Source organism: Pimephales promelas, chromosome 22 (genome assembly GCF_988280905.1).
Source record: "Pimephales promelas chromosome 22, fPimPro1.hap1.1, whole genome shotgun sequence".
Lineage (NCBI taxonomy): Eukaryota > Metazoa > Chordata > Actinopteri > Cypriniformes > Leuciscidae > Pimephales > Pimephales promelas.
Window position 1 is genome coordinate 17,480,763 of NC_142790.1, and position 142,019 is coordinate 17,622,781.

The 142,019-nt window shown below is 37.5% G+C and overlaps 12 protein-coding genes and 1 non-coding gene across 31 annotated transcripts in view; 5 read left to right on the forward strand and 8 right to left on the reverse strand.

Annotated features, from left to right (window-relative positions):
- The first annotated feature begins 366 nt into the window (after positions 1-366).
- cct5 (chaperonin containing TCP1, subunit 5 (epsilon)) lies at positions 367-6,154 on the forward strand. The gene is made up of 11 exons (XM_039666775.2): positions 367-595; positions 1,090-1,150; positions 1,232-1,396; positions 2,691-2,889; positions 2,991-3,183; positions 3,265-3,414; positions 3,824-3,943; positions 4,830-5,015; positions 5,130-5,267; positions 5,347-5,527; positions 5,881-6,154. Exons 1-11 carry the CDS (start codon positions 491-493, stop codon positions 6,006-6,008), a joined length of 1,626 nt encoding a protein of 541 aa, XP_039522709.2. The 5' UTR covers positions 367-490; the 3' UTR covers positions 6,009-6,154.
- On the reverse strand, positions 5,803-9,223 carry cmbl (carboxymethylenebutenolidase homolog (Pseudomonas)). Its single transcript, XM_039666778.2, has 6 exons — positions 9,117-9,223; positions 7,984-8,195; positions 7,799-7,906; positions 7,566-7,708; positions 7,367-7,458; positions 5,803-6,497 (listed from the first exon to the last, which is right to left on the reverse strand). The coding sequence occupies exons 2-6, from the start codon at positions 8,193-8,195 to the stop codon at positions 6,318-6,320; spliced, it is 735 nt and encodes a 244-aa protein (XP_039522712.2). The 5' UTR covers positions 9,117-9,223; the 3' UTR covers positions 5,803-6,317.
- Positions 9,224-11,941: 2,718 nt separating this feature from the next.
- Positions 11,942-12,015, reverse strand: trnat-agu (transfer RNA threonine (anticodon AGU)). Its single transcript has one exon. It is a non-coding gene; the product is annotated as a tRNA-Thr (tRNA).
- A 1,241-nt stretch (positions 12,016-13,256) lies between these two features.
- Positions 13,257-23,365, reverse strand: klhl15 (kelch-like family member 15). 4 transcript variants are annotated; one of them, XM_039666772.2, is made up of 6 exons: positions 23,127-23,365; positions 22,122-22,221; positions 20,626-20,707; positions 19,430-19,526; positions 17,655-18,366; positions 13,257-15,843 (listed from the first exon to the last, which is right to left on the reverse strand). In XM_039666772.2, the coding sequence occupies exons 4-6, from the start codon at positions 19,447-19,449 to the stop codon at positions 14,734-14,736; spliced, it is 1,842 nt and encodes a 613-aa protein (XP_039522706.1). In that variant the 5' UTR covers positions 19,450-19,526; positions 20,626-20,707; positions 22,122-22,221; positions 23,127-23,365; the 3' UTR covers positions 13,257-14,733. The 4 variants fall into 4 exon arrangements, with proteins under 4 accessions (XP_039522706.1, XP_039522705.1, XP_039522707.1 ...); XM_039666771.2 differs by lacking the exon at positions 22,122-22,221; XM_039666773.2 differs by lacking the exon at positions 19,430-19,526 and having other exon boundaries at positions 23,127-23,364.
- Positions 23,366-23,421: 56 nt separating this feature from the next.
- Positions 23,422-33,456, forward strand: eif2s3 (eukaryotic translation initiation factor 2 subunit gamma). Its single transcript, XM_039666776.2, has 13 exons — positions 23,422-23,547; positions 24,489-24,557; positions 25,375-25,438; positions 25,902-26,029; positions 26,305-26,426; positions 28,622-28,716; positions 28,819-28,977; positions 29,554-29,688; positions 29,779-29,873; positions 30,743-30,887; positions 31,639-31,808; positions 32,870-33,042; positions 33,118-33,456. The coding sequence occupies exons 2-13, from the start codon at positions 24,489-24,491 to the stop codon at positions 33,179-33,181; spliced, it is 1,419 nt and encodes a 472-aa protein (XP_039522710.1). The 5' UTR covers positions 23,422-23,547; the 3' UTR covers positions 33,182-33,456.
- Positions 33,457-34,291: 835 nt separating this feature from the next.
- On the forward strand, positions 34,292-43,063 carry zfx (zinc finger protein X-linked). Of its 4 annotated transcripts, none has more exons than XM_039666767.2 (8): positions 34,292-34,732; positions 35,922-36,020; positions 36,105-36,422; positions 37,493-37,648; positions 37,724-37,861; positions 37,945-38,079; positions 39,315-39,473; positions 40,524-43,063. In XM_039666767.2, the coding sequence occupies exons 2-8, from the start codon at positions 35,954-35,956 to the stop codon at positions 41,756-41,758; spliced, it is 2,208 nt and encodes a 735-aa protein (XP_039522701.1). In that variant the 5' UTR covers positions 34,292-34,732; positions 35,922-35,953; the 3' UTR covers positions 41,759-43,063. The 4 variants fall into 4 exon arrangements, with proteins under 4 accessions (XP_039522701.1, XP_088981806.1, XP_039522702.1 ...); XM_089125680.1 differs by having other exon boundaries at positions 34,293-34,732; positions 36,108-36,422; XM_039666768.2 differs by having other exon boundaries at positions 34,294-34,732; positions 39,324-39,473.
- On the reverse strand, positions 42,841-44,261 carry LOC120475942 (lipocalin). Its single transcript, XM_039666781.2, has 6 exons — positions 44,162-44,261; positions 43,939-44,078; positions 43,765-43,844; positions 43,555-43,668; positions 43,360-43,461; positions 42,841-43,274 (listed from the first exon to the last, which is right to left on the reverse strand). The coding sequence occupies exons 1-6, from the start codon at positions 44,252-44,254 to the stop codon at positions 43,255-43,257; spliced, it is 549 nt and encodes a 182-aa protein (XP_039522715.1). The 5' UTR covers positions 44,255-44,261; the 3' UTR covers positions 42,841-43,254.
- Positions 44,262-45,348: 1,087 nt separating this feature from the next.
- Positions 45,349-49,049, reverse strand: c8g (complement C8 gamma chain). Its single transcript, XM_039666779.2, has 7 exons — positions 48,805-49,049; positions 48,435-48,571; positions 47,201-47,271; positions 46,615-46,722; positions 46,280-46,381; positions 46,173-46,202; positions 45,349-45,427 (listed from the first exon to the last, which is right to left on the reverse strand). Exons 1-7 carry the CDS (start codon positions 48,973-48,975, stop codon positions 45,417-45,419), a joined length of 630 nt encoding a protein of 209 aa, XP_039522713.2. The 5' UTR covers positions 48,976-49,049; the 3' UTR covers positions 45,349-45,416.
- Positions 49,050-49,573: 524 nt separating this feature from the next.
- msrb2 (methionine sulfoxide reductase B2) lies at positions 49,574-51,921 on the reverse strand. The gene is made up of 5 exons (XM_039666780.2): positions 51,575-51,921; positions 50,649-50,746; positions 50,454-50,530; positions 50,038-50,185; positions 49,574-49,900 (listed from the first exon to the last, which is right to left on the reverse strand). The coding sequence occupies exons 1-5, from the start codon at positions 51,699-51,701 to the stop codon at positions 49,796-49,798; spliced, it is 555 nt and encodes a 184-aa protein (XP_039522714.1). The 5' UTR covers positions 51,702-51,921; the 3' UTR covers positions 49,574-49,795.
- A 481-nt stretch (positions 51,922-52,402) lies between these two features.
- Positions 52,403-60,120, reverse strand: armc3 (armadillo repeat containing 3). Its single transcript, XM_039666782.2, has 18 exons — positions 60,051-60,120; positions 59,863-59,935; positions 59,661-59,778; positions 59,411-59,536; positions 59,264-59,332; positions 58,986-59,161; positions 58,543-58,737; positions 58,175-58,358; positions 57,415-57,567; positions 56,986-57,094; positions 56,660-56,909; positions 56,354-56,490; positions 55,523-55,691; positions 55,330-55,430; positions 54,572-54,670; positions 53,164-53,358; positions 52,926-53,088; positions 52,403-52,714 (listed from the first exon to the last, which is right to left on the reverse strand). Exons 2-18 carry the CDS (start codon positions 59,908-59,910, stop codon positions 52,514-52,516), a joined length of 2,493 nt encoding a protein of 830 aa, XP_039522716.2. The 5' UTR covers positions 59,911-59,935; positions 60,051-60,120; the 3' UTR covers positions 52,403-52,513.
- Positions 60,121-61,112: 992 nt separating this feature from the next.
- Positions 61,113-90,473, forward strand: pip4k2aa (phosphatidylinositol-5-phosphate 4-kinase, type II, alpha a). 2 transcript variants are annotated; one of them, XM_039666783.2, is made up of 10 exons: positions 61,113-62,004; positions 74,783-74,880; positions 77,640-77,736; positions 81,209-81,361; positions 81,495-81,641; positions 81,726-81,764; positions 85,942-86,055; positions 86,168-86,408; positions 86,793-86,896; positions 87,549-90,473. In XM_039666783.2, exons 1-10 carry the CDS (start codon positions 61,864-61,866, stop codon positions 87,627-87,629), a joined length of 1,215 nt encoding a protein of 404 aa, XP_039522717.1. In that variant the 5' UTR covers positions 61,113-61,863; the 3' UTR covers positions 87,630-90,473. The 2 variants fall into 2 exon arrangements, with proteins under 2 accessions (XP_039522717.1, XP_039522718.1); XM_039666784.2 differs by lacking the exon at positions 61,113-62,004 and adding an exon at positions 62,477-62,604.
- A 6,967-nt stretch (positions 90,474-97,440) lies between these two features.
- skida1 (SKI/DACH domain containing 1) lies at positions 97,441-102,764 on the reverse strand. The gene has a single exon (XM_039666786.2). It carries the CDS (start codon positions 102,179-102,181, stop codon positions 99,770-99,772), a length of 2,412 nt encoding a protein of 803 aa, XP_039522720.2. The 5' UTR covers positions 102,182-102,764; the 3' UTR covers positions 97,441-99,769.
- A 10,240-nt stretch (positions 102,765-113,004) lies between these two features.
- mllt10 (MLLT10 histone lysine methyltransferase DOT1L cofactor) overlaps positions 113,005-142,019 on the forward strand; it is a 59,462-nt gene continuing 30,447 nt past the window's right edge. For 4 of the 12 annotated variants that reach the window (XM_039666787.2, XM_039666788.2, XM_039666789.2 and 1 more), the window contains exons 1-10: positions 113,005-113,658; positions 115,523-115,602; positions 124,326-124,451; positions 125,029-125,083; positions 128,890-128,999; positions 130,043-130,146; positions 131,288-131,381; positions 136,204-136,293; positions 139,583-139,678; positions 139,786-140,095. In XM_039666787.2, the coding sequence (XP_039522721.2) occupies positions 113,496-113,658; positions 115,523-115,602; positions 124,326-124,451; positions 125,029-125,083; positions 128,890-128,999; positions 130,043-130,146; positions 131,288-131,381; positions 136,204-136,293; positions 139,583-139,678; positions 139,786-140,095 (1,228 nt within the window). In that variant the 5' untranslated portion in view covers positions 113,005-113,495. The remainder of the gene's footprint in view (positions 113,659-115,522; positions 115,603-124,325; positions 124,452-125,028; positions 125,084-128,889; positions 129,000-130,042; positions 130,147-131,287; positions 131,382-136,203; positions 136,294-139,582; positions 139,679-139,785; positions 140,096-142,019) is intronic. The other 8 variants (XM_039666794.2, XM_089125814.1, XM_039666795.2 and 5 more) reach the window with 7 other exon arrangements.

Sequence of the window (142,019 nt, forward strand, 5' to 3'; positions counted from 1 at the left end):
AAGTATGAACTGGTGGAGCAGGTAACCGGATACTGCGTTACTGTGGACTAGCACATGGCTTTGCAGAAAAACTATTTGTAAATAAAAGATATACTAGTCAATAATAAACATCAATGTGTCTAGTTAATCTGTATGGAATATAAATCTGTGGTTGAACTCTCGTTATTTGTCGGAGTTATCGCGATAGTAGGGTGAACCATTATTAAAATGCTTAAATTGTAAAATTTGGTAGATATGTTTCTTTCTTTTTCTTAAATAAATTATTTTCTTAAGTGTTTTCAATCATATAATTACTGACTCGATGACGCTTACAAAATTTACACAAAAAAAGCCGGTGATGCTATGACACTTGGTTTGGTCCGTCCCGCCCCAAGATTCTTCCAGAACTAGCCGGCAGATCAGCGCGTCGAGGTGCATGGCTAGAGGATAAAACTTCCTTATATAAAACCATTTTAAAAGGCTGTGCATTCCTCTAGGGTGGAGGTTAAAAATGTCCGCAATGGGGACCCTTGCGTTTGATGAATATGGAAGGCCTTTCCTCATCATAAAGGACCAGGACAAGAAATCTCGCTTGACTGGCCTGGAAGCCCTGAAGGTACAAAAGCTAACGGGCTAGCTGGCTCTTTGAGCTTTTTGACGGTTCATTTAATCATATCTATAATCCAGAAAACTACAAACTGTTTCATGTTGTAAAATTATTGTTTGCACTGTGCTTTTTGTAGTCTTACACGGAGAGAATTGTTTCCTTTTTGCGTATACTATGTTTAATGCGATCAATAATGTGCCTCATGTCTAGCAGCGGATGGTCCATGTGCTTCCTCTTAACTGCGTTGAGTCATGATGCGCAAACATGGAGACATTAATAAATATCGTTTTTAACCACGAGAAAGCTGCAATCGTCCCTGACTTTACTTTTATGCAAACTGCTTATTGTGCTTATTACTTTTTAAGAATCCTATCAAGATTATTGTTGTTAGTGACGCACCTTACTTACTGCCTGTCAGTAACGTTACAGTATGAGATCATGCAGGATCAGAATGAATCTGTAATGTGCATATATTTTATTCTAATATTATTCGTCCATTTCAGTCTCACATCATGGCAGCAAAAGCAGTTGCAGGCACCCTGAAAACATCACTGGGGCCAAATGGCAAGTCCTCGGTTTTGCATGTAAATTAGTCTTTGTCTCATTCCTTGCTGTTTGCTTAATGTGGATTAATAATGTTTACAGGGCTTGACAAAATGATGGTGGATCGGGATGGTGAGGTGACTGTGACAAATGATGGTGCAACGATTCTCAGCATGATGGATGTCGACCATCAGATTGCCAAGCTCATGGTTGAACTCTCCAAATCTCAAGATGATGAAATTGGAGATGGAACCACTGGTGTTGTTGGTGAGTTTGCATTTTTTTTTTTTTTAGACTAAACATAACCAGCTGAGCTGTCTGCACATGGGTTGCAGAATTTGGCTTTGTAATGCTTGTCATTGATCAAATCATTTTCACACATTTCCCACTGCATGTTTGTATATTACATATTTTAGTTTATTTAATAATGCATCAATGTACCATTAAATTGTACATTGAGGATCGAAAATTACATCAGTTCATCTAAAATGTCAAATGACAGAAATTGGCTCTGCTGCACACCCCTACTCTTTTCTTCCCTATTTGTGACGTATATCCGAGTGAAACGGCTTCTCGGGGAAAAAAAAAAAAACACGTTGGGTGGGATTTTGTCCATCAGGATTTAATTGGATGGTTGGGGTTTGCTATTCCAGTGAGGCCATATGAGTAAACGCATCAATAAAGAGAAGAGATGTCATTGCAAGAGCGAGGTACTTCTACCCATGTACTGATCCGATACCCTTTTCGCAAACAATAACTAGTTATGCACGCTAGCTTTGCTCAACACTGCAATTCTGAGTAACAAAAGACAGCCAACAAGCGATAAATATAACCGACAAAATTATCAAGTTTATTGTTCTGGATGACCAGCCGCAGTCAAAACTGAAAATGCCGTGTGTTTAATAAAATTGTTTCTGGACTTTAAGTTATAAAGAGTTTATTTTCATATATTATACATATATAATTTTTTAAGTTCCTTGATTTATTTGTTGCACTTTTTTATACAGTTGTATTGTAAATTTAAAATGCCTTTTTCAGTAGATGTGTGGCTGCATTTTAAGTTGTTTTTCTCTTAAGAAAAGTAAATAATATATTGCTGTGAAATGTATGGCAGATAAAACACTCATGCTCATGTTTAATTTAGGGATAAGTCTGAAGCACACCATAAAATAATTATATAAATTCATACAGTGCTAGGATGAATTGTATAGATACACACCTAGGTATCGGATCAGTTCTCGGTATCGGCTGATAGTCCAGTCCGGCTGATAGAGAAGGGAAAGAGGTATCGGAACATCTCTAGACAAAATGTTTCCATTTCAAATAAATGCTGTTCTTTGAAACTTTATATTCATCAAAGAAATCTTGAAAAAAAAATACATTTCTTTTTCCACAAAAATATTACTTGGTTTTCAGTTGAAAAGAAATGTTTCCTCTGCAGCAAATCAGCATATTAGAATGATCATGTGACACTGTCTTGGCTTCTGGAAGTGTAAGCTTTGCCATCACATAAATAAATAACAGAAAGTCCCACCGAACTAATGTGTGTTGGCCCCTGTAGTCTTGGCAGGAGCTCTTCTGGAACAGGCTGAGCAGCTGTTAGACAGAGGCATTCACCCCATCAGGATCGCCGATGGTTATGACCAGGCTGCAAAGATTGCCATTGAGGAGCTTGATAAAATTGGGGATAGTTTCCCAGTGGATCCCAACAACACAGAGCCTCTTATTCAGACAGCCATGACCACGCTAGGGTCCAAAGTGTGAGTGTGTCTGTTAGTAATTGTTTGAAATTAACAGTTTATTACTGAGATTATTTTAAGGGATTATCATCAATGTATTCACTTTTTTGGGGGGGTCGTAGGATCAACCGGTGCCACAGACAGATGGCAGAGATTGCCGTCAATGCCATCCTGACAGTTGCAGACATGGAGAGGAAGGATGTCGACTTTGAGCTCATCAAAGTGGAAGGAAAGGTCGGTGGTAAACTAGAGGACACTCAGCTCATCAAAGGTGTCATTGTGGATAAAGAGTTCAGTCACCCTCAGATGCCCAAGGTTTGTGTTCACTGTTAATAATCATTCCTGGTTGCATATGTATATCATCATTTAATAAATATATATTATATATTTCTCCAGGTACTGAAAGACACAAAAATCGCCATCCTCACCTGCCCGTTTGAGCCACCCAAGCCCAAAACCAAGCATAAGCTTGACGTGACCTCAGTGGAGGACTATAAAGCTCTGCAGAAGTATGAGAAGGAGAAGTTTGCAGAGATGATTCGACAGGTCTGTACATTGCTTGTTCTGTTTGTGTACTTAAGAGATTGTTTTAATTCAATATATTTGTTTTTAATATGAATATTTAATATTGTATATTATTTAATATACATTTATAATTTGAATTTCAGTGTATTTCTAAAGCTATAAAATTTAATTGCAGTTTTATTTTACATTGACAGATTAAAATGCCTTAAAGACATTTTATCAGTTTCTTTGTCTTAAGATTTTTTTGTTACATAACTGCAAACAATGGCAATGATGTTTTCTCAATCTGCATGACAGCCCTCGTTCAGTTCAGTTATTTAGAGCTGCAAATTGAATATTCTGGATGTATTGCATTTTGATGAGAAATGTATCACTGATCATACAATCGAATTGTTTTCTTTATCTCCCTCTTCCAACACGTCTTCTAAAGGTCAAGGAGACTGGGGCTAATCTTGCCATTTGCCAGTGGGGATTTGACGACGAGGCCAATCACTTACTCCTGCAGAACGAGCTTCCTGCCGTCCGCTGGGTCGGTGGACCTGAGATTGAGGTTTGTAAAAACTACATTGCAATACACTACTGTTTAAAAGTTTGGGGTCTGTAGGTTTTTACATTTAAAATACATTAAAAACTGTAATATTGTGAAATATAACAATGTAAAATAACACATTTAAAATGTGATTTATTCATGTGATGCAAAGCTGAATTTTCATCATCATTACTCCAGTCTTCAGTGTCGCATTATCCCTCAAATCATTCTAATATGCTGATTTGGTTCTGTGGTAACATTTCAAATCAATGGTAAAACAATTGTGCTACTTAAAGTCAGCATGAAATAAAAATTGACCCTATCTACTTTGTTAGCACATATTACTAGTCTTGTGGTAAATGATTCATGCAATCTGTGCAAGTTAATCCAAAAAAAAAAACAATGTGTCTTTAAAAGAATATGAAATTGTACTTCCCTTCTGGAATGGCTCTGATGAACCAGATCCATTGACAGTAAGCTGAATGGAACGCCTACTTTTTAAGATCCAATCAATTCCCAGCTAAAAAAGAGCCATGCCCTCTTTTCTCATTCAATATTCAATTTCACTCTGAAAATGTCACATTACTAAAGTAAAGTCGATCACAACTTCCTGTTCACAGGGACTTTTTTTGTAGACATTTGATTTCTTTTTATTCATTAAGTAAAGTTCAAAATAACATTTCTTTAAAACAAATCTTTTGTAACATTATAATGTATTTTAGAGTCACCTTTGTTAATTAAAGTACAGTATTAGGTATTTAAAATAAACCTTTCAAAGAAAAACTTCTAGACCCCAGACTTTTGAACGCTCTGGTATCTCACACTGTCTTCTGCTTTATCACTGATGGGTAACTAATGTCTGTTGAGAGTATGAACAAACTATGACACTTTCTACAAACATTTCCAGCTCATCGCCATTGCTACTGGAGGACGTATTGTACCCCGATTCAGCGAGCTGACCCCAGAGAAGTTGGGCGTTGCTGGGTTGGTGAAGGAAATTTGCTTTGGGACCACTAAAGACAAAATGCTGGTTATTGAGGAGTGCAAGAACTCCAGAGCAGTCACGATCTTCATCCGTGGAGGGAACAAAATGGTAAAGAGTTTTAAGTGCTTAATTGGGATTTTGCCCCCTCAAGATATTAAATTAGTTTTGGTATCATGGTTATAAATTTTCAATCTCCCTCGCCTATTCATCTGAATCATTTAGATTATCGAAGAGGCTAAGAGAGCTCTTCATGATGCTCTGTGCGTCATCCGCAACCTTGTAAAGGATAACCGCATCGTCTACGGTGGAGGTGCCTCAGAGATCGCCTGCGCTCTTGCGGTCAACCTGGCAGCTGATAAGGTATTTTTGCTGTCAGCTCTACTCTACATTCTGAGGTTTTTGTTAAGCATATTTCTAAAACGCTCTGCTTGGATTCCAGTGCCCCTCTCTGGAACAGTACGCTATGAGAGCGTTCGCTGACGCTCTTGAGGTCATCCCTATGGCACTCGCCGAGAACAGTGGATTGAACCCTATTCAGACGATGACAGAGGTCAGAGCTCGACAAGTCAAGGAAATCAACTCTGCGCTTGGAATTGATTGCCTACATTTATCAACAAATGGTATGAAGTTATTTAATGTATTTCTTAAATATAATTCTTTACAATACTCAACTGAATAGGCAAATATAGTGTAAAAGGCATTTAAAAATGATTTATGTAAGAGTTTGAATTTAAGTCATTATTTCAATACAGTAGAAATGGTAATATTGTGAAATAATAATATAATGTAAAACAGTTTCAAATGTAAATCATTCTAATATGCTGATCGAGGAACAGTTCTTATCAATATTGAAAACAGTTGTGCCACAGGATTCATTGATTAGAAAGTTCAAAAGAGCATTATGAATTATTTTTGTATTACATGTAATTGGTTCAGTCTTAAACTGATACAAATTTGACTTAAATCTTTACAGACATGAAGAAACAGCATGTAATCGAGACCCTCATTGGAAAGAAACAACAGATTTCTCTGGCCACTCAAGTAGTCAAGATGATTCTGAAGATAGATGATGTCAGGGGCCCCGGCGAGTCTGAAGACTGAGCGACGCGCTGCTGCTGTGCTGAACATGAACGGTCCAAGCACTTCTAAAAGAATGTGTCGAAGCTGTACTGTTATTTATCATTTGATGCAGTTCAATGTAGTACCGAAGTGATCATTAAACTTGTTTTCGGATTTGTTTATTGTCATTGACATTTCGATTTTTGAATCTTGAGTAGAAAAATAAGTGCCAAACTGCAAAAGCTTTCAAATAATTTCAAGTTAATGTTATCAGATTTACTGCTTTTTATCATTAGACTTTGTCATTTAGAAAATGTTTAACCTTCACCTGTTATTTTAACCTGTTGCAGTTTACAAGTACTTCTTCAACCAGTTGATCATATCTTTCCTGGCTTCCTCAATGTAGGGTTTATCATCTGGGTTAATGTCTTCTCTCTTGCGATGGACAAAGCCATGTGTCTGATTGGGGAAGATTTTCACTTGGAAGTCAGCGGTGCACTTTTCCTTCAGTCTTGTCTCTAGCGTGGTCACCTTGGTTGAAATTTAGAGAACAATAACATTATTAAATGATTGTTTGGCCGAAGTTTATGGCCCTGAAATAAGTTAATTTATTAATCCGGTGACTTAACACATTTACCCCCATTTATTGTTTCTCATTAAGAGATAAAATGCAAATAAATACATATTAGACTGACTACTCAAAGATAATATTAATCTGGCTCCTCCCCTTTTGGGCATCATTATATTTCATAATTTATGATCAAAACCTTATCTAATCTTGACAAAACACATATTGTCAGAAAGGTCTGAGTCTCAAGGTTCAGAATTGATATTTGGACAGAAATGTATTAATTTATTATGGCAGAATGTATAAAACTAAATTCAATGGAATGTATGGCACCTGGTGGCTATTTTTGGTACTACGCCTAAACAAAACTTTAATTTATGCGACATCAACTTCAAATTTGGAACATAACTTGGTTAGATTTATGGCTTTGATTTTATAGTAATTTTAGGGAAAAAAATATTTTGTAAAATATACATTTTATATAAAATAAAAAAATATAGTACAGTATACTTGATTTACTGAAAATTTAAACTTCCATAACTTTTTCATACTTTCATTTTCTGAAGTGTTTTCTTAGAACAAACAAGAACAAACTTTGGTATATATTCCAAATCATTCTTGAATTAAAACCATTTAAGTTTGAATAGTGTATTTTAACCCCCATTCTCAAAAGGGGGTGACAGCTAAGGGGTTAAAGAGAATTGGGATCAGATTATACTTAAATTGAAAAAATGCAGGATTCTTTTAAAAAATGTTACTGATTAAACTTTTGAATGCAGTTCAAGTCTTAAAAGAAATGTGGTCTTCATATCTTAAAATGACCTCAGCTTACCTGATCAAGAGGTATCACTGCATCATTTTCTGCAAATATGAAGAGGGTTGGACTCTTAAGGTCAAACCGGTCTTCCCGCTCTCTAACGATACCTGGGTTAAATAAATGTATACAGTTGCTAGAATTCCAGACAGCGTACAGTATTGATACAAACTTTCTCTATCCTTAACTGTTCATATAGATAAAACAAATACATTACCATAGACGGAGACGCCAGCTTTAATTTCTTGATACTGAAGAGCAATGTAATGTGTCGCAACACCACCCCAACAAAAACCCACAACACCTATTTGCTTTGCTCCACACTGCTCCTTCAGGTAACTCAATACAACATCCACTTCCCTGAAAAAAAACAAGACGATTGTTCAGTCTTTCCTTTGAAAGGATGACCAGGTGCATGAGATAAGTGCATTTAGTTAATTGAAATGTTACTTTTTGATGTCTGTAGGTTTTTTGTCCTCAAGCCACCGCTGAAATGTTGACCAGTCATGAGATGAGCTCCATGCTTCTTTTCCAACAAAGAAATCTGGACATATGGCTCTGCAAATGCAAAATAATCAGGTAAGAACCAGGATATCTGAACAATTTAAATAGTTATAACATGTTTAAACATTTACATGTATCCGTTGGCTGAGAGCATGTCAGCCATGTATCTGGTGTTTGGAAGCTGCCATCCATAAATATCTTGAATTACAATAACGGCCTTTTCTGATGCTTGAGGCTTAACCACATAAGCTTTAATGTGCTCGATTTGAACTTCCTCTCCAAGACCTCCATATTCAATCGTATCCCCAATATCACATGGGCAGGGCTTTGCTTCGTTTGCCATCTATTCATTAAAGAAAAGAAAGGGTGTGAACCTAGCCAATCCCAAATTTCCCAGCAATTTATTTATCAATCCCCTAAACAAACTGTTTGTGACAGTATGTGGGTTATTCTATTTCAAACAATAAAGTAATATTTTAAATCTAAAAGGCAACTGTAACTGAAAAAATAAATGATAAACACATATATTCACATATACCCCCCCCCCCCCCCCTTTCCTGCGGTCTATTAAGTTATAAACAGTTGTGCATTGTGTTTACTTCATGTGATCGTGATTTTTATGAGATGGAGCAATACGGGCTAGGCTACATAGATATTATCTATACCAAATATGGTAACTGCATTTGTATTAGGCTATTTCATGTGTATTTGCTTCCTTGTGTGCAACTTTGACAAAATATAACAATTTTTGGTTATAAAATAAAAATGTTCCGGTTCTCTGGTTGTCGCAAAAAAACTCTAGCTGCAACTAGTTTAGTTTTTGGTTCCAAAACCCCACAGGGAACATTTCCATAAACATTTCTAGCGTTATTAGGCCTGTTTGGTTCCCAAAAATGCCAAACGGGAAATATGCTTACGTTTGCTGTGTAAACAACACGAAATCAAAACAGTTTGCACTTTATTTTTCAGTCGACAACTCCGTGCAAAATAAATCGACACATCTTTTTAGACTCTTCGAAACAATTTGGCCACATATGTTACGTTATAGGTTAAAATAGTTTTGGAGCAACTGAAATGCGCCGCATTCTGTGATTGAACCACGTGATTACATTTCGTTAATCCAGTCAAAGTTTTCAAAGCAACATTGCACTAATGCTGATATCGACAACCATAGACATCATAGTCTCTATATGATATCTATGTCGACAACAACACAGGCCGCATTCAACATTGGTTTTTGCTTTACAATTTTAAATGCACTTACCGCACCGCTGAAGCGAGAAACTTCGATTGTATTTTACAGTTAGTAAAGGAAACGACAATGAAAGGTTAAAGATTCTTTATATCGATGAACAGACTGCAGAATTATTTAAGCAACGCCCACTATTTCATAGGCGCCTTTGTAGCTAACTTTGTTCATCATGAGTAAGCAACATTATGTCAGTTAAAAGTAAATGAAACGGTGTGCTGTGCTTCAAGTGTTATATTATATATATGTATTAGCCTAAGTACTATTGATTCGTGTACCGAGGACATCCATTAGAGTTCCGGATCATGTCTGTCCCCAGTAACGTTACCTCAAACAGAAAGCTTGATTATGATATTATATTATGAATGCTAGACATGAACAACAATGTATAAAGAAGAGCATGTAGGCTTGTTGTTTAATGCTGATTTATTAATTTTTTTGTTCTTATAACACGCAAAAAAATCCGAGCACAACTTTTTTTACAACAATACAATGTGAAAAACACTGCCATTGCGTAATATAATCTGCATTTTTACAGATCCATAAAATACAGTTTAGATGCAAAAGCCTTTAAGTGCCATCTGAAATATTCTTCTATTTTTTTATCAAGCTCATATAATTCAGTAATTTCAAAATGACAATAAAAATACCTATCAATTGTCATTTAAGTGAAATTACTGAATTTAAATGATAAAAAATATCATTCTAAAAGAATATTTCAGATGCCACTTGGAGGCTTGCATCTGAACTCTTCAAATATAAAAGTAAATAGGCCTACTTAAACTACATACTTTTTTTTTACCCGCACATTTCATCTACACTTTCTACTGTATGACTGGTGTATCATAATCTGAGTTGGAATTTATCCATCTAATAGGAAATTGCTGACTTACCATATAATAAAGTAGAACATTTGGAGCATCTAGCAATGTAAATAAATAAATAATTTGAAGTAAGATTTTTATTTTGACAGTTGCTATCCACCCTAGAGAGAGAGTCAAGTAATTACAGCTTTTTAAATCATTCCTCATTTTAGTTAATTGGGGTTAAACTTAGTTGAACCATTTCTGAAAGTTATGGAGAAATAAATATGCCCAGGTATTTAATGTCAACTCAAGAAAATAGTAAGTATGAGACCTGGGCTACTGCCAAAAGTATTGTTGACTTTTTTTTTTTTTTTTTTTTTCAATTTATAGTATAATTAGAAATCTGAGGAAATTATTATTGCTTGTATTTGATTGTGTGAAACGCCTTCTTAATTTACTTGAGGAGTGGCAGCCTTTGATGAATCCAGTTTGATCATCATGGATATAATTGTGGAAATTATTGTAACTGAGATGCAACAGCTTTAGAGGTCATTTTAATGTCTGTGTTTATTAAATAGGCATACTGTCCGATTGCTGGCAAACTTGGATCTTAATCCGGTCTTATTAAAGCAGTTTTAAAGTGAGGCAAGATCTTACCTTTGGCTTTTATTTCTGCCATTCTAAAAACGAAAGACCGTGTGGAGCCATAATATTCCAAAAATGTTTTATGAATTCTACGACAGGAAACCCATCTAATGCATTGCATAGTTCCGTTAAATGTGACTCTAAAGCCTGCTTGTTCTTTTGTTAAGCTTGGAAGATTTATTTGATCTAAAAATAACTGGATATCTGTTAAATTGGGTTATTTTTGAAGAATATAAATATAAATGATTGAAAAATCTGTTTTATTTCCTCTGATGACTGTGCATTTTTCCTAGTGGAATCAATCATAGCAGTTATAATTGATTTTTCCCTTTTGTGTTGAAGTTGATTTGCTTAAAATTAACCAGATTTGTTATAGCCTCTAAGCTGTTGCATCATGTAGAGCAAGTGTTGACTGCTTTTCTTGAGTTTTTCATTATCTCATTTCAATTGCCCCGTGGTACAACAAATTAATTTCTAAAGTTCAAATATTTGATGTTTTATCTCAGTTGCAAGCATTTGCCACCAGAGGGCGTACTGTAACCGTTTTTTTGGGAAGTTTACCATACACTCACCCTGCGTCCCAATTCGCATACTATCCGTCCTAAATAGTATTCGAAAATAGAATTAGTACGTCCCAAATCGTAGTATGTTGAATTGAGTGTTTCAAAGATACCCGGATGGTCTACTTTTTCCGGTCAGAATCCGAAGTGTAGATCGATGCACACTCTAACGGCTGATATTGCCCACAAACCATTGCGCGTTGGACGCGGATTCGGTTAGAACTACAAACACGAGTAAAAAGTGTTAAAAAAAACTACAGACACGTAGTCGAAACGGAGGACGCGCGAGTCCCCGCGGTTGTGTAGAGAGGTTTAGATAAACAGCTTTGAGCGATTAATTATCAGTATCTAACCTGACGAAAATGAATTTATTCAATGTTGTACACATTGCATTTGCAGCAGCATTGTGAACTTTTGTAAAGACACGTCGTTTAGCCATTACGTTTTAAATAACTTTATAATAATTATATTATGCTATTATATTTTAACAACGGTTTAATAATACCTCATTGAAGCTATTCATTTATTGATTAAATTATATTTTAAACAGTGGTTTAAGATTTTTATTAGTTACCATTGTTGCTGTTTTATGAATTGGTTTGTGTTTAATAATTGTTTGGCCCTTTGAATTTTGCAGACAAGCCAAAAAAAGGCCTGTGATAAATACATTATGTTAATGTTATGGAAGCAAGTGCCTAAACAGAAGTTAAAGTATCCTTAGAGATATTGAATAAAGTACTAATAAATAATAATCAATAATATTAGTGCAGTGTAATAGTCTAAAAGGCTTTAGGCTATATCCCTTACGTGTGAATGAAGTGCACGCAAAAGGCACCGCTGGGATTCGAACCCAGGATCTCCTGTTTACTAGACAGGCGCTTTAACCAACTAAGCCACGGCGCCACGTGCGCGCTGAGCACAAATTAGGCTTTTTTTTTTTTTTTGTGCTATTTTACTTTCGGCATTTATTCGAAATTCGGCGATCTATTTTGTGCAACATAGTTAATCACCAAATAACTCATATTTATCGTGTCTGTAATAGCCAAAAGACACGACACATAACTTATCTCATTGTGCAATGTCCTGATATAATTTAACCAACGCAAATTGTCAAATTAATTTAGAAACTGGAGTTAAAAAGCTTTCTTTTTATGGCTTTTACAGTTAAATTGTCCTGTAGCTCGGCCATTGTATTATAAAAAGGTGTTGAATGCATCATTGAAAAATAAAATTGAAATGTTTCAGATCAATTCATCAGATCAGTTTTTGTGATTTTAATGGGTTGTTTCACCCAAAAAAAAAAAAAAAAACCCACGAAATTTTAGGCTACATGTAGTCACAATTACAAGACATTACTCTAGATAGAGATAAAGTCACTTATTATATCGAATTGTGATCTTAAGTTTGAATTATGAGAAGTAATGTTGCAAGTACCCTTTTTTACTCTGAGGCAAAAAAAAAAATTGCAATGAAAAATAGCTCCCCCCAAAGAAACTCTTAAGGACAAAACACTATAATTTAGGGGGGGGGGGGGGGGGGGGGAGATGTCTTTCATTCTTCTGTCAAAATGAATATTCTGGATTTAAATTATTATAAGTATGAAGAATTGCTGTTTATTGTTGGGAAAAAAAGACTATTTAACATGCGGCTTTATTCTACAAACCAAAAGGCTTCTGTATTGATCCAATGCAGTCGCTGCAAAGAACTATGGACGATCCTAATTTATCTTTAAAGAGTAGGCCTACTTAAAAAGTACCAAGAGACATCTGGCCATGTGACCAAAAATGCCAAATGCATAAAGTTTCTTTTAACTATCCAAAGCGACTTTCATTGAATTGAGGGTATACATTTTATCAGTTCATGTATTCCATGGGAATTGCACCCATGACCGTGCCATTGCTTTTTGAGCTGTAGGAATGGCTTTTTCTCAATATAGCGCACAATTCTGTCAGACATGGCGACACACGAGCTGAAGAACAGGCTTAGGATTGCAGCACACACCCTGCTGATGGATCCTCTTACAGGGATAAACCCACAGGATAAGATCCTAATATCTAGAGAAGACAGCGTCTTAAACACAAGTTAAACTTAAACACATCAGCACAGCAGGTGATTGTATTCAATTAGAAAACCCCAGAGAGCTGAACAGTTTGAACATTTATTTCTGGAAATTAATTACAAAGTCTTCAAATACCAGTGAACCACCAGATTTTGGTAAACAAGTTAGCAATCTGATTATACTCCTCCAAGAACAAGATAGAGGGCTATGGATTATTATTATTATAGTGGAATAATTGTCTGTTATTCTACTGAAAAAAAATAACAAGACAAGGTTATAATCTACCGCTGTGTCTGATTATTACAGTTCGACCCTTACAGACCACAGATTGGCATCTATATGTACATGAAAATAGCATGAATTTTGGATGACAAATGTCACACAGCAGAGACAAAAGGTCAAAGTTAGTGTTTGAGGAAGTACAAACCAACCAGGGACTCGGAGGAAACACAGCATCATATGTAGGGTCTATAATAGTAAATGACATACTGCCAAACACTTTCAAGATCTGGCTTAAAGGGATAGTTCACCCCCCCAAAAAAGGTGTTCTGTCATGATTTACTCATATTTATGTCGTTCCAATTATTCCTTTTTTGCAGAACACAAAAGTTTATGTTTTTGACCATGCAGTGAAAACCAATGGAGTCCAAAAACATGTTTTGGGTCCCACTGAATTTCATAGCACAACTGATATTGACACCCAATGAATGCCTAAACTCGTAGAACTGCTATTAGTGTTTCTTTTGACATTAAACACAAGATGCATATGTGCTTTAGCCCTTTGCTGGTGAAACAAAATGTGACACACACACACACACACAGAAAGTAGTTCCTTACATTACATGAATTGGATCAAGGCAAGGCTTTGCCATTTTAATAAATAAGTAAAAAATAAGCATAAGCACAACTAATAAAGGTCGGAGAAGTACGCGTCCCCTAATCTCTGCTGTCCCCTTTTCTCCCTGTGCAGTCAGCAGTGGAGGACCGGTGTTATTGTAGAGCAGTAATATATGCCCTTATTCGAGTGCAATGCTTGTCAAGATTACAATCATTACAGTCATTATCGTCAAGATCCACTACAACATCACTAGTATCAGCACAAATGCATTCTTAGATAAGTAAATGTGATCGAAAAAAAAGGGGGACTGGGAAGTTCTTCATGAGTTCCTCTACTTCATTTAGTCTCCTTGCATTTTTCTAACCACTCCTAGATGTACCAGACTACTTGTTGTGGAATAAGCACACATAACACAAGACTTCCTGTGAACAGAATGAAGGGATAGAGAAGACAATGTGGTAAAACATGATGAGTAGTATGTGCTCTACAGGATGATTACAGTGCAATGAGTCAGACGGATGAGCGAAAAGGTCATCTGTATCCGATTTTTATGAGAACGCCAATGCTTAGAACAAATAACAAACCTTCCTTTCTACAATGAAAGCCTAAAAAAGATTTTTTTTTCTTCCTTAATAAGCACTGGCCTACAGTTTAAAAGCTTCAACAGTATTAGTATTACTTGTCACACCTGTAAACGTTTGTCTGCTAAACTGTCTAGAAAGACTCAGCTGCAGCGTCTCACGTGTTCTAGAACGTATTCTGGGAAGTGCAAACTACACACTTGCAGTCCATCCAGTTTGCAAGGCATCCTAGGATACTCGTCCTCTTTCCATTTGTTCTCCTCAGGGTCAAATGTGAGGATAGAGTCGCTGTAATGACCGTTGTAGCAAAGTCCCCCGAGCACCATGATCTGTTTGTCCAACACTGCCACTCCATGCCCACTGCGTCCTATAGGCATCGAAGCCAAAATAGTCCACTCGTCGGTGTCTGGGTCATAAACTTCCGTCGACGGGCAGCCCTGGGATTCGAAAGAGGCACGCAGTATCACACACACCCCGCCGAAGACGTACAGCTTCCCATTGTGGGAGATCATTTTATGGAAGCAACGAGCGTAGTTCATTTTTGACTTGTTCTCCCAGCAGTTGGTGAGGATCGGCGTGCGCCGCGTACGAAGATCGGACGTTCCTTCCCGTCCCGGGTCAAAGACGCACACTTGTTTTGAGGTGGAAGAGGAGGTGATGCCGCCAGTGATATACAGCTTCCCGTTGAGCACAGTGCCTTCGTGGCCGTACTTGTTTACAGGGTAAGGATCTACAAACTCCCACTTGTCCTCAACAATGTCATAACGCTCCGTGGAATAAAACGTCTCGTCGCGAGTGCGGCCTGCAACGGCATAAATATACTTCCCGATGACGCCGACGGCAAACTCTGACCTGGGAACGGACATGTCGGCCATGCGTAGCCAGGAGTTCTGTCTGGGATCATAGCGGTAGACCTTAGAAGAAGCGTGGAACTCTCCGTCCGGGCCTAACTCTTCACCGCCCAAAAGGAAGGCGAAGTTGTTGACGATGGCCAGGCAATCGGGGCGGAGCGGTACCTGGGGGCCTTCGAGTTCCCACCACACTTTGGGCCGGTGCAGGAGGAGGATCTTACTATTGACCATGCTGTGGCCGATCATTCCGCGGAATACAGCAGTCTGGGGTCTCACGGATCTGATGCGGTTGGACTTGGTTTCTGCCAGCGGTTGTTCGTTCACCTGATGGAAGTAGCTGAGCGCCTGGTCTACTTCTAGTCTCAGTTGGCGGGAATAACGGTAGAACTCTGATGTCTTCACCTATGCAAGGATGAAGAAAAAAAACACACCTGTCAATGACCGGAAACTTCCAACATACAAGTCATACGTACACTACCGGTTAGGCATGCACGATACATCGGCCACCATATCGGTACCGGTCGATATATGTTCGTTTTTAATGTTATGGTTACCAGCCCGATAAGAAAATTTGGCAGATATATTTAAGGGATAGTTCACTTTGAAATTAATTTTTGATACGTTTTAGCTTACCTCAAGGGCATCCAAGATGTTTCTGCAGTATTTTCAATTTTGACATTTTCCGGTCAAACCGGTGTTGTCTGTCAGTCATATAATGCAGGTGGAAGACGATTTCGATATATCTAAATATGCTTAGTGAAAGGTAAAACTTCCGAAATCTCAGTGTAAACAATGTGTGACATAGACGCGCGAGAGATCACTTCCGGCGTAACTTTGGAGATGGTTCAGTTGGACATCTGATTCAGATCAGTTCGACATGTCTGTTAACAAGAGGTAAAAACGATACAAATACTGTTTGTTTTCTCACACAAACCGCTCGTTTCGTGTCTTAGGCCATCAATGTGTACTTACATTTACGAGTCATTAACTAATGCTTAATTTTGACTTCTCTTTGCATGCTCTTTGACGTGGACCCCCATACCTACATTATATGACTGACAGACAACAGCGGTTTGACCGAAAAAAAGGTCAAAATTGAAAATACTGTGGAAACAAAGACACCTACATCTTGGATGCCCTTGAGGTAAGCTAAAATATATCAAAAATTTATTTCAAAGTGAACTATCCCTTTAAAGCAGATAAATAATACATTATATCCTTCAGCTGTGTACTGTTCACCATGATGGTTTTGAATTGCTTGAAATATGATTGGAATCACTTCAAAAAAGGAAAATACAGGAACAAGTGGAACATGTGCTGTCATAAAGGCTCAGCTGTCATATTAGTTACATAATTGGAACAAAATGAGATCATTATAATTATATAAAACTTTGGATGTAGATTTATCAGCCAATATATCTGTTATTGGCTTTCAAATATAAAAAACTATCAGTTATTGTTATAGGCCAATATTTTCCTTTCGGTTCATTCCTACTATCGTACAAAAGTTTGGGATTTTTAAAAATGTTTTTGAAAGCTAAAATTATGCAAAAAAAAAAAAAATACAATAAAAACATTAATATAAACTAAAATAATTTATTTCTTTTTGCATAGTTTTTAAAATTGAATAAATGTAATTTATTCCTGTGATGCAAAGCTGAATTTTCAGCATCATTACTCCAGTCTTCAATGTCACATGATCCTTCAGGAATCATTCTAATATGATGATTTGGGAGTTAAAAAAATATTTCTTATCCTTATTATGTTGTTCTGATTAAAATGTTTGTGAAAACCATAATACTTTTATTATTTTATTATATATATATATATATATATATATATATATAAACACATATATTGTACTGACCCCAAACATGTTTTTAATGCAACTTAATGCCAAAATGTGAAAATATAAATAAGTATTCTGTATAAGCATACTGTGCATTACAATTTCTTTATTAAAAACTTTTCTTTATTAAAAACAATTAAAAACTTTCATACATAATTGAACATAAAACAACAAATGATATCATAGAGAGGATCTTCATGTTTCTTAAAAAAAACTGCATAATTAATGACAAGTAAATTTAGGTTGTAATGTGGTCTCCAAAAACTTAATTATATTCATTAATTAGATTTTTAAATTATTTTTTTTCCGTTTTCTTACTTGTCACTGACCCCTAAACACATAATAAACAAGGAAGCACTGTTACCTTCTCAAAGATATTGGCAGGAGTCATGAGGCAAAAGCGCAGGTTCTGCACCACCGCATCCGTATGTCTCCATCGCCGCCGGTCATGTCTCAGCCAAGCCTGCACCGCCTCATACAGCTCAATTTCCGGAAATCGACTCAGCTGGTCACTATCCAGATAAGCCATCAACTTCTCCAAGCTCAAATAGGACAAAAAGTCCGGTCGCGCCATCAGAGGCACAAAGTTCTCCAGCAGAAACGCATCGAGCTGCTCCTGTACGCCTTCCACGCCCACGCTGAAGTCTTCCAGCAAGCGCATGACCTCAGCACAATTCTCTAAGCAGATCTTGGCCAGCAGGAAGGAGCAGCAGAACTCTACAGCCTCTGTGAGCTGCACGTACATGGCAGCCTGCAGGATCTCTTGCACCGTGATCATGCTTAACTCTAATGAACCATAATACATGAAGCGAAGGACGTGACCAAACCCGGCTGCCGTCAACCCCTTCATGTGAATCTTATCCTGGTCACGTTCCCGCATATCGGCCGTGAACATGACCCGGAAATAGTCGCTTTGCGTCGCTAACAGAGCCTTGTGCGCCTGGAAGTGATGCTCCTCGATGAGAAGAGTGACATCGAGCAGCAGCCGCTCCTCATACAAGGCCCTGAAGCCCGACGACACGCTACCATCATGCACTTGGGAAAGGTACACCTCCACATCCCCCGCCATTAGGCACCTGCAGAGACACAAACAAGATTATAAATGACACGTCAAGGCAAGTCGATATGTCCCAATTTAGCTGGTTATCTCTGCAAGGTTAGGAGAACCATAACTGTGATGAAGAGACCGACATTTACCATCTCTCCCAAGTATATATAGACATAAGTCTCATCTCAGAGTTCAATATCAATCAACCCAATGGTAAAGGCCTGTTAAAAGGATAGTTCACCCAAAATACATCTTCTGTTATCAATTACTGACCCCGTGGAACACAAAAGAAGATATTTTGTTGTTTTGGACCACATTTCTTTGCATAGACAAAAACAGGTTTGGAATGATTGCGTTTCGGGGTCAATAACATATAAAAATAAAAATAAATGAACACTTTTATTCAGCAAGCACACATTAAATTGATCAAAATTGACAGCAATGACATTTATAACATTGACAAAATATTTCTATTTCAAGTGAATTCTGTTCTTTTGTGCTTTTATCAAAGAATGCTGAAAAAAATGTTTCAGTTTCCACAAAAATATTAAGCAGCACAACTGTTTTTAACATTAATACTAATAAGAAATGTTCCTTGAGCACCAAACTAGCATAATCAAATGATTTCCTAAGGATCATGAGACACTGAAGACTAGAGTAATGATGCTGAAAACACATTTTTGTCATTACAGGAATATTTTTAAAAATACAATAACATAGAAATAAGTTTTTATAGTAATTTTAATCGAATTAATGCAAGTGATTTTCATTTTTAAAATCTTACCAACCCTAAACTTTTGAGCAGCTGCTTAATTCTTTGAGTGAACCATCCATTTAATACAAATCTTTAATTAAGAGCTTGTTGAACTAAACAGCACTTCAAGTTCTTCATAAGCCAAATCATCAGAAGTATTTGTAGTTTAGTGAATAATAGATGGTATAAAAACATGCCAGACTTTAATAAAGCCTCTGGAAGGACTTCAAGAACTTTCACACCTCAGCACTTCAGTTTCTGCTGCTGAAAGCCAAACTCTCTCAAAGCTCCCCCACACACTCCCCCTCTACTGCACACATACACACAGCACACTCACCTCTGATTGGCCACGGGCATGTCACAGGGGGGTGTCCGAGCCAATCAGAGGACAGTACCTCTGTGTCCGTAGGAAATTAAATTCTGATGATATTCACCTAAATGACAAACCGAACAAGCCCCAATCATTATAATTACGAGAAAATCGCCAACAGACTGAAATGCTAAAGATGCACCAACTGAATGTCCCACTGTGTGCAAACACAAATACTTGAGGCATAAATGGAGGTAGAAGATGACAATACTTTTGACAAAATATCCCTGCTTGCACATTGAAAATTGTGCCAAACAGAAGCCTCATATAGTTTAACCATCATTTGGAATATAAAAATTGAGGTGAGAAACATTTAAAGACACTGTATCCTTAAAGGAGTAGTTCACTTTTAAAAAAAAACTTTTGCTGATAATTTCCTCACCCCCATGTCTTTCTTTCCTCAGTCGAAAGAAATTAACGTTTTTGATGAAAACATTCCAGCATTTTTCTCCATATAATGCACTTCAGTGGGAACCAAACGGTTCAAGGTCCAAAAGACAGTTTCAGTGTAAACTGTTCAAAGGGCTTTAAACGATTCCAGACGATAAATAAGAGTCTTATCAAGCGAAACGATCGCTCATTTAAAAAAATATAATAAAGTTTGCATTTTATGAGCTCAAATGCTCGCCTTGCTCTGTTCTGTGCGACTCTGCTATTCGAACTCGTTCATCAAAATGAACGGATCTTTTCCCGAGTCAACTCGTTCATTTCGTTCGTTGAATGAACTAAATGACATGAAAAAAGATTTGTTCATCTTGATAAACGAGTTCGAACAGGATGATAGACGAGTCACGAACGCGCATCACAGAACAGCAAGGCGAGCATTTGAGCTTATAAAACTTAAACTTTGTCATTTATTTATTAAATGAGTGATCGTTTCGCTTGATAAGACCCTTATACATCGTCTGAAATCGTTTAAAGCCCTTTGAATCTGCACTGAAACTCTCATTTGGACCTTGAACCGTTTGGTTCCCACTGAAGTCCATTATATGGAGAAAAATCCTGGAATGTTTTCATCAAAAACTTTAATTTCTTTTCGACTGAAGAAAGAATGACATGGATATCTTGAATGACATGGGGTGAGTAAATTATCAGGTGGCTCCAAGGTTATCTCCAAGGTGGCTTGGAGAAAAGCAGAAGTTGATCATGTCTTTGTGACTCGCCTTTTAGAGGCCTCCTGGCCAACGGTCGGCTTCACAGCGATGAAGGGACGTTCACATTTCCTCTGCTTGTACTTGCCCTGCTCTAAAAAAGAGATAACATCCAGATTATGAATGAGTTTATATTTTTTCATTACTGTGTTATTTCCTATTAAAAAAAAGGGAAAGCTGCACTCCTTGATTGTGATTGGTTGAGCTGCGTTCGAAACCGATTTAAATTACTCTACAAACCGCATAATTACATGAGTATTACTCATCTATGGTATTACTGCGTCACTGCTTGGCAAGATGGCCGTTCCGCTTCTAAAGAACTACATTGCTTAATGGAAGAATAATATTTATAACAGCATTACATTTTTGTGTCTGTGCGTTTACTTTATGAAACATTGTTGGGTATGTAGAATAATCAATTAATAAAAGCAATAAGCCCTGTGAAGCTGTGATTTACAATGAACTTAGCTGTCTTAAATTCACTATGTGTAAACTATGACTTGACATGGCTTATTACTTTAATTTACATTGTTAATTAGTAATTATTCCCAAATGTTCATCAGACACTGAACAACATCTGATTATTATTTTCACGGTTGAGTAAGTGCCTATATGTAATGTGAGGGACTAAGCTACAGTTAGACGACAGTTTTACAAAAGAAAACTAATATCCTATTCAAAACAAACTGGCCACATTTGGCCACAAAATGTGGAATTTCCCAGAATTTGTAAAAATACTATTTTCAATTCACAACCGTTCAAAAATTTGAGTGAAATACGATTATTTTAATTATATTATTATAATATAAATTAACACTTTTACTCAGAAAGGACACAAAAAAGATCAAAATTGATAGTGAAGACATTTATAATGTGACAAAGTTATTTTAAAAAAAAGTTATTGTTATTTGAAATAAATAATTTCTGATCAAAGAATTGTGAAAAATATTGATCATTTTTTCCCAAAAATCAGTTATCAAAACTGATAATTAATCAGGGATGCACCAATAGGAATTATCTTTTTTTTTTTTTTTTACCAATATCGATACAGATATTTGTCACTTGCTCTGTTGTTTCAACATTTGTCATTCAAATAAATTAGTGTTTCGATCATGTCTTAAATCTGATTCCATTTAAAATTCAACAGACCAGCATAAAAACAACAGAACAAAGATGCATATGAATAAACTACTTTTCATTTAGGTCAAACAGTAGTTTACAGGTACAAAAATAAAGTGTAAAACAAATCAAATGTAAATAATAACTATAATAATAACTATAAATTAAACAAATTAATCCTTATTAAAATTAAAAAAAGGTATTTAGTCAAAAGTAGTGTTTTGTTGTTTGATTAATATTAAAACAGAGACAGTAGCGCAGCAGGAATATTAGGCTGCTGCTGTCACTTTAAGATCTGCACAGATTCAACTGATTATACTGGTACAAAAGCATTTTATTTCTCTACATTTATTTAAGACACAACTGACAATGGTTACAAGGATGCTCACTAAAATGGCCAAAGATGCAGCACTGGCCTGATCGGGACAGTGACAGTTTCGTCAAGCGTCGTTCACGTTGGCCCCGAACAGTCCTTATTGTTGAGCCCTGCTGTATTTTGTACAGATTTCATTTTGTTTTAGCAAGTATTTATTTGAAATGTTGTATTATGCAACAGACAGTATACAACTCAGTGCCTTCATGCAGTTAATTAACAAACTCTCAGTTTGTTACATCAGCCTTTTCCATGCTAAAGCCGACGGTTTCAGAACTGATTAAAAATCAGTCCGATAAATATAGACGCCCGATACATCAGTACATCTCCACAGATACTAATAAGAAATTTTACTTAAGCACCAAATCAGCATATTAGAATGATTTCTGAAGGATCATATGACACTGAAGACTGGAGTAATGATGCTGAAAATACAGCTGTCACCACAGGAATAAGGTGTTTTTACTGTCACTGTGGTAAACTTCTCAGTGTTTAGAGGACAATGTGTCCTAGTAAATAATGAATGTTTACAGTCACCTTATTTTAATAACAAATGAGCCTGTTTTAACAGTGTTCAACCTTACATTACACTCAACGTGGTTTTATATCCATTCAACTTCAATGAACTCGTGTTCAGATCCTCAGTAAACGAGAAAACACTAGGCTGATTCACAGAAAAGCATGTATTATTATTAATTCTGCATGGCATGTTTTGATTTCAGTTGTTAAAAATCTGAAAACGACTGGATAAAAACTTAATGATCTGTCTATCTAGGAAGCATTTATAGTCACTGAGTAGCTTTACATGCATATGATTCCCAAACATGCTGTCTATCTAGGGAGCTCACTGGGTCAATATCAGAGGCACAGTAATTACCGCTGCTGACACGACCCAGCGAATGTCAGCCCACGACATGTTAAACAATTCTGATGTTTTCGGCTACAGTAAGATAAAACGAGCAAGTTATAAAGCAGGACAACGTTGCGTGTATAAAATGAGACAATTCCAGCAGGGTTTTACCTCGGCGATGCGACTCCACGCAACCCCGCTTCGACCAGGGAGCCCGAGGTCCTTCGGACATGGAGTGCTGCTATTAGACAAAGACCAGAGAAATTAAATATGAAATCTCATTATCGACGGAAACATGGTGCCCATTGGCTTCTTTAGGTGACAATAAACCAGTGTTATTTGGACTGAATTGCTAAATGTTGTTTGTCTATAGCCTCCACTGCGTTCGTAGACGCCATATTATTGTCTGCACTGACGTCATTTCCCGATCATTTGTCGGTCGGACGGAAATATTGGAGTTTGTGTCAATATTTTCTGCCTACATGAACGAAATGTTTTAGTTCACCGTCACAGACATTACAATTGTTATGAGAACATAAATCATGACATAGCCTATATTATGATTGAAGTTCTACTTTCCTTATGAATTAAGGTAAGGAAGTTTAAGGTTTTAAATGATAGATAGATAGATAGATAGATAGATAGATAGATAGATAGATAGATAGATAGATAGATAGATAGATAGATAGATAGATAGATAGATAGATAGATAGATAGATAGATAGATAGATAGATAGATAGATGTGTTTGTGTTATTTTTGCATGTGTTTATAATTTGTCTTTGTATGACTGTGGGGCCAAACAATATGTCCGTTATATGTCATGCGTTATATGTTAAACAAAATTTAAATTTAAAATGTACAATTTGTCGTGTTTCATTACATTACCACAAATAAAACAATTGTCTGCTCCACTCATAAATAGAATATAATAATAAACTAACTAATCAAAAATTATATTATTTAAATAAAGGGTGAAGATGTCAATTTTCTTAGGCCGGACCATAACAGGTGTCCGGACATCACTTTTGGCCTCAACTATCGGTACCTGAGACAGCACTTGTCACTAGTTGTGACAGCGCTGTCAAAACTACAAAACGCGTGACGTCATAACCCGAAGACGGACCCAGGTTTCATTCCCATCAATCCAACGTGTGTTCAAGTTTTCTACATGTTAATTACAGAATAGATTAATTATATCGTTGAATATGTTGGTATTTTAAGTTTGTTTATGCTCATTATAATCTAGGATGCCATATTCGATCTGTCCTCTCCTTCATTGGATTTACTGGCCTTTTCTAGAAACTGATTGCATCATCCCATGCTTACAGGACGCTGTTCGATAGATGCGTTATAATTATTTAGCTTACTTTTTTGGTGTTCTGCCGTGTAATAGGGAAAAGTAGAACATTATCTATATGTATACATACAACACAACATAATAATTAGACAGTTTATAAATGAATGGCACACATGTATTTGTAAAAACGGTCAGGCGTTTGCTTGAACACACTTTCATTCCTTTTCTTTCAAGATGGCGGGCGACGAGTCTGGAACAACGTTGGGTCAGCCTCATCTTTCTAAACAAGACCTCAGTACACTAGTAAGTCTTCATATTTTGTTATATTTTGTAATATAATATGTTCAAGCTGTACTGGCGCCATCGCCAGTTCGAGTTAAGTGCTCTTGTGCTCTCTGATGAAGGCAGGCGTGCTTGTTCGCTGTGCCGGTGAAAACTCACCACATGATTCATTCGGGGATGGAGAAGGACCCCGTGTAGAAATTACGGATATACATATAAGTTACATATATACAAACGTCGAGAAACCACTGCCGGTTGTCATTACCCAAATGTCATTCTATTTAATATAGTTCCTGTCATGTTCTACTTTGGTCATGTGCTAATCTTACATACTTCTGAGCTGATTATTCACCGGTGTCTCATGTAATGTTCTCGACAGTACGTTAGATCTTCCCTGATGGCAAACTTTATTATCACGTATTCCTTGAAATTAACACAGTGATTATTTTTTTTATACTGTGACTTATTTTTTTAATTACTTGCAACATACAATAAAGCCCTAAAACAATTATTGCAAGCTACACTCTGAATCAAAAGCTAGCAATAGCAATTATTTGTTTCAATTTAAGCTTGCAACAGCAAATTGCAGCTTCTCTTGTTTAAGGGGAAAACTTTTTCTCTCTAAGAGAGGCTGTTACATGATTTGGAAAGGAAAAAAAGTCAAGTATATTAATTTTTGGTGGTTGTCACCCATGACTTGTTTGGATGCATTTGTCACTACTGATATTTATTATGTGTTTTTATTCATTTAATTTTTTCGAGTACAAGGTTACACCTAGATTGTCATATTTGTTTTGGCAATTTGTTTGATGATTAACAGATCTGTTTTGCTTTATAGGACGTGAGCAAACTGACGCCTCTGTCTCAAGAGATCATCAGCAGACAAGCCACAATAAACATAGGTGAGATTTCTATTATTCTAACTAACTATTTTCTCCATACAGTCACATTTGATCCAAAACAAGGTTTCAGAACAAAGTTAAAGTCACCATGAAATCAAAATGGACAGTTTATCAAATATTGTATTTATTATTTATTATAAATTATTTATCTGTGCAGCTTTTTAAAATTCATGTACTCTTTTAATCTTTAAATAAAATAACTTCTCCCTCTTGGATCGACATCTCTTCTCTGATGTGTTTACTGATGCGAGGGCAGAACATCCTGTCATTCACATGACATCACAGCAATAGCAAACCACAACAATCCCATCAATTCCCAATGGACAAAATAAAGTCCCACTCTACATATTTTCTTGTTCGAGAAGTTTTTTTCACTCGGAAATACAGTCACAATAGGGATGAAAAGATGATTGCAGCTTCTGTTTCATGCTGGCTTTATTTATACATATGTGTTTGTCTTTAGGAACTATTGGTCATGTAGCCCATGGAAAATCAACAGTGGTGAAAGCGATCTCTGGAGTTCACACTGTCAGATTCAAAAATGAGCTGGAGAGAAACATTACAATCAAGTTGGGTTATGCTAATGCAAAGGTAACAACATCGTTTGTTTTCAAATGTCTAATTATAGCAAGCTACACTCTGAGTCAAAAGCTAGAAATAGCAATTATTTGATTCAATTTAAGCTTGCAACAACAAATTACAGCTTACGTTTTTATGGGGGGGCAATTTTTCCCCTCCAAGCGAGGCTGTTACAAGTAATTTCTTATGAAGATATGTGAAGTATTTATTACTCAGAGTTTGATACTTTTTTTTGTCATATTTGTTAGCTTGAAGTTTACATCTTTTGCATTTAATCCCTTATCTAGGTGTATAAATTGGATGATCCAAGTTGTCCACGGCCAGAGTGTTACAGGTCATGTGGCAGCAGCACACCTGATGAGTTCCTCACAGACATTCCTGGCACCAAAGGCAACTTCAAATTAGTTCGGTATGTTTTCTAATAAAACAGTTTTTGCTGCCTAACATTTTTGTGAAAACAATGATACCAACATTTGTGGTAAGAATAAAAAAAGAGAGAAATAAATACTTTAATCAAGTATGAATGGGCTATATGCACGCATAAATTCCGCATTTGACGCAAGGATGCTCGTCCATTTCCGGTTGTGGAGATTAAAGCGGAGGAAAACCGAGGAAAACGGGATTATGGCAGAGTCTTCAAAATTTACTGTCCTCCAGTCTTTGAAATGAAACGTACATACATTTAGATGTAATTTTATATATAGTTATATTTATTTAATATAATTTTAAAAACAAGCATAAACACAACGTGGGGTGTCTGTTTTATCTGTTTTTGTGACTAACGTTTCTTTAGTATAACCATGGAGTATAAAATTCAATATAAATTCTCGGTATTGCATTGGACTCTACGATCGGCGGAAGTTATCGAGCATCCCTAATGCTTCACCGGAAATACCGCCGTGCATAGAGCCCATTCAATTGTCCAAAAGTGAGAGTGAAGACATGTATAATGATGCAAAATATTTCTATTTAACCAATGCTTTAATAAATTTAGTAAAACAATTATAATTAATGCAAATAAGTTCTGCTTATTGAGCATTCTACACTCACCTAAAGGATTATTAGGAACACCTGGTCAATTTCTCATGAATGTAATTATCTTATCAACCAATCACATGGCAGTTGCTTCAGTGCGTTTAGGGGTGTGGTCCTGGTCAAGACAATCTCCTGAACTCCAAACTGAATGTCAGAATCGGAAAAAAAGGTGATTTAAGCAGTTTTGAGCGTGGCATGGTTGTTGGTGCCAGACGGCCCGGTCTGAGTAATTCACAATCTGCTCAGTTACTGGGATTTTCACACACAACCATTTCTAGGGTTTACAAAGAATGGTGTGAAAAGGGAAAAAACATCCAGTATGTGGCAGTCCTGTTGGCAAAAATGTCTTGTTGATGCTTGAGGTCAGAGGAGAATGGGCCGACTGATTCAAGCTGATAAAAGAGCAACTTTGACTGAAATAACCACTCGTTACAACCGAGGTAGCGAAGCGTTTGTGAAGCCACAACACGCACAACCTTGAGGCGGATGGGCTACAACAGCAGAAGACTCCACTGGGTACCACTCATCTCCACTACAATTGGAAAAAGAGGCTACAATTTGCAAGAGCTCACCAAAATTGGACAGTTGAAAACTGGAAAAAGTTTCCTTGTCTGAGTCTCGATTTCTGTTTAGACGTTCAGATGGTAGAGTCAGAATTTGGGGTAAACAGAATAAGAACATGGATCCATTATGCCTTGTTACCACTGTGCAGGCTGGTGGTGATGGTGTAATGGTGTGAGGGATGTTTTCTTGGCACACTTTTGGCCTCTTAGTGCCAATTGGCATCGTTTAAATGCCACGGCCTACCTGAGCATTGTTTCTGACCATGTCCATCCCTTTATGGCCACCATGTACCCATCCTATGATGGCTACTTCCAGCAGGATAATGCACCATGTCACCAAGCTCGAATCATTTCAAATTGGTTTCTTGAACATGACAATGATTTCAAAAAATGTTACTAAATTGTACTAAAATGGCCCCCACAGTAACCAGATTTGGGATGTGGTGGAACGGGAGCTTCGTGTCCTAGATGTGCATCCCACAAATCTCCATCAACCGCAAGATGCTATCCTATCAATATGGGCCAACATTTCTAAAGAATGCTTTCAGCACCTTGTTGAATCAATGCCACGTAGAATTAAGGCAGTTCTGAAGGCGAAAGGGGGTCAAACACAGTGTTGGTATGGTGTTCCTAATAATCCTTTAGGTCATTATATTTAAATAATGCTGAAAAAAAGTATCTCCATTTCCACAAAAATATTAAACAGCACAACTGTTTTCAACATTGATGATAATGTTACTCAAGCACAATATCAGCACATTAGAAAAATTTCTGAATGATCATGTGACAATTTAGACTGAGTAATGATGATAAAAAAATTCAGCTTTGAAATCAGGGGAATAAGTTAGTATCTGATAAAATAATAAATGGTAATTTTTTTCAAATCTGCGAGTTCGGAGGGTTTCAAATGATTCCAAAAGGCAATGCATGTGTAGTGTTTTTTTTTTCTTTTTTTCCAACACTTCTGAATTCAGTCTTTATATTTAGTTTATATAATTCTTTTTAGACATGTCTCATTTGTGGATTGCCCGGGTCACGACATCTTGATGGCCACCATGTTAAACGGTGCCGCCGTAATGGATGCTGCTCTACTCTTAATTGGTGAGTATTTACCTCACACAACCTTTAGTGTTTTTTGTCTGGCAAGTAATGGCCAAATCCTTATGTTGTAAGAGTAGCTAAAGATCTTTTTTACTCTTTCAGCTGGCAATGAGTCATGCCCTCAGCCACAGACGTCAGAGCATTTGGCAGCCATTGAGATCATGAAGCTCAAGCACATACTCATTCTGCAGAATAAAATCGACTTGGTGAAAGAGAGTCAGGCCAAAGAGCAGTATGAACAGATCCTGGCTTTTGTGCAGGGTAAGTGTATTAGCTTGGTGTTCTTCTGAAATTTTCATAATTTGCTGGTAGCCAAACAGAAAACCATAAAAGTATCATTGGAGTTGAAACCAATTGAAACATGTAGAGTAAAACTGAAGAAATCGTTGTACATGTATACTACCATTGAAAAGTTTGGGGTAGGTACGTTTTTTCAAATGTGTTTGAAGTCTCTTATGCTCACATCGACTGCTTTTATTTAAAAAAAAAAAAATAAGTAAAACTGTAATATTGTGTAATATTACAATTTAAAATAACCGTTTATTTGTTTGAATATATAAAAAAATTAATTTATTCATGTGATGTCGAAGCTGAGTTTTCAGCATCATTTCTTCAGTGTCACATGATCCTTCAGAAATTATTTTAATATGCTGATTTGTTGCTGAAGAAACATTTGTTATTATTATCAATGTTGAAAACAGTTGCGCTGCTAAAAAGAAATATATGTGTATATATGTTCCTTCCTGAATAGCGTTGCTGTTGTTCATAGCTTATGTGTCCTCTGTATTGCGTTGTACAGACTGATGGGTAAACTTTCATTGATTTATTTTCTTACAGGAACGGTAGCCGAGGGAGCTCCAATCATCCCAATCTCAGCCCAGCTCAAGTACAACATTGAGGTTGTCTGCGAGTATATTGTAAATAAGATCCCCGTGCCTGTCCGTGACTTCATCTCTGAGCCTCGCCTTATTGGTAAGTGACTGTTTTAATTAGAAGGCTGCTAAAGAGGATTCCCTGTGTGCAATGTCATGTTTTAGATGAGTGATTGTGTTTTTCCCACAGTAATCAGGTCATTTGATGTCAATAAGCCTGGCTGTGAAGTAGATGATCTAAAAGGTGGTGTAGCTGGAGGAAGTATCCTCAAAGGAGTCCTGAAGGTAACTTTTGACCTGTTTGATCCAATTTAAGTAACACTATAGTGTGTCTCCTCTTCAAGGACTGCACCAGATTTGCCAGTTCTTGTCCTGAGATGTTACTACACTCTTCCACCAACACACTTGCAAGTGTTTGTGTGTCATTTCAATTCGTCCCTTTTCTTGAAAATGGTTTGAATATTGAAATGTGAGGTTTATCTTTTTATTAAAAAGAAAATGGGTTTTGTCCTCCTGTATTTGAACAGTAAAGTTGTTTTTTTAAGTGCCCCTATAATGCAATTCAAATATTACATTTCATGCAGTGTGAATGTAAAAGGTCTACAAAATTTTAAAAAGTGCATAGTGTACAACAAATAGGCCAGTGACGAGGAAGCCTCTGGAGCTGAAATTCGTAAGTAAGCGGTAGACCAATCACAATAGACTGGGCCATCTGACCAATCAGAGCAGAGTAGACTCGGTTTAGAGAGACTGAATCTTTGACTGAAACTGTTTTCAGACTCTTTGAGAAATGAGGTGATGTGCAATGTATATTATGAGGAGAAGATTAAAGTGTTTTTTTACATTGGATGTGTGTAAACCCATGGTAGAAGACCTCCAAAACAAAATTAATAACTTATAATATTGCATAATAGGAGCACTTTAAATCATGGCTTTACTACCATTTTATGGATTAGTGTGTTACCATAGACCTTTTCCTACCCCGCTTATACGGTATTTATTTTATTTGAGCATGTCTTAAATGTCTTTAAAACCTTTAAGATTTGATTGAAAAACCCTGCAGATAACTCTGGGAAGCTTTTTCATCGTCTCCTTGACTGCTGCTATTCCTGTTCGCCTTTTCATGCAGAGGAGTCTGTTTATTTTTGTTCAAGGTTGGACAGGAGATTGAGGTCAGACCAGGTATTGTTTCTAAGGACCATGAAGGGAAACTAATGTGCAAACCCATCTTTTCCAAAATTGTCTCACTATTCGCCGAACACAATGACCTCCAATATGCTGCTCCTGGTGGCCTTATTGGTATGCAAACTTCAACATTACTGAAATAATGTAATATTTGTTAATAGGCCTGTCGCGATAGTCGATAAATCATTTAATCGCACAATAAAAAAAATGAGCTCTATAATTTTTCCTGACGCGATAAGTTCCATTTGCCTGCTTGTTTGTTTTCCTCATCTCCCTCTCTACCTCTCTCTACCAAAGAGACTGGATGACAACTCTCGGTTCCTTAGTGTGAACTAATGCCTGAGCCCGAACTTGACTCGACGTGGCCCGACACTATTCTCGAGCCGGGCCCTTGAACTAGAGACAGAACAGAGTGCGGCGCGGCACTAGATTTGATGGCCGAGCGCGGGCACAGGGGGTGATGGACTCACTCTGTATGTGGGAGGATAAAACGATTCTCGTGACTCCCGGAAACTAGAAATAACTATGAATAAAACATTTAAACCTATAGATTTTTATTCATCTGTTGCAGTTTTTTAAGGAGTTTCACCGTACTCACTGTAAACAAGGTGCCAGACAGACACAACTAGACAACTCTAAAAATAAATAAACTGTTCGCACAGTTGAATCCTTTAAGCAAATTTAATAGCCAAGCTTTCGGTCACAAAACCATCCTCAGCATGACAGTATTATTGTTTATCGCAATTTCTTGGACAATCGTCCAGCAAAATTTGTTATCGTGACAGGCCTATTTGTTAATTGTTTGTTTCTTTTGTAGTACTAAATTAAATTATTTAATATTTGCTATGCACATTTTCTGTTGCAGGTGTTGGCACCAAGATCGACCCTACACTGTGCAGAGCGGATCGTATGGTGGGCCAGGTCCTCGGTGCTGTGGGGGCTCTTCCAGAGATATTCACAGAGCTTGAGATCTCCTACTTCCTTTTAAGAAGGCTTCTAGGTGTGCGCACTGAGGGTGACAAGAAAGCAGCCAAGGTAAAGCAAAATCTCCACTTACTGTTCCACAAGGTCCTGGATTTTAAATGAGACAAAATGTATGTGTTTTTTAAAGCAACAGAGCTGCATTTATTTGGTCAAACCTAGTAAAAACACATTGTCAAATATTATTAAAATTTAAAGTAACTTTTCAAAGTGAACAAACGAGTCTTATTCTTTAAGGATTAGTTCACCCAAAAATGTACACGTGTTCGTGTCGTTCCAAACTCGTGACTTTTGTTCATCTTCGAAACACAAAGATATTTTAAGGAAGTCTGAGAGAATTCTGTCCCTCCTTCGACAGCTACCACTCTGTTGCTTCAAGAAGTAAATAAAGAGATCATAAAACTAATCCATATGAATTGATGGGTTTAGTCTAAATTGAATTTAGGCTTCTTTTTTAATAACTTTATTTTTTTACAGTTGTCAGCACATTTGACAGTTTACATTGGAGGCAAATTTTTCTGACATTTATCTGCGAAAGACACTTGCATAATAAGAATTTAGGCTTTTCACATATAAACATTGATCAACATAAATAAACTCAAATCAAACCTTATAATGTGCAGAAACAAACCTCATTGGTTCTCGCTCGACAAGCGAACATGTTTGAGCCTTTGTTTACCACAACTGATGTGTGAGTTGATGAATGTTCGTATGTGAATAAAAGATTAAATTAAATCTTTTCATCAAATAAATCGCTCGTGTCTCTTCAGAAAAGTTGGACTTAATCACTCGATTCATATGGATTAGTTTTACGATCGCTTTATGAGCAAAGTGTAAATTTTGTAACTGTCTATGGAGGGAAAGAAAGCTCTCGGATTTCATCAAAAAGTTCTTCATTTGTGTTCTGAAGATGAACAAAAGACAGCATGAAGGTGAGTAATTAATAACAAAATTTTCATCAACTATCTTTTAAGAAAAAAACAATCTTAGTGACCCTAAACTTAAGAATGGTATGCAATATATATACATCACTTATTTCTTTTTTTTATAAACTTTCTGATTTTATTGCACCTGCTATTACAGTTTCTGATTTTTCTTATCGATTTGGCTCACAGGTTCAGAAGCTGTCAAAGAATGAGGTGCTGATGGTAAACATCGGCTCGCTGTCGACAGGAGGCCGTGTTAGTGCAGTGAAAGCAGATTTGGCCAAGATTGTGCTCACTAACCCTGTGTGCACAGAGGTGGGGGAGAAGATCGCCTTGAGTCGCAGAGTGGAGAAACATTGGCGGTGAGCAAAATTGAATTCAAGACCTGTTTTTTGAATCTTCAGTTTGAACAGTCATTGACTCCTCTCTTCCTCTAGTTTGATCGGATGGGGGCAGATCAGGAGAGGGGTAACTATCACACCCACGGTTGATGACGATTGAGGAGTGACCCATTCTGTCAATGGCTCGCACTGTCTTTCTGCCGGACATAATTATTAAACCATTTCACACACTCTTGTGCATAGGTCAGCGCAAAGTGAAGGCAAAGGCTCTTTTTGAGTGGATGCACTGGCCCTGTATTTTAAGATGTTCACCATCCTCAGTGGAAGGAGTGGTGTCATTTATATGAGAATTGCAATGAAAACATTATTCCTTGGCTTGACAAAGAAATTGTCAACATCTTTCAGTGATGACAAATAAAAACCTTTTGGATCGAACCATTTGTGTGCTCTATTTTCTGAAAATTGTACTTCATTTCAACCACAACAAGACTTTCCAATTAAAACCTAATTTCAAGAACAATATTTGCAAAGTTAAGATGTTATTTTTACAGCAAAGCTTGATAGAAAGCATAATCCTTTAAAAAACAGTTTTGGGGTAAACATGCAGGTTCTTAGTAGTGTACAAAGGCATTTGATAGTGTGCAGTGACATTATATTTAGGTCCTTTATTCAATTGAAATATGCTGAACAAATATTGCTTTATTAAAAGCATGATTAAAGTTATTTAGAATAATGTAATAAGAGCTTTTTGAATGAGCAGCAGTTTTGTCTTAACAGTGGAAGCTTTAAATTGGTGTATAAATAACCTCAGTACTGGTGTTAGGGGAAAACTAGAATGATCTGATCATCTCTAGCCAGCCACATAATTTAAATCTAATGAGTAATTTTAAAATATATATTTGAGGATGTTATAAGAATTGGAATGAAAATATTGTTATTTCTAGACTTTATTTTATGTATTTTTGAATATCATTATATATGTTTGCTTGGTTCTTGATCTGTAAATAGTCTTTATACAAGTACTTTGGCCTGTAACTAGCCTAATGTTAGAACAAATTTATTTGATGTTCTAGCGAGTTAGTTTCTTATACGAAAATAATAAAAACGTAAACAACCGGATCAATAGCCGTTCATACAGTAAACTGTTTGAATGTGCTACCCAGCTAATATTTCCTACCAAAACAGTTTGCGTAATAATAAGCCATAATGGTCATTTAAACCATTTTATAAGTATAAATCCATTACTGGCTAATCTCCCGAGCTCGCTCTTTCCGCATCATACGCATTTCACGCCGCCGCAAATGAAACCCCATCAAAATACTCATTCACAACCGACTTCCAAAGCGCTGAACAAAAACAAAATCATTCGTTTGAGTTTTAGTCAAAACCGCCCAGCTTTAAATTCGCTGAAGCACTGAAAAAATACAGCATATGGGCCTGCCAAAAGTGCCGGACTGCGGCCACTTGTCTGAGACTCCTTCCGCATTTTCCTGCGGCTCCGAGGCAGTGACGTGCGGCTCTGAAGGCGGCGTAAGCGCCGGAGGAGCTGGAGGCTGCAGCGCCGCGGAGCGCATCAGACTCGGCCCCTCCCCTCCGCGCTCTGCGGCGGCCCGCCCTGCTCACACAAGAGCCCCGTCTGCGTTCTGCCCGAGTCTGGGGGTGGGAGAAGGAAACCCATACGGCCTTGGAAACAAACAAACAAATATAACAGGTAGGCCGCCATGTTTCACATAATCTGAACGTTTAAACGTGTTAAATATGTAGCTAATGGGATATTTTGGAGTGAATTGTGTATTTATCTGTTTGAGAGATTAACGGCGTTGTAATGGCGCGTAGGCCTTTGTTAGCACCGAGCCGCGGCCTTCAGAGGCCTAAACTAGGCCGCGGAGACGACACTCTCAAGACCTGCAAGACTGATTCATAAGCAATTACACATTTATTTCATTTGCAGATTGATTATGCAAACTTTAATTGTGTTATAGATCATTTTGAGTGTCACTGTGCTGCCATTTAAGTATATATTTACAAGGTTTAATTAATTATTTTAATGTATTCAAAATGGCGTTGTCGCTAAGAAGGGGCGTGACAGATGGGTTCTATCAGTGGGCGGGGCTCTGTTCGCTCAAGGCTCCGCGAGGGAACGCCCCTTCTTACTGTCACATTGTAAACAGTACAGATGGGAATAGAAGGGTCAACACTAAAGTACAGGATCAGATTATTGGATTCATGGGAGCTTATTTGGCTTTTATTATTTACATGATGGCAAGATAAAGTCCAGTGATGGATTTTTTTTTTTTTTTTTTTTTTTTACAATTTTTATTTTGAATATGATTGTATTGACTTCCATCTTTAAAAATGTGTTTATTATTTTATGCAATGTATCAAGAAAGACATTATTTCATGTTATGGCATATAACTGATAAATGGCGGTTACTGAAATTCTCTAAAATTGTATCTGAATTAAAAATAAAACACTAATAGCAAAAATCTATTATTTTAAATTTATAATCCACAGTTTATTTCATTTTTGAGATATGTTAAATATTACATTTAACAGTGTTTTTACTAAATGATTTCCATTTTAAAAATTGTTCGCTATTTATTATTTTATGCAATATATCAAGACTATGGATCAAATGTATTGCATAACAGGAATGACGATAATTGCTTTAGTGATGGGAACTACACAAAAAATATCCATATTTGACCATTTTGGTTACTTTCTTTTGTGATGTTCTGGTTATCTTTGTGATGCAGGATATTATGTAATCCTATTGCAAGATAATTCTGACATAATATATAATTTAATGCTGATTTTATGCTGTGAAATTCAGAGTCTTATGTTATGTCTTGTTGAGTCTTGTTATGTTCTGATGGTTTTCTTTTGCGTTTCCCTTCAGGTCTTATATTATGCAGATAACCAGTGGAGACAATGGATGAAGATGTAACGGCTCTCTCTCTCCATTCCCATGAGCCCAAGATCATATTCCATGGGACAGGTAAATTATGATAAAGTCTCTCAGATTGTTGTTTCATGAGTATAAATATATTTATGTATGCACATACGTGTGTTTTTCTCCAAGAAGACGGTGAGGGAGAAGACGAGGTGGTGGTAGAACTGCAGGAGTCGGTTCTCGTGTCTGACGTGGAGGGTGAGAAGATAGCGGTGCACGGCCTCACACACGAGGAGCTGGTAATCCAGGAAGCCATCGAGGATGTGGTGGCAGAGTATGTGCCATGCTCGGATGAAGACGAAGAGCTGGGCACTATTGCAGTGGAGACCTGTGTGATGTCACCTGATGATGTGGCTCTGGAGGATGAAGGACTGCGGGTTGATGTGATGACTGACGCTCAGGTACAGGAGGATCCTGACACCTGTGGAGACTACCTCATGATCTCTTGTGAGTGGCTTCAGCCAGTGAGAATAGAACATTTCTTGAAAAGGATCTGAATATTAATGACTCATTGTTCAGAAAGGTGCTTTTGCTGGCAGTAAGCAGCCTACAGTTAGGGTTCAGTCATATTTACCATTGTTCTGCAAAATTTCAACGGAAATCCATAAGATTGGGAATTTTTTTTTTGCAATGGGTTCAAGATGATTATGTGAATTCTCCATATTGACCAACAGAAAGCTGCTTGGTTTGAAAGTGAAATCTATGTGAGTTGGGCTTCAAACATCGCTACACTGTTAATAGACAATGGATCTTTTTTGTTGAAATTTTGCTAATGTTACTGCACCTTTAGACTGTATGACGTGTTTCTTATTATTATTATTTAGGATGCAAAATATATTGGTACCAATACCAAATCAGTTATCGGCCATTATTTATTTTTAATTTATTTATTATTTTAAGTTATTGGTTGATATTGGATGTTTAATAGTTCATGGTTATTTGCTCCATTTGTACATTTAGATTACATTTGCCATCATCGATCACTCGCTTGGTTTAATCCTCAGTTGTAAGTCGCTTTGGATAAAAGCGTCTGCTAAATGACTAAATGTAACTGACTGAAGTTAATTTTTAAAAGTAATAATAATTTAATAAAACTGTTAAATTTAGTCTTTAGGAATGAATGTCCATTTTTCATACTGAATAATATAATATTGTGATGTCTAAATTTACGAGTTTCATTTAAAATCCGTTGATTTAAATAAAGTAGTATTGTTTTTTAATATAAATATTTAACAATTGTCATAATTAAAACATCATACTATACTTCATAACATGAAATAATTATCAGCATTGGTGCATATCTTATTATTATTAAAGTTAGTGATTTATTCAACACCAGTGTGTTTAATCGTACTGCTGTTGCTGGCTTTTAAAGCTTCCACTTAGTGTCAAACAAGTGGTAAACGAAACTCAAAGTTTATTGCTTTATTCTTTTCACCATTTGACAATACATGCAGGACGCAAGAAAATGCATGTTGCTTGTTTGTCACCATTTGCTTGTCTTGGGTTTATTTCAGTGGATGAGACTGGAAAGGTGGTTTCTGATGGGGATGCTAAAGTCACCATTGAGGGCACTTTAGAAGACGCAGAGGATGTGGACAAGGATGATGATGAGGGTCAAGAGGTCATCAAAGTGTACATTATCAAGGCTCACTCAGGAGAGGAGGACTTGGGTAAGTCAGTCTCCTGCATGTCATTATACTTCATTTCAAACATTTGGGGTTTACACATTTATGGATCATTTACAGGAGGCACCGTTGACATAGAAGACGCAGAGCTTGATGTAGATGAAACTGTGGAGCTGGTGGATCACTCTGGAATGCCTATCAGACAGAAGATGGTGTACATGTCAATGGATGAAGCCAATCAAAGCCAGGATGACATCAGTGAGTCCATTTACTGTCAGTTTGTTATTAAGGCATTTCCTCCAAGTGCCTCTGCTGATACTGTGTGTTCTTGATGTCTACAGATGTGGCTAAAATCACAGATGAGGTCTACATGGAAGTGGTGGTGGGTGGTGAGGACCCGGGAAATCCTCAGCGAACACTTGACAACGCATCACTCAGCAAAGACTTTATGCCCGTGGCCTGGGCAGCTGCTTACAGTAAGTCAAAAACATACACGTCTTATTCAAAAGTTGCATTATGCAGTGTTTTCCACAAACAAAATTCATGGCTATCAATTTTCTACATTAAAGGTGCTTTTAGCGATGTCACATGTTTTTTAGACCAAAACATTTTGTCACATACAGCAAACATCTCCTCACTATCTGCTAGCTGCCTGTCCCCTGAACACACTGTAAAAAAAGTGTTATAACTGACATTCTCAACTACTTTCTGTTACTTTCTCCCGCCCACAACTTTTATGTTTTGTCCCTCTACCACCCCCCCAAAAAAGACCTTTTCTCTATACCTCCAAATACTTTCAAGTTAGCCTACGTGTCGCCACCATACACATCAGCATAAATGCTCCTAAAATTAATTAAAAATTAATTAAAAAAAATAAATTTCTAAATTAATTGAGCATTAACACACAAACCACACTGTTATAAAAGCAAGCAGACTACTGAGTGTATGGTCTGGCATGACTGAAAGTGCACAAGTGCGCTCCCTTAATAATTCCTAAAAAGATTACATCAGTTCATCGCAATCTTATTATTATTTATCAATGAAGCTGAAAATAATATCCACACTTCCTTTGTTATAATTAGAGGATTTGCCAGCATACAGAATTCAGCACTGAGCGGTGAGGGGATTCTATCCCCTTTTCCACTGCATGGTACGGTACGGTACGGCTCGTTTTAAATGGTACCACCTCTGTTAAGGTTCCAAGCGTACCGTACCGATACTCAAATGTGACGTGAACACACTGCAGATCATTGATTGGTCAAAGTCAGACAGAATCATCACTACCAGCATCATTGTATTTGCGAGACATCAAACCTCCTAGATTTAAATAGCCAGTAACAGCCACCGCTGGAGCACCTGTTTTAAAACTACTTGGTTGAAGAAAAAAGAAAGAAAGAAAACTTCCAAAAAATAAATAGCTGAATCGTGGTCTGTGGATGAAGTGCAGACGTTCCTCTCGTTGGTTGCCGAGGGGTCAACGGTATAACGGTCAGACTATAATCCCACCCACTTTGAAGCGGTACTGCAGTGGAAAAGCATTTATGTCACCTAACCCAACTCATTTGTACATTTCCTAATAAGGAAATGGATATTATGCAGTACATTCATTTAATTTAACCAAGTTAAGCGATTAATCACAATTTAATAATTGAGCCCTTTATAATACATACATTTATCTTTAATCGATAGTACGAATGTGTTGGGGATATATGTGTGTCAGGTGGGGAGGAGAGTGAAAGCTGTGAGAACAGGAATGGAGCCGCCAGCGCTCTGCTGCACGTTGATGAGTCTGACGTGATCGAAAGACTCAGTCGTCAACGAAGCAAGAACAAGAGCAAAAGACGGTCAGAACTTCGTCACATTCAGACAGGTACATCTCTACTGCTTTTTTTTAAATATAATTTATTGAATTTAATTATATTATTTGATTCATTACAATTGTTAAGTACATTTCCTCTCAAAAGTTTGGGGACATTAAGATATTTTTTATGTTATTGAACGAAGTCTCACCATGGTGGAATTTATTGGATCGGTAAAGAGTACTATTGTGAAATATTATTCAAATTTAAAATAACTTTTTTCTAATTAAATATTTTTAAATATACCCTTTTTGTTCCATGTGATGCCAAAGAAGAATTTTCAGCATCATTACTCCAGTCTTCAGTGTCACATGATCCTTCAGAAATCAGTTTGTGTTTATAGAAAACATGATACAGTTTTTCAGAATTCTCTAGTTCATTTCTTTTAAAAAATTGGACTGACCCCAAACTTGTGCTCTTCCTCATAGATGTATATAATGAATATAAATTAAGTTTAGTTCAAAATATATATTATTAAATAACTTTTTTTTCAGCTAGATCACATTAAATTAACCAAAAATATATAGAGTGACAGTGACCGTAGAGATGAATAGACTAAAGTTACAGTAAATATGTTTATAAATGTTCCAAAGATTTCATTTCAAATAAATGCTCTTTTTATTTTTTAAATAAATGTTCTTCCTTACTTTCTATTCATCATAGAATCCGGATAAAGAATATGTCATGATTTTCATAGAAATATTAAGCAGCATGTTTTGAACACTGATTTGAAATATTTCTTCAGCAGCAAATCAGTATTTTAGAATGATTTCTGAAGGATCATGTGACATTGAAGACTAATGATGTAATGATGCTGGAAATTCAGTTTTGCCATCACAGGAATAAAATGAATGTGAAATTATATGAAAATATAAATCGGTTATTTAAAATAGTAATAATATTTCACAATATCTCTGTTTTTACTGAATTTTTATTCAAATAAGTGCAGCCTTGGTGAGTAAAGGAGACTTGTTTCAAACGCATTCAAAAATCTTAATAACCCCAAATTTTTGAACAGTAAAGAATATTATATTCATTTTGGTTTCCTTTCTCAACTTCAGCAATCATCATTGGACCTTATGGCCAGCCTCTTACAGTGTACCCTTGTATGCTGTGTGGGAAGAAGTTCAAGTCGCGTGGTTTCCTCAAGCGCCACGCCAAGAATCACCATCAGGATGTCGTAAACCGAAAGAAATACCAGTGTACGGACTGCGATTTCACCACTAACAAAAAAGCCAATCTCCACAACCACATGGAGATCCACACCCTCAGCAGTAAAGCCCCGTTTGAGTGTGAAGTGTGTGGGAAGGAGTTCCACCAGCAGGCGACGCTGTTCTCCCACCGTCTCCAGCACCACCACCGAGAATCCAAGCTTCAGATCTCACCACCCACCAACAAAATGCACATGTGCAAGTTCTGCGAATATGAGACGGCAGAACAAGGACTTCTCAACCGACACCTGCTCGCCGTCCACAGCAAGAATTTCCCTCATATTTGCGTAGAATGTGGGAAGGGCTTCCGGCATCCTTCGGAGCTGAAGAAACACATGAGGACCCACACCGGCGAGAAGCCCTACTCCTGTCTTTACTGCGACTACAAGTCGGCCGACTCGTCTAACTTAAAGACGCACGTGAAGACCAAGCACAGCAAGGAGATGCCCTACAAGTGTGACCGCTGTTTCCAGACGTTCGCCGAACCCGACGAGCTGTTACAGCACGGCCTGACGCACGAGGAAGCCAAAACGCACCATTGCACCCACTGTGACCATAAAAGCTCCAATTCCAGTGACCTGAAGCGCCACATCATTTCAGTTCACACCAAAGACTATCCACATAAATGCGAGGTCTGTGGAAAAGGCTTCCACCGGCCATCCGAGCTCAAGAAGCACTCGGCCGCCCATAAGGCCAAGAAGTTGCACCAGTGTAGGCACTGCAATTTCAAAATCGCAGATCCATTTGTTCTCAGCCGGCATATTTTGTCAGTGCACACCAAGGAGCAGCAGGCTTTTCCGGACAAAAAGAGTCTTAAGAAGACATTTGGACTCGGTCCTCATGGGGGTAAGAAAATTTTGGGCGGCACCGGTTTGTCCAAGGGCCATCGGGAGCGGCGGGTGTACCAGTGCCAGTATTGCGACTACAGCACGGGTGATGCGTCTGGCTTCAAAAGGCACGTGATCTCCATCCACACCAAAGACTATCCTCACCGCTGTGACTTCTGCTCGAAAGGCTTCCGCAGACCGTCGGAGAAGAATCAGCACATCATGCGGCATCATAAAGACCTAATGCCTACCATGTGACCTTGGCAACACCAATCAGAAAGCCATCAGGAAAAGGCCCGTTCTGATGTGGCGGTGGTCTTCGGGGCCAAAAGCTGACCGTTGGAAAGCCAGCTAGCGGCTATTTCAGCGAAATTCTAAATCCACCTACTAATGTGTCCGGTCACAAGCTACACTGCTGTAATGTTTCGAAGACGCATTACTCCAAAGTTTAATCAATCTTTGTCGAGAGTCTAAAACCGTTGTTCTGACCAGCTTTAGATTAAATGCAAAAATAGATTGAAACTTGCGTATTAAATCATCAAGGGTGAACGTTAAGTTTTATGTTGGTGCGTCTGGTTATAAATTTGAATTATGACTCCTGTATCGCATGTTACACGAACCATGTTTGAATAGCATTGATGATTGTGGCGTGTATATGCACATGCGTTTACAAATACGGAAGTGCTAATGCTTTATTGACTGGTTTCTTAGCTTCAGGTAAGCAGAACGTCTAATTAAAATGAATTGGAAATGCTCATCTTAAAAAAAAATAATAATTTGAGAGAAAAAAAGGCTGTTCAGCCCAGATAGGCTTTGGGGAAAAATCAACCTGATCCAAACCGAAATGCATAGTCAACGTTGGTGCGTTAATTTAAAATTCCAGCTGATATTGAATAAAGAAAATAACGGGAGGTTTTCTTGGTAATATTTACAAGAAAAATTATATTGACAATAGTTCTCCGTTTCAAAAAGAGATCTTGAGATTTGATCAGAGTGTGCAGTCATCAAATCAGGCCGAATGGCTGATAATCTAAATTTGTTTTAATTTAGACGCTAGTATGTTTGTGTATTTCTTGAATGTTGCCGTTTGGCTTCTGGTCTGTTTGTTGTAAAACTCACCCTCAAATTATAATTATTATTATTATTAAGATGTTTAGGATAAATTTTATTTTTTACACAGATACTGAAAATGTATAATTTGGAATAAAGAGATTCTTAAAGATGTTATGTTATGTGTATAAGAAATATTTGTAAATACAGAAGTAATAAACAGTATTTTGTGCCCAAAATGTTTATTTGTTTCTTTGTAAAATTGAGAATTTGAATGAATCACGCCAACATTTGTCATTTGTAAACCAATTTAATCCAACAGCAGTAAACAAACCACCCACAAATACAAAAAAAAATGAAAGCACTGTTCATAAAAAATGTGTGGCATTAGTGACAAGACCAACATCAAAAGCTTGCCATAACAGTAAAGAAACATGAGTTCCAACTGAAAAGTAAAATGCATCGTTTGGATAAGGTAATGCTTTGCCATTCTGTCTCCCTCCCTGCTTGAGATGTCCTTTGAAAAAGCTCTGGAGTTACAAAATTGATTTGTCCTCATGTGAGAACAACATAACTGTGTTTAAGGCACAAAGTGAAAAAGACCAAAACCCAGCAGACTAAGGCCAGCAAATTCAGATCTCTTTTCAGATGAAATGATCAGTCCAGCTGAAGTTGTCTTTGTCCTTATTTGATTTAAGAGACCCTCAGGCATCTGAGCACTCTCCTGTAAAAGCAGTAGACAGTCAAATATTAGTTCAATATATAATGTATGATGTATTATAACTGAAAGGGACTATAATTGACTGTACCGTTTTGTGGCAGTATGGCAATGTTTTCCTCAAGGATGCCGGTGTCCAAAGAAAACTGCCTGAATTTCTCCTTTAAGTCATCAGTAATTTCTGTGGTGCGACCTGTGATAGTAACACATTTAGAGTTCGTTCAGCAATTTGTGAAAAAAACAAAAAACATTTCATCTAATGATTGTGTAAAAAGCGAGCTCTTACTGTAAAGTTTGTTGAGAACCTCAGACACATCTCCCTTGGTCTTGATGGTGTGAACGAGCGCGTACTCGTCATATTTGGCGTCAACCACGCGCATGTCATTGTCATTTTGCCAACCTGATCAAATCGAACACATTTAGTCCAAAAGAACAAGTATAATGAGAAAAAAAAACAATCTGACCATTCGATGAAAGCAAAATCAGGAAGACTTACGCTGGCTGTGGAAAACAAAACGTCCTGGAGTCTCGGTTTTCTTGGCGAGGTGCGACATCCTCCAGCAGGAACCGTCACTCCTGAAAAAACAAATGAAGCAATTAGGCTACAGATATTCTTTTGTAATAATGAGAACATTATCAAAAAACTACAATAAAGATAACTTGAGCTTACTTCAGATTCGCGTAACTGAGGTCAAGGTCTCCATCCTCGGTAGCCACCAGCACGGCAGTTCCCATTTTCATGTCAGCCTTGTGACTGACAAACCATTTTGCATTTGTAGCAAAGCCGATGAGATACCATTTTCCACCCATCTGTAGAGAATACAGAGAGTTTAGTCCAACTTAACCTGAGAACTTCCTCAAATCGTATTAATAACTCAGAAGAGATAATTTACCTTCTCCAGGTCGAAGTCAGTCATGGGCATGACCTCAGCGGAGGCGAACACCGCACAGAGCAGAACGCACAGCATCTTCAATGCGACAGTCATGGCTGTAGAAGTGTATGGTTCTCTCTCTCAATGCAGTTCAGAGGGAAAAGTTGGGCTGTGAGGAGAACACGAATGGCAGCCCCTGTTTTATCCTCAGTGAGCCCCCCAAACCCTCCTTTCTCCAGTCCCTCCTCCAAAAGGAGGAATGATAATTACAGTCGTTACACAACGCGCAACATCCACGTGTGGATTTTTCCAGGTAGCCTATAGCCTAATGTGGGTTCGTGAACACTTTTAATACTTTTTGTCCCCCTCGGGCTGATGCCCCGATTAACCTTCAGCATGCATGCAAAAGATTTTTAATGTTTTTGTAAAAAGTCTCTGACATGCATGCTATCATGATCAAAAATGTTGAGACAATTTTTATTTTACAATAGTATTACAATTTTAAAAAGCCTGTTTTTAATATATAAAATGTAGCCTAATATATTCCTGCATTTAACAAATAACAAACGTTATTCAAGATTCAACCATTTTTCTTTATTAATCCGGTAATGTAATTAATTTAACTGCAATGACTTAAATATCCAACTTGATCGAACTTAAAAAGGCAGCAACCTGTTTTGAATGGTAGACTGGAAATTATGCCTGAATTAAGACTAAATAAAAGTGATTGTTAGAATGCAAAGCAAAATATCAAACATGCATTGTATCCAAGTCAGCATTTGCTCTTTGATTTTCATGTGTGTAAAGTATTATAGGGCAAGTCCTGCAGAAGCAACTCATTTGGGGTTTAAATGAATTTATTTCATTTCTTTTCCATAAGAAAATGATTTCCTCAGGATACTTTTTGGAATGTTGGATGTGCAACATGTTTACCCCTTGTGTTGTGTAACTCCGAAAAGTGTGGGCAGGCAGAGTCTTGTTTTGAGAGTTACATCACAAACCACACTGACAAAATTCCTTTGTCTTGTTTTATAAGAACGTTTTTGTTACATCAAGAAGGAAAATCACCACTTTCAATGCTTATAACCTAATATTATGGATTAGGGTGATGCACCTTGTTGGTCCTGCTTATTATAGTGATTAGCCTATGTTGAATGATATTGTTCATGTTGAAACTATAAAATATAATTTTTAAAACACACACAACCTGAAATTACATAACTTTATTGTTGTAATTTGCACAGTGCTCACAATCAACAATACTGGCCAGTCAGTCTTAGGTCATATCTGGTGGAGAAGAAATGATAGAGATTATAAACATTTATGCAGGGTTTTTTTTTTTTTTTTTTTTTTTAGTTACAAAACCGAATTGAGGTTATGCAAGTTTAGCAACACATGACTCTAAAACAGAAAACGTGATTTTAACAAGCAGGAGATTGGCTCTTTTTGTAGGATGTAATTTTCCCTTCAGCCAATCAGTAAATGTTGCCCGACTCCAAGCAACGCTCGACCCCCGCCAAATTATCACCCCCCCCTAGCATCTAGGTTTAGGATTAGTTGTGGGAAAGGAAGGGGGGTAGGATTAGGGGTGTGGTGTCTACTGACTTCAACGAGGGGGGTAAACATTTGGCAAGGGGTCGAAATTAGGCAGAACAATGGCACTGAGAAGTTAAGAAATCTGATTCAGTTAGCGAATCGATTCGTTTGAATCAGTTCGCAGAACTTTTCGCGCTGGCTTTTACGTGTTATTGTAGACGTAGCCTTATAGTGAAATAGTCAGTTAAATAGTGTATTACTCTGTATTCAAATACTTTGTATATTGTGTCAATGGTGTAAATGATTGTAGATTATTTAGCGAATCGATTGAATCATTAAAAAAAGAACCGTTACAAAATAACGTTTCGTTCGCGAATATGACATCAGAAAGCAGTTCTATTTATATTAGAATGTAACAAGGATATGCCAATCGTTCTGTAAATGTAGCCTACATAATGAATTGTCATTATTAAAAACAAACAAATTTAGATCTTACCCAGGACCTTCTCTGTGGACTCGCAGAACCCTAGAAAAGAGTCGAGTCAAAAAGATTGTGTGGTCATTACTATTTTATAACTTAGGCTATTTGTCCAATTGTCTCACCGTAGTCGGGATACTGGAAAATGACGTCCAGTCCCAAATGGAATGTCTTTGCACGATTCTCAAATTTATCCACGATATTATCAGGAACTTCGCTCGACCGTCCTTCACAAAAATAAAAAAATAAATAAACCAAAAACAATATTTTATTGAAACAATGCATTTTTTACACGATATAGCTAAGGCTACTCCACAATATGTTTTACAAATGACCATTTGTAATACACACGTGGGCTTTTTATAAGCTAGATAACCCTATGAAAATACTACAAACATATGTCATCATAACGATAAAGGATTGGGTGTAATAAGTTTAAAATAGACACTAGAACGCCTACCATAAAGTTTCATGGTAATTTTCTCTGCTCTCTTCAAAACCAACATAGCATATGAGCTGTAGTCCGTCTCAAGCACCATTATATCCAAATTCTCAGCAGGTCTTTTACCTGTATGAATAAGAAGATGATAAAATAATTTTGACAATTAACATTTGAATTACATATTATATAAAAAAAATTAAACCAAGTTTTTTACTGTTTAAATTATGAACACTGGATACTGTTTGAAAAGAAGACAGCAATTTGGACAGTATCGGAAGAAATGCTGGTAACACTTTTTGTTCCTGTCCTTGATATAGGCTATACAGTAATAAAAGCATAAACAAATGACACAAAATCCTAACCATAACCTCAATATCACTAACCAAAATGTTAATGAGTTAAACATAGGTCTACTTTCAAAAGACCTTTATTATATTATAAAGTATTAGCCTATACTTCAACATTGCTGATTGTCTGAGCTTTTTCCCAAACATGTCAGATGTAAACAGTCCATGTCAATGAAAATTTCACAACTAAGGAAAACCCATCAGTTAGTGGTATTATGACAGACTTTGAACTCTGGTTGTTGTTAGTGGAGTTCTACCTTTAAGAAAGAGCTGGCCTGGGGTCTTTGTTTTCATGTAGTCTTGCTTGATTTCCCAGCACTCAAAATTGCTAACAAAGGGGGGAAAGCACAATGGATGATGTATATTTATTATTACATATTTATTTATGTTTCTGTATTTTTAATTTGAATGATAGAATATTTTAGACATGTCTTAGCTTGGACACTAATTATTTTGAGAAAGCAAGTTGTCTCTTGACTATCCAACTGACAGTGCAAGGCTGCTGGTGCCGAGCTGCCTAGGACTATTCTCTGAGAAAACAAACGACATCTGGAAATTAACATTTGAACTCTCTCTTGCAAAATTAGAATCTTCATGCGAGGAGCAATCACACTCACACTCACGCCTGTTTGATCTGCATTTCTCTCTTCTTCCCTCTCTTTACAACATGCTGAGATCAACTGAAATCTCATCGCCTCAGAAGTAAACCAAAAGATAATAAAGGTTTCAGAAGTTTAGAGATAGCTGCTTACTGTGGAGGGTGTATCCTGCAGGGTCTCAATTTCTATCCTCAATTAGGTTTATAATTTACCTGACTAATAATAAATAATTATATCTGATTTTATTCTGATCATCTCTGGAATGGATTGTTGAATCCATGTTTTGTTTCCACAAATCTGCATTCAGGGTTAAATACAGATGGAGAATGGGGAACATTGATATTCTAGATTTCTGACTAACTGCTTATTAGGTTAGTTGCATTTACTAAACGGGACTAGACAAAATTTTACTATTGAAATAGCAAGGGCGACATTGCTTAATAGTAGCCATATTGTCTGATTATTGTTGTTATAAGTTGTTATAGGTCCATAGTTGACTTTAGGGGACTATACAGAACTATTTAAAGGGATAGTTCACCCAAAAAATCCATTTCTGTCATTAATTACTGTCATTGTCAACAACCTGTAAGTCCTTCGTTCATCTTCAAAACACAAATTCATAGGCCTATTTTTAATGAAATCTACCAAGGGTGAACTAACCCTTTAAATAATAGCAAGCATAGGCGGCTTATTAAACAGGTCTAGTCATAACTTCTGACTAGTGATTAGACTGGCGAGTTTGTGTTTGAGCTTGTGATAAAAAAAAAAAAAAATCTTGATCCTGTTAAGGCCATCTGAAAGTAATCATACTACATTATAAAGTGAACTAAGATCAGCTTGGAGTTCTTGAATTCAGTAAATTGCTCCCCCTTGTGACTTAAGGAGTACTTACAGTTTTCTCACAGTGCTGACAGACACCTTGGCACCAGTTATAGTCCAAGTGACAGTCGTGCTCTCCACTTTGAAACCGCTCTCCAGAAGATTCCTACACCGTGATGCTACACTAAGCAGGTACCACTTCCCACTCATCTAGAGAGATGGATTCTTTTTTCAATCTTATATATCAGATAGTGTATAGGCCTATATAATTCAGTAATAAACTGTGCATACTGCATTAATGAAGAAACATATCTGCAGTCTGTTGAAACAACACTGGGCAAGTTTAATGGCCTCAATGTGAATAATGTTCAAATGATGCTATCTTTTATTCAGATTGCCAAAACGAAATAACTTAAATGCTATGATAACATGTTGAAATATACCTGATCAATGTTGATGTTTTGACCTGGAGCTAGTCTTTCAATAGTTTTTTCTGCCTCGGTTTTCTTTTTCTCTGTTGATGGTGGTTTATAACGTGCTCTTCGTGCCTCGACAGGCTCCCAGAAGCCGAAACACACGAGCACAAAGAACAGATGGAGCCAGAAGCGAATCATGAAATCAGCTGTTTTTTATCTATTCTCCTTTAAAACCTTTTATAGGCTATATCCTCCTCTACAGCTCTATTAGAAGTTTGATAATAAGAGTCAGTCAACTGTCCAGTGTTGCCACACAACCGATTAGGATGATGACCCTCTCAGGTTTATCATTAACCACTCGACAAACTCACACAAATACACATATTGTCGATTTCTAACAATGTTCACTTAATACAACCAAACATGTAATTTACAAACTTTTTGTCATAAAGAATGAAAAAAATTGCTGCCTTAAGTAATCAACTTGAAACTGACTTATAAAGTTAGATGATTCTTGTATAACTTTGTTTTGATGAGTTAAAACAATGTAAAAACACACGTAGTGCTGCAACGCATTCTCACCCCAAGGCGTCACCTTTGACCATGCTTCAATATTTGACGTTTTATTGATGATTTTTTTTTTTTTTTTTTTTTTACAGTGCATTCTGAAAAGGAAAGTTACATCCATGGAACCTTTGGAACACTTATTTGTAACAGTAAGCATGTGCATTTTCAGATTTTAATACCGGCAGATATCAAAATGCAACATTACAGTGGACAGGAAAATAATGACACCTTTTTTGAGGTGAGAGATATAGGATGTTTAATCAACCACTTTTTCTCTTACACACAACCTTCAAGCTTCTTTCTTTTTCTTTTTTTTTCAAAATAAACATTGTAAACTGTAACTTATATCATACTACAATGAAGATGTGTTACTCAAATGCTAGGCTATTTGTTTTCTTTATTTTCAGTGTATAACTGTAAAATCCTTTCCAGTGATATAACTGTCTCTGCATTATTTTTCTCTGGGCTTAAAGTTTAGAGCTACGCTGTTGATGCAGAATCTCTGGCCAGTCGGATCTGGACCATCATCAAAGACATGTCCAAGGTGGCCATCACACTATAAAACAAAATGACATGTTATCAATGGTATCTGGGAACCTAAAATAAAGATTGAAATTTTTACTTGTTACATTGTATGTTATATCATTGCCAATAAAATAACCCAACTGGATGACAATTTTGTCCTGCACTCACATGTTTGCAGATAACCTCTGTTCCTGTGCTACCAAGCGAGTTGTCAGGGCGACGGACAATGTTGGCATGACTCTCGTCTTTTTCCCATGTCCCGTGAGCCTCTGAGAAGGACGGCCACCCCGTTCCTGCATCATATTTTGCTTCTGAGCTATTATAGATAGATAGATAGATAGATAGATAGATAGATAGATAGATAGATAGATAGATAGATAGATAGATAGATAGATAGATAGATAGGTAGGTAGGTAGGTAGGTAGGTAGGTAGGTAGGTAGGTAGGTAGGTAGGTAGATAGATAGATTTTAATTTAATTTTTATATACATTTATTTTTTTTAATAATTTTAAATACTGTCAATAAAGTATCAGCGTGTATTAAAGTAGAATTACACAATTTTAATTGTATTTTTTTATTCTTACCTAAAAAGAGGGGAGTCACAGCAAGCACAGTGGTACATACCCACCTCATTGTGATTCAGGTAGATGCCACTGAATGGCTAGAAAATAAAAGTGATGTACTTTCATAAAAAAAATATGGAAAGAAAATATTTGTGCAATTTTGTGCACATGCATCTTGCATGATGTTCTGTAAACATTTTTATTGCTTTAACTTACCACTTCTGTGCCTTTTTCTCTCATAACAACATACTGTTCTGGGGTCAGCTTCCTCTGCCAATCTATGGACTGGTCATAACGTGTCAATGACTGCAAGCCTGTGCAAACAGTCATAAAAGCAGTACATTTTTGTCCCTATCACATATGTACAGTACACTGGATTACACATGAAACCCACAATTTGTAAATATTTGTATAAAAAATAGAAGCAGTTTATTAAGGAGTAATCCATATGTTTATTTATTTTTACATTTCCCTATAAAGAAAGAGTTTTAAATGTCATCTTGGGAATATTGTTTTCAGTAACATTTTCATTTTTTTTCTTCAGGTTTACAGGTTTCACATTCCATCATGTTGGTCTTCTGTATATCCCTTTAACAAAAGTCTGGTCTTAAATGACATCATTCTCTAGGAAGTGACATTTCTGGTGAGAAAACAACACCATTATCAACAACACTGATTTAATAGTATTGGATTTGTGGCATTAGCTGGTTTGTCTCAAATATCAATTGAAAACAAAAGAAATCTGATAGAATAATATCCAAGAAATGTATATATACAATTATAATAGGCTATCTAAAGTATCTTTAAAATAACTAATATTGTTTACTTATAAAAATTAAGATCATTATCAGTTAACAGCTGCATTTCTATTAACAACACAGGTTGATTTTATTATTTTATTTTTGAAAACTCATGCATCACACAATCTGTTCGTTTTTCAGGCCTTTCTCAAAAGCCAACACTGCATTTGAGTAATCAGGTCACGCATGCATGTTCTGAACTACATGACTAGAATAACTGCACTTTGCACCGACTCACAAGATAACTAAACGCAATTGCACAAACATTTAAGTACACAAAATATAATACAATTAATTGAAAGAATATCTTTAGGCATAATGTAGTTCGAAATAAAGCCCTACCGGTTGACGTGGAAATCATCCGAATCCCTACAAATATCCTTTTTTGAGGTAAAATTGATTTGGCAGTCGCTCCGCTGGAAACGATAGAGGAGATGCGAACTAGTAAACGTGACATTTTTCTCGACATATTATTTCATGCAGTGACTTTCTCCACTAGTTAACATGGGCTAAATAGACTGAAAAGAAGCTGAAATGTGCTCAGTTGTCTTCTCTTCATTCCCCCCCTCACAGCTCGACCACCGGAAAACGGTCACAACTCTCACACTTTATGGGTCACGGTCGACTGGCTGACACTGATCAAACTTTGCACCCTTTGTAACTAGACTAAAACCGCCTCATATATCGAAGATTTTACAAATTTTAGTCTTATCAGAATGTTTTCGCTTTATAGGGCATTATTGAGACTTTGACCTTGGAAGAGAAACGTAGACTTCCTCAACTATCATCAGAGATAATTCAATGGAATGTAGATTTGACCAGAGTACACATTAGTTTTGATAATACTTTATTGAAATTTTATTCACTTCAACAGATTATAATAATTAAAATATGCCTTAAAGGGTTAGTTCACCCAAAAATGAAAATTCTGTCAGTATTTACTCAACCTCATGTTTTTTTTCCAAACCTCTGTGTTTATTTGTCCTGCTGAACACAAAGGAAGATATTTGGAAGAATGTTTTAATCAAACAGATCTCATTCCCCATTGACTACCATTGTAGGAAAAAATACATACTATGGTAGTCAATGGGGAATGAGATCTGTTTGATTAAAACATTCTTTCAAATATCTTCCTTTGTGTTCAGCATAACAAATAAAGACATAGAGGTTTGGAACAACTTGAGGGTGAGTAAATACTCACAGAATTTTCATTTTTGGGTGAACTAACCCTTTAACCGCTTCCACCCCCCTTATTGTTACTCAAGACACCATATATTGCTATTAAATGGTCTGATATGCAAGAGCAGCTGGTGAGTTGCTTTTCATGAGGTTTCCAGGTTGGTGCATGAGATCTATAATATAGCTTTCAGGCTTAGAGTATCCATGACGTTTCTTTGGGCCAGTAATGAGGATTTCGTTCCAGGCACGGTTGTATTCTCCTCTAATAAGACTGCAGCTCAGCCCAATTCGGTCTGCAAGAACCTGAAAGGTATTGCAATTAATCCCTTACAAAGAAATGGGCTGCAATCAAGTTCATGACCACCATAGACATTTATGGGGACATATCCCAACATATATTCACAAAATATTTTACAGTCCTGAAGATGTGTTTGGTTAAGCAAAGTCACTGTCTGGTCAGTTTTATTTTATTTACACAGTCAAGCAAAGAAAGGGTCTCTGGAGCATAAATTACCTTGAAAAGCAACGCTCTATGAAAGTAGGTGCCTTTTTTTATTTTTCCAATGAGAACGATGTTTGAACAGGCTTCAAACTTCAGCTCACTAATGTGCAGTTCCCATAGGAAGTCATGCAGCTTCTCTGGCTCAACTTGGCCACCCATTGCCTCACACACTAAGCTGTGAGAAATGATCACTTGTCACATTTCAGCCATGTGGATGTTGAATAAGGGATGACAATAAAAAAAAACTCACATGGCCAAAGCCGTATACATTTTGACCTCATCCTGAAGTGGCGAGATGGATTCGACAGCCTCCTTGAGAAGGTTATGAAATGCAGCGTCATACGGCAAGCTCCATGCTTCATCTACCACCGTCTCCTGCTGTGACTTACTCTCATCCTCATCCTTCTTTTTCTCATCCTCTTTGTTACCCTTTCCCTTCATTTTACTTGAGAAAGGGAGATGAGAGTGAGAAACATGGTTTACAGGAAACCCATCTACAACCATTTTTATTGCATTTTAAAGTTGGTAAAAATGCAATAAAATCAACAATCTGTTATTTGTTCATTCCTTTAACTTTTTTTTTAACTGACAAAAGTACAAAGAAAATTTTTCCAATGTTTTCACTGACAAACAAAAATATGAACACATTTTGATGGCTGCAACACACCCCGAAAAAGTTGGAACAGCGACATGTTTACCACATTTCCTCTTAATTACACTTTTGAATCATTTGGGAGTTGAGGATACTAATTGTTGGAGTTTTGCTAGTGGAATATTTGCACAATCACAAGCTCAACAGTCTGTGGTCATCATTGCCTGATTCTCCTTTTCATTATGGGTCATACATTTTCCATAAGAGACATATCTGGACTGCAGAAACAGGCAGGCACATCCCTGCTTTCTAATAAATAAATAAATGCTTTCCAATCTTGCATTGAGAAATGTGATTTTTTAAAATTGTTTGACAATTCTCTCTATATATATTTGGCACAAAGTGATGAGCCATGACCCATCTTGCTTAAAAAGACTGAGAAGCACTTTTACACCTCAATTATTACCAATTCACTTGCTCATTGTGGACTGTTTCAAAATAGTTGGATAATCAAATTTGGATAATCTTTTCACTTTTATTTGGTCTCTTTGGTCACAACTTTTTCAGGGTGTGTTGCAGCCATCAAAATCAAAATTTATTCATATTTACATAATACAATTATGTGTCACAGTGTTGGGTTGTGTTCCCCAGGTGTCCACTAGATATCCTCCTTCCCCACGGTGTCGTTCACTATCTGGAACTGCATTTCCCATCATCCTGTTCTGTCACTTTCTGATCATTGTTCTCAGCTGTGCACTCACATCATTTGTACCTGGCTATACCCTGTCTGTTTCTGTGTTCATTGTGGATTCCTTGTCACACTTCGGTATGCTTCTTGTTTTGTTTTATGTTTTGGACTGCCTTTCTGGATTTTTGACCCTTTGCCTGGACTGGTTTGTGAGTACAGATTTTCTATTAAAAATTGGAAAATGTTTCTTACTACTTTTGTCAGCTAATAAAAGGTTAAATAGAATGAACAAATCACAGAATCTTGAATTTTATTGCATTTTACAAAATGTCCCAACTTTTTCTGATTTGGGGTTGTAAGTATACACAACACGCAAACCTTGGTGTTTTGCTGCTCCTTGTGCTGCTCATAACAGATGAGGACGTAGTTTCTGTTGGACTGTCTGGCTTACGATCATCTGGTCCCTTGGTAATAAATCTGATCGAAGAGAAAGAAAGAATGAGCATTTTTAAACCTTAACAACCACTAAGCAAAAACAGCAAAGTCCATCACAACATTCCCTATAGCTGTGGATCAAACGACCTATGCGCTCACTTGGCAATCGACGAATTTGTATGGTAGAACCGAATCCACAAACACACACACACACACAAAAAAAAATTAAAGCGGTCAAGTTCTGTTCACAATTTAGAATCATTAAATGTAATTAACTTAAATTGAGCATAAATTGTGATGTGCCTCAGTCTCCAGTGGGAACTCTAGGCCAGATTCCAATGCGTGCAAGATAATTTTCCCTGGGTAGAAATTCATCTATCTACATCTATGTGTTGTGCAACAGAGGTATTTAATATTCAAGTGTGCTGCTGTAGAACTAATGGCGTGGAAGAGGACGGGCTCTGAAAGTCTTTATTCTCCACAAAGAGCTTGTTTGGTCATTAAAGTGAGATTGCAGAAGTGAAAAGAGATCTAAATACTAATGAAAAGGTGTGCCCTAAAAATGACTAAGAATACACTGAATCAGTGAAGAAAACTGCTATTTGTGGAACTGTTTCACACAATGTTTGACATTCGAAGAAGTTTCATGTGACAGAAATTTGAAACAGTAAGTTTAGATTTAACCCTTGGCCTTAACATACTGATCCGGGGGCTTCCCGTTAACCGCAATAATGGCTCGATGTTGGTTGACCCCTTGTTTTGATATATCCTCTAAGGTAGGAACCTGATGGCCCATTCTTATCTGCAGAAGGAGGAAGAGAAAAGAGAAAGAGTTATTGATTTGTGCAACCTCTACGATTGAGGGTTTATTTTTCTCTTGAAAAACATTTGGACCTGTCCACGGTCGTAGAAGCCATCAGTGGTTATATCGCTGGCTGACAGGTGTCCTGTCAGACTATACTTCAACGATAAACTGCTGTCCAGAAGCTTCTGTAGTGCCAGCTCACTAAATTTGTTGTTACGGTGTGGTGACAGGTTGATTTCCTGGAGTATCTCTAGAGCTCTGTAAGATTGATGACAACAAAACCAAATGACAGAACAATCAATGAAGTTAGCCTTAAACAGCCAAAAACATCTTTAAAAAATGAATTTCTCTAAACCTGTCAGAAACGGGTCATATTTCACCCCCGAATCAAAAGAAATGAAGAATGTTTTGGCACCATCAATATTTTATTATTATTAGTAGTATATATTTGTGATATTATACTATGAAATGTTAAAAAGTGTGAGAAAAAAATATTAAAATTATTATTTAAACTATTTTTTGTATGATGGTGGTATTTGTTGTTCTTCCATTTATTTATTCAAATGTACTTCATGTTTTTCAATGGATTTAAATACAAAAATTACACTGATTACAATATAATGAAAATGGCTACTACTGAGAATAATGTGAATTGCGTCAAATGTCCAGATGCATTACAGAAATAAGATGTTTAAAAGTTTTGTTTTTTTGTTTTTACTGTCATGAAAAATAATCACAAATGCAAAATCTGTTCCTAACCAGTTTCTTCCAAAAATTCTGATATTTGGGATTTACTGCCATCTACTGCTTTTGCTTTAACAGTTTGTTCTAATGTTGTAAACATCAACTATTTGAGTGTAATATATATAGAAATGTTGAACTTGAAACATTCAGTGTATTAAAGCAGAACAAATGCTTACCCAGCATTGCACAAGTCTAGGGCTGTTAATTCATCATTTGCACACACACTAATTGCCCAGCAAGCATTTCTCCGAATTTCAGGATGGACTGATTTAAGCAGTTGAGCTAAAGGTGACAGGCCTCCAACATTTTTCAGCTGAATGTAAAGTAAAACAGAAAAACAATCACCAGAAACCGCACATAATGCAATGTAGAACAGTGTCCATTTACGTCCTTCACACCCCTGACCCACAAAAAAGTTAGTTTTTTTTATAAACGGTGGCGATTGTATAGACCTTTGAGTCTTTTGTGGTGTGCACTGCTACCTCTAGCCTGGCTTCTGCATCACAGGCCAGTGAAGCCACAGCCTGCATTGCACTGATGAGTGTGTTGTTGTCAGTGGAGTGTAGCAGCTCCACTAATGCTGGGATAGCTTCATGGGCCAGAATGCTTCTGCGCAGCTCCTCCTGTGATGCCATGTTTGTCAAGACTGATGCCGCATACACAGCTGCTCCCGTGCAGCTGTCTCGCAGCTGTTGCACCAAGAGCTTGTCACCCCCTGCATCATGTATAGCACTGAAAAAGAAAGGTACATTACTGTAGAGTTGTGCAATCTGCTTATTGAATATAGAATCCTGTTTCTGTGACTCACTAAGCATTGAGATTGTTGCTGTTGGTCAGGCTGGACAGGGCCTCTGCGGCGGCCGTTCTCAGCTCACTTGCTTCACTGTTCAGCAGCTGCACAATGGGCCCGATCGCATCTGAAACGCACAGACACATCAGTTCTTTAATGGCACAAAAGGACAAGATGATGAATTGAACAAAACTAACGACAGATTGAATTAAAAATGGAAATAGGGGTGGTGATGGCCCAGTGGATAGGACACATGCCTTTGGTGTGAGAGGCGGGTTCGAATCCACTGTGAGACGCCAATGTGTCCCTGAGCAAGACACTTAACGCCTAATTGCTCCAGAGGCGTGCAACCTCTGACATATATAGCAATTGTAAGTCGCTTTGGATGAAAGCGTCAGCTAAATGGAAATGGAAATAACTCTGGATACTTGATGTAAATGAGATTACCCAGGCATCTGAAGGTCTCCTTGCTGGAGAGGTTTTTGCTCATTGCTGCCACAGCCTGGCAAACAGCAGTACGTACACTCTCATTCTCCTGCATGAGAAGATCAGTGAGGGCTTTTTCTACATTCCGGTTATGCAGAATGTTTCTGTTCTCATCTTCATGGAGAGAAAAAAAAAGAGATGCATTTTTACACAATTCAATTCGAGAAAAAAACCCTGCACTGTCTTTTGCTTTATACTAGTTTCTACTCTCCTTGTCCAGAAAGAAAATAAAGACATCATCAAAGTAGTCCATGTGACATCAGTAGGTTAGTTAAAATGTTTTGAAGCATCAAAAATACACTTTGGTCCAAAAATTACAAAAACTATGACTTTATTCAGCATTGAATTCTCTTCCGGTTCTGTTGTCAATCAGTGTTCAGTGACGCTGCTTACTTTTGTATGCAGACTTTTTTTTTTGTAAATTTTGTCAACCATTTTGGTGACCATTGGCTTCAAACAATGACCATTGGCTTCAAAAAAAGAGGCCTTTTTTAAAAGATCTTCTCTTCGAAGATGCAGTACATGGGGCCGATTAAATTATGATAGAATTTTCATTTATGGGCAAAGTACATCTTTAAGGTACTAAAATTCATTTTACGTGAGGTAAAAAGATGTACTTTTAATGGCACAGCCATATTGACAAGCTGTTTAACATGTTGTCTGACAGAATGTAGAGCACAAACTGTCATTGTCAAAAAAAAAGTATAGATTTTTTTCTTACTGCTCTGTGCCATCCTGGCTATGGCTTTGACTGCATTAGCCTGTGCTTTAGGCAGTGTGGCCGCGCCAACAAACTGCAGTATCTGTTCCAGACCGCCCATCGTCTGAATCAGCTGCATGGACTCGCTGTCTTCCAGACAGTTACAGATAACCCTGAGAGCCCCCTCATGAAGATCACTAAACTCCTGTAGGGATGGAGACACCGCTGCCATTACTGCTCAATCATGTGTCGCTTGATTTTGATTGAAGCGCTTGAATTGTCCTCAACTTGCGTACAAGAAGTTTGATTGCTCGTAATGAAGGTGACTAAGGAGCCGTTTGAAACGGCTAAATGCTCATGAATAATTCAGATGAGAATAATTAGCCTACTTTGGTTGCAAGGAGCTCCAGGATTCTGTCAAAGCCCTGTGCATTTCTAAAGGCCACACAGGTGTCACTGTCAGTGGTGATGATCTCTGTGGTGCGCAGTGCAAGTTGCTGAATAACTGGGAACTCTGAGCGCAGCAGATCCAGAAGTGGGGGGAGTCCATTTAGACGCTGCACAGCCGCACGATTCTGAATGTCCTGAGTGGGCACAAAGCAATAAAGAACACAAACAATTGATTTTAACAGCGTCCTTCTGAGAATTCAAAGGGTTATGCTTTTAAATCTGATCAAATTTCTATGACATCATGGAAAACACAAATCATTTCAAATTCAATTTTCATCTAACAACTGTGTTTTGTTAGTGCTATATAATACCACCCTGACAAATGCCTTATAGTCTGATTCATAGCAGAATGTCTGTCTGAGTCTGACATCTGTTGTCTTACTTGTACAAGATTCAATATGCACTCCACAGAATTTTTCTTCACATCAGGATCCGGGCTAGACAAAAGCTGGATAAGAGGTTCAAGTCCGTTGTGGTCAAATATCTGGACCTTGCAGGAGAAGTCCACTGACAATGACGTCAAACACAATGTGGCAAACTCATGGACCACAACATTCTCTGAGGAAAAGAAGGAGGCAGGTATGTACCAATGAAATGAAAGCATTGTGTGTAGATATATATAATCCACATTGAATCCGAAAATAAATAAAAAGCATGTACCTTCAGGTGACAGTTTGCTGATGACTGCAGGTATCACATCCAGTGTCTTCAAACACTTTTTAACTTCATCTGTTTAAATATGCCAAAAAAAAAATGTTGCTGAACATTCTTTGATTTGATTTGTGCCTATTTTTGTACTCTACGTACTGTTAGAAGACATGACGCCCAGAGCCATGACAGCATTCCTGCGCACAGTCTTGTCCTCGTGAGATATGAGACGAGAAAGAGGTTCAATCGCTCCCAAGCACATCAAAGAAGTCTTATTCTCATCACCTAAAAATATATAAGCACAACAGCAAAAGCATACAGGAATCAATAAAGGAAAGCCATACAAGGGAACATAGTGAGCTTAGCTCTGCAAAATTGCCAATGACCTTAGACTAGATGATGCTTTTACCTTTTTCTGCGAATTTGTGGATCGCTTCACAAGCTTTTGCCAGCACCTCTTCTTCAGGAGAGCTCAGCATGAGAACCGCGGTCGCTGCTGTTTTGCTCTCGATGGGTAGAGGGTCGAACTGAAATAATACAACTTGTCTGTTATTAAAAAGGTTAGAATTATTTCCCTGGAAAATCACACGAGTGGTGACAAATGTTCTCACCACATCTTTCGGGAATGGCTCGGCCTCTTTTTTGACTTTTTTCCCCATCTAGATATGAAAAACTCCACAGGGCCTACATAAGGAACAGTAAATCAACGTAACAGTTACACAGAAACCCCTCCAAAAAGATAATAATAACATAAACATATTAATAGACAATAACAAAGTCTACAATCCATAAAGAATACCTGCTGAATATGCTTGGTTTTCTGTTTAGCCTCTGTTGCTTGGTGACAGGTGTAATTTACTATTTCACCTGTAGGTGGGGCAAGAATCACTCTGAAACATACTTGGGCAATTATTTATTTATTTGTTTAAAATATGTCGGTCATGAACCGTTAGGTGGCTCAGATGTAATAATTTATTAAATTATGATAGTAGAAATTATTACTTTAATAATTAATAAAAACGTGAAAAAGGTTAAAATTGGTAACCATCAAAATAACAAGCTTTCTGCAATAATGTAATTATATTTATTTAATCCAATATTTTATAAAATAAATGAAACTATTTGAACAAGGCATTTAGTTATATTTATTTATTTCAACTCTGTATTGTTGAAAAGGCATTAGCATCATCTCGAATCTCCTCAATATAAAATGGAATGAATTTGTCGGAAAAACAGCTGTCAATGGAGGAGACCTGGACCTCTGATGATATTCATGTTCAGACTCATGGACAGTGGTAGCCTACACAACACCACCCACTCCGTGACATGCTCGCTGGAATGATGAGCATGTTCAACACCCACCCAGTGTGTTTTGACTTTTGGTAAATTAACCCATTCTTCAAGTACAACTACTAATGCACATGCGCAATGCGTCTCTTCTATCTATCTATCTATCTATCTATCTATCTATCTATCTATCTATCTATCTATCTATCTATCTATCTATCTATCTATCTATCTATCTATCTATCTATCTATCTATCTATCTATCTATCTATCTATCTATCTATCTATCTATCTATCTATCTATCTATCTATCTATCTATCTATCTATCTATCTATCTGTCTGTCTGTCTGTCTGTCTGTCTGTCTGTCTGTCTGTCTGTCTGTCTACTTTTATTTAGGTTATTTTTGCCATTTATTCATTTTTTCTCTAAAAGTAAATATTTTTAATCGACACAATTAAAATAAAGATTTGAGTTATAATTCAAAAATGTGTGTGTGCGCGCGCGCGCGCGCGCGTGTGTGTGTGTGTGTGTGTGTGTGTGTGTGTCTGTCCATGGCTGTGTGTGTGCGCGCTCGCGCGCGTAGCTGTCAGTCCTTCAGTCGGGGAGTGCGGATGAGCCGGATACGCCAACTTTAAGCAATGTAGATATAGCTGACAAATTTCACACCGAATTCAGACTCGAACCCTTTCAAAGCTCGGAATACTGGCTTCGTCTAAAAGTAAACGTCTTCTCGGGGCAGACAAACGACAAAGAAAGAAAGTGGGAGTGGGATTTTGCTTGAGACATATTTGCTGGCTTAGCCTGACTGGGGTGCGTTAGCATGCTAATGGAGCAGCGCTGCAGTGGATGTCTCTCCGCCCGCTCTTTTTTCCTCAAATTAGACTGACGTCGTTCAGATTACATTTCATTCTCTATTTTCAGTTGTACCCGTCAGTATTTCTACTATTTTTATTTAAGTGAAGTGTTAAAAAAGCTCCCGAGGGGAGGCTGGCTTGTCAGGCTAGCTAGTTAGCAAGTAAGGAAGGCTTACTAATGAAGTCTTAAGGAGCTTTTGTTTACGGGCGAGAACTTAAAACAACACCGCGTTTTGCTCTTAACTTTAATGTTATATATAACAGCACACTGTTTTAGTGCATTTGGCAAGTTCTTCATCTGTCCAGCGAGCTAATAGTTGAGTTGGCAACACAGCTAGCTGGCTGCTGTTAGTTAGCTAACTGAACGTTATGCCAAATGATATTTTACAAAGAGACAGTTAGGACACGACTAGCGTAATTAAAACACTTGTCACTGTGTGATAGTTAATTTATTGTTATACAACCAACAATGGCCTCGGCTGGTAACACTGTCTCATCGTTTGCGAGCAAAACAAAAACGAAGAAGAAACACTTCGTGGCTCAGAAAGTGAAGCTGTTTCGTGCCAGCGACCCTCTGCTCAGTGTTCTCATGTGGGGAATAAACCACTCGGTGAGTCAAACCTGCAGTCTTTTTCTTTGTTTGTGTCCGTTATTGATCAATGAATTAGAGTTAACGAGGAAAGAGAAGTTCAGTATGTCTCACAACCGACAATTGACACCATCTTTTGGTTCTATTCACTTCAGGATCACCAGAGCTCTGCTTTGATTCTTGAACAGATTCTGTTTTGTTCCTTAAAACAATTAAATGCTCTGTAAACCTTGTTGACTTCAGGACATTGTTAATGTATATAACTATTGATGCAAACTACCGGTTGTTTAAAATCTTCATTTGTTGTCTACGCAGTAATGCATCAAATTTGTAAGTTCTCTATGTCCTTTATGTGCATGCAAAGAGGTTGCAAAATAATATCTGTATCAGTAGTGGAGCTGTGGGTGAGTAATCGTTTCCTGTTGGAAGTTTTGGTTGCAAGATGATAAGCTTAGAGGTTTACTGAAGCAAGACTCATCTCAGCTGAGACTGTTATTGTTTGCACCATTAGTTGTCTTTGGAGAGGAATTATAGCCTCCTAGATATGCTTCTCTTATAGGCCTGCCGCATTTCAGTTGGTAGTGATTCATATTCATATACTGGCTTTTGACCGACTTTGAGGTAAAGAAATTATTTGCTCTAATAAAAAATCTATTCTTATTTAGATGCCTTGGTGTTGCAAGTTGTCCAGTTATGTTTGGTGTAACAGTCTTCACCTATCTGTTTGTTAGACGTTTCTCTTTGAATTATCTTAGACAATCATACAGCGCTCCTTTTATGCTCTACATGAAAGTTTCTTAAAATGCCATTCTTAGGATGTCTTCAGAAAAACAGCTTGTTTTCAGTTTCTCACTGTCTGGTGACATTTTCCAAATGGGAGATTTGTCTAGTTGTCTGAGACATGTAATAAAGATTTGTTATTTTCCAGTCACATAACATTCTTAAGGGTCATTTTCTGCTTAATTTGTTTATTTACAGCATATAAATGTAGCCTGCATGGATGGTTGACATTTAAGAAATGTTCCAGTTGGCCAGGCATGAAAATAAAACTTTTTGTTTTGTATTCATGGCCTCACTACCCATTGTCAAAACACTGAAAAGGTATCCAGAAATGTACATGAGTATGCGTTAATATTAATATTAATGTTGATTGTTTCTGTTCATTGGTTGTTATTATTATTGGGTATTTAATTTGACACCCTTTTACATCTATTTTTATATTATTGATACTTTTTGCCCTCATCTAACCTTAACTTGCATCAGAATTTTTTTAATGATTAAATATATATTTAAATTTTTAAATGATTATTATTAGTTTTTTATTCATAGCATGTAATTACTTATTTAACTAATTATATTTTTTTAATAGTAATTAAATGAAAAGCAAATATTGGCTAATATCTGCAATGGCCAGAACCTATTGTTGCATCCCTTGTCTTAAAGGCACAATATAGATATTTGCATTAAAAATATCCAAAAACCTTAGCGCAGTGTTAGATATTTTGTTCATTTTTCTACTCAGATTATCCCAAATATTAACAACAATGATTATATCCAGAGAAATTAGCAATTTTAACCAGTGTGACGTCATTGCATCGCCTGTCAATGGCATATGTTTGCATTATCCTCGGTTTCCACTTTCACGTAAATCATGGCAACACAGTTGTAGCATCTAACTAGCCACTCTGTTGTTGTTTTGCATTATTTTCATGGACCACAAATATTTGTTATCATTTGCAGCAGGTTCTGTCTCCAGATATTATTTTCTCTCCAGAGAAATTATCAGATTATCCAAGAAAAGTTTGGGACAAGTGGAGAAATAAAACGAGGATCAATATCAGTGTGGCATTAAGACTGTTTAACAAGTCAATGGCAGTGTAATTAAACACAGTATGTGTTATAGCCTACATAAATAATTAGTCAGCCTTTTGCAAATGCTGTGGCTATGTTAAAATGTACTTTATGAATGAATGTATGAATGTTTTGAACACTAAACTGCCCTGCATTACTCCACCATTTAATTTAACAAAAAAAGTGACAAGTTAGCATTAAGGACTGCATTACTTTCAGCTTATTCTTTAGAATAAAATCATGTGATCAAACATAAGTTACAAAACTGTATTTCATTACCTCAATGAACGTGATTTGCAAAACCCCATTGATGATTGATGATTGACATCAAAACTTTTGTTCGGCAAGACATCTAAGTAAAATGATTAGCGAAAAAGAAGAAAATGTAGGTTTAGGACATCTATCCATAGTTCGTTTGTTCATTGGATGGCAGATCTGACCGTGAGTGTGCAGTCAATTGTAAGAAAGTTTAAGGCAGCGTTTAACTATATATTTAAGAAGTCTAGCATATCACCAGTGAAAAGTTATTAGCCTACATTTTGATTAAAAATTAAATCTAGAACTAAATTTATATATATATGAAACATACGGATGGGATGAAATGAAATTTCCATTTCTTTCCAACTTTAAGCTGTAAAGTGTTTTATTTTACTATGTTACTATTTGTTGGGTTGTTTTGCATGATATAAACGTCAACAGAGAGCTGTGGTGCTTTGTGCCATGGGTCAAAGCAGAGGTCAGGTCTTGGTCTTGGAAGGCTGGAATGGAATTAGAGAGTGGGAGGCCAAAAATCACAAGAGAGAAACGGAGACCAGATCCTTCCCTATCTGACAGCCCCATCAGTTAAATACATTGACTGCAACTGACCGGAGCTAAGCAGCGCTACTACATTCTGTTGGCTGAAAGTGGGCCTTGAAACCTAACCTAGTGTTGGATATTTTAGATATCAAGCAACTCTGAGAGCATGTGGTCAAGAAAGTTGAGGGTGGAGTAGTTGGTGCAGCTCTCTGTGGTGCTTACACACTGGTAATGAATCATGCATGCAGCTGCAGGCCCTCACTGAGCTCAGACTACTAAACAGAAAAGCAACGGCTCTTGACCACTAAGGACCACGATGCTTGAATTTGGTTAGCAAACAGCAGTGAATGGGGAATATAATGTAACATTATTCCGTCTCATTTTAAGGAGCACCTCAGCTTTTGTGTTCTCAAGCTGTGTGTTTTTGTGCGTCCAAGGCTAATTTGTATATGAATTGAAAGTGATATGAGAATAATGCTATTAAGGGGATGTTCCGTTTAGATGATTATGAAATCAAACACTGTGGGAAGCGGTTGTTTTCGTTCAGCTCAATCACTTTGGCTGTTCTGCCACCCTCCCCTTTCTGCTTACTCTTTACAGGTCTTTACTCTCTCTTAATCTCCATCTATTACTTTTCTCTTTGTTAAGCCCTCCATACTTCCTAGACTCTCCCGCCCTGACCAAGAGTTGCTCTGTCTGTGTTTGGATTGCATAAGGAGTTTCTAAAAATACTCTCAAGATTCAGCCGCCAATCTGTGGCTCTGGGAAAATAGACACTATTTTATGTTTACACTGCCTGAGGCAAATCCTGATCATCTTCGAAGTCTTTTAAGCTCAATCAGAATGCTTTGATTAGAGCAATACATGCAGATGAATTTAGCATGCATGCTCTCTCAGTAAGGTGCATTTCTGCTGAACTACACGTGGGATACTATTTTCCATTTACTTTGTTGTAGGCGTATCAGGTTCAATCGTATCAGAGATTTGCTAATCGCCATGACAATTTGTATCTGTGTAGTCTTTTTCATGTAGTAAGGGAAGATAGATTAAAACTAACACTATTGATAGTTCATATAGGCACCTCATTCTCTTCTTCATTTGCAAGGCTTATCAGGCCTACACAAATTTAGCGTGCCCTCATTACACCTAAGATACATTTTGGTAAATCGAACCACAAGTGGATGATGCTAAATAAAGATGTGAAGAGGGTCTAAAACATTTTGAGCTTGTCCAATTTTGACCGCTTCCAGCAGTAGTCAAAAACAAATTCGAACAGATATAGCTTATAGTGTGAACACTCATGTAGCAGAAGAAGAATGTGTTTGAATAGCCACAAAAGACCATCTGCTCTTCACCTACTGACCTAAACATTATGCGCCTAACATGAAGCGCGCTAGCAAGACAGGATTTAAACTGGCGGAGCTGGAGAACCAAGTTTGGTTTAAAAGACGAAACGCATACTAAGCACAATGTTCTGTCGCTTTTCCTGATTTCTAACATGCACATACTTTGTTCATCATGGCTTTGCGCATGCAGAGCAGAAATGAAAGCTGCTACTCTCCAGTTGCGTTCATATGAAAATTGCATGATCTTATTTCATCCATTATTTCGAAAGATCTGTAAAACCTATGGATTGAATCAGCCATTGACTCCCCCTTGAAGAAATCAAAACAGAAGTGGTTGAAAAAGTGGACAAAAGTCGACCAAAATGCATTTTAATACAGTAAAATAGGGTCTAAGTTTGTTATTCGTATGAGGGAGGACAGCACAAGTGAATGAGTAATGGATTTTCCTCAACCTTGAGTAGGACAAGGACAAGATCAATATGTACCTCAGATTTGGTCATACATTGTCACTGCTATCTTTAAAACAAAGTTATTACAGATTGTAGATGATCACACACTAAAAATATGTGTTTTAATTATTCTTGTTGCTTTTGCTATATTCATTTTTAACCACCAGCTCAGTATCAGCTCCTGATGAACCTTAATTTTAGAGTGTCTATATGAAATCTGCATGTGGTCTCATATGTGACCTTTAGGGCATTTTATTTAGCCTTCCTCAAGAATTTGAATGAGCTATTTGGTTAGATAGATTCCTTCCTTATTTCCAGAACACTTTTGCTTTTGTATCAAAGTCTATTTTATTTTAATGGTTTTCTAAACGAAGTGTTTTGCCATGAAAATGTGTTATAGGGATAGTTTTAATATTGACGTGAGGGTGAGTAAATGATGACAGATTTATAACATATTATCATGTCAACACTTAATTTAGAAAACCAAAATTTTACTCACCCAACGTGTTGTGCATGAGTCAATGATGTCAGAATTAAAATTTTTGGATGAACTATCTCTTTAAGGTAAATCAACACTCTTCTGTGTAATTTGTCAATATATAATTTGAACCTGTTTCAGATGTTCTTGTTACTTGAGTTTAGACTCAGAGGCTCATATGCCATAATGAAGGCATTGTTGACGTCAAGAAGCTGACATACCGAACACCCCACTATGAATGCATTGCTTAGAAACAAAGAGCTTTATAAACATCTGGTAGGAGGACGAGCATTCTCTGAACTAGGCTTCCTGTACTGATGGAGTGCAAGCTTGTCAGCTCTGTAGCGGAAAACCTGACTTCGCTGCCATGGAGACAAACAGGAAGTGGTAGTGTGAAACTTGGCCGATGAAATGAGATAAGTGCTTACTTCTTGAACAAATGAAACCGTTGCTGCAGGCTTGTAATACACCTATAATGTGGCCTCAGCACGATGGGGAGTCTAAAGCAGTCGCCTTTGTATGTTATTTCTGTTTAAAGCATGAGGAAGGTAGTTAAGGAGATCCTGTGCAGCTGCGCCTGGGTTTGTTGAAAATGTTAGGCCACTATCCCTGGATCCTCAAAGGATCTAGCATGTAGATGGAAAGTAGGACAGTGGAGTATGTTGTCTACTCCAGTTTCTCAGTTTCTAATCTTGTGCAGTGCAACGTCTCTAAAACTGCTCACACTCCGTCACAGTCTTGCAGAGTAGAATTTATTGGATCAAGTTTACCAGCTCCAATGGTTAACTGATTTTTAGGCAGCTAAAGACACATTTGTTTCAAACCAGCATAGGCACTTGTTCACATTAGATGTTTTCAATGTAACTACACAGTAAATTACTTTGCAAAGTAAATATTTGTTTCATTATTTTATTAAAGAGTGGGCATCTTGAGTGGGAACATTCGATTTTTCAGGGTTAAGCCAGTCACACAAGACTTTGAGCATGCAAAATTTCTTTGAACATAACAACGGTTGTGATATGATGTCACACTGCAGTGTCTTTTTTATGATCATGAATTCAACATTTAACAAATAGTAATACATTAAAAATGTAAAAATATACATTCTACTCAACCTTTACTGCAAAAATATTGTTCTTTTAATTCAGCCAAGAGGACATGCCATGAAGTAGGCTATCAATCTTCTACTAGTAGTCACACGTCTTCACATGATTCTAATTCGAAGGTCAGAGTTCACCAAACTTGAACTTCGGAATGAAATTTTTTCGCATGAGCTTGCATTTGTGGTCTGACACATTCTAATGCATATGAATGGAAGTCAACGGAACGAAAGTGTTTAGCCTAAAATTAAAATGGTCTCACCTTCATGTTGTTCCAAATCTGTACTAATTTTGTTTCCTCTGTCAAACACAAAAATGTTGGTAACCAAACCATTTTTCTTACCATAGACTTCTATTGTATGAACATGCAAACTGCGAGATTGATTCTAAATAACTTCTTTTGTTTTCATTTTGGGTGAACAAGTATTGTTTAAATAACCATTGAAATCACTGTCAGCAGTGTTATTTTAGTATTATTTATAATATTATGGTATTTATTAATATTGGTTTTGTTTATAATAAAAATTCATTTGAAAAAAAAATGGTTTTAAATTTGAGTAATTTTATGTGCTTCTGCGATATTTTTTTTGTTTTTTTTATATATATATTTTTTTTATTAATGTTTATATTGCTTTCATTTATTTTTAATCTCAGGTTTCATTTTAGTAATTTTAGTACACAAAAGAAAATATTTTGAAGAATGTTTGGTAACCACCAAATTGTATGAAACTCCATGGGGTCCCATCAACTGTTTTGTTACTGACATTTTTCAAAATATCTTCTTTGTGTTCAGCAGAAGACAAATAAATGCATACGGATTTGGAACAACTTGATGTTGAGTAAATGATGACAGTTTTCATTTTGGGGTGAGCTATCCCTTTACTTAAACTTGTGTAACATTTGTAATTTTTTAAATTTCATTGTAAACCGAGGAAGCAATTTAGAGATGATTTATCTTTCAGTGTCATTTTTGCCTATCATTGTTATGCACAGACCCAGCTGTTGGATATAGGCTGTACTGTGTTTCACAAAAAGTAACATATACAGTTCCTTATTTGTCCATGTGGTATATAGAGTCCTGTAAAGGCCTAGGTTTTGTCTCCAAAATAGGCTGTAGCTGCTTAGAGGGACTGAGAAGGCCCCCCACTGTAGCTGACGTGAGGTCATAGTCACAGAGAGCCGTCTTCTGCTCGCTGTTCCTTTACCATTGCCAGTAGACAGGCTTATTCCTCTAGTAGAAAGCACCACTCATACCTCATCCTGCTCGCACATGTTTCTGCAAGCGCCTGTTGCCTCGCGCCTGTTGCCTCTTAACCCCTCACAACACCGCTTAGCTTTAATTGCATTTCAAATAAACACCGCATTAATCCCATCCTGGCTTTACTGTCACTATGCCGGTGCATTTTACATTCTGTTTAGAACAAAATATTGTCAGCAAAAAGTGTTGAGAGACGGAGATTTTCATCTCCTTCGCTTTTGGTTAGCACTCTTTTGGTTTGTGGGTGATTTAGTGTCACTGTCATGTTCTCTTGGCACTCATGCCATCTTCAGCAGCTCTCTGCCTAGCTCTCCTGATCTTTGATAAATATTGTGTACAGCCTGGCGGAGGAGCAGTTATGTTTCTTTTGGTCAGACAGCCCATCTATTCTATTAAAAGGATAAATGGTTTGTGTCAGCACAATCTAAAGAAAAACTAGTTTCTGTTTTAGTGATGAGTTGGCATAAACATTTGTGAAATTGGCATCTTGTATTCATAGTTTTCACTTCCTCATGTGACATTTAATTTCCTATTTACAGCCCATAAATGAATCATTTTTGTTGTAATCTACCTAATTTCTTCGAAATGTGCTCTTCTTACCTATGGCTTTAGCATAGCCTAAGTTCTGACCTTAGTCTGAAAGATGAGCCTAACTCACTAAGCAGTAACCACAGCATGCATTACAGCCTCTTTACACTTGCTTGTGTCAGGAGAGAGTCGTTTTAAAGGGTTTCAAGTGACCTTGTTTAAAATGCCTTACTTCCTTTCGCAATTTGCATTCTTGTAAAGGTTTTCACAGTAACCCAAAGCCTGCTCGGATCGGCCCATAGGTTTCTCCGTGGAACCCCACTCATGTTCTTTTTGACAGAATTGAAGGAAAAAAAACTTATAGTCTGTCAACTTATAAAAAACTTATAGTCTGTCAACTTTTAAAAAACTTATAGTCTGTCACTGTTATTTAAGTTTGTATGTGATGTGACACTTTGCAGGTCTAACAACGCATTCTCATCCTTTAACGTCATATAGAACGCTATATGACAAAACGGCGCTATACTACGCACATGGCACCCGTTATCGTTAATATAACACGTGCTGTGAGGGCTAAGTTTAGGTGTGGGGTGCGTGTCATATTCACGCTAAAGTATTTATAACGTCTTGGGTTTGTGTGTTATATTAACGATAAAGGGTGCCATGGGCGTAGTGTAGCGCCGTTTTGTCATATAGCGTTCTATATGACGTTAAAGGATGAGAACGGGCTGAATTACCTAGATACATAGGGGCTGTTCACATGTCGCGTCATTTGCACGCTCAAGTTTGCCATCTTAAAGGGATACTCCACTTTTTTTGGAAATAGGCTCATTAAAGGCACACTATGCACTCTCTGATTTTTTTGTAAAACAGTGACCTCTAGAGCCGCTGTGGTGTACTTGCACTGTCATAAATAAGTCAACTGTCAAGTGTTCGACTACTTTATAATAATAAAGTTGCCTATCTCATTTGCTGACTTATAACGTTTTTACATGATTTTTGCTAAATCCCAAGTAAATAGCCTATAGTGTAGGACTAATGTATAATTTCATTTGTTTTGATTGTAATGTAAACATTACAAAATGTCAGATGACATCAATAAAGTTAAATGTACGTCACATTATTTCATAACATTGGCCGTTATGATTTCATTAGACATGATTACAATTTATCATAATAGTTAGCAAATTGTGTTCAATTACACTATTTACAACCTCTAGGCTTATATGTCCTAATAATTATGTGAGATATTGACTATGTCCTCGTGATAATCGCAGGAATCAACATCAACAGCGTCAAAATTTAACTCATAATCAACACAATTTGAAGAAAAATTACAGTCGGGAAGTGCACTGTTAGTCAGATAAAGTTTATAACAGTACCTTACGCACGACATAAGAAATCCGAACCATACACGGGACTAACGTTACGTGATACACATCACAACACATGAGTTCAGCTGGCAAACTAGCTCTTGTGGCAACCTCGGCAATAAAACATAACGAAAAAACAACAAAACTAAGAGAAACGACTGTTTGTTAGGAAGCCTGCTTACAGCTTTGGTAAACGAAAGCTAGCTAGACGTGTGGGAATTATTTGAACTGGTCATATATGACCTTAGATTTCCACGACGCATGCGCGAGATTTGCGATCTGCTTACACCAGCTTACACTACTTCAGATCGCAATTCTCGCGCATGCGTCGTGGAAATCTAAGGAAGTCTCGTTCTGGCCAACAAGGAAGAAAAGAAATAGTCGAATAAACTCGTTATTTTTGTTTGTTTTTTCGCACAAAAAGTATTCGCGTCGCTTGATAAACATATAGTTGAGCCACGGTAGTCACTTGGGATATTTAAACATTTTCTTCATTGACTTTTTGGGCCGTCAAGAGGCAGTCCCTTAGGAGCCAATGTGGTAGTTATACAGCTCTCAAATTTAATCAAAAATATCTTCATTTGTGTTCCGAAGACGAACGAAGGTCTTACGGGGTTGGTACAGCATGGGGGTGAGTAATTAATGACTTAATTTTCATTTTTGGGTGAACTAACCCTTTAAGCTCGCGCCAACGATTGAAAGCATGACCGAGCGGACTCCTGTCCGGTTTCTAGCACGGTCCGATTCTCTTTCCCTTTTTCTGGACATTTCTGACCGAGTTTTCTTGGATGCGTGCAAGTAGCTCCATACAGTATGTTGTTGTTGATGTGTGTGATGTCATTGCCGTAAACCATTTCGTGATGTGTCAGGGGCGTTGCTCTCAAACTTGCATGGCTAGTTTTTCTGGCGGCGTCCCCCCCAAGCTCTACTACCACGATGATTCGCCCTACTATGACTTTGTTAACCACTGAAACGACTTTGAAGCTGTTATATTAAGGTACAGATCTTGCATAGAGTGCCTTTAAATAGTTGGGTTTTACCGTTTTCGAATCTATTCAGCCAATTTTCTGATACTATTTAGAAGAATATCAGTAACCAGACAGTTTCTGGTCCCATTGACTTCCATAGTAGAAAAAATATATACTGGAAGTCAATGTGACCAGAAACTGTCTGGTTAGTGATATTCTTCTAAATATAAAAAAAATGGCAATTCGGCATCCTTCGGTGCGATCGGTGCGACAAGCGTGCTTGTGTTTGCCCAGGCACGTCCGCCAGCAACGGCAGTGCTTTTGAAAAGAGGAGAAAGTGGCGTGGCCAGCGTTTTCCACATGTTTTCAGACACTCATGCATGATCATTTGACACATTTTTATTTAGGTTACCTTTGCCACCATCTAATACTTAAAGTTAATCTTTAAAAACACTAATAATTTGATGCCGAAATTCACTTGTTTTTTTATTTTTTTTTTATTTTTTATTTATTTAGACAAAATAGTAGGACTGCCCCTTAATAGTTGACTTAAGTTAGTTTTGTTAGTTAACTTATAAACTTTGTAAAGTTAGGCTTGGTCATCCAAATTTTAAATATAGTCACATAAAAAGACTCCACAGGAATTGGCTAAGTTACGCAGTAAAAAATCGTTACAATGGCAGGTCCATGTGGTAACATGTTAATTATTCCCACTTTATAATTATATATAAGAGAATTTTACATAACAATGAATCTTATCATTCTAGGGTAATTAGCTAGCTATACATCAGTGTATAGGTTTTAAATTGTCGTGTTATATTATGTTATAACAAACAAGATAAATATGCACAAGGAAATAATTGACTGATGAATGTTTGACATTCATGAAGAGGTTTTTCAAAGTTGATATGCAGAACAAATGAGGTATAATCACATTTGCTCAAAGAAAAGACATTCTACCTCCTATAGGTAGCACTCCTTACAGTGCATTTGGCTCTGAGACACCCTCCAAATCCAGAAGCCTGGCATTCAACCAGCCAATAGGAAAGTCTCTAGAGATCAATGCTACAATGATCTCCATTCTCTGAGAGGTCACATCACAGTGGGTCGATGCAATATCTCCTTGTTTTGGAAGACAACCTGTCTCACTCCTTAACTCAGTTAAATGGGTTGACTGACAGGCAGCGAGCCCATAAATACAACTTCTTTGACCTCTGGTTGCTTATGTATTTTCAGAGGAAATGAAGCAATTAGCTGTTACTCACACCTTGATTAAAAGCCCTTTTCTTACTGATTAGATCTATGTGAGATACTAAATGACTGCCATCTTCTGTAAATGTCAGAAGATAACACAATTTGGTTGCATTTCCATGTTCCCTAATTTTTATTTATTTATACCTTTTTATTTTTATAGATTTATTTACATGCACAATATATTATCGACCAACATGAACATAATCTTTAGCAAATCTGAAAATAAATATAATTGTTTTTATACTTTACGTTAATATTTTGTAATGCCCAATTTAAATGGGTTGATTTAATTTGATTTATTTAGACAAAATATGATCATCAATATAGTAATGTCAGCCATTTATTGGTTATTGGCCTTAACATTAAAATAATTATAAACCAGAATTTTAATAGCAGCGTATCCATGTTTATTGGTTCTTTTTCTTTTTTTAGAGTGTATATATATTTATTTATTGTTGTCTTTTTCCACCAAGATTGTCAAACTCTGGCTAATCTTTGATCTCCCATGGTGCTTTGTGCCTGTTTGACTGCTTATAATTATCCTAGTGCATTCACATCCTCAAACAAACAAATATATCACAGTAATTAAAGCCTTCTCCAGTCCTCTTGGGTTTAGTTAGCGCTATTGTTATTTATTTATTTCTTAATAGAGGGAAAAAACTTATGAGTCACCAGATTGTTGGGATGAAAACTGTTCAGCAGTTTTAAATTCCCTCATGTCACAATGCAGTAGTTTCCGTTATTACAGTTTTATTACAAGTGTTGTTTTCACAAGAGAAAACTGTGCAAAGCAGGAACTGATGACTGTTGAATGTAGCACATTGTTTTAGATCCTGTGCAGAGCAAAACAGTGCATTGTGTCACAGAGATATCGCCCTCTGATGAGCTGAACACATCACTCACACTGATGTGTTCCTGTACCTAGCACATCTCAGCACCTACTGTTTGTGTATTAATTGGTTCAGTGTCAATTATGTTAATCGCGAAAAATGTGCGGTTGTTGAAGTGTGTGTGTCAACTGACTGGTAGCAAGTTTTCAAATGTTAGAATTTTGTAGCTTAGTGATAGCCAACAGACTGTTTAATCAGTTGATACTTGGCCATTTTCACATTATTTCATCACCATCTGCAGTTAACCACACCTAACTTTCTCTGTGTTTCTTTGTTTTTTTTATTAAATAGTTTAATAGTTCTATAAAATTTTACATACGTTTTTTTTTCATAAGTTTTTTACATCTCATGTTTTAAATTGTATTATATGCATATTTTTATAGGCTTCCCTACCCTCAAGATATTGGTATTGGTCATAGGTTTCCTTGCCCATATCGGGTGACCACTACATTTGACTCCCATTTAAAGACTCAAACCATTAACTGAATCTCTTTCCTTCTCTCTAGATAAATGAGTTGAGCCATGTTCAGATTCCCATCATGCTTATGCCTGATGACTTCAAAGCCTACTCTAAGATTAAAGTGGACAACCACCTTTTCAACAAGTGAGTTCCTCTCCAAACTTTTCACTGTTCCCCATTCTCAATAGGCTATATGCACTAGGGGTGGGCGATATAGCCTAAAAATTATATCACGATATTTCAAGAATATTTGCGATAATGATATTTATCACGATATAGAAAAAATATATATGAAACAATGTTTTATTGGTGATTGCAGCTGGCTGGCAGCAGCATTAGTGCAAAAAAAAAGTATAACATAACTCCTTATCATTTTATTTTAACAATAACTACAGTAATACATTAACAATATTAACAATAACTTCAGAAGCCTGCACAATATTGTCACCTAATAAAATTTACCTAAACTTTGAAGTACAAAAAATTTAAACAAACAGCGGCAATCCAAACAAACCTTCAAAATGTAACAGTTGCCTTGCATAGTTTTTGGATTAGCATCAAATGAGGTATACAATACCTAATTTATACAATAATTGTATAAAATCGGAACATTTAGGGAAAAAAAACATTTAGTGGGGAATAAATAAGAGAATTGTAATCTGGTAAAACTTTACACATTGCTCTTTGTATTGTACATTCATGAAAAAAAACAAGGTAACAAATCAAAAGGATTAATTATTATATAGCCTAGTCTACTATAAAATTGAGGCATGTTTAAAATGAATAGCACAGCTGTTTAATGAGGCAGCAACATATGATCGATAGGACAGAAGAAAGGCTATTAATAATCTTTCATTGCGCAAAAGTATTATGATATGAAAGGCTCCAATATATCGCACAGCGCTTATGCGCATCCCGAGCGCTGAATGATGCGCTTGAAGCAACACGGAGTCACAGTGCGCACGCGCAGCGCGTCGAATACTCCGCACTGAACAGTTCAAAGCACAAAGGAAATAAATATTGATGCGTAGCGTCGTGTATAATATACAGCAGCATCTAGCTATGCAATCGTTTATCGAGTCCTTTCTTTTAACAGTTTTACATTTCAGTTACTGTGGGCGTGATGAACAATAGTGCTCTGACTCTAGTGTTTTGCTCTAACAGACACCCGGCCGGTAGAAAGTAACATGATGATTTAGTTAACGTTACAGCAATAAAGTCCAGCAAGATAAAGTTGTTTTATGCGAAAGCATAGAACTTGTATTTACAAATACAATAATAGTAACATTGAATCATCTTAGAAAGAGTTTAATCGTGTTGACTGTTGTACCCGAACTGCGGAAACTCTGAAGGAAGATTAGGCGAATGCAAAATGTACGCTAGTAGGGAAGTGGTAAAACGAGTTTTCATGCATATTTGACAAAAAAAAAAATAATAATAATTGTGTTGTTGGAGATCTGACCTCTTGTACTCAAACAACTTCCATACTATTGAAGTAGCGCCCTTTTTAGGAACTAAATCTTGATCTGATCCGGAGGCTGACATGCTGCTGTGTTGTTGTGCACGCGCTAAGTAACGTAAATACGCCATACGTCATCATATCATCAATATCGCGATATGACAATTTTTTATCATGTAAAATTTTATACCGGTATGGGCTATATGCACGCATAAGTTCCGCATTTGACGTAAGGATGCTCGTCCATTTCCGGTTGTGTAGATTAAAGCGGAGGAAAACCGGAGAAAACGGGATTATGGCAGAGTCTTCAATATTTACTGTCCTCCCGTCTTTGAAACGAAACGTACATACGTTTAGATGTAATTTTATATATAGTTATGTTTATTTAATATAATTTTAAAAAGAAGCATAAACACAACGAGGGGTGTCTGTTTTATCTGTTTTTGTGACTAACGTTTCATTGGTATAACCATGGAGTATAAAATTCAATATAAATTCTCGGTATTGCATTGGACTCTATGATCGGCGGAAGTTATCGAGCATCCTTAATCCTTCACCGGAAATAACGCCGTGCATAGAGCCCATTATCGTGGACGGTATGATATGGCACAGCCCTAATATGCACGCATAAGTTCCGCATTTGACGCAAGGCTGCTCTTCAGTTTCCGGTTGGGGAGATTTAAAGCGGAGGAAAACCGAAGAAAACGGGATAATGGCAGAGTCTTTAAAATTTACTGTCCTCCCGTCTTTGAAACGAAACTTTAATACGTTTAGATGTAATTTTATACATAGTTATGTTTATTTAATATAATAAACAAGCATAAACAAAATGACGGGTGTCTGTTTTTGTGACTAACGTTTCTTTAGTATAGCCATAGAGCCATCACTTCTCGGTATAGCATTGCACTCTGCGATCGGCAGAAGTAATCCAGCATCCTTAGACCTTCACCGGAAATTGAAGTCGAGCGACTGTGGCGTAGTTCATTTATAGCCTAAGATTAACTTTTTTGTGTCAAATTGTATTTACCGGTAGGCTTCAAATTTTCATTAAAGTTGGTAATTTGTGACAATTACTTTAATGGACAAAAAAATGCAAGTACCATAAACTTTTGTTGATCACTGAGAGTATTTTTTGTGACAATTCAAAAGTTTTTGGGAAAAATCATATTGGGTTTTTTGTCAAGGGAACCAGTGCAATGCTAACTTCTGGGTTTGCCTACAAAAATATGTCATTGTTGCAGCACTTAGTTCTCGATTGAAAAAATATCCCAGCATTTTTTTCTTCTTCTTTCCTTTATTCGTCACTCTAGAGAAGACTCGTATCTTCCGTTTCATTGTAAAAATACAAAAATGACTGACTTTTCTTTGTGAGATTGACCCAGCCTACTCTAGAGATGTTTATTTGGTATATTCACTTTTATCTCTTTGCTGCTTTGCTTTTCAGAGAGAATATGCCAAGCCATTTTAAATTCAAGGAGTACTGCCCTCTTGTTTTCCGTAATTTGAGAGAGAGGTTCAACATTGATGACCAGGACTTCCAGGTAAGCTTTGTGAAAGGGAGAGAAATGATCCAAGGTGTCATGTTCAGTGTCTTAAAACCACAGCGTAATACTGCATTTGACTAACACAAAATATCAGTGTACTCCTTACTAAATAATGCCAAACAGATTGAGGTCTCTGTGAGAAAAGCCCATAATTACCAAGAAGTAATTTAGTCATTAACCACTCGATTTGCTGTCGTAATTAGGACTATTATTCCCCATAATAACACAGTAATGTCAGAGCTGTCCTTGCATCTTCCAGCCTCCCACGTTCAAATGTTCTTAATTGCCTTCATATCCCTTTCCTTATATCCCTTTCATAGAAGAACATACCTTTTTTAGCAAGAGTAGTCGCAATCAGTGTGCTTTAGGTAAGAAGGGCTTTTCTCAACATTTCTAATTTTGGCTAATGAGGGAAGATATGCCTTTGCGTTTCACTGTAATCAGTTAGAGCTCAAGGTCTTGGTTAGAGCTCCCTGTCTGCTTGTGTGGGTTTAAAAGGCATTACATTATGACTGTAACCCTTTTACATACAAAAAAAAGCATCAGCTTCCCAGAATGTGCTTATTTTATGATCTTGATTAGAGACGTTCAGTGCGAGCTGTTTACTGGCAGTTTATTGTAGTCTAGGCTTCCTATGTTATACATCAGAGATTAATGAAACCTTTATTGCACTAATTATTGCAGAAATGTGTTCGTACAACTACATATTTTCAAAATCAGCTAATCAATTTTAAGGATGCCTATTACAGTGTTTCTCAAGATTAGTTAAAATAATTTAAAACCAGACAAAATAACCATTGAAGTTATAAATCAAGATATTTCTTAGTTTATATTCCACCCTCGACAACTGTTGCTTGAAAAACCTGGATATATAAGGTAACGTAATTAAAAAATATATTTTCTAGCTCTGACAATGTAAATTAATAAAATCTATGAGCATTTTTATTATGAATACACTAATTTTTAGTCTAATCTAATCTAATCCAGTAATTCAAGAACGACTGGAAGAGTCATGGGCCCTTGAAATATTACTGTGGACAATGTGGGGTCTTGGAATCAAAAGTTTTGAGAACCACCCTATATAATTAGGCTAGTTTAGGACAGCTTTTCATGTTGGTTATAAGTGGGCGGTACTTGGGACTAGACGTTATGCCGCAAGTCAAGAGTCTGGCTATGCAAAACTACCTGCCTGATAACAGCTGTTTTGTAATACAGATATAGCGTAATCCCGCTATGATTTCCTAGCTGTGTGTTTTTTCAGTCCGCCCTGCGTCCTCTGACAGCTACGTGCCTCATCATCACTATTTTTTCAGCCCATCTGTGCACCACTTCCCTGCGGAATGAGCCATCAGCTGAACAGCTACAGGCCCTAACCCGCATGACTCAGCCTGGGAAGCCTTTCGAAATCTCATTTCCTGGTTTTGGGTTTGTGTTTAATGAGTATACTTGGTGAATATGGTCATGAGGAAATCCAACCACATAGATTTGAGGAACAGAGACGCATCAAAGAGGCGATAGAAATATGTGTTGTTGTGTTGTGTATGTTACATGTTTGAGGTAGCATACCTGTAAATGTACGTAGAACTGCTCAGTGCAGCTGTACCTGTCACTCCTCCACATTGAGCAGAAACCCTCCGGTCTTTTCATGTGCTTTGTGTCCACAATGAGCTTTTTACCTGAAATTGATACAGAGCAGTTGAAAAATAGCTGTCTGTCCACATCTAAGTGGTCATGTGTTGGTGGGCAGGGCAATACAGTAAAACTCTTATACCCTTTTTCCACGAGAGCCAATGCTCAGTGGTGAGTTCTGTCAACCCTTTTTCAGAACTTGAACTTCAGAACTTTCAGCATGACATAACTGACTTACTACTTAAACTGTCCACAAACAAACATGCAACAATCAGCATCACAGGCTTATTTTTTGTTGTGCATTAGGGCGCCACGATATTGGAATAAACTGTCATTGCGATATTTAGTTTTTCTGCTATATGAAAACAATTTCAATGAGAACGATTTGAATCATTCTAGGATGATTGGGGTTATTATTTAAGGTAGTGCATCTGCATTCTGCATAGAAACTAATAAACAAATTACAAGCATCTGAATACAATAGAACAAAGACACTGATGAAATATGCAGTGCTTTGTTTTTTATGGTAAATTAACTATTCAGGTACAGACATTGTATATTCAAATGTAAAATAACACTGCATAATCTTAGCTGTATAAATTAAATGTGATTCATATAATCAATACAGTTTATCTTTGTTAAAGCTACAAAAAAGATTTTCTCTTTCTCTTTTGTTGTTTGATTAACTTTGGTGACACAAACAGTATTCAATAGAATGCACATATCCAATACTGTAATGACAAACATACATTTTCTTTCTCTGTTTACAACTCATAACCAACTGCGTTTATGAGGAAACTCGTCGAAACGGGCATTTTGACTTATTTTTCCGTGCACAGAACCGTTCAAGCACAAATAGATAAGAAAGGGAAGGGAATTTGGTGTTCACAAACTTTACTTGCTGTTTGCGTGGCTCTGTGTGTGAGTTGCATTCTTCTTGCACTTGATGTTTAAACTGACAGGACTTAACTCTATGATGGTTAAACTTTGCAATTAATCTGCGAATCACATGCGTTCACTTCCGAGCGAGGAGACTGTTGACCTGTACGGATCAAATACGAACCCTATACTTCATTTCACATCCTGCGATGTGACTATCACGGGTGCGTATAAAGTGATATCGGTGCTAAAACGAAACTTTGTGCAGCCCTACTGTGCATATTCTTATTTTTGAGTATGTATGATAAAAACAAATTTAAGAAATTAATACATTCAGCAAGGATTCATTTAATTTGATCAAAAGTGATAGTAAAGACGTTAACATTGTTACAAAAAATACTGTAATAAAGTAATAAATACTGTAATAATAAATTAAAATACTGTAAATGCGGTTCTTTAGAAGTTTCTATACATCGAAGACTCAAAAAATACTAAGCATCAAACTTTTAGGGTAATTACATCGTCTTGCATTCTGGATAGTAACATTATTGGTTCCTGGATCGAAACAAGAAGGTGTGTGCTGTACAACTGATTTTTCTGGCTCAAAACTGTAATGTGTAACAGGGCCAGATTTTGTGGAAAAGTGGAAAAATACTGCTTTTTAGATCCACAATTTTATAGTGTTAATCAGTTGCTAATAAACATTGGTGGTTGCCAAAGTGTGCTTAAAGAAAATGTGTAAATAAATGCAAAGTTGAACATGATAGTTAAAGATGGGAAGTTGAAGAGAAATGGTCTGTTTCAACTTCTCTGCTTTTTGAATTATTATTCATTTCTAATTCAGTGTGATGATGTTTAGATATCACTTCATGTATAAATGAGTCCAAGGCCTGTCAGTTGCATCCATTGTTGTGTTTATTGTGTATGGCAAGACATCCTCCTCTTTTCTGTGTGTTGGCAGAACTCTTTGACCCGTAGCGCGCCCCTCGTCAGTGAAGCTCAGGGTCGTAGTGGTGCTCGCTTCCACACCTCCTACGACAAGAGGTACGTCATCAAGACCATAAGCAGCGAAGACGTGGCTGAGATGCACAACATTCTCAAGAAGTACCATCAGGTGCGAACACAAAAGCTCATACATTCCCTATACAAGCACTTTATGCATTTGACTGATGTTTTACCAATCATTTTTAAATTTACATGCACATTTATAATGAGCCAGATGGTTATAAGTTCTTTTCTCGCTGCAGTATATCGTGGAATATCATGGTACCACACTGCTGCCACAGTTCTTAGGCATGTACCGCCTCACTGTAGATGGAGACGAGACTTATATGATAGTCACACGCAACGTATTCAGCCATCGGTTGTCTGTGTATAAGAAATATGACCTAAAGGTAAGGATTATGAAAAATGAGTGGCAAAGTCAATCCAGATGATTATTATATGATTTGACATGTTCACATTTTTCTTCTATTTAGGGATCTACTGTTGCCAGAGAGGCAAGTGACAAAGAAAAGGTCAGTTTCACCCTCAAACTCAAACTAAATTCAGGAGGAAAAGAAATAAGTTTACCTTTATATACTGTATGTATATATGTGTATATATATATATATATATACTCACCTAAAGGATTATTAGGAACACCTGTTCAATTTCTCATTTATGCAATTATCTAATCAACTTATCACATGGCAGTTGCTTCATTGCATTTTGGGGTGTGGTCCTGGTCAAGACAATCTCCTGAACCCCAAACTGAATGTCAGAATGAAAGAAAGGTGATTTAAGCAATTTTGATTGTGGCATGGTTGTTGGTGCCAGACGGGCCGAAAGTATTTCACAATCTGCTCAGTTACTGAGATTTTCATGCACAAAGCTAGGGTTTACAAAGAATGGTGTGAAAAGGGAAAAACATCCAGTATGCGGCAGTCCTGTGGGCGAAAATGCTTTGTTGATGCTAGAGGTCAGAGGAGAATGGACAGATAAAAGCTGATAGAAGAGCGACTTTGACTGAAATAACCACTCGTTACAACCGAGGTGTGCAGCAAAGCATTTGTGAAGCCACAACACACACAACTTTGAGGCGGATGGGCTACAACAGCAGAAGACCTCACCGGGTACCACTCATCTCCCCTACAAATAGGAAAAAGAGGCTACAATTTGCAAGAGCTCGCCAAAATTGGACAGTTGAAGACTGTAAAAATGTTGCCTGGTCTGATGAGTCTCGATTTCTGTTGAGACGTTCAGATGGTAGAGTCAGAATTTGGCGTAAACAGAATGAGAACATGGATCCATCATGCCTTGTTACCACTGTGCAGGCTAGTGGTGGTGGTGTAATGGTGTGGGGGATGTTTTCTTGACACACTTTAGGCCCCTTAGTGCCAATTGAGCATCGTTTAAATGCCACGGCCAACCTGAGCATTGCTTTTGACCATGTCCATCCCTTTATCAGGGATGTGATTTTTCCGGATTAATCCGGAATTCCAGATTTTCCGACCTGAAAATGTGATGAAAGCAAATCATGCAATCATCTGTAAAAAAAGAGAAAAAAGCGCTTGCAGATTTTTTACTACTATAGTCCTTCTTTAAATTCAAGTTCACGTAAACTTTTCCCTCCGCTGCGGCTGTCAGTCTATCTCCATTCAGCATTCAGTTGCATTCGGTTACGGCAGTCAACAACGATGAAACTCTCTCCAAGATGATTCAATGTTAATAATATTATTGATCTGTAGATAAAGCTCTATGGTTTTGCATAAAATGACTATCTTGCTGGACTGTACTGCTGTAAAGTTACCATAACGGTCTCTCAGAATATTTCCTGCTTTTTTGTCCTTAGCCAATCACATGCCTGCTTTATGGTCACCACCATGTACCCATCCTCTGATGGCTACTTCCAGCAGGATAATTCACCATGTCATAAAGCTTGAATCATTTCAAATTGGATTCTTGAACATGACAAAGAGTTCAGTGTACTAAAATGGCCCCCACAGTCACCAGATCTCAACCCAATAGACTAGAGCATCTTTGGGATGTGGTGGAACGGGAGCTTCGTGCCCTGGATGTGCATCCCACAAATCTCCATCAACCGCAAGATGCTATCCTATCAATATGGGCCAACATTTCTAAAGAATGCTTTCAGCACCTTGTTAAATCAATGCCACGTAGAATTAAGGCAGTTCTGAAGGCGAAAGGGGGTCAAACACAGTGTTAGTATGGTGTTCCCAAAATCCTTTAGGTGAGTGTGTATGAGTATAATAGCTTTCTTGTGTCAGTCAAGAGTAGTTTCTGTGTTCAGAGTATATTGCATGCCAAGTCTCTTTGTTGTTTGTGGGTTTGTTAAAGATGGTTCATTCTGTAGTGGCTAATCATATGTCACTTCGAGCAGCTTAATTTACTGCGAAGCAGAGAGTGAGTATAAGAGTGAGGCGTGCTATTTTAGAGCGTTTGTGTGATTATCGGGTGCGCAGATGTAGATCTATCCTATACTTAGTGTGTCAAGGTGAAGCAAAGTCCATGGTGCTTTTTTAAGCTGTGGAGATTAAACCAAGAGGCTGTAAGCTGCAGTGGCATCAACACTGCAAATGTAAATAAAAAGGATGAATACTGTTTCTCTCTTAGTCAACAGAAAGTACTAGAATTTAACAAAGAAGAAATATGTTAGCAGTTAGCCATTGATCCTTGTAATTGTATGTGTCTTTGTATTAAACAAATGTAATTTTTTTTTAACAATTTCATATTTTAATTGCCAAATTTTAAAGAGATTTTAGGTAAAGCGAATCAGCATCTTTATCTAAAACAAGACAAAGAAAAAGAGCCTTGATTTCAGAGAAAATATATTTGTTGTTCTTACATATTGCAAATTATATGAATCAGATTAAATTGGAATATTAAATGGAACTAAAATGTTTTCTAAGAATATATTTCTACAAACTAGTCTTAAAAACCACACACAGTAAAAAAAACCACACAGTTTTGCATCTCAAGTCAATTATCTGGCTGTTAGAAATGTTTAGGTTTTTACATTAGAAAAACAAGAATGCTGATTAAGGAAATTTTTTTGCAGTCTCTCATCTGCCATATGGATTATGAATACTGTACTTAGCTATTTATTCTCGCTCTTTGAATAAATGCTGAACTTGGTGCTGTTCTATTACAGGCCAAAGGCAGCTTTACACATGACTGTTGAAACTGTGCCAATTTAAGGTCACTGCTTAATAGGGATACTGGCCGTCACTGTCAGCCCTGTGTCCCACATATAGGCTATAGGATATAAGGCTTCACCCCCTTCTCAGAGGACTCACTGTGTTAGCAGCCATTAAGCTGCTTGTTGTCTGGCCAAGTCATGAAGAGGAGTAGAAAGAAATGTTGATTTTCTTCACACACTCTGTTTTCTGAGAACAGCCTGTTTTTAAAAAAAAAAAAAAATTGTGCCTGTACATGTCGGTGCAAATGTGGACTTTGAAATAACTAAATCAGAAATATTTGCAAAGGCAAATATTTATGTTCTGGTTTTGCTTCAGTGCATAATTTTATAATTCACACATTGACTTGAATCATTAATATATTCTTGTGTAGTGTACTGGCCATAAATACTATTTTTCCACATAAAAGTAAAGTCAAACACACTCGTAAAACAAGCAAGAGCCATTAATCCCTGATCACACATCAGATGCTCTCTCTCTGCTTTCGAGTTTTCGTCTCAAGCCGTGGTATGCTGGCAGTCAACCTAGAATAGGTTTTAATAAACATAGATGCTTGTATTGCATTAAGAGAAACAAACAAATTAACTATGCTGCCATATAATGTGCGATTCAGTCCTGCAGCAGGTTAAATATTATAAAAAAAAATGTTTGGAAGATAGAGGTTGAAAAATAAGGGCACATTTCTTGTCTTTGGAATAACATATACAGATGAATCTTACACAATAAGATTGGGGACATGTATAAATCTGTCATGAATGCAAACTATTTCATCAGTGCCCCAATGTCCTTTCCTAATGTTCTGCAACCCACCAGCAGGGCACGCTTCAACTATCAATGATCTACCTGGATTTCACAACAGTTTGATTGGTGTATGTTTGCTTTTAAAAGTTGGGAAATCTGCAAACGGTAGAGGCTGTTAAAGTCCATTAATATAGTATTTACTGGAGTCTGGAGCAAGGCTACCAAATGAGCTAATTACAGAGAATTGCTGGAGTGTGTTCATTCTGGAGGTTTTATCACCCTTGAGGACATTTTCGCCCGCATTCATTTTCATTAGTTCGAACAAGCCATAAAAAGTTATTACTTAATTATTAAGTAGTTGTTGTGAGTAATAATTACTCACAGCTGAGTCATATTGAGTCGTAGCTGATTTACATTAATGCCAAAGCATTGTTGCTACATGCATCTTAACTCTGTTTAAAAGCTTATTTCTTTCTTAGGCAATTCTGAATATCTCTAAGCAAAAATGTAGATCAGCTAAATCAGCCAAACTGTTAGACTGCTGCCTCATTTGTTCATATGAGGGTCCCTTGACACTACATGCAGCTGAATGTGCCAAACAGCCTCTATTGTGAATCTAGAGCACCCCCTGGTGTGCTGCATGATATTACATGACATGACGAGGGTCTGAATTTATTTGAATGTTAATGATGAATCTCTTAAGATGTTCTTTACTTTCTTTAGCAGACTAAATTGTTTCTCACTTTTCTACCAGGCTAAAGAACTCCCTACGTATAAAGACAATGATTTCATCAATGATGGACAGAAAATATACATTGATGAGGAAAGTAAGAAAACCTTCCTTGATAAGCTTCGAAAGGATGTTGAGGTAAATGATTTAGAAGAATTAGCTTTTTCACTCTGTCTGCCTGGTACGGGCACAATGATGTATTCATCTTGTGCACTTCCTCTCTCCATTCTTCCCTCACATCTCTGTCTAGTTCCTTGCCTTGCTGAAGTTGATGGACTACAGTCTTCTGGTTGGGATCCATGACGTGGAGAGGGCAGAACAAGAGGAGGTGGAAAGTGAGGATAATGAGGGAGATGAGGAAGGAGAGAGTGATGGAGGGATTGTTGGGACGCCTCCTGACAGTCCCAGTAACACCCTAGACAGCTCTAAACCACTCTCACCGGGAGACTTCGACCCCAGTATTGACGTCTATGCCATCAAAAGCCATGACAGTGAGTGAAGAAAGAAGCTTATGTCCTGTCTTATTGAAATGGGTCCTGTGAAGATATTCCACTGCATATGATAAATAGTCAGAGCGGCTTTCAAAACCATTGTAATTATTAACCTTTTTTTGAATGCATGTTCCTGTGGTTATTGTGAATGCTTAATCCAGGCATGATATTCTTAAAATAAAACTCTTCTTATATAATAAGAGTTTTTAGGCAGGTGGTGAAAATAATATTTATAGTCAAACATTCTGTTCTGTCTCCGTGCTGGTATGTAACGGACACCATTCACAATCAAACCAATTCATGATTGATAAGCTAAGACCCATCCTACTTTTTTCTGTACTATGTCACATTATGAAAATGTATTGCAAACCTTTTCCCCCCCAGATTCTCCCAGAAAGGAGGTGTATTTTATGGCTGTTATTGACATCCTGCAGCATTATGATGCCAAGAAAAAGGCTGCTCATGCAGCCAAGACGGTAAAGCATGGGGTGAGTGCTTAAAAAAATAATAATATTTATTTATTTTTATAACATTTTAAGTGTCATTTTTATTAATATGTAGACTTATATCACTATAAAAAAATCAGTTAAATTTGTTAAAAAAGCAGCAGCTAGAAACTGTGAAACAACATTGACAATGTTTCTGGTATTATGGAATTGCATGTTGGTGCCTTTATATTTTACAACTTATAGCTGTTCATTTCATGAAGTTATAATATTAATATACCAAGTTACTTGAAGTAGCTAAAGTAGCTTTTTTGTTGTTGTTTTTTACCATATATAAAGAAAATTCTTAGTTTTTACATCTTGAAACCATACATTTGACAGTCTTTAAGAGTAAAATGACATGATGTGACAACAAACCATGTACAATTGTTCTTTGTGTACGGTAAGGTAACATAACCTAATAACAGGTTTTTACCTTTTCTTTAAAAAATTGCAAACATTTTTACATTGTAAAAATGGATAAAAGTAACATCACTAACCAAAAAAATACTTTTTAACATGTACCAAAAGTACTTTACAGAGGATTATTTGGTTATTCCTGTCATCTCATTTGTCATGCATGCATGACTGAAACCTTTATAGCTTTTATCAAGGGATCAACCTCCTGCTTTTTGTTGTTGTGGTTTTGTCAAAGGCTGGGGCAGAGATTTCCACCGTGAACCCAGAGCAGTACTCGAAGAGGTTCTATGATTTCATCACTACCATTCTGCCCTAGTCTAAGGCAGCTGTGTTGAGTCCACAGGGATGAAGAGGGACGCCAGCGGAGGGGTGTAGTTCACTCACTCGCCTGCTCTGCCACAGGGGGGCACCCCTACAGCAGCTACAACCACCATTCGTTTACATTTTGATTTTCATCTATTCGTTCTTTGTTTTTGTGGGACCATGAGACTGATGGAAAAGGACACAGTTACACCCGGCTTTTTACTGCTTTCTTATGCATGCCCCTTTTTCTTGTTTGTTCCGTTTGATACTTTTCTTGCCTTTTGATGAGGACGGAGAGAGGAAAGAGAGCGCATGTGATGTTCTGAGGCTCAGTTAGTAGAATTACGTCTCTGGATAAGGAGGCCAAAACAGAAGTTCTCATTTCATCACATCCCTACCCGAACTCGCGTCACGCAGCCCTCGGATGCCCGTTCTGAGGTCAACAGCTTCGCAGAGAGGCACCTGAAGCACTTGACCCCACGGCACCCCGCCCCGCTCACTAACTCTCCTTACTCGCACAGTCCTCTTCCTGCTCTGGACAGACTAACAAGAAACGCTCTTTGAGCCATTTACAAAAGGAGGACCCATCGCCCCCCAAATTGCCTTGTGTGGACAGACAGGTGAATCTGACTGTTTTGCATGTTCCTTCAGTGTTCTGAGGCAAACGCGTTTGAAATGGAGGCGAAGGTTCTGGTAGGTATTTGTTTTTTTGGTTTTTTGTTTTCGTTTTGCAGCAACTTGACAGGAGGGAGAATGAAGACACTGAGGCAGCAGGATCAGTGGTTTCTCTTCAGTCATCAGTGAATTCTGTTACATTAGTGATTCAGTTGCCATCAGCACCTTAAACTGTTGCACTTTTTATTAGGATCACTCGGTCTGTTACGAGCTGCAACGATAGCACTATGAGGCACTGTTCAACGCAGCCTTGCAGTTTCACATGTTCTCACGCATATGCTTGTTCTCGGCAGACAAAACATAGTTTACCTCTTGCATCGTACCAGGACACACCATTTTGTGTTGTGTTTCAGTATTCCATGGAGGTTTGGGGAAGGGGTGCTTTGTTTATTTTTGTTTTCTTTTTAAAAAATTGTTTCTTTTTTTAATTTTTTTTTATGTGTGTATGTCTTGTGAGTTTTGTTCGAAATTCTTTTGAACGTTCAAATTGGCAGCAACATAGATGAAACGTTGTATATTTTGCACATTATGAATGGAACCAAAATGTTCACAGAATCCTGTTGGTTCAGCAGTGGTATTTACAAGGGAAACATAATACCTGTAACAGAGGAGAATACTTTTATAAATGGCATTGAATTAGAAGCAGGTAATATGACTTAGAGATTAACATTTGTCCTTAACTTTTCTAATTCAAAGAAAAAGCCGCATCATCCTACGTTGGTTTCGATTTTTTTTTTTATCACTTGCGCATATTTTTACATTGAATTTGAAAGCACCACTCTGTGTGTGATTTGGTAAAAGTGTTCTGATAAATGAAGAATGTTAAAATCCTACAACACAAGTACTGTCTAAAAAAGAAAGGAAAAAGAGGAAAAATGCATGTTGCATTATTTTTTTAGTGTTCAGTCTGGTTTAGCCCAGAGATGGTGTATATTCCATGCTTGGTCATATTTTTTATTTTATTTTTTCCCTTGCCCTAAACTCCCCATTCCCCCACCCCAGGTCTATTTTTTAAGATGGTCCCATACCTGCTTTATACTGTGTTTTCAATGTATACACTGTGCAAGAGTCGTGCCTTTTTACTCCAAATTATTTAATTCTGTATTTTTTAATCTTTTTTTTTTTTTTCAAACAGAAGTAAATTGTTATTTTCTAATATTCGGGTGGTTGTTGGAAAAAAAGCTGATTTTAATTTTTTTTTTTTTTGGGGGGGGGGGGGGGGGGTTGATGTTTTAAGATGTGATGTTTTTTTAAATGAATACACCACATACTTTCTGTTCACAACACGCAGAAAAGGTCACAATTTCTTCTTGACCGGCTAATTCTATGTGCAAAGCCTTTTGGACAAGAGTGTGCATTGTGAATTTGTTGATATGAGTAGGTGTGGCTCTTGTTATAGTGTTAATTGTAAATTGTGTTCGGGCTTTCTCAAAGCATTTTTATCTGGAAGTATTATTCGGCACCAATGTTACAGCGTCCTTGGTTAGTGTTTCATTTTCCTAATAAACTGAGCGCTGCTTGTGCCCTTGAGAAACCATTGCACAGGGAAAAGAAGCATTTTTTTATTGTTCTCATTGGGTAAGAAAACAAACCCTTGTCGTCTTGGTTATAATATTCGCAAAGAACAAAACAACAACAACACGGGCATGACAAAAGAGGCTGTTTTAGCGGTAGACTTTGATAGTGTCATCAGAGCATCGCTTCAGCTTCTAATACTGGATTCACACGCAACGATGCATATGTGATTTCACTAAATGTGAAAAGTGCTATAAGATACAGCTTCACTTTACGCCTTCTTCAAAAGCCCTCCACCATGTTCTTCATTTGCCAAAAGCATTTGGGTGGGGGGGAATGTCATGTACTTTTTAGCAATTCGATTTTTTGTTTTCTAAACAGCAGTAGATAACGTGTTCGGCTGGATTTTATTTGAGTATGCAGGTTTGCAGGCTTATTGAAAGAAAAAAATCCCCTCGTTTGTGACTGTTTTAATCTAGATAGTGAAGGTAGTAGAAGTGATGGAGAATCGCTGGTAATCTGCTTCACTTCACACTCACAGATGTGAGTCGAAAAGCTGTTGTTGAGGGCAACCAAAGGGGAGGATGTCTCATGTGTTATGATGTAAACCGATATACACTCCATTCCATAAGCATTGCTCAAAACAATAAAGCACTTTGTCTGCAAATTATGGTGCAACGTCTCTTCATGTTTTCTGCTCATTTAAATTGCGTTAATAAGAGTCACGCAGAGAATTGACTTTCATTTCATGAAAGCTTGAAGATTAATATGCATGCAATTGTACAGTTTACTCGGTAATTAAATGAGTACCCACACTCTTAGAAGAAATGGCTCTATTTAGAACCAGAAATGATTCCATCCCCCGCTTCATAATATGGAACTCCAAAATGGTTATAGAACCATTTTTTTTGGTAAAAGGTTCTATTGGCCAAGTATGGAACCCCAGGGTATATAGAACCCAGAGGAACCCATTTTTAAGAGTGTGTATAGAACCTTTTAGAGGTTCCAAATACGTAGCGCTATTAGAACCTTTTAAGGTTCTATATAGAACCTTTTCTTCTAAGAGTGCAATTGCTTAAAGCTAAAACGCTTTTTAAAACACCTGAGGACATGGAACAGATCAAACATAGCTAAACGCAATTGAAGAGAAAGTACAAAAAAGCCCACCTAAGAATAACTATCATGTAATATTTTATGGTTTGTGTGTGTGTGACAGAGAGAGAGAGAGAGAGAGAGATAAGAGTACTATTATTATTAAATTTCGGAGTCCGGCTTAATTTATGCGAATAAGAGGCTGCGCGGGATAGACAAACAGTCCACGATTCGTAGGCTACTTTTGTTTACCTTCTAGCTGAAGAAAATGAGATTGCATCTTTCAACAAAACAGTCCAGTTGAAAAAGGTGATATTTATTCATATTTATCCTTCGTTCGCTAAAAAATGAATAAATGGCGTATTACATCCGTTGCATTCAAGTACACGCCTTATAGCCATTTTTACGCACAGCCCTGTTGGTTGCAATGACCTCGAATAGAATAGAACAGCTCACAGACAGCTCAGCTGAACTGATTTATGTATAGGCAACAACATTGAACATTAACATATAAACCTGATATATATATATATATATATATATATATTGCTCAAAAAAATAAAAATACTACAACTGATTGTCTAGATTATGAAGAGTTTGTTCATCTCTTCATAGCCTACGGGAAATTCTAGGCTACTTAAAATAGCCTAAATAATAAACTAAATTGAGATCCGAGAACGCAAAATCCATTTTTAAGGGCCAAGGTCAAAAGTCACAGACAGTTTAACTCGCTTATTATAGATACGTTATTCTAAGTTCTAAATATACCCGCCCGTTCAGGACAACACAGTCTCCCCAACTCCGCCCGTACCCCTATTACCTTTGATTTTGAGGCCTGTTCCCCAACACCAGGCTACTTGACCCGTAAAACTTGCGTAAATAAAAAGCCATGGCGCTCATTTATATAGGCTATATTTAGTATATTAGGCCTACTTGTTATTTACTTTTTCTTTCTTGTTTTGTCTTCTTCCTCCTCGTCTGCATAAACTTGCGGCATCATCTTTAACTGTAGACCTGGACTGACAGCTACCAACATTTGGATGAATGGCCCACAGGGAAATAGGCCTATAAAATATCAGATAGGCTATTCTGATTTCATTCTCAATTTACATTGTTCTATGGAACTCTATTTCTATTGTGTTGATATACAATCGGAAATTCACCGTGCATGCATCACTCTTATAGATTTATTTTGTGTTTTTAGAACCGCATAAATAAAGATATTGGTCTTTGAGTTTACTTACAACTTAGTACACTAGGCCGACAGTCTTTAATTCGGAATTATGCGCTGAAAAACAAAATACCGTTTACAGACGACTTCATTTTTTATTTATTTTTTCCTCCAGCACTTCCTCATTTTATCACTACAGGGCAAGTGAGCCTATTACATTTATAATCATGTAACTCGGAAACATTTTCTTCTTCTTTTTTTATTATTATCATATTTAATTTCATCATGTTTAAGGCCTATAACAAAACATTAAAACGTAAAAACTTTGTTGTCCCAACTTTACCTTAACAATGAAGCAATGGTATGCTACTTCGCAATTTTAGATAACCCAATTTTTTATCATCATCAAAAATAAAGCTAATTCCATTTTGGAGAAGTTAGCCCAATTTTCATTATTTAATTAGTTTAACGGGAGTCGGGGTCGTTGGGTGAGATTCGTTCATTCCACCTTAAATCCTCCTGTCCTCCCCTTTAAGAGAAAATTATCCAACGGTTCCTGCCCGAGCGGGGGCGCCAATAGCACGTGCAATGACGATGCGTTTGCGAGCCTAATTTTTAAGAGCTGTCACTTCTGTTCTTACGCAAACACGTCAAGAAATCACCAGTAATTTATCGTTTATGTCCACGCAACTCTAGCATAGCTCACAGCACAGTTGGCAAAAAAACGAGTTTCTAATCCAAACGCATTGTTTTTTTATGTGGTAAATTCTACCTTCACCCATCATCACCCGCACCGTTTCGTCTCTTTCTCGGCATCGGCTTTTCCCCCCAGCTCGCTTCCTTACCTGTTTACTCAATAGTAGACTACTTTTGTCGACTTTTATTTTGATGAAGACATTCACATTTGTGGTTAGTTGGGAAACATAACAAAGTAGCCTACCGTTTATATAACACGACCTTGTCACAAATTCCGCAGCGGAAAGAAAAGAACAAGCCTGAACAATTTGAATTTTTCGTTCTTTGTAGCCCAAAGACGCCAAGTTGGTTTATTAAAATAGCACCTGGTGTCAACACTAGTCGTTTTAATAATATAATAATTTTAAAATGATTCAGTAGCCTAATAATAATATAGTATCGCTGTGGCAATGCCTTGCAGCAAACCTCGTTCTAAAGGGACGAATCAAATCATTAAACTTATCCAAGCTTACACAAGTTATTAACATTTTGAATATTTGCCCATCGAAACACAGACCAAGCGAAATGACCAGAATAAAAGCTATTCTGCCGTGGCCTGCTGTGCGGAAATCGACTTGACCATGTGGCTGCCAAAGCAGGCTTGTAGCAGGCAAAGGGTTTTCTTTTCTTTCTTTCGGATAGCTATTGACAACCAAAACAAAGTTGTTTTACAAATACATCTGCACCAAGCGGTGAAACGATAGTGAAAAGCCAGTCTAAACGGGACGGTTTAAATGGTACATTTATTTTTCTTTGCTCACAGTTAACAGGTGACACTTTTTTGTTCTGAAAGGCTGCTCTGTTTTCTAAATGTTAATCTTTGTTTGAAAGAATCATCTTCAGAATATGCTAATTCCCTTGCACTCTGGGATTGGTTAAATAATGTACTATCTACTCCCAGTGATTGTTTTAATCTGCTCCTTAATTGGTGAAATCCACGTTACCATAAAATCATATGAAGATTACATTCTGTGATTATTCGTTGTATGTATCCTAGTGTGCTTAAACCTCTTTGGGAATCCCTTACGACGTAAAACTTCCAATAAGTGGCCTATTCAGAATGGTCATAATTGTAAGGCAGGCTCACAGCAGAATGCATCACTACATTATTCATAAGTGTTATGAAAGACGTACGTCACCTAATGAAACCTTTAAGGGAGCTTGTTGTTTTGGATCAGTGACTTGTTTTTACAAGTTTTTCTGAAAGAAACGTTGCTCGTGATAGTGTTGGGTTTAATGATTTGTTTGACTACAACCCGACTAACTAATTACTTCACTATTATCATTAATGATTTTGACACGTGAATTATTGGTTAACACTTCAATTGCCCTTAGCATAGTGATTGATCTCCAAAAGTCAAGAAATAATTAACTGTTTCCGTATCGCTGTATCGAGGATTTGTTCTCGTTTGTTCATAACTTGCGAGGTACATTGGGCCTATCAATTTGTTATAATTTTTAGCCAAGTTTTTTTTTTTCAAAGAAATGTGAAAACCATTTGCAGTAGTAAGACTCATAAGTCTTATTTATTTGATCTTATTACAAGCAATTAGCCTATTTTTGTAGGAAAACGTTAACAGTGCAACTTTTACTTTTATGTTGAGAAAAGGTAAGAACTCATCAACGTCACTATCAACTTCGTTTGCAATTTAAAATTAAGCTTGTCAGAACTCATGGATGATTAACAGAAAAAAACACGAAGTACTCAAATGAATAGGCTACACGATATTTCATATTATTATTTATTTTAATCTGTAGGCTATTCTATGAGAAAAAAGTGTCCTTTTCAAATTTTGAATGGAACTTTTGCTTCAATCTGTATGAGTTTGATTTTCACCTGCATGGGAGAAGAAGCCCTTTATGCTTTTAATAGAAAAACTGGGATTACAAATGTGCAGGTGACAAATTTCTAAAGTTCCGAATGAAAGGACTATTTAAAAAAAAAATCCTCGTGGACTGGGGATTCACGGCACATGTCAGAGGGTCAATATGTATTTATTTATTTATTTATTCATTTGTTTGTTTTTTAAACTTGTTAATGGAGAAGCAGGGGGTATTTATTTCGAGTTTTTAGTAGCTGAATTCAACTCAACACGATCTACGCTGTTGAAAATATAAACACTGTCGAGTCAGTATAGGTGAAGTCTGAGAATAGCCTAATGATTGGTCATTAAAGACCAGTAGAACAAAACCCTAACTATAGGCCTACTTAATCAAATATCTCTATCTCTTATAATGTATATTTAGTTGTCACTGTCTGAAACAGAGAAACTATATCTTCTTTTTGGAGTTTGTGTGGGGGTATTCTTTCGGGATACGCGTTCAGTTTATGCAGATAACAGAGGAATCTCTTTCCACGAGGCCGACGAGGACCCCAGTCAATCAGAGCTTCCTCCTTAAGCCTGTTACTCTGATATGCGTGCGATTTGTATAGGCTATATATCAAAGTAACTAATGCTTATATTACTCCTCCAAGTTATAGCCTATGGTTTTCATATTTTACAACGTTCTGGAGTAACTTAGTGGAGTAATAAGCATTAGAAAAATCGAACTGGTGATTTGTGGGATTAACAACATGGTGATGAGCTTTTTGCAGGTCACGTAACAGCATTATTTTCCTCCCACGTCCTGATCCCATTACAAAAGAAGCTTCCATGAGGCCGCTTATCCTGTTGGTTGAACCACGTGTCTAAATATAAGGCGAACGATGGATAGTTGGACGAAGTGTTTGATAATTCGATATATTAATGCAAATTCAAAACCTTGGCCTATTGTAGCTTGAGATTATTATTGTCTACTGTACACGCTACAATGATTCCTTTTTTATTGCATTGGCAATATGGAGTGGTGTAGCCTATAGCTAAAACATTTAAGTCTACTGTAAACTCATCAATTTATCGGTCGTCTTTTACTAATCTAGCCAAATACTACATCTATAAACAGCTTAAGGGCTAATTTATCCACAGGTTATTTCTTTTATACAGTAGCGATCAACAACAGGTTGAGCATAAACTTGTTAGGAGATTGAAAAGTCTGTTCTTACTGAACAGGCTAATGGTGGCCTGTTGAGTTCTGTGAATGAAGCCTCGAGTCCATTCGATGAAGTCAGGCCTCAAAATTAGCTCAGTATGTTTCACTGTGCAAGATCCGACAATCCACCTCTAGCTGTGCAGTGTGTTCGCCGTGCTGAATTTGCTATTTACCATTTCTAGTTTCCAATTTCTAGGCCTAAACTAGACTAGCCAACTTTTTTCTTTTACCTTTTTTAAAGGGCTTTTTAAAACGGGCTGTGTTTGAAATGTGTTTGCCTTCAAAGTATAGAACATTCAGCCGCTGCCGGTTTTTGATAAAATCATGTTTAGACGTCTGTACGTGTATTAATAATACGTAGGCTATTTATGTAGCCTATGCAAGCGATTATCTCTATAATCAAATCATATCTTTTTATCATTAAAATTTAAAAAAAACATTTATAATGAAAGTTAACATGAACACTTTTATAGCCAATAAGCCTATAGCCTACATTTCACTATGTCCCGCTGCTGTATTGCTACTGTGTGTATTTCCATTGCGTGACAGATTTATTGCCAACTGTTTTGGAAGGCTGATTTGGTTGTGGACGAAACAGTTTATCTGTGTGGAAGCATAAACAATACCAGTAAATATTTTCTATTATTTTATTTTAGGCTATATTTAGCTGTAAATAATATTCATTTGCTGTTGCAATTGCATCATTTTATTAACATTTATATTTAATATAGAGTTTTGTCTTGTGGCCTTTTTCGCCCCAAATCTCTAATGACTAAAAAATATGATATAACACTGAAATATAATCAGGTTATGTTATATGAAAGGTTTATGAAATAAATCACAGATACTTCTATTTAGGTAGTTATAAAAAGGTAAATCAGGTGAATTTAAAAATATTTAGAAGGACACCATCCTTAAACTTCTCAAAACCCCTTACACAGTCTACAAACAAGTGGCTGCTGCGACTATGGCACTTGATTTCCTATGCACAAATGATCATGTTAACACTTTTATTTGTCGCTTAAAACTCAGGAGGTTCTGTTCACGAGGAACCAGCAAGCGGTGCATTTACGTTCTGGCTTATTGTGGAGTAATTTTTCAATCTTTTTCAAAGGCTTTGTCCTTAATTTCTTCCTCCTCCTTCTCTGCTTTTAATCTTGCTCTCCGTAGAGAAAGGAAGTCAGATATTATAGCTTACCAGAGACATAATGCTGCCTCTTCTCTCAGAATAGCTCATTATAAAAACTATATGAAAACATGGTGTGACCAGATCATGTCTCTTGTAGAAATCCTCTGAAATATGCTGTTTTACTCGTCTTTCCCGTTTATTTTCCATGCCTATATCGTGCGCTCATGTGTGCATGGTTATAGGCTCATAAGTAGTGGGATTGAGTGCATAGTGTGTAGCAGGGCACGAGACCATCAGTTTCTAAACCCATCCCCCACACCAACACTTTTCTTTACAATAAATAACATATCTTAAAGTTTGATCTTGCTTAAACCGCATATTACCCACCACCTTCAGAAAGGAACAAACAACGGTTGATTATACCCTAATAATAAATATTAATATTAATGAATTAAAGGCTAAAAATGAACGGCCATATCACATCACACTCAGATGTATTTAATGAACAGTTTCACCATAAAAAGAAAAAAAAAAGAAAGTGCTTCAAAATCCACCTCACGTTTTCAAGTTTTCATTTCGAGTGCATTTATCCTACACAATGGTATACAAAAAACAGGAAAATCACAAAAATAAATATGCATTTTTATAAACAACCAGTGACTTCAATTTAGGAAAAAACATGTCAAAATCTGACCTCAAGTATTTTAGCAAAAGCATATAAAATAAATGAAAGTCCACCATGACCAGATAAATCCTAAGCTATCATGTATACAGTGAGTCATTTCCCCATTTCTGTTCATTGTGGAGACCGTGAAATTCTTTAACTTAATGGGGTTGTAATGTGTGCGCTACATTCTGTTTAATTTGGCTAGTTTTGAATTAATTCCTGTGAAGTTGGGACGACATAGCTATTATGTTAGTCCGCAGTGCACTTTGACACAGAAAGGAACACATTTTCCTTTTAGACGCTCGAGAAAGCAGACATTAAATAGTCGCGGTAAAAAAATATAGGCTTACTATATTTTAATCATTCACCTGTCAGAGTTTCACACTATCGCGTATTGGAACATTCAGAAAGCGATGCAATTTCGCCTAATACTCTATCCCCACTTGCACACGTTAATCAAAGTACACGTAATGGGCCCATACTTTAATACGTTAAATACTTTTAAAGTATATTACGTGTTTTCTCATTATGACAGGAACCCGGTAGCCTCGCTTTAGCCAAATTTGCATAGTCTATGCCTATTCAGTGATTACTCGCATGGTTTATTTATTTATTTATGTATTTATTTGTGTGTGTGTGTGTGTGTGTGTGTGTGTGTGTGTGTGTGTGTGTGTGTGTGTGTGTGTGTGTGTGTGCGTGCGTGCGTGCGTGTGCGTGTGTGCGTAGGAAATTAGAATGTTGTTGTTTTTTTCTTTGCCACTCTAAAATATGATCAGAAAATGTATAATTTGCGTCCTTGGCTGATCCAATCAAAAATAGGCCACAATTAGCTTTTAAAGGCCTGTTTGGCTCCCTGTCTGCTTTTGCTGAAGTAAACAAATATGGTGGGCTACTACGTCACAGTACATTCATCACAAGGCATTTATATGGGGCAGGGTACTCTAGTAGTTGAACACCAAGTTAACACTTGAATATTTTTTTAAAGTTACACTTTCGAGTGCCAAGGTAATCCATATCCTTGGAAAACAGGCCTAGTGAAGTAAAATACAATCAAAGAAAAGAACAAGGCTACTTGAGTCAAAGAGAAAAAAACATTTAGTATACCCTGACCAGAATGTGTGTATATTCCACTAACGAGGTCTTTTTCTTTGATTTCGTCACGTATGTAAAACGATATTGTTTGCAGCTGTATGTATGCAGGTAGGCAGGTCGCTATCGGCACCATTTACAATAAGAACGATCAACAAAATCTCCTATTAAAAGCAAACATATTGAAAAATAGCACCACATTAATAATTAGAGATTTTAAAATGGTTTTTGGGTTAACTTGCGATGGCTCTTTTGCGGAAGAAAATCGAACAATAAAAACACAACACTAATTCACCTTAATGGGCATAGCAAAGTGCAATGCATGGTAAATTTGTGCTTTATGTTCTATACCTTAAGCTATGAATGTGCAATAGAATGAGATCGATTTGGTGTTTTCCCTCTACATCGTGCAAAATCAAACAGCTCTTGATTGTCAGTTAGTGGGCCATTGTGTTGGGCCTACCGTGAGAGTAATGGTGTGCTGCGTGTGAGTGAACACAACCAGGAACCAGCAATTGGGGAGCACCCTTAAAATGAATAAATATGAAGGATATGGATCATCGGCCAACAGTAATCCAGAAATACAGTATGTAAATGAAGCATAGAGGGAAAATACAAAAAAATGGCCCAAAATATACCGACAAAGTCAGATGTTTTAAAAACAAAACCAGCATTTTAGTTGAGACAGACCTGATAATCATTGTAACGCATTAAGAGAGATGGTTTTAACCCTGCCTGCAAAATGAGCCAACATTTGCTCCATTGGAGTCTTGTCCTTCAGGTCACAAACAGCTCCACAATGTCAATCATTTTGAAATATTTTGAAATCAAACGTTTTTGCCAGCCCAGCTTATTATAAATACCTCCGTATATTCCCGAGTCCCAAACCTCGATGAACAGACCAGCCTGTGTTTTATGAGGAACCGTGTGCGCTTCATAACAACAGGCCAGAAACCTGCATTGAAAGCAACGATGAAAACAAAACAATTTATGCGGGAATCAGTGCTTGTCACAGTTTTAAGACATTTCCCCCGAGCTCAAAACAACAGTTCAAGGGATAACAGAGGCTTTCCTGAATTTGTGGCTTGGAGGGGGAGGAACAACTGAATGACCGAGCTGCCATCCCCACACTGGGTGAGAACGATGCGGCAGTTGGTTACTTCTTAAAGAGTTCAAAGAGTAAGCGGGACTCAAATCTCCATCGCTGCCAAGAACAAGAGACGGCGGACAGGGAAAGTTCGCCATGAATCTGAAAGGCTTTTTCAGAGATGCTACATTTGCGCTCGCTCGTTTGCGTTTGCTCGCGCCTGCACAGTCTTCATTCGATCCCTCGTTGCTTGCGAATTTTCCGGCAGAACGGGGGCTCCGGTCAACTTTTGCACCCGATTTCGCGGATGTCCTCACACTCTCGGCTTTCTTACCCAGAAGCATTGTCTTGTAGTTTTTTCTGACCCTTGCCCCATTTTTGCATTCCCCTTCCTCGGAACAAGGAGTGTTTAAAGTGCTTCTTGATTCCTCGTAACAGGGAGGGTGTTTTTGAACAGAGCTCTCGGTGGCGTTGCAGCGGTCCGTTTCCTTAAAATGATAACTGATGCGCTGACCATCAGAGTCGTTAACCTTACATTGATATTCCAGGGGATACTTTGCATATTCATATTCGTCAAAGGTGTCCTCGACTTTAATCTTCACGTTGTTGAGTAAAAATGGTGGCGTTTTTACTTTCCGGTTGCCCTCATTGTTAAAGCCTGAGGTAGAGATGAGCTCCTCGGCCTCTGTTTTGATAGGTTTTAGAGGTGAAGGCAGTTTGAGGGAAGTTTTTGCTTCCCTCCTGGAATTTGCTGCTAATGAAAGATTGCTGTCAGAAGACTTACAAACCGTTATTTCTTTGTCCTGAACACAGTGGGAGGCTTGGGAGCATTTGTTTGCAGAACCCGGTATTCTTTGTTGGGGAAACGCCTTGTTTCCATTTGCATTAGGTGTGAGCCCATTATCTTTAATTTTGTTAGCGACAGAGTCTGTTGTCTTTGGATCATTTAAAAATTCAAATTCAAGGCGAGATGGTGCTTCAGAGCCCTCATTTTCTCTTAAATCTGGGAAACAGGTCCGCACCGGGCAAAACTTCTGCACGTTTGCGGTATCATCATCCCTGTGTGTGTCCCTGGAGGATGTGAAGTCCGATTTTTGTGTTTTGCCTGTTCTTTCACAATCCAAATTTGTCTTTTCTCCTTGGTTAGTAGGTATGGTCTGCACATTAGGCCTGTAGTGAAAAGTTGGCTGTAAGAGCAGAGGTGCTTTAGTGTTGAGACTTGAGAACCTTGCACGCCTGAAACGAATACTCTGTACTGAAACTTGACTGGATACAGAGCTGGAATCAGACTGAGAGGAACTCTCTTCGTCGCTACTGACATCCGAAGAGTCCGACAGGGAGTCATCCTCCTCCTCCTCCTCATCTGAAGTCCCGGAGTTGCTGGTGGTAGAGAAACTGGACCCGAAATCCGAATCGTTGTTCACCCGTTCTGAAATGGAGCTAGATTCCGTGTCGCTGCTACAGCTTTCCTGATAATGTCCAGAATGCCGAGGATCAACGTATAATCCATGCTCGATGTGATGAAACTGGCTCAAAGATCCGTGGGGAACTTTTGGTTTACAGCACTTCGGGACGACCAAAACCGGATGGCTGCGTTTGCTCCTCGACCAAAACTGCCTCGCGCAGCTCTCGCGCTTCCTCTTCCTTTTGTAAAGTAGATCTGCGTTGCCTTGGTGCTTCGCCTGCGCTGCAATGGCGGACTGATAGATCAGCGGTTGCCGATTCACAACGTGCCGAAAAAACGTATGTTTCTGGTTAAAAGCCACATAATTGTCAGGTATTTGATCTGTTTCATAGTTTTTAAAGGTTGTAGATGCCGACTTCGTGACCGGTTGAAAGTCACGGGCGAAGGATTTACTGTAAATTTGAGGTAGATTTGAGTGAGTGCGAGGGGCAGGGTCCTGACGAACAGCTTTATTTTTGAATGAAAAAGTCTGTGGAACGCCATGCAAACTCAACCAAACTTTCTCTCTCCAAAAGTCACTTTTGGCAGCTGTGTGATTTTTACCGTCGCACATTTTTTCCGAGGCATGTTTTGTCTTTTCCCTTCTTTTGTTTGATTTCAATACGCGCTCAGTTTTACATGAAAAGTATAGTGCCTCAACGTCCTCTCTTGAAATCAGAGTGCATTTAGCTGCGTGGAAAGCTATAGAATTTATTGCTTTGAGCTTTCGAAGTTCCTCCAGATCACAGTGATGCTTCGTCACGTTTAAATGGTCCATTCGTTTGTGTACAGTAGTCCGCGGAATATTTTTCAAGAGGTCGGTGAAGACTTGAGAGAGGGCAAACATCTGTTTGCCTTTGATAACCAAATACCCAAGCCTTACACCCTGCATTTCCTCAAAACCGGATTCCAAGTCCCCCATTTTCTTCATTGCATTAATTCCAACATTTAGCGCGACGAATGTCCTTATTTAGTGCTGCTTCTTTATTTTAAGGCATTCTGCTGACCGGTACAGCATGGGCTGTGACATGTCCACACTGCGTGATGAACAAAAAGTTTTAAATAGAAAAATAAAAATGAAATGGCCTGTTTGAATGAAAACAATCAGTCCATTGACTTGAGCACTGCATGATCGATGGAATGTGTGTGATGTTGCCGACAGGCTGGCTGCTGCCTGTCTGAGCTCCTGTATACCTGCGCTCCCTCAGCTCCCTTCTCATTTGGCCATGAGGAAAAGAGGAAGGTGAACTGCACTGCCAGTGAGAAGGATAAAAAGCGAAGAGAGTAGGGAAGGGAAAAGGAGAGGGTGTGAGCGAGAGAGAGAGAGAGAGAGAGAGAGAGAGAGAGAGAGAGAGAGAGAGAGAGAGAGAGAGAGAGAGGGAGAAAGAGAGAGAGAGAGAGAGAGAGAAATAGAGCCCAAAATGCAGCTGCTATTCCCGTTGCTGGTTTAGTCACAAATAAAATGACAGTGGGAACTGAGCAAGGCCGGAGACACCTTCATCAATTAATGCCCCCAAAGTCGACGCTGATTGGACGTTACTGACAGGTGATGCAATAAAAATGGATATTCCACCCATGGCCACCCCCACCCCCCTAGCTGATTACCATACTGTTGTAATCCCACCTCTCTTAAAGCTATTAATTCACTCGTGATAAGTTGTCTATAGAAATTCATTTTGTCGGAGTATTGTTACAACTTTTTTTGTTTTGAAAAATGATTTGGCTAATGCTGACAAATTGGTCTGGCACATTGATGTGCAACGTATATATACGCATATAGGCTGTGTGTCTGTGTGTGTGTGTGTGTGTGTGTGTGTGTGTGTGTGTGTTAAATATATAAATTTAACATTATCGTGATGTCTTTATCGCATTTTATTTACGTTTTTTATGATTTTAAATGTCTTTATTCTACATTCTGAACAATTGGATTAATTCATTATTATTATTATTATTATTATTATTTTTAATCTATTTAATTTCAGCGAGATAAGCATGTTTAACTCAAACAGAGATAAAACCTGGTAGGCCTATTTGAAGCAAAAAATCTGAATGAAAATATTGATTGTTGCAGTTTTCCAACCCAAAAGCTCATTTGAATTCAGATGAAAAAAAGATTAGTAAATAATTGTGCATAGTGTTTTTTTTTTATTTCTTTGTATATGTAATCGACATACATCAAAATATACATTAACTCAATCTCTGTCTCTGTGCGTGTGTGTGTGTGTGTGTGTGTGTGTGTGTGTGTGTGGCATCTGTGTGTGTAAGCACGCCCTTATGTGTGTAGAATAATTTCGCCACATATTTATTTAGCTTTTTACATATTTGTACATATTTTCACATTTTAAAACCAGAACTGATATAGCTGGATATAATCAGTTTGTAGATAACAATGTAAGAAACACGTGTGTGCTAAAATGAAACAAATACAAATATTTTTAGGACAGGTAAATGTACTTTGTAAATGTCAAAGTAAAATGGTCGTAATTGTTCACTTCTAGGTCTGCTTATGAGTGTGTGTGAGTTAGATTATTCAAACTCTTTTGCGGTCGAACAAAGTCCATTTTTTCACAGATTAGACAGGCCTCCATCCCGCTTCCTACCAACGTGAAAAAGAAAATAACGGATCTTCGCGAGCAAAGACTTCCCCCTCCCCCGTTTGTGTCGGTGTACAGACATATGCCGTTTTACAATGATGAAGAAAGAGAATGAACAGAAAAAAACTTCATTGCAATACTTTTTTTTATTTGACAGAAAATTCTTCTGCTAAACTTAAATACACATGTAGGCAAATTATGATTACACAAACCTCGTACACATACAAATATTGTGAGACACTAAACACTCCTGATACAGTATTCCACATTCCCACTGTGTTCATTGAATACAAGGTGCTTATGTGGATGTCTGTTTTTCATGGAATGATGCTGCCTTCAATTAATGTCTTCCACTTTTGAAGTCGTGATTATGGGCTTCTCGCATTCAAGTGCTTGTTTGTCGTCGGAAAGAACAGGAACCATGGACAGGTTTGTTCTTAATTATTTATAGGAAAATCTTCTTAAAGCCATTCATTGAAAACCATAGGCTATAAACATTTACCACGCTATCAAGATCTGGCGATTCTGGAATTTAGGTCAAATACAGGCTATTCTCGCTGTGTGTAAAATACTATTCAAATTATTATTAGTAGGCTATTGGTAAATAAGCTTCACTAGACAAGGCGTTGTATGTTACTGTTGCGGGAAAAACTAATAGGCCAAAGAATACCAATCGTTCTCCCCTCCACATGTTTAAAGTTTAGGCCCGCCCATCTCGAGAACTTATGTATCAAAATGATCCCCGAGCTTCCCAGTGGTAAACAGCCTACGACTTGAGAGGGCCTTCATGTCCAATTTTTAATTAGGAAACTTGAATTTACGATCATTCCGATAGCAGCAACCTGGAAAGTCCTAGTCCTTGCTTTTCAACTTCCAGGACCCAAAAGAAATCGATGTTTTGCTATATCTATGAATGACTGGAAAAAGATAATTCATTAATTTGTTTAATTTCAATCATTTCAACTTTTGAATGTAAATCACCTGCCTGCTCCTTCACATAGCTAATGCCAATAGGCCTATAAAAAGGAAATGAGTCAGGATGAGCAAATCAGCGTCATGGTTTGAATAGCAGGTCCTGGCGGTGATATTTACTAACGGTGCTTTCAGCATAGCTACCAGCATTTTTTTTTTTTTGTTTGTTTTTTTTTTTTGGAAGTGCTAGTACAGGGCATCAATTTATCAGTGTAACCTATTAGGTCTACTTAATATGAATTATTAAATAATTATTGATATAGCTAATAGGCCTAGTTGAAATACTTTTATGGCACACTTAGCTAGGATCAATTAAACCCTCTGTGCCTTCATTGTATTGCTATTCACGATGAATTGTAATGCTATCTTACCATTATTGCGTCCACGCTCATGGTTGTGCCGTGCCAACCCATGCGTAGGCTATACCCAATGCACGTACAAACTCATTTTCGCGTAGGCCTATAAATTCCACGATAAACACACTGCGTGGTATAGAGACGCATTTAGTGTGATCGGGTTAGCCGTGCACAGAGCTATGTAAGGTGGAAGTAGGTCGTGTTAACTCGGTCTAATCCTTCAGAGTCCTAGTGCAGCTCCTTATGTAGGTCCTCCTGCAGCTGCTTTATCGAACAAACGCAATGTTTGTGGATGTTTAATAACACCAGGATTAAAAATAATAAAATGTGTAAAATATTGCCAACATATTAGCCTAATTAAAGGGTACAAATCTGCATACAAAAATAAAATAAAATTGTTAACCCTAGGCTAGATTGATAACAGAGTTTACGAGCCCCCAACCCCCCCCCCCCCCCCCTCCTTTTTTTATTTATTTATTTTTAGAAAATGTCTCTTGCTGGAACTGCAAAAATGAGCTGTATTATTTTTCTTGCGTACTTTAATGTTCAGTCTATCGCTGTTGATAGTCAATTTTATTCCAACCTCCGCTGAACTCTATATAACTTTTATCCGAGGGGCACACCTCATTTGAAAGACAACATGCAGATGCTGGCCCTTTGATTCTGAAACCTCACAGCTTGACAGTCTTCAATTGTGACATGAGTGATAATGATTGATCTTCGACCCAGTGTGCATTGTCGTGGGTTGAAGAGTTGAGGGGTTGGTTTGCCTTTAGAAATGTTTTGCTGTCCCGTTTTAAGATTTATTTCAAAAGTTGATCACTTTTCGAAAACCAAGTTAACTCAAATTAATCATTGATCAAAGAACGCGCACAACGTTGGGAAACACAATAGCGAGTTCTGGGGAGCCTTCTTTGAATAGCCTATATTTATTTGTTTACAATGCAGGCTATATTATTATATCATGTGGGATGCAAATAAATTCACACCAGCCTATATAACTATCACAAAGCTGAGTTAATCTGACAACAAACCCAATTGTTTCATTTTGATCACAAAGGCTCTTGGAAGTGCCATGCAGTGAGTCAGTGAGCAAATACGGGGATGAATTTTCATTAAATAGGCTATTTAATGCTGTTGCATAGCCTATTTATAACTAAAGGTAATTATTTCTTACCCATTTTATGTAAACAAATCGACAGGCTAAAACTCGTGATTTCTTTAATAACCAAGAAAAAAATACAATTTTGATCGCTTCTTGGGAAAGTTGAGTTGGACTCGTTTATTGCGGTGAAATCAGGATGGGCCCTGGACCCTCAAACGTGACCGAGTCAACGAGTGGGGGTCCGAGTAGGCTACATCACTACAACGTGCGCGGAGTCTCAAACAGCATGGGAAAGACGTCCGGTGACAAATAAAATCGTGCACTGCAGCCCATTTATCATTATGTTAAATCAAGTAAATGTGCACAACATACTTTTCGCTAAGGATCGCGAGCTCAAAGTTTGATGAAGATTCTCACATTAGAGAAGGTGAGAGGTAAGAGGACGCTTCTTCGTCGCGCTTTAGCTAACAATCGGAGAACAAAGAACACATTCCCTTTGGATGTAAGTTAGTCATTTAGGAGGCAGCGTTTCAGCGATTTCGAATAGCCTACGTTTTTAGAATTTTTTATGATGAAGAATTTAGACAACTATTTAAGTTTTAAACATTTTTGTAAAATGTCTTCTTTGCATTCACGATGACTTGGCAAAAAGGAAGGAGGAAGTATAACGATTTATATATAATATCCTTTTAAAGTTCTAGCACAATCAAAACACGACTTCTCCACCAAATTATTGTTGTCGAAATTCTCCTTTTAATGATGCAGTAGGCTAAGCTTAATGTTGAGCGACTTTAATAACATGACGAAAACATCTCGTGGGAAGAATACTCTAAATGGAGATTAACCAACACGATCTCTCTCGAGTACACATGTGCACACAGAACGTCTGTCGTGTCAATCATGCACTTTAACAATGAGAATACTTAAAACAATATCCATTTACGTCTTTGAAATCAATCATTACAAGTAATCAGATATGGCTATGCCAAACATGTGAGTTCTATCCCATCTAAAGTACATTCTTCTTTCAGAACGTAGCCTATGAGTTGGTATATGCAACCTGGATTTACAGAGTGAGCTGGTTGGGGGTGGGCTGAAATAACCTTTCACCCTGCTGTGTCATATCTGCGTATGTGCCTGCCCCTGAGTTTACCCACAAGGCTTTGCGTAAAAGAGAACTCGTGCTGCTACAGGCAAACTAGTTTTGTGCTGGTGTAACAAATTGGTACAAACGACAGAATCTATCATTTATTCTATTTAATCTATTTACTTAATACTTTGTCATCTGGGCATGTTTCATCTTCATGAAGCCAGAAACATTCAATGTAGGCTAATCCTGATTATAGAATTATCTCCTCTGATAAAGTCAATTTTTTCTTCATTTAAGAAAATGTCAAAAAAAAACAAAACAAAAAAACAACAACTTTAAACTCAAAGGTTTCTAAAACAAATAATACCCTTGAGCCTGTTGTAAAGATCGAACCTTTCATTTTTTTTATATTGAAAAAAATGTATAATATTGTATTGATTTGTGTAGATTGATTCAATCTCTTTTGATGTCCATATAGCCATACCGCCCTTTTTTATTTTTTCTCTTTTCACTGTTAATGTCTGTATCCTTTCTTTTGCAATACTAATAAAAAAAAAAAAACTTTTTCAACCACTTCGACTCCGGATCTGGGGCACCCATGCCCTTGACAGGAAAAAAACACGTCGCCCATTTCACCTCTCTGTTTGACATTCGTTACAGACCTTAACACCGTTACGGAAGATTATTTAAGCGCAAAACCAGTGTGCACCCTGCAAAAGAAGCCAATATCACCTATCTACACTGTAAATGATTTCTGTTGTTTTCACAGGATTATACTGTTTTTCTCAACAGTTTCTTACTGTATAATCTATGTACAGTAAGTTACAGTAGATTTAGTTGTTTTCACAGTATTAAATTGTTTTTTCAACAGTTATGTACTGTGCACACAGTTGACAGTATGTTACTGTAGAATTGCAATGCATTCTGGGAAATTATCAGTTACTGTTAATCTAAATACAGCAGTGCAATTGACCGCGAAAAACACCACACACAGTTCCACGGGTAAAATTGCTAGCCTACTAATGTTATTCTTACATTTAAAATAAAAATGTAGCACTGGTTGACCATAACAGTCATAATTTATGACATAATTTATGTCAGTGGGGTGTGCATGAGAGCATATTTGACTTTGGAAGAGTTTCTCTGTCGTGTCAGTGGTGCTGCTGTCTTTTCTGCCGACCTGCAACTTCTTCATCTGGTAAGTAATAATTCTTATAATGTGTATGCAAACGGATTCTAGCTAATAATAACTTTAAAGTTATTTAGAATAGCTGACCACGATTTCTATATTCAATTTAATTCGACATTTTAATATAATATGTATATGATAGGCTACTCTTCAATGTAGCCATTTGGGATGTTACTGTAAATTCAAATACATTAGTACGAAATGACCGCGAAAAATAACCACAACAAGCTGCCATTTTATGAAGAACTCTTCAGTTCCCTTCCCTCTGTAAGAACACGCAGGCCGTGCATCGCGTCGCTGTCGGTCGGCAACGTTTTCGCCATACATCTGGTTAGTAATTCATATTTTTATGCAAACCATATGAGTTAACAGATTACCGTTAGAAAGAAGTGGCCGCGGAATGTTCGATAACGTCTGTATAAGTCAGACGCGGATTTCTTTTATGTTGATAGCCTTACTTGATTAAATGTGATTTTATTAACATATATTTCATATGTAACCTCTTATACGGTCAAAATGGTCTAATCATTTTGTTATTTACCACGTTAAGTCGGTGGAAGCGCCTGCACGTTCATTATTTTATGACTTACAGGGGTTAGGAATTGATAATCGATAAATGTATCCTGAAATCGGACATCCAAGGTTAGGATTCGGATTTATTGTTATAAAATTAAAGTGCCGATTCCTCTTATTGATTTTTTCACGCTTATTTTCGTGTAAATCCTGACCTGGCGTTCTGCCATTATAACGTTACCTCAGTGATAAAGTTGGACCGCGGAAAGCGCCCAAGGTGTATGTGTGACATTTACAGTATTTGTTGTGGTCTTTAATCTTTGGTTATCATTAACGGCACATACACGAGGGAGCTAGTCTGGTGTTGAACACTTTACTAGCGAACTTAGAATCAACAACAACAAAAAAACCCCGGGTCATACCAACTACACAAACTGCCTGGGGGTGTTCCGGTAGGAACCATTCACTGCATATACTACAGTATTGTCGGCTATAATATCATTTTTTTTTTTTTTACTATGTGTAAACTGACATGTACTCATTTGAAGGGAACGATGCCTTGTCAATCTTTTTTTAAGTCATGTAACTTAGTATCACACAAGCAAGATTTAGCCTACGTTTTCACGTGATCGTAAATGAATTGATTTTAAACAACAGTCCAAACAAGATTTTAGTATTAAGTGAATTACACTTTAGACATCATTTTGTCTGTTTTTGCTGTTTAGCCAAAACAACAACAAAAACGTACTATATTTTAACTGTCTTGTCTGTTCTCCTTTTTCACAGGTGTGAGCTGTGCATGTTAAGAAGACCCCTATCCATCTTGACGACCGATGAATTGTAAATCTAATCTAATTTAATTATTCTATTTATCTAACTACTACTACTATACCTTGGTCCAGTACTGACCCACTGAGAACATTTTAAACGGATTTTTATCCATCTGTGAATTTTGTCTATCTGCAAGTTGTTTAGAATTGTTGTGTGAAAATAAACGTTACAGTACAGTTTAAGGTTTAATTGCATAAAAGCTTGGATAGAAAACTTCCTATTGCAAAAGTTAGAACATAAGTCTGCATATAAATAATTATTGATATCCGTAATGCAAGTTTTTCATGGCACATGTGCATGATGAGGTTGTTTTGTGTTTATTTATTTATTTTTTTAAAGGACACTGGATAACTTGTCATTTTGTTATACTCATCTGGATTGGTGGTTTACTCGTCAAAGCTTTTATAGTTTATAAGTTTATATGTGTCTCCCAGCCCTGCAAATCTGGTCCCTTAGATAGAAAGCAGCCAAAAACCCTTTAAAATCAGCAACTGACCAGTTAGACAGTCTATCTCAAACCAATAGACAATCTTAGACTAGTTTAAGCTGTTTTACCCCAGCAGGGAGTGGGTGGATGAGTTGTTATGAACTATCTTTCTAATAGATTGATCAGATAGCACCCCTTTAATCTTTTCTATTTTACCTGTTCATGATAATTCTTGCATGTATTTATGCATAATTGTTCATGATTGTCATGCATGATTTTTATTGTATTATATTACATTTTTATTATTAATGTATTTAATTGTATTAATGTATTTAAATGTATATTATGTAAATGTACTAATGTGTTTGAAAATACACAATAAACCTTGTGCAGTTAAAGCTTCAATTGTTCTTTTTTCTATTTCCCATTAACAGTTAAAATAATATTTCTACTGATTTTCTACAGGTTACACAGTAGCACTATAAAATAAATACAATAACATTTCATACTATACAGTATTATTAAAAATTAACAGTGTAATTCTGTACTTTAATATGGTAAGAAATTACAGTAAAATAATGTTATTTAATTTGCAGTATGCTTAACAGTACTGTAGTTAGTGTTACGGTAATTTTACTGTTAAATGAAATACAGCAAGTACTGGATAATTGTTGCCAGTAAGTTACTGTTAATTTGACAAGAAATTTTTTACAGTGTATCCTTAAATAAATAAATACATTTTGTTAATTGCATACAATGACTGTTGTGGATTCCAAGCAAATAAGCCTGATGAATATTTGGGCCTATAGAAACAACAGCAAGAGGCAATAAAAAAGGGGAAAAGATTACGCATGTATGCTTTGTAAACTTTCTTTTTAAAGCAATGAAGAAAAAAGCCTACATACACAAACACAGTGTGATTTAAAAAACTTTTTTCCATTAACAATAAAAAACGACAAAATGCTTTATTGGGCTATGTCGAGTCTATCTGTCCACATCTTGTAACCCAATTAGCTAAATTCACGTAGTGTTATTAAAGGTTCCAAAATCAACATTTATCCAGCATCGCCCCCACCACAATATTTCTCCGACAGTGAGACTCTGATCAGGCACAACTGAGTCAAAAATGTCTGAGGCAGGGAAGACAAAATATGGCTAATTCTACAATAGATTGGCTTTCTTTCTTATTAAACTGCAGTTTATTTTCAATGACATTTAGGCAACAAGCACTATCAGAGAATTGATATGGACATCACGTCAGGTCGAAATATTTATTCAACGCTAAAGGATACTTCGGCGTCGGACCTACTTCTGGGTCGTTGTCCGCACAGAGGGAGCATGTGAAATCCGAAGGAGGGGTTCTAACACACCAATCACAACGCTTGCGGTCCGCGTAGAATTGACGCGTTGTTAATTTTTTGGAGATAGCTATACGTCAGGGTACGCGTGAGAAGTAGGCTATTTGGGAAATAAATGAATAGGGTATATGCCTATTGGCACTGCAAAATTATCTTGATAGTACTGCAAAACAGGTTAAAATGTTTATTCTAAACGTTTATAAATTAGAAGTTTAATTTATTCTAAAGTGACCAAATCAAAAAACGCCAGAAGCCGCAGAGGTGTCATTCTTGATTAATTTCTTCGTGTCATCTATCAAAATAAAATAGTGTAAAATGTTTTCTAATTGGTGAAATGATTAAAATTTTAAATTGAGAATAAGTTTAATTGGTGCGCAAAAAGTAGGCCTACTACTGTATGGTAGGCCTACGGACATTCATAAATATGAGCGACCCACGTTGTACTGATTTCCACAACATGTAAAAAAAAAATAAAAAAGGAGTGTTTTGGACTGTTGTACAGGTCTGTGATTTGTAACGGGGTCCTCATTGGGTCAATGTCTGTGCTGGCTATTTCGTTATAGGCTACGTGCACTATTTTGGCGCTAAAAGATTTCAAGCGGATACAAACAAGCCCGATACATTGCTTACTTTTAGATGTTAAACGGCACTTTAGTTTTGGTCCCATTTCAAACATGGCCCATATGCAAGCAGCCATGAAACTGGAAGCTTATAGGTAAACGTTTGTTGTTGGTTCATTTGTTAAGTGTTAACAATAATCTTTGCCTTAAGTAGGCTAGCTTAAACGACAGGCGTTTAGGTCACACTTCGGCATACCGCTCACTTGAATTAGAGCAAAAGGCTCTTTATAACCTATACTAGCCTAAATGTTACAGTAGGCCTATCTAAACGGACTAAACATCAAATATAGGACATGCCTGCTTCTAGGGGATAAAATTATAAGAATAAGTTTAAACGAGCTCCACTTAGCCTAATTAATGTTGAGATCACAAGTCCATGGTGTGCATACTTCATTTATTTGCCTGTATCTTCTTCTATAACGTCTAAGTAAAGAATATGAAGAGTTCAGATGCAAAAACCTCTAAGTGCCATTTGAAAATTTCTTCTATAATGATAATTTTTATCAAGCCTGTATATTTAAGTTCAGTGATTTCACTTAAATGGCAATGATAATTACCTATTAATTGTTATTTAGGCCTAAGTGAAATTACTGAACTTAAATATACAAGTTTGATAAAAATTATCATTAAAGAAGAAAATTTCAAATGGCATTTAGAGGCTTTTGCATCTGAACTCTTCATATACCACTCAAAGTTTGAAAATACGTGGAAAATAACTGGTAGGCCTATTATTATGTAGCACCTTGTGGCACGTGTAATATTAACAAGCCACATTCTTAAGAGGAATGCAATACTCTTTAAAGTTTCGTCTTTTCAATTAAAATCAAAACTCCTAGACGATCGTACGTAGACCGAGAAGAGCAGTGCACTGTAGCTTGTCCCGTGATCGCGTTAAAATTCGATGGCGTTCGCCGCGTGGATCAAACAGCCCCAAGAGGCCTTCTATCCACTCCACTGCCTCTCCTGTTCTGCCTTTCGGCGCATGCGCGCACACGCGCCTCCACATCCCGAGAGCCTTTAGTACGGGGTTTGTGTGTTGAGCCAAAAAAAACCGCCTTCATCCACAACGCAACCGAAATATGGCTTTTCATCGAAATGGAACATAAAATACGGCTTTCAGGGGAGATAGGGATTCGTGAGAAAAACGCCCGACCGCATTTTTGTTGGTCTTTGTGCGTTGCTGGAGGTAGATGGTATCCAGCGAGCTGTATCTGGCAGAGGAAGACGACGACTCGGCGAGTAATATGAAGGAGATGATCGGTGGTTGCTGCGTCTGTTCGGATGAGAGAGGCTGGGCCGAAAACCCCCTCGTCTACTGCGACGGTCACGGCTGTAACGTTGCTGTCCACCAAGGTAAATATAAAAGACTATTTTATTTCACTTGAGGCGGGTGTTTTGATTAAGCTCCCGTCTGTTATGGTGAGAGAATTAACGTTAGCTTAGCATAACATAGTAGCCTAGCTTAGCTCAACGAACATTCAGTATGGCATAAGTTTATCCACTGGCACTTGTTTGTGTTATTGGGATGACAGTAGGGGAATATTAAATATTTTAACGGTTAATTTGGAGTGTTTTTAAGGTGTGGCGGTTGTTGTGAAGCAACTGTTCGCCGAAGGCCTGATTGTGTGCTAATGTTATGCGTTAGCACGAGCGCTACACGGCTGTAACAGCATGTCGCTCATGGTTGTTCTTTATCACCACTGTCTCAGGACCAACAACGTGTCAGTCACAGCTATGGAAACAAAGATGAGTCACATTCAGACTAGCTCTGTAAGTCATTACGGCTAGGCTGATAACACACATTTATGGCTAGTCAGCAAAACTGTCAACAAATTCCGGACTCTTAACAGGATCTTGATTGGTTATCCCACGTGTTGTTATTTGTCTTGCATTTTTTTAGTTTGTGGGACGCTTCAAGATGTCCTAGTGATATCTTGGTTTCAAGAATCTTGTCTTTGTGGGAACCTCAATGGCTACATACGTGTGTAGCAATAAAAATATGAGTTTTGAAATTCAACTTTTATGTTTTTGATTTTAAGCATCAATCTGACCGGCTGTCATTGAAGTTTTACTGTTTTGACATTGAGGTCCTGTTGTTAATTTCTATTGAGGTGTATATTATCATACATACATGCATGCAATGGAAATATTGCGACTTGATTAACAAGTTTTTGCATCTACGTGCCATGTAAATAGCTGACAAGCTTAGTTCAAATGTGTTGTACTATTTTTGGTTTTAGCTGTCACTTCGTTCTTTAGCATCTATTTTGTTAGGTCGCAGAAGATGATGCAGTACAAATGGGTAAAGTTGTCCCCTTTAGACTTGTAACGTTAGACAGATGATATTGTTAGTGTTTGGGCAATCATTTGATGTGACTATTGATTAGATGACTGTTTGTGACATTGTTGCAGCAAAACATTTTGCTTAGTTTCCTGCCTGCTAATGGAAAGCGGAATTGCATGTTAATTTGTATTTGCACATAAATAACTAGCCTATGAAACAGAAATTGGTATACTTGCATGTCTTTAAATTTTGTTCAGTGTAGAAATAACATTGTCAATAGCTGGTTTTTCCATCAGCTATTTTAAATGTTCTCAGCTCTGATGTATTAAATACATTTTACATTGCACAAGCCTATGTGAAATTAAACAAACACGCAAAGACCTTTGCATTGAACAAAAAAAGGATTCTCTTTGCACTTTTACTTGACCTTGACAGTCAACCAGAGCTAAAAAATGACAAAATATTTATGAGTGATCTTCACTGTAAATTTAAACAATAATAAGAATAAGACAAACTGTTTTGAGACCAGTGACACGAGAACATGAAAACTTCAGTCATGATTTTGTTCTGTAAAGTGCTCAAACTGCATTTTTGTTTTGTCTGCTTATCAAGATATAACTAGCCTAACAGCTTTCTTCAAGTGCATCCAGGCAACAGTATTTCCTGTAAAATGTCAGTGTTGCAAGAAGTCACGTGCCATCTGAGTTAACTCAGACTGTGCAAAAATTACCTACGTTTAGCTGATGGCAGGTGTTAATTTCATACCCAGATGTTTTTGCACTACAAAAAGCTCTCACATTTCTTAAAATATCATTTTTAACACTCTCATATTAATCTTGAAACTTGACAGGAAGCGATAGGAAAGCTGTCAGATTAACAGTAGTTGGAAGAAAGTCTCATCATCTCATTTGTCCTTCATTCCTGTTGTTTCAGCCTGCTATGGTATTGTCCAAGTCCCCACAGGCCCCTGGTTCTGCAGGAAATGTGAATCACAGGAACGGGCTGCCAGGGTGGTGAGTTTCCTCTTTCCAATCTTTATACAAAATTTTCTTTATCTGTTTTGCTGAAGTCCGGATCTCCTTCCTCTTTTTGTAGATTGTGGATTTTTCTGCAGTTTCCATTAGACAGATAATATTTATTATTGATACTTTGAACTGGTAATTGTAACTTGTCTCCTAAGGCCATTGCACACTGAGTCTGAAATTTTCCTATGCGGTTTTTTTCTTGTTCGTCAGCCTAAAACTTGTCACGCACAGAAACCTTGTACACTGAGTCCGATGCGTATTTATTAAACCTTTTGCGGAAAAAACTCACAAAAATAAAAATGGATTCATCAAGCAGTGTGGATGATTTTGTTGTTGCCCTCTCTCTTATGGAAAAGAGAAGAAAGAGAAAATATTGGGTCCATCCAATCCTGAAATTGCGCCGAGGAATGAGAGTTCCACCTCCTTTATCCAGAGCGATTAAAAATTTACTTCAGAATGACAGTTGAACAGTTTGATGCTTTGCTAGCGATTCTGGAGCCACATATTAAAAAGAAGACCACCAATTTCTGTGAACCAATCGATCCTGAACAGAGACTGGCAGTTATGTCTAAGATATAGACACACACACGGAAACGCTGGGCAGACAGAACAGCTGTAGGCTACAGGTTATATATTGTACCCAAATAATACATTAGTTATCAAATTGGCTTACCTAAATTGATTCGAAATTTCGATCTGATAGAAAGGGGAGGTTTATTCCTTTTCTAATCTGATCGAGAGAACATATAAACACTTGATCGAATTGAAAACCGAAACTTAAAGGACTGCGCCTGTGCAATTATGTGTGGAACAAGTTCCCCCGGCCCTGAATTGTCAAAAAAAAAACCTTTTAAAATGCTGGCTGTGGATGCGAAAAATGCAGAAAATCGAACCCGATCCGAATTTTTTTATGACGGACGAAAGTTTCGGGGGCAGTGTGCAAGCGTGATTGACATAACGTGAGGTCGGATTTTTTTTTAACGTGCGAAAATTTCAGATGCGAATTTCGAACTCTGTGTGCAGTGGGCTTTATAGTTCCAAAAGCTTTGGTAGCCAGGTTGAGGGGACATATTAAAATAAACATGGTTGAAGGTCAGGCAATGGACATTTAGGCATTCAGTATTATAATAATGCCCTGTGATCAGACAGTTTATAGAATATAGTACATTTAAGATCAGGGTATGCATGGACAAACATCATTTTTATCAATGTTTTGTCTGGTAACTACAACTAGGCCTGTGTGATTAATCGAAACTAGATTTTTTAGATTTTTACTCTCAATGATTATGAGAACACGATAATCAAGATAAAACAATGATGGTGTCATTGGGTTTTCTCTCGCTAAAAGCCCAGACTTGCATGTAATTTGACTTTCATAAAATGGGATGTGCTTGATATTAAAAAGGGTTATTAAAAGCATGAAAGAGACCGCATGCAGCTTTCTGTGGCCTTGCTCCGACACGGAGCAGAACACTGTCGGACAAGCAAAGTGAAATTTGAATTTCGGGTGCATGCCTAAAAGTAAACCCCAGTGGTTATGTCTTAAGTGAACATAAACAGATGGGAGAAAATAAAAAGTGTTTCAGTATATACAATTTGTGTGGATGAGGCCTTAAAGTGACAGCAGCCTAATATATGCATCTGCCTGTTATTGTTGTTAGTTAAAAGAAAAAGAGAAAATCACCCAGTTCTTGACTGAATGTCCTTTTTGTAGCTTTAAAGGTGCCCTAGAATGTTTTTTAAAAATATTTTATAATGTTTCCTGGGTTGCCCTTATAATGTTAGTATGTTTTTTTTAGATCAAAAATAGTCAAAATTTAGAAATAAAAGGCATTTTTCCGAGCCTGATTTTATCCTCTGCTTTGAACGCTCTGTTTGAAGTCTGCTGTGTGTAATCGGCCTCTGCTGTGATTGGCTGACATGCTTGCATATGAAATAGCCATGTATTACATGTCAAACTCTCTCGAATAAATTTACTACAGCTATTATATGTTTTTGCTATAACAGCTATCGAGATTGACAAATCGTGAGATGTTTTTGAAGTATTTAGAACTATTCCCATCACATAAAATGTTGCTGTGATGAGCATTGAGCAAGCAGAGGACAGTCTGTCGATCGCGAGGATGAAGATATTATCATTGCAGTGCAGTTTCTGCCTTCTCTGCTTTCACTAAAGGCTGATTTATACTTCTGCGTCGAGGGTACGCCGTAGTGTACGGCGTTGGCTACGCACGTAGGCGACGCCGTTGTGAGCATTTATACTTCTGCGTTCAGGTATTGGTTGCTCTGCAGTACTGCTCCGAAACGCTAGGAGGCGGCGGAGGGTTTTAATGTTCCACTGTGTTTAGATTCCTCGCGGCTAGATTACTACAAGCAATAGCGACTGAAAGAGAGTGGATCATGTTGGAGTTGGAGCTTATTGGGGTGGAAAAACAGTTCATATTAGTGAAATTACTAAAACTGAAAGGCAGAAATGAGAGAAGACGTCGGAGGAGAAGGTACGTGCGGAAATGCGTATGAGGAAATACGATGCTACCAAGCCGACCAATCACCGATCTTGCGGTCCGCGTCGTCGCGACGTGTAGTTACATTTTTGAAGAGGTGCGCGTCAGGCAACGCGGAAGGGTACGCGGTATGGGACGCGTCTGTGCGTATGCTACGCCGTACCTACTGCGCGCACCCTACGCAGAAGTATAAATTGGCCTTAATGCAGACACAATCATGTAAATACAGTAAGAGCTTCGTTGTGCAGTGTAACGTGCGTCATTAAATTCATAACGAGTTTGGCAAGTGTCCAGATAAACTCGCGCTGTGTGGAAAGATTGTTCTTTGATCGCTTTCTGTAATTCTGTATATAATTTATTCACAATTTAAATACGTTTTTTTTCATCTTACTAAAAGAAACGATGTGAAGTTGATATTATAGTCACTGGCTTGACTTACTGATGCATAAACAGTATTGAACGATTTTGAGTGAAAGATTAACGTTACCTGTCTGAACTTGAACAACAATTATACATCAGCCCATTGTTTCTTATTGTAAAGAACCTTATTGTAAAGTGTTCCCGATTTATGTCTCTTGAGTTTAGTGTTGGACAGATCAGTTGTTTTAACCACTCATTAAAGTGAATTGGTTCAAATGAGTCATTCGTTTGCAACTCGGATGTGTCATTAATGGACCACAGCATACGTTGTTTAATTATCCAGGCAGTTTAGGACATCGCAAGATTTGTCTCAACAGAGAACATATTTCATCGCAAGATAGATTTTTTTTTTAATTGAAAGTGTGTGTTTGTCATCTGTGTGGTTTTTATGTCAAGTGTGGTTTTTCTAGGGCTGTGAATCTTTGGGTAGACAGCGAATCGATTCGATTCACGATTCATAGGTTTTCGATTCATGAACGATTTGTGCAAATTCAGAACGATTCGATTCGATGCGATTCACATCCAAATTCGATGCGATTCGATTAATTCGATTCTTAATTTTTTATATGCATTATAGTATTATTTCAATGCTTCATCCATCTTTGTCTGGTTTTGAATTAGCCTACAGCGGCCTTCGGGAATCAGATAGTGGGGATTTTGTCCATTGTTAATGTTAGCTCATGTTTGTTTTTAATTTTAATGAATATATTATTATAAAAAAAAATTCAATGGCCTACAAATTAGCATTTGCAAGTAGCAAATATTTTGAAAAAGGCTTTAAAAGTATTGCATTAAATGACTACATGCACAAATTAATGGAGACGTTTTCATTAGTTTCATTTTGCGTCCTCTCAGTGCACTCGTTATCATCTTTTCACTGGATTTTGCTCGCGCTCGGTCCCATAGCTCTCATGCTTTCATAACGTTAACTACAGATTTTCGAGCAGTCCATGTTTGAGCTCTCCAGCTGAGCTCTCTGTCGAGAAAGCAATAGTTTTGAGGAAAACCGCTCAAGCCATTGATAAAGCTGCCATGCCATTGCATGGGCACTATGAAATAAAACGCTTTCATTCATTTATTACATGGACTCTTCTCCGTACACGCAAGGTGGTCTCTCGCTCGCTTTCCCTCTCTGCCGAGTGCGTGCAGCCGTGTGTGAACGCGCGATACGCGGTTTGGAGCACAACCTCTGTCTCGTATGCACGCTCGCTCTAGATTCCGGGAGATTTTAAATTTGCGGTAATACAAGCTGATCACGACATGAGTAGCTCAACAGGTAGAAAGATAAACTCATCTTTCAGGCATTTGACCGACCGGGCTTCAGCGTGAGAAATCAGGGGTGTGTGAGCGCCTGAAACCAATCAAATGCGGATGTCGTAGTACGGCCAACGCGTGAGGCAGCTTGTACCAGGAACACTTTAAGGTTGTGTTTATATATTTTAAACCACTGAATCGCTATAAAATCGTGATTAATTCGATTCTTAGCCTTTTAAATCGATTATTCACGTAAATAAACGATTCACGATTCAAAATACATGTTTCAGGATCGATGCATATGCATCGCCAGGATTTATAATCGATGCATCGAGAAAACGAGTGAATCGTTACACCCCTAGGTTTTTCAGCTTTTCAGAGAAAGTTATTTTAGCACTATTCACAACCAGTGGTAGTTCAGAAAAGTCAATGAAAAATGTACAATGTACAGTCAATGTACAACAGTAATTATGAAGCATTTTCTCTGTTTGGTCTTTTTAAAAAGTTTTTTTTTTTAATTTGTCTGGACTGTCAGGACTCTTAGGTGTGTATGTATAACAGATGTTATCAGACTTACTAATGTGATATTAAACAGATTTTTTGAAAATATCATATTTGTACTGAAAAATCTTCTTTATGGTTCAGACCAGGCGTAGTTTGGTCCTAGAGAGTTGCAGAGTTGAGATCCAACCCTAATCAAATACTCCTGAACAAGCTAGTCAATGTCTTCAGGATTACTAAAGGGGGTCGCACTCTGGACGAGAAGCGCAGCGCCATGTGTTTACAATTCGAACACATTATTTCATATAAGTGGCACCGGCGGCGCCATTCGGCCTCTGTCTGCGGCACCCAGCTACGGCTCAGGACCTTGTTCAAAACCCTGCCGCGCCACAGAGTGCCATTTGCAGTTTTATAATAAATTTACATTTATTTGTCTCAAATCATTGTTAGGGATGCACCGAATATTCGGCCACCGAAAATTTTCGTCCGAAAATGGCCCAAAAGTGCATTTTCGGTTTTCGGCCGAAAGACTTTTATCACCGAAACAATACGGCCGAAATGTTGTGACGACGCAAACAGAAACCGCGACCTGCACGTGCTTGTCTGAAGCAACATGTTTGCGGTGCGGACGTATTTCAGTGAATCTGAACCCGCGAGGAGACGGAAGCCTTGTTTATCCACCTATATCTGCTCTAAACAATGCGCGCCGCCATGACAACGACTCCGGATGCGAGCGGGTCAAGTATAAACTGTGGAGACTCGCGCTGCGGAGGCAGGCGAAAGTATGCGCAAGTCTCCTCAGACAGCGCGCGCACCGCTCCAAACGGTCGAGGCGTTTATACTGGACCCGCTCTCCGTTGTACTATTCCTTGAAACGACAGGGGACGACTCAAGTAACTGTCCTCTAACCATTAGGAATCGGTGAGAAGAAGAAAGATAAACACATGACAATGTTTATTTTTTAGTATACCACCACCAATACAAAAATAATCATGTAAAACCCAGTAAACCATGAGATTATTACTTGTGTGACATTACAAAAAAATATATATGGGAACATGTATGTATAGAACTAAATCCTCTCTTAAATATTTTCTACATTCACTAAACATGTTTTGTTAAGTTTCATGTACATTTGTATTAATCATGGACCTTTGTTCATTTAAAAAGGCTTTTTATGCTATTGTATGCTAAATTTTTAAAATGTAAGAAACTAATTTAGACGTGCAAAGGGTGCTGGTGTGATGAGAAGAAGTTTGCACTCGGCTTTGTTTTTGAGAGAACATTTAATTTTAAAACCTTTCTGCAGGCCATTAGATTATTATTTAATGTACACATGAGTGGGGTCAAAAACATTTTAGTTTGAATTTTATTTTATACTGTGCATTGTGCTAAATAAATATTTGCATAATTTGTAATTTATTTATTTATATTAATTTATGCAATTGCAATGCCTTGATTTTAGTAACGTTTGTACACAGTCATAGCCATAAATGCAATGATACTGATAATTGGCATAATTTCTTTCGGTGTTTCGGTTTTCGGCCTTGGTTTCCTCTTTTTCGGTTTTCGGTTTCGGCCAAGAATTTTCATTTCGGTGCATCCCTAATCATTGTTAATGTACATGGCTTCAACCTGTGCTGTTTTCACTCGGGTTAGCTAAATGCTAGCTAAATAAATACTATTGTATTTCGTGACATAGTTGCTTAGACAACTTAAAACATTTCAACAAAACAAGACTTAACGTGATAGACACTTTTTTACTTGATTAACGTTCAAACATCAGCTATTATTCTTCAATCAAGCATAAAAATAAATAATAAATCAAGTTAAAACTCTCACATCGTGCAGCTCTTCTACCATGAGTTGATTCAAAATTGAGCTTGCACGATTAGAATGTGCGCAGACTGCCCACCCAGTGTGCGATACCTGGAGTTGTCCTAGACGTGGCGGTGCTGCGCTTCTCGTCCGGTGTGCGACCCCCCCCCCCCCCCCCCCTTAAGGCTACGTCCACATTAATCCGTAATTTCGTATATATTTGAAAGCGGCATTTTCGTTTCAAAACGCTATCCGTCCACACTAGCTTTTTCGGATGTTTCGGTGTGGATGAGAAACTTCTAAATTCACTTTTAGAAGTATTGGTATTGGTACAACATGAATCACATGACTAAACTTACATCATCGTTTTCAAATACCTCCACACTACAGCGTGAAAACAGCGTTTTCAAATGTATCCACTTTGGAGAGCATATTCCAAAAGCTACGTTTTCATTGACTTAAAACGCCATCTCAGTGTGGACGAAAGGCCAAACCGAAGAGAAAAATATACGTTTTCGAATGAAAAAGTATTTGTGTGGACATGGCTTAAGGCTATTGGCTGGTAAGGCACTTGCCCACCTACCCCTAGCTAAGATATTTATTTTCATTTTCTGTTATGTGGTTAACATAATGATTACCGCTACTTGCAAATAAGTAGTATGCTTTTTTATTTTATAAATTATCACATAATATATAAGAAGCAAAAGTTGAGTGATAAATGCAGTCTCTATGTTTTTATTCAACATTTTACTATGTGTTGTATTCAATGATATCATCCTGAGTAATGACCCCTTTTCATAAAGCATGCTATAGCTTAAAATACATGCTGTTCTAGTATTTATGAATAGAAGATGGTGGTTGGGGTAAAGGAAACAAATGGTTAAGATTTGCAAAGTTGTGTTGGCAGTTAAAGCGGTTTCCTCGGAGCTCAACGATCTGATGGCTGTACATGTTACTTGTGCGAGCTGTCAGGGAAGCATGAAACCTAAGTGGCAGTTTAGAGCAGAAGAATAGTGGGTCACAAGAAGGGGAAAACTGTCACGTAACCCATTATGTGGGCCTTTTTGTTGAAGGATCTGGATTCATGACAAAACAAGGCATCCCACATAACACCTTTTATGAGGTTAGAGACATTATTCAATGGCAGCTACTCTTATTTTGAAAATGAACAGGATTTTTCTTCCATATATTTTTAACCACAGGTTTGTCATGTTATAATTTTGTGGCCTTTTTGCCACTTCTAACCAATCCAAACCTAAAGATTTGTCAAAATCATAGCTTGCCTTGCATTATCAGAAAGATTTCTTGCTGGAGCATTTTTAAAACTTGAAGCCTTTTTTTTTTTGTATTCCGAAAGCATAATTGACCTATAGGTAAGCCCCTCCCCTCGAACACAGATGAGCCAATGGCAGCGCCATAGAGAATTATTGGAAGATCCAAAGCTCTCATGGGTTTGGTGTTTATGCTACAAAAATTGTGAAACGATGTGCCTGGGGTACTTGTAACACTGCTTCCAGCTATCCTGAGAGGATAAGCATGGGTATTATTCATGTATTGAATGAATCACCGTACTGTGCACTCCTTCCCCAGCATGTTTCAAAAGTGTGATAAGATTTGCAAAAAAACCCCAAAACAATTATCTGCGCAATATGACTAAATACGGTTTATTTATAATATCAATGATCTGGGTGCAGTAACCTGGTTCTCTAAGGATTCAACCCCAATCTCAATGAAGACGAAAATGTTAATTTTCTGGTTGTCATACTCTCATTAAGTTACAATTAAAGTTAGTGAGTCCATACTAATGTACAAACCTAAATAGCTAACTGTTCTCATGTCATGTACAGACTGGTCTACAATTCAGTACCTAAATTATTTAATCTTACCCGTTACAGTCTTACGGTACATTAACAATGTTGATCCTGGATGTTGTTTTTCTGTGATCGTGACGAACGTAACGTGAGGCTTCTCCCGCTTGCATTGTGATCTGTAAACCCTTGCTTCCAAATTAATCTTGTAATTATTTTAAAATCTTTTATATATCGATACCTGGCATATTTAAGTCCCACTTGAACAGTAACTAAGGGGGGCGGACTTACCGATAGGTCAAATATGAAACCAAATTGCTGCATTTGTCCTCATTCCTCCACTTACTAAAAATGAGCCCATTTTTTTCCCCTATTTGTGCCCTGCTCTGCCACTTCGTTCCCAAAGATTAAAGGGTGGAGGGGGAGAAAGCCGAGCTGGCAGACCCCTGAAGGAGGAGGACTGTCCACCACCTGTAACAAAGAGGAGGAGGACAGCAGACTGAGCAGAAGCTTAAAAACTTTGAACATAGTGGTATGTGGCAAATAACGGCATGGTTCCAAGCACAATGTTATGCCCCAATATCTAACCCTGTTCAAGGCTTTGAAGATGAGTGAAATGTCATAGTGTATATGCATGATGTGCTGTGTCAGGTCCCATTTCTTTAGGACACTTTCAACCATCTGTGGGTTTTGTTGTTCAAAAAAGGGTAGTAACTGTCTTCATTTGATCATTCGTCTTCTATTCCGAGGGTTTTTTTCTTCTTGTCCTGTCTTTTGTTTCAGAAAACGGTTGTCTAAACCAGTTTTTCTCCTTTAGCAGAGCAGATCCTATTTTATCCTACATAGAAGCAGCTCTTCAGGGTTGCAGCAGTGGATTTTTTCCAGCTCCTGTGAACTATCAAAGGCTCTTGTGTACAGTTTCATTGATCACTTTTGCCAAGATGCTCTGTTTTCTAGTTTCAAGGAAGAAAATTATGTCTAACCTCTAAACTCTGCTTAAGTTTGATGTCCATGTCTGAAGTAGAGCTCCTGAAAGCCCTCAGAGCTGTGTCTGGCCTGCAGATCGTTGGATGGAGTGTGGGTTCATGTTATTTCTCCTCTTTTCGCAGAGGTGTGAGCTGTGTCCCCACAAAGACGGAGCGCTGAAACGAACAGATAATGGAGGTAGGACATCTAACTTTATCCTGATTGTTTTTACTTACTTATCTACATGTCATTGCAAGAACAGACTGCAGTTACTCAGTAGCTAAATATAGGCCTGTAGCATAAAATACTTTTTTGATGGTTGAGTGTGAAAGAGACAAAATATTTTATAAAATCTTTGGGTTAGCAGTTTTACTATTATCTCTCATCCCAGTTTTATTGTGAGGTGATACAATTATGTGAAGCTCTTGAGAGGAACATATGTGCTGATGAGGATGACACCTTTCTATTTTGTCGCCTCTAATGAAAGTCAATATAAAAAAAAATATATATATATATATATATATATGTATATATAGTGGATTGATTATCTCTTCTATGGAGTATTTCACTGATATCCTCTGACAGTTTTAATTATCACAGAAATTCTACTGTCTAAAGGATATTATACTATGTCTCATAAATAAGCTGTTAATTAGTTATATTTTTTTATTCATGTCTCACCTCAAAATAATCTAATTTGGATTTCAGGAATGAATAATTTTTTTAACCATTTCTTCTTTTAACATCTTAACTGCTTTTGAATGATCCAAGAGTTTGACGTAGTCTTGGAATTTTTTTGGCACATGGGGCAGATTTTGTCTTCTTATTTTTCAGAATAATTGAGCAAAGGGGGTTAGGAAGTATGCATGTTTGTCTCTCACCTTGTTTTTATGGGTGGGCGGTCTCAGCGGGGTCATTGTGGGGCTGAGAGGGGACGACTCTTCTTCATGCTCCGGGTTCACGGCAAGGGCAGTTCAGAGACTGTAAACATGGCATGGTACACAGCTGCGGGACCATGCCCCATCTTTAGGGGTGGTGAGCTGTTTAACGGCCATGAGGGAAACATCATTACCCCAGGCTTACGCTTTAGCTGTTTCAGACCATGTCTCTTTTTTTGGCTTGGATTTTTAAAGCCTTTTGAAATGCCTCGAGATAAGCCTTCCATGTTTTGTCCTTATTTAGAAAGAGCTTGTTTGAACCATATCTCACATGTGAGATTTAAGTGTTCACGATTTGCTTTAGAGAAACCTTTACATTTTAGCCAACTGAGGAGTAAAACTCAGCTGCAAAGTCCTCCTCGTTCCTTAGACCAGCTCATGGGAGAGGTTTTTACAGGTGTTGCTACTGTTGAGTTATGCAAACACAAGAATAATCCCATTTGAAAACACCGGAGTAGTGGCATATACCTGCCGCAATAGCATGTTGAAACGCATGCAAAGAAATAAAAACTCATCCCTTTTGAAATGTTCATAGACCATTGCTAGAGCCTTTCAGTTTTTACTGTTGCTTTAGTCCCCTGGATTTGACTTTTTTAACTAGAATCTAAAGTAAAAAGATTGTTTGAGGACTATATGCTCAGCTAAAGGCGTCTTTGGCAAATCATTCTCTTTTTAAGTGTGCCACCCTTCTGTTTGAGGGGTTTAGAAGTTCTTTGGGGTGTGCTTGGGTTTTATTGCCTGGTTTTATAGGCTTCTGCTGGATTCTTGGAGGGACTTCAAAACAACAAAACCCACCTCCCTGTCCCTTTAGGCTGGGGTCAAAGACAGTTCATGGGTTCACCTTTAAGTTTAGGCCTGTTATTGTGCCCTTGCGCTGGATAACCAGAACTCATTTGCTCAGGTTAATATCAACGATATCAATAGTATCTGCTTGCCTTTTACAAACATATTGCAGAATATGGTCATTAAATCTAAATCAATTCTGTTTTGTGGTTGAGACAGTTGATGTGGAGGAAAAGTTAAGTAGTAGTCTGAAATTATTATATAATATTTATGTAGTGTACTTGTGGCTGACACCCTATGGTTCAACACTTGGTCTAGACGCTAGGCAGGAGAGAATATGCCTCTGCCTCTTTCAGTCCTGGGTGTTTCGTCTTTGCGGTCACACTCAGCCCACATGCTTTAATAAGTGTTTTTCACACTGTGGAGGAAGCCAGGCGTGCCCTGTAGGTAATGACTGTAAGCAAACAAATGAATGGGGGCTCTTTAAAAAAAATAATAATAATAAATAACAGAAAATGATTGTGACTAGGGATGCACCGATACCGATACCGGTATCTGGTATCGGCCTCGATACCACATTTTCTAAAGTACTCGTACTCGTTAAAAGTCCCCCGATACCGGGGACCGATACCATGTTCTGAGAAATGGGTTAATCACAGGCGCCGAGTGCCCACCCCCAGGCTCCGGCTGCAGCTCAGAGCGGGGAGAGGGGGAGACATGTCAGCCGTGTGGAACAGTGATGCGCGGGTCAATGTATAAACAACCCGCACACTACCAACGTTTTCAACTACCCGCCCGCTACTCGGACCACAAAAAAAGTAAGAAAATATTGTACCCGACCCTCTTCCTGAATCCTGACCGTATTTTTTAAAAGTAGTACATGCTCATCGCGTCATTGGGCCATAAACGTGTAACAACACAGCATCGCAAGAAGACGTAGCCTACATATAACAAAGGCAGCACTTTGGTCATCATCTTTCATTATTTCGGTAAATGTCTCCCACACTTACTCTTTCTATCACCTTTTCTCTTGCCGCCTCCATCTCTCTGCAGACTAGTGATCATAGACATGGCCGGTTCGTGAACGAATCGGTTCTTTTTAATGAACCGGTCGAACCAGTACGCTAAATCGAACTGAATCATTCGCATCAGTTCACGTCTTGCGTCAGTGCTGATCCACAAGTTACTACAGTTACTCACTTTCAGACATGCCTGACAGTCCCTCCGAGTTGAAATAAACCAATATCCCGAATTATATTTTACTCCAGTAACTCTAACAGTTCACTGAACTGAGACATGTTGTTGATACTGCTGATACTGCGCATCCGCGTAGTAACGAACGCAGAGGTACAGCGGTTCTCGGATCACACCAGTACAGAACTGAGAACTGTTTAGAATGAGCTTGTGTGTCATCTTCGTGCCAGTTATTCAGCCAATAAATAAATTCGGCCTATATATTTCATAGAAAATTCTATCTAGTACTATATAAATACAAAGGTTTAATTGGCATTTTTTTCCAAACGACCTGACCGACCGCGACCCGAATATCATCCGCGGCGCAGGCACCCGCTCATTTTGGATCAACCCGTGCATCACTGGTGTGGAACAATTTCAAAGTGAATGGCTTTGGATTAGGAGAATAAGTTTACTTGTAGTCGCCAAGTTACTTATAGTCAGTTGAATGTCTGTTGGGGGACCAAATAAATAAAGTGTTATCAGATATTAAGCTGATCGTACTAATACTCTAGTCTACTAATACTCTAATGACAGTTAGTTGACATGTAATTGAAAAGTTACTTATAGTTAGTAAAGTGGACTATCGAAATAAAGTGTTACCCAAGTAATTTAATCAAGGACCTAAAAACCCGTATATAAAAATATTTAAATAATGTTTTTTTTGTTTTTTTATTAAGTACTCGGTATCGGTATCGGCGAGTACTGAAATGCAAGTACTCGTACTCGTACTCGTTTTCCAAAAAAGTGGTATCGGTGCATCCCTAATTGTGACAGTCAGCAGACGCACATTAAATTAAATGTTTCTTTTATTGTATTATGCATGTTTTTAAGCAACATATTTGTATCATCTTTAATTAATGAGAAATTTAAATGTTATGCAATTGATTTATAATAAAAAAAATAATGGATTGTATTTTAGTGACACTTTTTTTATGCCGTTAAACCCAGTTGCAACTTCAAAGCTAGTTCCCATAACAATAAAGGAATAATTTAATCTTAGCCGTTTGATACATCATCTACTGATAATATATCATCTGTCTTGTTTAGGTTGGGCCCATGTGGTTTGTGCTCTTTACATCCCAGAAGTTGAGTTCGCTAATGTATCCACCATGGAACCTATTGTGCTTCAGTCTGTCCCCCATGAACGTTATAACAAGGTAAGTTCCCAAACCTCTGAAAGACAAACGCTTGTAGTCTGGATATCAATTGAAAAGCAAAGGCTCAACATAAGAGCCTCATAAATCAGCTCAACAATGTAAACAGTATGCATGTAAGGAGTTTAGGTCTATACTGTGAATGTGTTTTCTTTAGGGACCAAGTGCTACATTTATCAATCTTGTATAAACATAGAATGTTGCTGTTAATTATGCTACAAAGCTGAATGAATGAAAACTGAGATTCATGTTATGGGAATTTACACGTTCAGTCTAAAAATGAAAAGAACCAAACCATACTCATTTGCCATTGGATTCCTAATCCATTATGGAAAATATAAAAAGGTATTTTAAAACATAATTTTATATATTAAAATATTTAATAGGCTACAAATAATTTTTATAATCCGTATATAGTAAACTGACTGGTTTGTATAACTGATGGGTTCTGGGATACTTGCAGGTGTATATGTTTACTACTCTTCATCACTGTAATTCAAGAGGAATTGCAATTTGCAAAGTCCAAATGTTTAGACGTTAGCTGAACTTTATGCTCAACCGCGAGTATAAAAAAAACAAAAACAATGTTAGATCAAGTACTTAAGGGATATGCCTTGACAACGTTCTTTCGCTTTTCATTTGAAAACCTAATTACGTTTTGTTTTCTATGGATGCCCTTCGATGCAGTAGATAAGTAAAATACAATCAGTTAGTGTTGTATGATTTGGATTCAATACGGTGTCTGATGATTTGCAGGACTAAGGAGCCAAGTTTAATCTCATGCTTGAAATAGTGGGTTTAAAATCTGGGATAAAATAGATTCAGCTCTGTTGGTAATTGAGTCCTCACTGTGAGCCAATTTAAAATGGCATGGTTATCACTTGCCTAATAATCGAGGCGCTGGGAAGGGCGGCTTCTGAGAGACTTGCTAAATTGGTTGAGCCTTCACGCTAAACAAGCTGTGGGCCGTGCTGCAATGCATTATATACCATAATAACTGCTTTCTGTATGTGAGAAATCACTTTGGTGACTGTTTTTCTTTCTAGACGTGCTACATCTGTGAAGAACAGGGCCGTGAGAGCAAAGCTGCTTCTGGAGCCTGCATGACATGCAACAAACATGGCTGCCGACAGGCCTTTCATGTCACATGGTGAGTTGCAGAGGATTAATATTCCAGCTAATTGTCCTCATAAGTATCTTAATATCCTTAATTATGTTATCTGTTACATGGATCGGAATAGCAATGTTAACTATAGGGCTGGGTAATAAATATCGATTTCTCGATATTAATCGATTCTCATTTTTACGAACCGATATCGATTCTTAAATCTCAAGAATCGATTAGTCATCCTGTTGTATTTGAATGAATGGAACATTGTATCACGGCTGCGCGCATCCAAAAAATCGCAATAATCTTTGTCCTTTGTTACTATTGATATGAAACAAAGTATCAATTTTCAAATTCCATCCATTTTCTTTAGAAATTTAAAAACATAAATAACGGTTTGGCGCTGTGGCGTGAGATCGCTCTGGCGCAGCTGAAGAGAAGCAGCAGCGCTGATCTCTCTTCCGGCTTAATAACACCAGTTACAGTGCGAAATAAACCTGAATGAGCATCTGAAAGTGTGTTAAAAGATAGCATACAACTTATCGAAATCCGTATCATGTCACATTGATTCACTCAATCAGCATTTCAACCGTGGAAATACATCAGTTAAACAGCTTGTAATCAATGTTATGTATCGTCATATTTACCTCAGAAAACCCACATAAACTTGTTAGTCAGCTAGAAAAAATAACTCTAGAGAGGAGCATTACATATGCATTATAATCTTAATGTTCTTCAATATTTAATGCATAAATCTGGCAAGTTTTTATAGCCACCATTTAAGTGTTTATATTTCATATAATCTTCTTATTATAAAAATAAATAAAAGTGTAATTGAAGTGTTTGTATAGCTACAAAACAGTTCATTATTACCTTCATATTAGGCTAATGAAGCCTAGTAGGCTACAACTAGACTCCCACAGTTTACAGCATTACTTAAGAGATTTGATTTCCTTGAGAAAATTTGCCATTTATTGTAACCGATATCCAAAATAATGAATATTGAATCGAATCGGAATCGAATTGCAAGCGTGTGAATCGAAATCGAATCTAATTGTGAAATTTGTGTCAATACAAAAATTTCACTAGTTAACTACTTAACAAATAGTTGAATTGGAACTGTTTTCATCTGCTTTGTGCAGTCTTTTTAAAGTTTTTGTTTTTTCTTTGTCTTTGAATGTAGCGCTCAGCTTGCTGGGTTGTTGTGTGAAGAACAGGGCTCAGATGCTGATAATGTGAAATACTGTGGATACTGCAAGTACCATTACAGCAAGCTGGTAAGAATCTGCTTTTTCTAAACCATACTATTTTTAACTTTTACACCCTGACTCAAAGCACCGTTGCTACTGATTCCAAAGCATTCATGCATTTAAAGGTTGTATCAGCGATTTCAGGCCCAAAAAAGGCCCAAACATAAATGATCTTATTCATGTAATCTTTCCTAACAATCTGCTAGCTGCCCGCCCCATAAGCAGGCCGTTAAAAACACAAAAAGAATTGATTTCACCAACCACTCAAAACCAAAATAAAGTGTTCCAACCGATCACCGACATGGGTTCGTTGATAGACACTGGCTTCTTCTTTAGGTTCGACTTCGCGTGCAGCCGTGCACGAGCGCAAAACCTTACAACACCCACCCTGATTGGTTGGAACACTTTTTTGGTTTTGAGTGGTTGGTGAAATCAATTGTTTTTGTGTGCAGATCTCAGAGCCTAGGCTGCCTACAGAGACGCATTTTTTTGACGGCCTGCTTATGGGGGGGGCAGCTAGCAGATTGTTAGGAAAGATTACGTGAATGTGATCATTTATGTTTGGGCCTTAAATCGCTGATACAACCTTTAATCACTGATATTACAGAAATGTCATTTTAAATTAAACCATTAATGACGTTTAGACTGAGTATAAATAAAAGTTACTGTACCGAAAATGTGTAATATTTTTGCATTGTGCATATACTAATAGATACGCTTCCATTCAAAAGTTTAGGGTTAGTAAGATTTTATTTTTTGGGGAAGGAAATTCATAATTTTATTCAGCAAGGATGCATTAAATGGATCAAAAGTGACAGTAAATGCAATTAATGCTACATTTTAAAAGATTTCTATTTCAAATAAATTCTTCAAAGAATCCTGAAAAAAAATTGACAGTTTCCACATAATAAGCAGCACAACAGTTTTCAATTGTAATAAGAAGAAGAAATGTTTCTTGATCGACATATTAGAAGAATGATTTCTGAAGGATCATGTCACACATGTGACTGGAGTAACGACTGCTGACAATTCAGCTCTGCATCACAGGAATAAATTACATTTTAAAATATTTTAACATAGTTTGATAAATTTGTGACAATATCAATATTTACTGTTTTTACTGTATTTTTGATCAAATAAATGTAGCCTTAGTGAGCAAATAGGGTGCTTGTACACTTGGTTGCCTGGTCCAAACCAAAGTTCGATTACTCGTCCCCCTGCCCTTGCTGGATTGTTCACTTCTATTATTTGGGTCGAACCGTGGTGTGTTTGTGTCATCAAAGCAGTTTACCCCTGTTGGATGGTAATGACGATGCAATGAGGATGGCAAAATGCATAGTGTTGCTCACCTCACTTCTATATTTTGGTTTTTGAACCTTTGGTTTTCTTTTACAAGTATCAGTAATGACACTTCCGTCTATCTGCCGTGAATGTACTGCAAAATTGTACCAATGTACCAAAATAAAGTGTTCCAACCGATCACCGACATGGGTTCGTTGATAGACACTGGCTTCTTCTTTAGGTTCGACTTCGCGTGCAGCCGTGCACGAGCGCAAAACCTTACAACACCCACCCTGATTGGTTGGAACACTTTTTTGGTTTTGAGTGGTTGGTGAAATCAATTGTTTTTGTGTGCAGATCTCAGAGCCTAGGCTGCCTACAGAGACGCATTTTTTTGACGGCCTGCTTATGGGGGGGGCAGCTAGCAGATTGTTTGGTCAGATTGTTACTGCAAATGTTCTAAAGAACGTGGGAGTCCATTTATGCTGAATCCAGGAAAAAATTTAAATGTACATTCTCGCTGCTTGAAGTGCTTTAGTCATGCTTGTCAGGAAAGTGAGTGAGCACATACAAACACAGTTTTATCAAATCTTACATCATTAATAGCGGTTCATTTTCACAATTTAGTATGATTACGTTCATATCATCAGTGAGAAACATGCCGGAGTTCACCGTGAACCGTACCCCAGAACGCTCTGGCTCAGTTTGCGGGTATTCAGGAATTCGGAGAAGAGTTCACATTATCCAAACAAACCAAACTCTGATGTCATTCGAACCCAGGTGTGCACCAAAAGTGCTTGTGTGTAAGCACCCTTACAGACCCCAGACCTTTGAACGCAAGTGTATATGGTTTTCCCATAAATTATATGGATTTTTCTTGTCAATTATTATTTGATGGTCATGGTTTGTGTAATTTGTCATTAGTGCTTCATCTGTTGAGGTATACTTCATGTCTCTAGGGCATTTCTAAAGCACTTAAGTGACTGATTTTTACATTCACCTATACATGAATCACGTTGAGCACATCATTGTGACCATGTCATCATTGTTCAAGCTGTTATTGCGCATCTAGAATCGCACGTGAACTCGCCAGGCTCTCGAAAAGGACACTCCCTCATCTGGAATATCTCTCATTTCTCGAATGTGTGGCACTCCTGGTCCAATTACAGCTGCTGAAAGCTGAGCTGTGGCATAAGCCCCCCGTCCAACCCCAGTGGCCCCTGCCGCCCCCACCTCGATCTCCCTCAAACCCTTTAACCCCTTAATCTCATTGACAATCAACAGCAACTCACTGGACCTTTGTCTGTGGCTCTCCTTTCCTCTCCTTCCCATCATCCCCCCTCTTTCCTGCATTTCCCCCTTCACTCTGTCTTAATACCCCTCTCAGAAAAAGCAGGCTAAGGTTTCAGAGAGATACAGGGACTGCCCAGTGGCAGCTCTCGGTGACAGCATAACGGCCTGTGGTTTTCCGTCCAGCTTTGCTCGGTCCTTAGTGGGCTTGGGTGTGTGTGTGTGTGTGTGTGTGTGTGTGTGTGTGTGTGTGTGGCAAGGGGTTTTACTCACTCCAGCCCTGGAGCTACACTGAGCTTTAGAGCCTCAGCCCCCTGCTGCTTCTCAGATTCGTGCTGTGTGTGTGTCTATCCTCCCACTCAACAAAAGCTTCTCAGATACTGCTAGTCCTCTACAGGTTTTCCGAGTGAGGGGCTGGAGGCAGGGCCAGCGCTTTGTGATGTTCTCATAGGGGATTGTAATGAGTTGAGGATGGAGGGATAGTAATGTTTATTTATGTATACACCATTTTATTTCATTCAGCACTTTTGACTACTCTGGTTACTAGGGAATGGACTCTAGGGGCATAGCATTTTTATTTGTTTTGTTTTTCAGATTGGTTAGTGTTGTCAGTTTTATGCATTCATTCATATTTTACATTGTTTTTTTTTCATGGTTTCTGTTGGGATTTTGGCATCAGTGGTTTTTAAATATATATTTATATAACATTTTTTTTTTTAAATATATAAATATACTCTACCATTCAAAACTTTGGGGTCAGTAAGATTTAAAAAAAAAAAGAAATTTACACTTGTATTCAACAAGAATGCGTTAAATTGATCAAAAGTAACAGTAAAAAAATATTTAGATATTGTCCTTTTGAATTTCTATTCATCAAAGATTTATGAAAAAAGTGTTATTATTTTTTTGTTTTTTGACGAAAACATTAAGCATATTATCAACATTTATAATGAAAAGAAATGTTTCTTGATCACCAAATCAGCATATTAAAATGATTGATTGATTTGATTGATTGATTGATTGAAGACTGGATTAATGGATGCTGAATGTAACACTGCCATCACAGAAATATATTAAGTAGAAAATGGTTATTTAAATTGTATTTTACAGTATTACTTTTACTGTATTTATCAATAAATTACTTTTCAAACACATTTCAAAAAATCCCAAACTTTTGAGTGGTTTGTATACTTTTATATATTTGTATAAATATATATTTGACATTTTTAAATGCATATAAAAAAGTTTTTGTCTCCCATTTTGTTAGAATAAAGTGACAATACCTTGCTTGTTTTGTTTGTTGTCATCCATTGTGGTGATTGCTCTATTGTACAGGACAGCATGATGTTTCTGCAGGATGTACCATGTCTCCCTGTCACCATGTTAATGGACTGACAGCATCAGCACAGTCTCGTGGATTAATAGTTCAATAGTGGGCTACTAACCCCTGACTTTTCCATGTAGGCCTTTGTTTCAGTGAGCTGCTGGTAAACAAAGACCATTTTGTGACCTGAGGTTTTTTGTGGCATTTGTTGTCAATAGCAGATTTAGAGACTGTTGACTTAAAAAGAAATGTGGTAAATTTTACAAAGGTGTTTTTTTTGTGTGTCAGTTTGGATGTCAAGGTCATGCATCATGGCATGCTTTTTTTTCTTTTTTTCGTAAATATAAAATCAGCTGTTTCTGTTGGTAAATAGAGAATGTTGTTTTGTAGTTGTATAGAGAAATCAAATATAAGTGACAATATGTATTCTTTGGCTTTCCTGAACTACATTTCCAAGTAAAATAGCCTTCAATTCTGGCATGGCATAAACAAACAAACAAACATTAACATAAGGTGACTTGATTAGCTAATAGAAGTTGCTTTTGATATATATATATATATGTGTGTGTGTGTATGTGTGTGTATATATATATATATATATATATATATATATATATATATATATAATTCAATGGTTTCTCCATTAAAAGCAATTTCCATTAGCTTATCTAGTCAACCTATTGTAATGTTTGTTTGTTTATTTTAATGCCATGCCAGTATTTATACCAATCAGGATATATATATATATATATATATATATATATATATATATATATCTCCTGATTGGTTGTCATGACAATCTTCTTTTTCCGTAAATGTCTCCTATTTGCTTCCTTTGTCTCAAAACGGGCTATTTTTCTTTGCTGCTAGAAGAGCGAGAAGTGAGAAGTAGGGAAAAAAAGGGTAATTGGACAGACTTTAAATGTAACTCGAAGTTCCTTTTTCACCTTTTAGAGAAGGAGCAAAGGCCGTGGTAGTAGGGCTCAAAGCTTAAGTGATTCTTCCACTCACTCTTTGGATAAGCACCATGACAAGGAAAAGAAGGTAAGGCAGCCTCCAGATCTACCTCACTTCCTGCCATGTGTGATTGATGCCCCCCTCCTCACGACTTCAGACTATGAGGTTAACGAACAAAACCAAAAACTCTGTTTGTCCGAAATATGTGAATTACACGAGCCGCTGTCACCCTGTGCCGACCCTCACGTGCACACTTTTTATATCCCACAAAGCTTTTAAAGCCACAGGAGGGAGAAGAGTGCCTTTTATCACTCAAAGTGATTAGTATTTTTGATGCTGCCTCAAATTATCAACATAAAGAGTGCTGTATGCATAAAAAAGCATCCGTCATGGCCATTAGTTCCACAGATAGGTATTGATAGGTAGTGTAGTCATTTGTTCCACTAATTTTCTATACGCAGCCATACCGAATGAAACATGTAGCATTATTAGCCCTGCTCGCCTTTTCATTTTATTCAATTAAGCGGTAGGCCCTGCAACATGGCCTCATATCAGTAAATGTGTACGTAATGGCAGAAGACGATCCATAGTGCATGTAAAAAATGCGTTTGATTGTGCCTCTTGTCTGTATTTTTCTCTTTTTACTGTAATAATGGTAGTATCTGAAATACTAATCCAGCAGACCTCATAGTGTGAAATGTGTGGAGGAGCTCATCACATCTGTCCATCGTCATTTATAATTTTCTGCCTGTCCCTAAGCAGCTCCCACCGGCCACATATTTCAAACACTCAGCCTCTGTACAGCCATCTTAATCAGCGATAGCTTGCCTGAATTGTTCCATTTGAACCGGATCAGTAAAATGGCTCTGTGTTGATTTAACGTTTATTCAAACGTTTCATTGTGTTTTTCAAGGATTTACGTTGAATTATTATAAATTTAATTGTCTGTTCTGAACCTTTTTTTCTAAATCTTTTTTTTTTTGTCATTTAATAATTCTGCTTAATAGTTGTTTTTCAAATAGTGATATATTTTTGACATTTTGTAAAAATAAATAAATAAATAAAAGTAACAATTGTGGATTTTTGCTATTCTGCAAGCTTACCAGCCTGCATATAAAGTTACAGTTTAGTTGTAATGTGTGCAACCACACATGTGTTGTATTTTACTATTACCTTATCTTTTAAAACAAATTAATTATTTTGATCATTATAAATCGTTTTAAAGTAATGTGAAGAAACCATTACATTTATGTGCTTAAATGTAAATCTGAATACTCACAATAGTCAGATGAGCACTTACAGCGGGGAGTGCAGGTCATTGAGGCTGTTGGTTATTTGACACAAATTCATTAATTATTTGAATTTGTTTGAATGCGTTTGCATTGGAAATGCATTCCGAAATGGAGTGGATGTTGCTCTTTTAAGCTGCTCAAAGACCGACACTGCAGCCCGTATAATCTAGGTCAGCGAAAGATTAAATATGAGATGCCATTTAAAACCGTTTCTCCCAAAATTATTCTGATATTTGACATCTTCGCCTTATTCTGTATTGAGAGGGGTTGACATTAACAATGATTCGGGTTGGAGCTGTATTCTTGAAGATCGTGTTGTAAAGTGCCTTGTGCTCCGCCATGGCTATTGTTACGACGCCTGATTTGCATTAGCAAAGGGGGCCCATCCCCCCTACTCCACATTCCCAGGTCAAAGGTTGGGGGGCTCAGATGTATACCTAGCTAATTCCAAACCCCAGGGCCAAACAACAATAGAGGCTAAAAGCTTCTCAATTTGCAGCTAGTTCAGATGTGCTCTGAGAGGCCGTCGAGAGCGGCATCTGGGAATAAAATGATGTTTTCAATCTCTCTTCCTTCTCCTGCCTCACATATCTTAAATTCTAATCTGTTTTGGATTTTAGCTTTGTTTTCTGGATGATTAGTTTTTGCTTTTTGTATTTAATTTTTTTTAAAAAGATTTATTATATTTATTCATTTCCGTAGTTGAATTTTAATACTTAGCCTGAAGCCTGGGGAGTAATTTCTTTGTTCATCCTGAAAGAGATTTTCTACATTTCACTAATCTGCTGAAGGCATTGATGAATTATGATAAATGCTTTGGCATTTTTGTTCTCTCTTTCTTCAGTCACCTCTGCCTGAACTATTCATCTTTGTATAATTAAGATAGCTGTCGTCTCATGTCAAACTCTTTCAAGACGTTTATGTCAATTTTAATTAGACCAGTAAACAGCAGTTCATACCTGCATTTTGTCATTACACAAGGGTCCAAATATGTAGTTGGTTTCAGTTGATTTATTTGGTGGAATTAAGATGAATGTTTTGCATTTTTCTTTTTTCTATTCATAATCAGAGCCAAGTGGTGACATGATTTTTTTTTCTCATGCTAACACTGCCTTGTCAACACCTTTAGAAACAATGTTAATTAAGACTAAGAGTCTTGTCTTTGAATCCTTTCGAAAATGAGCTTTTTTTTTCTTGTAGAGCAAATGCGGCCTAACAAAGCTTTGTAATTTCAGTAAATGCTGTTAAATTTATAATTATTTCAGCACTAATATTGTCATTTTGGTTTTGTGGTTAAAATTATGTGATTTGGAGCATAAGCAAATCATTTTTAAACAAAGCAAAAACAGTGACATTTGTTTTGGATATGTAGGTTGTAGATGAAAACCAATAGCAATGCATATTCAATACAAATGCAATCTTTTTCAACCATTTAAAACAAATACGTATGATTTTTCTGTTCTAAGAAAATGGCATTTAAAATGGTATACGCAGGAAAATGGTAAATGGCGTAGAAGAAGCAGAAGCTCATTTTCATTTTCATTGAAAAACTTGAGCCTGAGGGCCACTGGAATTGTCCCCATCACTTGCACAGAGAAGTAGCATAAACTGTTATGTTCAGAATAATTGTCGATTCTAACTGAGACAATGGCTGGAAGATGACAAAGGGGCAAAAAAAAGATAGACGTTTGTATATCGCTCCAGTGGGGAATGTGTAAATATCCTCTACGAATGGTTCAGGATCACTGCATATTTTTACAGCCATGCTCTTAAGAACAGAAGCGGAGAGGTTGGAGGTGTTCGATTGGAGTGCGAGGTGTAAATTTGTTCACGCTCCCGTTTCTCGGGCGCAAATAGAGCTGTGTACAGCGGCACTAGACTGGGGTGTAAATTAAGTTGCAGTAGACTCTGGTCAGGCCTGCAATGTGAATCCTTTCCTATCCAGAGGAATACCTTTTATTTTTCTTTACAGGAAGATCTTCATAGTGTAGGCCACAGTCCTTACCAAATTGTACCGGCTTCAGTCAAAACCTTTGCTGTACCTACCATCTTCATTAAGTTTTTTTGTTGTTGTTTCATCACAGAAACATAAAGAAAGAGATCGCCACAAACCAAAGCACAAAAAGTCTTTGGAAATGACGCCTTCCCTGGTGCCAGCACTGATGGTGTCCTCTGAGAAGGTGAGTCCACCTGTCTATTAGTCTAGGATATATGCCTGAGAGTTCATCAAATGTCAACAAATAAGTGCATTCTAAGCCTTTTTGCCCATGTGTGCATTCCCTTCCAGAGCTACAGCAGCAGTGGCGGAAGTGTCTCCTCCATCTCCTCCACTCAGAAGCGACTTGATGACAGTGGAGGCCGTTTCACCAATGCCAACTTTCAGGAAGTTCCAACTCTCTCCAGTTCCAGCTCCAAGGATGGCGGCTCCTCGGATGGTAAGAGCTCGGATGGCAAAAGCAAGAAGTCCAGCTGTCACGGCACGAGCTCAAGCTCGGCATCCAGGGGCCGCAAGTCCGTGCCGAGCAAAACCCACGGTCCTGTGGTCACCACTGCGACTTCATCCACGGCCCCCTCCTCGACCAGTCCTTTTCAGCAAGGTGAGACTTTTAAACATGCCAACTTCACTTTCACTTCAGATTGTTGATGAGGTGAATTGGTAAACACCCTCTCCATGCTCCTGAATTGAGCGGCCAGATTCAAGTCTCGTGCCCACTTCCTGTGCGTGACATTTTGAGCGAGTCTGTTGTGACAGAGCTGGATGGAAGCCAGAAGCCGTAAGCTTGGCGTGTGTGTGATAAGGCTGTCGTCTGGCTGGCTGCCGCTGTATTGTGGAGCGGCGAGTCTTTCTGAACTGGCAGTGCTGTGGGTGGTGTCTGTGTGTGTGTGTGTTTATGTGTGTTATGAGGGAGGTTTGGGAGTCAGAGGAGAAGCATGTTCCCTTCCTTTCTGCTATCATGCCGTGATGGAGGAATTGAAGCAGAGGTCACGTCTGGAAAATTCAGACTAATCATTAATGTGTCAAAGTGCTGCAGGGGCCTCCTTGCTGGAGTTACGCACAAACGCGCAAGGAACCTGGAAGAAGAAACAATGCAGTGTTTTCTCAACAGAGTGCAATGAGATCAAAAGATGTTGGAGATTAACTGCAGAGTCTAATCTTCTCACTGAGAATGTCATATTCTCTGGGCTGTTGTGAAAACACCTGACACAGACCCAACCCACACAACTGTCCTGTTCGGCCACACTGATGTAATATCCCAAGTATATGAGAGATTACAATATCAGCAATCTTTTATTAAATTGAGTCCTTTGTGTTTGACAATAACAGAGCTGTAGTAATATGTAAAGTTTTGTATATTGCCGCTTATATGAATCTTGTTGTTGTTGTTGATATAAAAATGGTAGATGAAAAGTAATATTGTTTTAGGCAGGATTTAAGATTTTAAGTTAAGTTGGGTCTCTTTTCAGACAGATTTTGATCATCTTCAGGCAGTAAATGGATAGCATGCTTAATCTAAGATACAGCAAAATTCCTGAATGTGTTTTTGGAACAATTAGAAAATGTAGCTAGTTATCTATTTGTCATGGCATATTTATTGGCGATATTACTTTATCTATCTATCTGTGCGTGTTTAATTCCCAATTTTACTGTGCTGTCTATCCCTCAAACATTTAAAGTCTCTGCAGCCTCTTGCCACAGCTGTGAAAACATACACGTCAGAGTTGTTTCTCTGACTTTGGTTAAAGGACGAGTCCTTGACTCCTTGCCTGAGGCGAGGGTCTGAATGAACGCCTAGATCTGGGTCACCATTTTGGCCTGCCTACGTACCTGATTGTTTGGCTTCCTGCGAGTATTGACCGGTCCACCAGATTATGAAATTTCCTGATTTCTTCAGAAAATAGTTTTCAAAAATATTCTCAAATACTTTTCTTTAGAATTATCAAGAATAATTTTGAGTCCGACTCTGAAACTAAAACCTTCTCATCTAAGAGGTAAAGTTAAGTCAGTGTATTAGTTTAATTTTTGTATGCCAGATCAGGAGGAAAAATTAAGCATCAGATCCTTGATCCTCCTACCTTTTCAACATTTTTTGTTTTCATTTCGGACAACTAATATAGTTTGAGTTTGATTTTTCTTTTTAAATCTTACCAACCCTTGTAACTCTTTCGCTGCCAGCATTTTTAAAAAAGAGTTGCCATTATTTTACATATGCATCTGCTCACATAGCCTATGCCTTCACTTGTTTCTGCTTCTTTTTCGCCTGTGTTTTGATCACAGATATTCTGTACTCTTTCTGAAGATGTGTAATAGCGCTCCCACATAGGCTTGGGCGGTATTACGGTAATATCATATACCGCGGGATCTAAAAATAGCAACGGTATCAGTTTCAATATCGTCATACCGTCAGAAAAAAAAAACAATGCACTTAAATAGGAGACAAGGAATCCTTGTCTCCTATATAAATGCAATGTTTTAAATACAATTTATTTAATGGCTAAAATGCTTATATCTGGTTCTCATGA

Coding starts and splice junctions, on each gene's coding strand:
- msrb2 (XM_039666780.2), bottom strand. CDS start 51,701: ATGTCGAGAAAAATGTCACGTTTACTAGTTCGCATCTCCTCTATCGTT. Junction 50,747..51,574: donor GATGATTTCCACGTCAACCG/GTAGGGCTTTAT, acceptor CTGTTTGCACAG/GCTTGCAGTCATTGACACGT. Junction 49,901..50,037: donor CAGAGGTTATCTGCAAACAT/GTGAGTGCAGGA, acceptor TTTGTTTTATAG/TGTGATGGCCACCTTGGACA.
- zfx (XM_039666767.2), top strand. CDS start 35,954: ATGGATGAAGATGTAACGGCTCTCTCTCTCCATTCCCATGAGCCCAAG. Junction 38,080..39,314: donor GGCCTGGGCAGCTGCTTACA/GTAAGTCAAAAA, acceptor TTGGGGATATAT/GTGTGTCAGGTGGGGAGGAG. Junction 39,474..40,523: donor ACTTCGTCACATTCAGACAG/GTACATCTCTAC, acceptor TCTCAACTTCAG/CAATCATCATTGGACCTTAT.
- eif2s3 (XM_039666776.2), top strand. CDS start 24,489: ATGGCGGGCGACGAGTCTGGAACAACGTTGGGTCAGCCTCATCTTTCT. Junction 30,888..31,638: donor TGCTCCTGGTGGCCTTATTG/GTATGCAAACTT, acceptor TTTCTGTTGCAG/GTGTTGGCACCAAGATCGAC. Junction 31,809..32,869: donor GTGACAAGAAAGCAGCCAAG/GTAAAGCAAAAT, acceptor TTTGGCTCACAG/GTTCAGAAGCTGTCAAAGAA.
- armc3 (XM_039666782.2), bottom strand. CDS start 59,910: ATGGGGAAAAAAGTCAAAAAAGAGGCCGAGCCATTCCCGAAAGATGTG. Junction 56,910..56,985: donor AGCAACAATCTCAATGCTTA/GTGAGTCACAGA, acceptor TTTCTTTTTCAG/TGCTATACATGATGCAGGGG. Junction 53,089..53,163: donor ATGTATACGGCTTTGGCCAT/GTGAGTTTTTTT, acceptor CATTTCTCACAG/CTTAGTGTGTGAGGCAATGG.
- klhl15 (XM_039666770.2), bottom strand. CDS start 23,187: ATGTCCGAAGGACCTCGGGCTCCCTGGTCGAAGCGGGGTTGCGTGGAG. Junction 20,708..23,126: donor CGTGGAGTCGCATCGCCGAG/GTAAAACCCTGC, acceptor TCTCTTTTTTAG/AGCAGGGCAAGTACAAGCAG. Junction 18,367..20,625: donor GGCCAGGAGGCCTCTAAAAG/GCGAGTCACAAA, acceptor GTGTCTCTGCAG/GTGCCTAATGGCGGGGGATG.
- cmbl (XM_039666778.2), bottom strand. CDS start 8,195: ATGGCAAACGAAGCAAAGCCCTGCCCATGTGATATTGGGGATACGATT. Junction 7,459..7,565: donor AGCTGGCGTCTCCGTCTATG/GTAATGTATTTG, acceptor TATTTAACCCAG/GTATCGTTAGAGAGCGGGAA. Junction 6,498..7,366: donor CAGTGATACCTCTTGATCAG/GTAAGCTGAGGT, acceptor ATTTCAACCAAG/GTGACCACGCTAGAGACAAG.
- c8g (XM_039666779.2), bottom strand. CDS start 48,975: ATGATTCGCTTCTGGCTCCATCTGTTCTTTGTGCTCGTGTGTTTCGGC. Junction 48,572..48,804: donor AAAACATCAACATTGATCAG/GTATATTTCAAC, acceptor CCATCTCTCTAG/ATGAGTGGGAAGTGGTACCT. Junction 46,382..46,614: donor AATTACCATGAAACTTTATG/GTAGGCGTTCTA, acceptor ATTTTTGTGAAG/GACGGTCGAGCGAAGTTCCT.
- skida1 (XM_039666786.2), bottom strand. CDS start 102,181: ATGAAGAAAATGGGGGACTTGGAATCCGGTTTTGAGGAAATGCAGGGT.
- LOC120475942 (XM_039666781.2), bottom strand. CDS start 44,254: ATGACTGTCGCATTGAAGATGCTGTGCGTTCTGCTCTGTGCGGTGTTC. Junction 44,079..44,161: donor CTGACTTCGACCTGGAGAAG/GTAAATTATCTC, acceptor TATTCTCTACAG/ATGGGTGGAAAATGGTATCT. Junction 43,845..43,938: donor CTCAGTTACGCGAATCTGAA/GTAAGCTCAAGT, acceptor TTGTTTTTTCAG/GAGTGACGGTTCCTGCTGGA.
- cct5 (XM_039666775.2), top strand. CDS start 491: ATGTCCGCAATGGGGACCCTTGCGTTTGATGAATATGGAAGGCCTTTC. Junction 596..1,089: donor CTGGCCTGGAAGCCCTGAAG/GTACAAAAGCTA, acceptor CGTCCATTTCAG/TCTCACATCATGGCAGCAAA. Junction 5,016..5,129: donor TCCGTGGAGGGAACAAAATG/GTAAAGAGTTTT, acceptor TGAATCATTTAG/ATTATCGAAGAGGCTAAGAG.
- pip4k2aa (XM_039666783.2), top strand. CDS start 61,864: ATGGCCTCGGCTGGTAACACTGTCTCATCGTTTGCGAGCAAAACAAAA. Junction 74,881..77,639: donor GACAACCACCTTTTCAACAA/GTGAGTTCCTCT, acceptor TTTGCTTTTCAG/AGAGAATATGCCAAGCCATT. Junction 81,642..81,725: donor ATAAGAAATATGACCTAAAG/GTAAGGATTATG, acceptor TCTTCTATTTAG/GGATCTACTGTTGCCAGAGA.